Genomic DNA, 133,223 nt, shown 5'->3' with positions numbered 1-133,223 from the left:
ACATGCAAAATGCATGGAAATCATCTTAATAGTAAATCTCAAATCAATTTGCCAAATCCCTCCCGCACACTCGTGCAGTTGCCAAGGCCCACACATACATAACTATGCCCACGCACGTGCAATTGAGCAGCTATAATCACAGGAATTTATCTAAAGTAGGCAGCTAGCGAGAATCAGGACATCGTCATCGGGGGAACGACGACAACAACGAGGACGAGGACTAGGACGACGACGGCATTTACATAAACTTGGTGGACATGCGAGCATTCGGGCATTGGGCTCTGAGTATCTAAGTATCTGCAACTGCCAGAGTGCATCCAGAGAAATTTGGTATTGTGTTGAGTTTGCAGGGAAATATCCTTAACAGGATTTGTTTGCTTTGGAAATGGGAACTCATTTTGATGACAAGAATACAAATAAAAGTGCTTCATAATTTTTTGCGTACATTTTTGTGACCTTTAATTTGTTACATACACAAATCGTTTTTCAGAAGACAGAAGTGCAGCAAAGCTTATATTTATAGCATTTTCGATATAGTCTCGGAACGTAACGACATTCACTTTTTGCCCTAATGATAATTCAATATTTGCATGTTTATGTACTACCTTGTCATAGAACTCTAGCTAATTTTAACTCAATCAAATGATTGCTTTAGAAAAGTATACAAAATTCTAGTAAATAAAGTAAATTATTTTATACAATCTTAACTTGCTTGATCAATTACAAAATATATGTGGAAGGTAGGTAGTTGTAAGTGGTTAGATTACCCTTGTTACATTGGAAATTTAAATAGAAATCTAAAAATCAAACAAGTCTTGCTTAAATCTTAGATTACAATTTCTAAACCTATCCAATAAATCACAAAATTTTATTCACAGTGTAACGCCCATCTGAGATTCATCCCACAGATAGGCAGGAACTGCAATTGAAGACATTTGTCATGCCCATGACGGGCCGAGGCTGATGACGGGCGGCCTAAGCAACTTGGTTAATTATAACGGGTGCGGCTTTTGGGAGGGAGTGCTGTGATTAAGGTCCACATGGGGAGCACAGGGGATATCTGGGGAGGACGTTGCCAAATTGCAATTCCAAGAGAGAAGACGACCGGAAGGAAGTGTAAAATTCAAATTTGACAAATGACATGAACTTAAGCGGCTCCTGGCCGAGACAGAGGCGGAGTCAAAATCAGAGACAGCACTCAGTGAGGGGAGACAGGGGTAGATCAAAGCTGAGACTGCATAAGATTTATTGTGTGTGCCGGGTTATGGAAATTATTAATATCGTAATATCTTGCCATAATTTCAGGAGAGAGCTAAACGGAATGCCACAGAGCACCGCACCGGAGTCTTAATTAGTAATTTTGTAATTTATCAATTTGCATGCTGGTCAGGCGCAAAAGCAAATATTTTGATGACCTTACGAGCCGTAAGGGATTTGGTGGTAAATTGAAATAAAAGACTTCAGGTGGGAGCTTGGTGGCGACATAAGACATACGATTTTACTGATTAATATTTGATAGTCAAGGACCTTGATTGCATAACCATTTTGGCGCCAGATTGTGACTTGTGTAAGCCCTTCGAGCCGTGTAAGCCCATTGTGGTAAAATAAGCATTAAATATGAGCAAACATTGGAAAAATTAAATGCCTGGGATTGGGATTTAAATCATGTTAAATGGATTGGTTAGATGGGATTACAAAAATGTATTTTGTATTTGAAATCATTTCACTTCGCTGAACTGGTTTAAGAATAATGACTCTGATGGTTTCTGACAGTTTCCTTTCCCAGCAAACCCTTAATCAACGCCTGGAGATGCTTCCAATCACATGCCACTCCTAGATCCGACCACAAGCACCGACAATTGAGATGCCAAATGCCGACAGAGGAGCTCGGTGGCGTGTGTGCCTTTTGAATCCACACACACACACCCTTAACCCCTCCAATAACAACCGACCAGCGGGCAGCGTTTCGGGTTGCTTTGAGCAGGTTGCGGTTCCACAAATACACATGACCGACCACCGCTCTCCGATTGTAATCCCAGGCGCGTCTGGGAGCAGGCAGCACGGAACCAGGGCCAGATTATAGGGCACAGTGAGGAAAAAAAAACAACAGAAAACTCGGAAACACGATAACAATAAAAAGTGGCTGGCTGCTGACACAAAAAACAGGAACTTCGGGAACAGCTCTAAAAACAATTTGACATTTGGCCAGCAAAATGCTGGAGCCCAGCCGAAACGAACTCCCGACAAGGGCCATAAAAAATTAGTGGGTCTGGGCCCTCAAATATAGAGAGAGAGAAAGCGAGCGAGTGACGACTCACGTTATCAGCAAACGCCATCATCGGACGATGTCAACACCCAAACAAGGACTCCAGGAGTCACTCGAAGGGCCAAGGAGTCAAATGCATGGGAGCCTATATACATAAGTAGTGATGGGCAGTTGGCAGGTAGTTTTGGTCGAGGCTTTTGTACCCAGAGTCTTGGGGTTTGGGTACTTTTTTAAAGAACGAAAAGAAACCTTAAAAATTGTCTTAATGTTGCCTGTACTTTTTTATAGAAATCTTTCAAAGAAGTATATTAAAAAATCTTTTGAAAATATGGGAAGTCAGATAGGTAGCCAGCTGCAACAAAAATATACTGTATGGTATTTGGGATATAGTCAGGTCTTAATTGAAATATATAAAATGTATAAATAAAATCAAGAATATTATAGTCGTACTATGTATTAAATTAAAAAGACTAAAACTCGAGTGGATACAACCGATCTTATATAAGAATAATATTTTATTTAGCTCAAAAAGTAGTGTCCATAAAATATGATTGAAAAGTGTTTGTAATAATAAACCAAGATCTCGTAAAATAAGGTAAACAATAGATGTACCCAACCAAGTCACCACTGTCTCTTACTTGGCAAGCGAAATCAAATTCTGGCAGGACGAAAAACTTTGTGGCCATAATAAGACGTGACCTGTCTGTTTCTGGCTCACTGCTAGCTTTGACTTTGGTTTCAGTTTCTTAAAGTCAGCGATTTGGTTAAACAAGAAAACAGACAGTTCGTCCCTATAGTGTAAACTTGAACTCGGGTTGCTTTACCAAAATTGATGTGAATTTTTTCACATGTTTCCCCAAAAAAACTACCGCACGCAAGCCATTCATCATCATCGGAGTGGAGTGGAAGGCGGAGGCCAGTGGCTGAATATTCTATTTTTCTGAGGATTCTTTTGCCTCCTCTCCGGAAAATCCTGCCATCACACGGTGCTCATATTTCGGGCTAAGAACCAAATGGGATAAAAGATACATTCATAGGAGAGCGGGGCAGTGTTTGGGTTGGCTGTGTGAAAATAAGTTTACAAGTTGCAGCCTATGGCTATTTGCCTTGGATAAACTTTTTCGGCTGGCGGAAAGGAAATGCATGCCAGGACATTGGTATGAAAATTATGGTGAAATTTTGAAGGAAAGTAATGGGAATTAAAATTTATAAATGACATATAAAGAATATTTGTTATTTTGTAAAGCATTTTGTAGGAATACAGGCAACGAAAGGTATGTATTAGATAGATATTAGATCTTGATTCATTTCTTTTCTAATAAAGATAATTATATTTTCTAGATCATTCCTAAAACCAAAGAAAACTTTAGACATTTTTAAATGAATATTTAATAATATTTCAATCTAAACTTAATTCTATTCACTCCCAAACCACTGTCCTTTTGGGCTTGGCATTCCAGGCCAGCTCCGACTTATGGCCATCGTAATACTCACATGAATGGCAGCGCACAAATTTGCATACTTAAAATATTGTCTAAGTGAAAAAGTTTTCACATATGATTTATTTACTTGATAAGTCCGAACCTTTCTTTCGAGTTTGGAACACTGAGAGCAAATTATGAAGATGGTTATCGCTTCCTGGCGATTAGTTATTGGATCAGTTTCATTTGATTGATGGTCTGTGCCATGTACCTGGAACCTAATTGTGGGGGGAGTTGTGTTGAATAATGGATACCATTATATAATCATCCAATTTGCAAATAAAAACCTGTTGGGACCGGAAAAGAGGCGGGCTCTCGAGTGGTTTTCCAACATTTCACAGCATTCGTAACTTGATTTAAAATCCGGGCGGTGGCAATTTCCCCCCCGAAAAGCTGACAAATTTTATTTCCGCCATAGTCACGCACCAGGGAACTGAACCTCGACGACCCATATATAAACATATATACATACATTCATAGAAGGCAAAATAGGATGGGGTGTTAGAGGCTCTCGTTTCAGCAACATTTATGCGAATTGTCTTTTGCGCGCTTCATTTCGCATAAACAAATCTCGACCGTTGTGTATTTATACCGGAAACGTGCAAATAACGCCCCAGGGACTATGCAAAGTCGAGTTTCCACAGAGCCACAGAGCCCAGTGCTCCACAACGTGCTCCATATTGTCACCATTGTTGTGGCCACCACCACCTGCGTCGCGTCGCGTCGCTCAGATTTTTGTTCTGCAATGTTTTCCTTTTCCTCTCTGGTTTTTTTTTTCTTCTTTTTATTTTCTATTTTTTTTTGTTCTGCTCGGCTTTTTCATCAACTAACTATACGTTGAGCTGGGAAAAAAAATTTACTTGACGTTTCCGTTGCAGTAAAAACACATGGCCAAAATACAAATAAACAAGCTTGAATGGCCACGAATAAGGAGAGTTGTTAAAATCGAACTAAGGATACACTTGGTGAGGTATTGAAAATCTAATTCACTAAGTGAGGTATTAAGAATTTGTACTTACTATGAAATATATATATGAATATATCTTGGGAAAAGTATTATAACTTTAGTCATTAGTTTACAAATCTATAGAGACTTAAGTGCCTCTAAAAAGTGACCCCTAGTGATCCTTTCAATAAAGAACTATGTAAGGGGTCTATGATCCTTTTGAACCTTTCTTTCCTATATATCCTTTTTGTACAGACTTTTCCCTAGAAGTGTGCTGTGGGTCTACTTTTGGTTCTCTGTGATTTTGTGGGCCTCAGTTGTGGGTCTGTGCCGCTTGTTTGCGATGGGGACTCTGCTGAACGGTGGCTTAGTGCGGTCGGATGGCTGGTTTGTTGCTCGGGCTGGCTTTTGTGTGCGCCTATTGTCAAATTGAATTGTAATAGACACGTTTTTGCAGTGCCAAGTGTGGAGTGGTGTGGTGTGGTGCCTTCCCTGACACTTTATATTTACAGCTGCGCTCGTCACGCTCGGCCAGGAGGAGGAGGGACATTGGGCTCTAGCCTCTAGTCAGTTTGCTTGTCCGCCAGAGACGGCGGCTTAATTTTATGCAAACGAAACGTATGCGGTGTCTTTCGTGCGCATAAAAAATATTATTGCATACATTTAGGCGGGCAGGGACAGTCTGCTGCTGCCTTGGCGGGCGCCCTCGCATTTGCATTTTCTTATTTAAATGTCGACTTTTAAATGACGACAAATTGTTTTGACGTTGTGTCGCTTTTTGATTTTAAAAAATGCTAAGAGAGACAACAAGTTGAAAAGCCTTGCCACATGTCTGTGAGTGTGTGTGTGTGTGTGTGTATGCCAGAGAATGTGTTGCAAGTGGAAAATGGTTTTTTGTGTTTGCTTAAAGGCTTAAAAGCCTGCCAGTCCTTGCCCTGGACAAAGACGAAAATTCGAAGGAAAATACTTAGTTGAAACAAAAGTTGGATGCTTGAAACACGCTTGGAATTCGCCTTGAGGAGAAAAGACATTTTTTAAATACATTTCTAAATATCTAAATTAAAAAAGTGCCTTTGGTTTCATTCAAATTTAAACCAACACGCCAAGGCTTTAAAAATGTCGAGCTTGCTTTAATTTATTATTTGCAATGATTTATTTACTTTTTACAACAAGAAGTTTATAAAATATATGTTTATTGGAAGTATGCAGCCTTTTTGAAATATTTAATTAAATGAATTTAGCTTTGTATACCAATAAGCAACAATAATTATTAAAAGCAATCACATTTTTGCATATAAAACTTTAAGAGTATAAACATAAATTTAATGTAGTTGTAAAAGGATCAATTACTAATTCCCAATTAAAATTGTGTATGTTATATTTTGGTTCAAATCCTCTTGGACTGATACATTTTTGTATATTCTATTGCCCAATTTAAGTTCAATATTTCGATACCGAAACAACTGTCCATTTTCCGCTCTTTCCCTAAGCTCATTTGCGGGGCAATGTTAGCCCAATTAAAATGAAGCTAAAAACCGAAAAGCTTGAAAACAGTAAACAACATTGTCACTTAATTTAATCACATTTATAAAAACCACTAATTGACTTTTGAACGTTAATGCTCGAGCCCCATTGAAAATGCCACAACACACTGAGAGCCACATACACACTAGGCTATATAGATGGCTGAAACTGAAAAGAGGGGGTGGGTTTAAGGGGGTGTGATAGGAATTGGGGACATCAAAATGTTGCCATAATTGGTTTTTTTGATATGCATACAAATTTTTGTACAGAGGCCATAACCCTTTTACAGAACCCTTTGCAGAGAGAGAAATTAAATTGGGATCTCTAGAGTTTTCTCTTAAGTATATAATTTATAACTTATTATAGGTCACCATATTTACACAACATTATATATCCTTTCTCAGTATTAATGTATCATTAATTAATTAAGCAGTTTCCTTGAATTTTTTCTCCGTGTGTGGACTAATTAAATTATTATTTCCCGCAGAGTGGCGATTCGTGGTAGGAATGTATGAATATATACATGAGCCACCATGTATGTCCACCAATATTGTGTGTTGGTCAATCTATGGAAAATATTTCACTGAATATTTCCCAGCTGCCGCATGGCTATTTATTAACTCAAATTTTGTGATAAATTTTACCATTTTTTTATTGGTTCAATAAAGAAAATTGGCCATAGTTATCAAATAAAAATGATTTTTTCACTTTTATTTTCTTTATGATTTACAGCACGTTGAGAGCCTTGTCTTACACTAACAGTCTTAATTAAATTTAATTTAAAATAATTACTCATAATATATATTAACATTATAAATATAATTACACATATCAAAAGCTCATAGAACATATTTACACATTTATTAAATGGATATATAAAAAGATTGTTATAACTTATTTTGGCTGAAGTACTCAAATTTCAAAAAGTTTCCCGTTGCTTTTTAGATAACATATTTTATTATGTGTTTCATACTTTATTCAAAGCCGATTCCATTCATCTTTTTGCCGACGGGCTTGCAATTTATTTTAATTAATAGCATATCCGCTTGTTATGGCTTGTAAAAATATCTGGCTTCGGCTTTGGTTGCTAATTGCCACCGGAAAAGCACTATGACACGGGGGCTTGACTGAAGGAAGTCTAGTAGTTGACATATTTTCGTTCGAAATCAAAATGGTATCACCGGATTAAGGCAAGGACTATAGCCGAAGTTTCTAAAATACCCTTTGGGGATAATTCCAAAGTATTCTTTAGCTATTTCAAATATTTTTGAGCAAGTTATAAGAAGTGCTCTATAAAATTTGAAAATTGTATCTCTAAAGCTTGATACTAATAAAAAAAATGTTGTAAGCATTTTAAATGTTCTCTAAATAAATTTATTGTTATTTATCTTGTATTTAATGCATCATAGAGCACCCCTGCCTTCGGTTAACTCCAACCAGTGACACTTCATTCTGCCACCGACTATTCATTTCGTTTATTTTTCACACGCTATCAGTTTTCAATGAATTTTCATTTATAAAACAAGCCCCGCGCTTTCACCTTTCACCTCTGATGTGTTTTTCTTTTCCACATTTTTTTCATTTTTCTTTTTTTGCCAGCTCAGTGTTCGTCACACACTCGAGAGGCTTGCATTGGCAGTGAGTGCATCCTGACTTCAGTGGGGGATGAGGTGAGCCGGGGGGTGAGGACGGTGTGCCAATTTACAGATGTCTGGGTGTGTGTTAACATGCAGTTGGCCAATTCAACCCTCACACCCACACCCAACTCTGGTCCCCCCTCGATTGCCAATCAATGTTTGCGCAAAAATATTTGCCCCTCGTGTTTTCCACACTCTTAGCTTTCATACCCAGTGAATGCGTTCTCTTTGTTTGTGTTTTCGATAAATCTGTCTAGGCTTGAAATGCATGCCATGACGCTCAATTGCAGTGGATTAAATTATTAAAAAATGGCCAGGCCAGGAAAACAGGAAAATCGAAATACGAATATCCCTATACATCCAAAGAAAATGTTGATTTTTAAAAAGATAAAACTATAAAGGTTTAAAAAAGGGATTAAATGTGTTTATAGATGGAGTTAAGAAAATGATTTTTAAAGTAATCAGCTTAAATATATATATATTCTGGATGGATATATGTATTTCAAAGGGTAAGTTTATTAGTTTTCCAACAGCTCAACTTGTGGAGATCAAAAGTGATTATCATAGATTTATATATATTATATAACAACTATTGCTTGTTGTTATCTTTAGAACCTTATCTTTATCTTTTTCAATTAAATTTTTATTTATTTACTAGAAAACCAGAAATATGAACCACTATAATTAATGAATGTCCTGTTTTTTATTTTCCATTCCGACTCATGTTACAAACATATTTTTTTGCGACTGGATGAAAAGTCCAGGAGCAGCAGTCCCAGCTTTGGGTTAATAAGAGCAGGTAGATACTTTAATTTGATTAACATTTAAATTGGCTACGAGCTGCTGCTGAGCGGCCTTACAATGAATAATTGTATCATCACTTGCGGTGAAATGTATTATGTTCTCCTTCCTTTGAGCCACGGCTGTCAATTTCCATCTCGAATCTCATCCAACTTGCAAGCCTGAAGAATGTGTTTGCCAGAAAAAATGGAGAACGAAGAAACTAAATCGCTTAAGGCCAAGTGGCCTGGGGGCCAACCGAAGCACAAATAATAACACAATTTTTCCTGCACGCCATTTTCATATTAAATAACTTTGTATTTATTTCCTGTCTGTCCAGCTCTTCCCTCTGCGAACCTGGCCTGGCCCCGTTTTTATTGTTTCACCTAAGCGACGACAGGTGGAGAAGTTCTCAGAGTTTTAGCTGCTCTTAAAAAATAAGAGCGGAGCAAGGACAACTTTGCCCATTTAATTAAACATAAATCAGCCAAGGGCGCCAACATTTCAGTCCGATGATGGCTTTATTAACTTGAGACGCTTTCTGTACCAAGTTAAACCAATGAAATGAATGACTTGGAAATTTAACATAAATGAAGAGGAGGAAGTAAAATTAGAGATGGATATTTTATTAAGAATTGACAGATCATAATAAAAAAATATACATTTTTGTTGTTATTTTATAAAAAGTTTAATTTACTTTTTAATCTATTACTACTGGTATAATATTTTTCACTTATCCCATGGCATGACACACATATCCCTACTTGTATCCCAATGAAAGAGCACTGAACACTTGCTAGTAAAGTGGCAAAGCAAACACCCAGAAGGATACTCTTTGCAGTCCTGTGAAAAGGATATCAATACTAGGCCACTATGAATGGCTGGAAATGTTTTGATTTGAAGTGTTCGTGTGTAAGGGAATTACTCAAGAGAAGCTGGTTCATCGGGGGTCACAGATGTGATGTAATAGTCTTCAGATACAGCTCCTTTGTGGGTTGGGCTTATATCTGCTCATTAATGGCATGTGGCGGATTGTTGCTGTTCATTTGCATTAGCTTTTAGTACGGAAATACCTTTGACCCAAGTTAAGTTTAGATGACAGAACTCTGGAATAGTCAGCAGAGTTCAATATAATACTAAGCAAAGGGTCTATTACATCCCGAGTTTGTCATTAAATCAATCACTACAAATGGTTTTATATGCTATTTAATAGTGTTAAATGGGTAAATATATAGATTAACTTGGTTCAAACTTTGACTACGCAGCTCAGGAAACTAGGCTGCCACACCACTCTCGCCTTTCAAGAGTCCTGTTGACCCCAATCCCAGCCTCAGTCCACCCACCGATTGGGATTTATGTAGAGTTCGGAGATGGTGCCTCTCAGAGAGTTGATTCCTTGACTGCTGGGCACTGGCTTGGGTCGCTGATCCACATGGCTCATCCATCGCTGGAAGGCTTGATCCGCCTGCTGTTGACGCTTTAGGTTTTCCTGCTGTCTCCGTTGCTCGGCATTCCGCAGCTGCAGACGCCTCTTCTCCGCCAGCCTCAGTTTTTCCCGCTCCCATTGCAGCAGGCGGGAATCTGTGATTGCTGGATTGGATTTACTCTCTGGGATTCGAGCAGACTTTGGTTGCTTGTGTTGCTGTGCTGCAAGGGATTGCTGTGTCTTCTGGCGGCACCACTGCTCGTACCGCTCCTGGGACAACCGCTGACGCAGCTCCGCTCGCTGCAGTTGCTCCTCCTTGGACTTTTGCTCCGCCTGGCGACGATATTTGGCCTGCTGTTGCTTGGCCGACAGCCAGTTCTCGTAGGCCTCATCGGCTGGCCTTTCCAGTCGCTGAGGATGAAGGCGACGGGTATAGGTCATCGGAGCCGAGCCCCGATGGGAACCCAGGTGTAGTGAAGGTACACTGAAATTGCGAGTCTCCTCCTGGGAGCTCTCACCCCGGGACATGGCCTCCTCCCAGCTGCACATGGAGGTGGTTGAGCTCTTCTCCTGGTCCTCGGATTCGCGAGAGTTGCTTGATCTGTTGCTTGAGGTATTGTTGCTGCCACTGCTACTCCTAGGACTTCCTAGATGCAGGCAAATTGTTTCGGTTTCAAGCTCTTGATCGTCTGCATATTCCTCGTTTTCGGCCAACAGTGTCCTTTGGGATTCGAGTAAACAGCGGCGCAAAATGGAGCTCTCCGTCTCGTCCAATGAATGCATTTCGCTGGACGACTCGGAGCTGGCCACATAGCGCACCGTGCTGGGACTGCCCATAGCCTGCAGCAGGCTCTTCTGGTCAAAGGTCTTGATGTAGGTCCTGGAACCCTCGATTGTCTCGATATCATCCTGTTGCGATTGGTTCTTGGACCCACCGCTGCAGAAAAGCTCACGACTGATCATGGTTCCTTCGCAGTCAATGTGACCCAGAAATGCCATTTTTAAGAGCTGCTCTTTTCTAAAGGATGCTTCTGTTTAGACATCTTCCTATCTTTTAGGGTTAAGTTTGTGCTTACCTCTGTTTATACCCAATTAGAACTTCAATACGTCGTCTAACGCAGACGATATATGGAACACTATTTAGTCGTTTAATCAACACAAATCTCTAGTTTATGGGAAGTGTTTCGGCTTGTATGTGTTATTAGCAAATAATGAACATAGTTTTGTAATTTTGACATTAGGAACAAATAAGGTCACGATCAAGTTATTGGAATATGGTGTTTATTTTCATTTTTCATATTTATATACATTTTCATTTATTATATACTTTAAGTATACAAAAAATGTTTAAGAATATCCCATGTTTAATTCTTTGAAAATAAATAAATAAGTTTTTACGTATACGTAATATTTCTAGGTCGGCCTCCTCATATGTACTTGAAATTGTATTTAAATATCTTAGTTATATCGTTTATATTTTCTTAAAATAAAATAATAGGATAACAGAGATAACAAGACATCAGAGTAACTTAAAATAAAATATTAGTAATATTAACTTATAGTACATATTTTCTTGTATATTTAGTGGAAAGCTAACCATAAATACTGGTTAGCTTTTAAATTACACACCACACATATTTCTCTCTTAAGCTACAAAAGCTACCAATGTCGTTCTAGATTATTTAATAGGCATGTCCTTCTAATTTTACCAAAAAGAACCTTGCAAATCAATGTAATAAAGAGACTTTGGCCGGAATAAATTCGGCAAGCGTACGTTTTGCGCTGAATACCATTTTAGATTTCATTTTCTATTAATATACAATTTAGCTTAGTTTTTTTTCCCCTCCCCTCTCTTAGCCATTATATGTCTGAGCCGCACCCACCAACCTACCTACCTCTTGCCCGTCGATTGGGCCTCGCACAATTTGATTGCCGTTGCCGTTGAGGTTGCCCCTGCAGTTGCAGTTGAAGTTGCACGGCCGGTTGTTGCTTTTACATTCTAATCGAAATTTTTTATTGTTCACAGTCACGAAATGTGTGCGACGCTGCAACGATGACGACGACAACGCGGCGTCGTCTGCGGTGGTGCAGCGGTTCATCAGTAGGGCGGTGAACGGGTTTTTGGGGGGTTCCCCGGTATCGGGGGTACAGGTAATGTCAGTTATTTGACAGGCCCGACAGTCGAGTGCGATGGCGGTGTAGACATGCAAGCGGCCATACTGCCATTCAGCCGATCCGCCATATAGCCAAAAGTCTCGCCACATTGGTTGCAAAAGACAGAGGCGGAAATTCAAAGGGGTTTCAGTTTATAACTAATAAAATTCTATAAAGAACAATGCATATTTAATTAATTTAAGAAACCTACAGTTCAGTAATACGTATATAGTTTAAACTAATTTCTCTCCCTAAAAAAATATCAAGACTTTGCCACTGTCAGAGCTCAGTGTCCTCCTGTCGCAATGTCTAAAAGCTAAGCCAAAAATGTGCCACTTAGCCGAGCGGGGCATAAAAATTGCCACGCTGTGCCGCCACTTTTCCACGTAACCACATGCAAAAACAAAAGGCGGAAAAGCCGGAAAAGCGGCAGCAGCAATAGCAACAGCAAAGCTGAAGTAAAAGCAAAAGCAAAAGCAGGCAGACATCGTTGGCAATGCAACCGACATTATTTTATAATTTACAAACAAGTCGCACGACGTCTGCAACACGATTTACCTTTATCGACAGCAGACGCAATGGAAGTCCTTTTTCCCACCGAGGAGAAAGCCCTCGAAACATGAAATTCCATTAGTTTTAGATGTATTACACAAATTTCCATTGATAGAAATCAAAATTATTGCCCTACGCTAAAAGTCATTTGAACGCATAATTTTGTGAGAAAGCATTATGGATTGAAATGGAGGTAAAAGGTAAATAAATGTTAGTTTTCCAAAAATGAAAAGAAGCACTTATGGGATTAGCCCAAAAAATAATAGTTCTAGGATATCTAAAGAAATAAAACATGTCAAATACTATTAAATTGAAAACTATAAACGAAATGAATAAATTGAAATTTAATTGATTAGTATTTGAGTTTGACACCTTAGCAGAGGTTAAATGCTAAATAAATCACAAACATTACAATCATATCATATACGTCTCTTATTACCAAATTAATGTTTATGATAAATCCTCATCAAAACATGTAAGGGAACATTATATATTTCAGTCAAAGGCTAACCAATTAGAATAATGTATGGATTGTTCATTATCTTCCAACAACAAATCAGTTCTCCTTCATTTTTTCGCAATTAGATAAATCAAAATACCTTAAGCTACGACGTTAAAATCCCGCAAGCGTCTAGGCCAAAGATTGGGCCAATGCCATTAAAGTGGCAAACTTTTGCGGTGCTTGGCTTTCACTTTCAGGCAAGTCCTACAATTAATCCATAGACGGGGCTCCTTCCCCTCTACCAAAAAGCCGAGACAAGAAGTCAGTCAGTATGGTGGTGAGCCCGAAAGACGTCTAGAATATGACTTATTTAAGTCGGAGCCGCGTGTTAATAACTTTGCAAACCTTGCCAGGCATGCAAACTTTTACACATGTGAGTGTCCTTCGCAGGATTGTGCTGCCATGGAGGCAGAGAAGGCTCCTTGCTGCGTGTGGCAGGAATTAAAGTGACAGACAGGGCTACGCAGGCAAAATAACAAAAGGTGGTTAAGTCCTTGTAAGTGTTTAAGTCGACAAGGGGTCGACCGGGGCAAGGACGAGGCCCGATTCGTGTTTATTGCGCTGTGAAATGAACATTTTGCAGGTGATTTAACAGTTATTAGATTTTTCAACCCAAAGTAGCTAGGCAGGTTCTGTTCTGAAGATTTCCTCTGGGAATTCCACACTTCCTTCCCTTTTCTCCTTTTTTTTTTGTTTTTATTATACCGGAAAGAAAGTTTTTATTTGATTGCGACAAATATTCGCATCTCATGTCGGCAGAGCTAAACAAAAACGTCAAAAGACATTTTGTGCAAAACAATTGCCGGGGCCAAAAGTTTTTGTTCTCGGAACTTTTAAACTATGCTTGATTAAATAAAGATTTTTCCATACCATGGAAAAAGTTGGGCTGCCCGGTTAGATTTTCTTGTTGCATAAGTAAATATGCAAAACTGTTATCTAAGAAGTGTTTATACCTCCTTGGCAATTGTTGCTGATTTAACATCTCAAGACTGAGAACTATGAACTACTTGGGTATAACTTTTGAATTTATTTTGTAATGTAATTAGAGTCACCCTTGAAAGATTTACAATTATGAATGGATATAGTATACATTGTATCTTTGTTTTAATATGCTATTTTGATTAGGAAATAACTACACGCAGTTTTTGAAGTTATACAAAAGATACTAAGCTCCTTTAACTCAGTTAGTTTAGTATAAAAGTTCAAAAATATATCGGAAAATACCTTTATAATATATTGACCACAATATTGATTTGAATATTTATCAAAGACATCGTTAAAATACTGATTTGATTTTGTCAAATAGATAAATAGATTTATCAATAGTTTGGTTATACCTAGTTAAGTATTGGAAAATGCAATGCAAATATCTTAGCAACATTTTCTTTCCCATAAAATGGATTATATAAATATATGTTGTCAGGTCTTGAGTATAAATTTTAATTTCCCAAGAAAATAATAAATATGTACAGATTCCACAAATCCGATAAGCTCATCAAATGCCTTCATCAGACTTACCTTCTTTCGCATGAACGCAATTTCTCAGCATGAAGGTCTAATTATAAAAGTTCAAGTACTTGATTGAATTAAAACAAACTGGACAACCAACCATAAATTTGCATTTTGTTGGCCGGATCTAAATAAGTTAACCTCGTTCTCAAGGATAGAGTTGGGCCAGAAGTAAGCGCCAACGGAGCAACTTTGGCATATTTCTTAATTAGCTTTATGAGTTTCCAGCAAAGCACCTGTCGAAATTCCCATGTGTGCGGTCAGCCAGGCGTTTTGGTCCAGGCCTAGTGCAAAAAAAAAAACCAAAGTTTTTGCCTCAGCCCGAGGAAATATTATGGGAAAAATTATATTAAAAGTTTTGCTTTTGCAGAACTTTTTCGCAGCATGTGAGCCAGAGAGTGTGGGACTTGTACTTGGAATTTGGAGGTGGCCAATGGTTGGTTGGTTTCTGGGCCAGCAGCTATCAATGGCAGTGGCAACAATGGCCAATTTGTAGCAAGGTTCTTGAGGCGCATAAATTACACCTTGCCCCCTAATTGGACCATGCCCTTGCATGGAAATGATGACGATGGCGACGTCAAACGAGGGCGACACTCGAAATCAAAATTCACGAGGAGGAAGGAGGTGGGTGGAGGCGTGATGGAAGGTCGCTGGGAAATGTCCGCAGCCTGTCGACGTCGACATTGGGCGCATAAAGCGAAAAGGCAGCAAGGCGTAACATGCGATAAAATTGAGTTGGAGACGTGTCTCAAATCTAAAATTAACAAACTGCCGGAGTCATCGGGCCACGGCTATGAGCTCTGAGTTAGCCGGTTCCCTTCGCCATCACCTCGTCCTGCTAAATGTCCTGCGACGCTGCCCAGCCTGCATGTAAATGACTTTTTAATGATGCCCACAGTCGCTGGCTCCGTTCAAATCCAACGTGCCACTCGTCCTTCGTCCTTTGGACACTCGGTCTCTGTCTCTCGCTCACCTCCACGCTGTGCGTCTCTGTCGAGTGTCATAGTTTGCCTAATTGCTGACATAATTTTCCTGTTTTTTTCTGTCCTGCTGCACTTTAATAGTTTTTTTCCTCGGACTCTGGCTATTGGTTTCATGTAAATGTGGGCCTGATTAGCGCCAGTCATGAATTTCAATTTGCTCTTAATTAATTGTTGATTTAAAATTCACTGCGTGCAAATGGAACTAACCAACCAGGGTAGATCTTCTTTATTTTTTTAATGATTGAATCGACAATTGGGGGATAATTTCTTCCACAGTTTGATCTGGATATGTTAATTCAAAGGATTTGTTTAAAAATTAAGTAATACATTCGATTTTCAGCTATATATAAAGAGGCCAAAGTGGTTAAAATTATATAAGTACAATACAAAATTAAAAATAGAAACGTTGATTCTAAAAATAAGTACTTGGGCATTCCGTTTTAGATAAAAGTCTTACTTTACTTTAAAATATCAATAAATATATTTATATTTATCTAAAAACGTACCCCTCAATGAACCTTTAAGAACTCCCTAACCTTAAATGGATTGAGCTGCCCCCTGAGACCATTTTTGCATAAGAAAGCGCAATCTTTCACAATCGTGTGGCTGTCTAACAAAAAAAAATTGCCAGCCCATAGATAAATCCCCTTGTTCAGTGCAATACAAGAAAAAAGATATATCGCCACATGTTTAGTGGTAAAACAATGAGTTTGCCCGCCTCCAGGCCGCTTGCTGTGCCCATAAATAATGCCATGGCCAAAAGGGGGGAGCCAGGTCCTTTCGACCATTGAGTCCTCGACAAAGGCAGGTGCAAAACTAAAGGAATACTGGAGCTGCCAGGGGTCAGCACAGTTGGTGGTGTCGGGGTTTTGTGCTCAGACAATGGTCCAGATATTTATCAAAGTGATGTCGTGTGATCAATAACTGGGCTGTGCAGAGATGAAGGGGTTTTCTTGCTGCCTCCAACGACTGAGGAGGTGATGATGAGTGATGTTCGAGGCTGCAAACAATTGCCAGTGAAAAACTAAAGATATGAAGGAGTAGAAGAAAAAATAAACGAAGGTTAAAGAACAGGATTCTTATTTATATTGAATTAAAACTTCTCTAGAATATCCTTCCAAGAGAGAAAGATTTATAGTAGATCACTATATCTTGGCTTAAATTCGATTCCTGCAAAAATGTACACTCACATGTCCACGTTTTCCAATCAATGTTTCATCCATGCCCACCTAGTGACTAGATGGGGTGGGTTTCCTGTGGTCCTGCCTAGGCGGTTGCCCATCTGGCCATTACCTTGGTCATGTCATCAGGTCATCAAGCCGAAATGCACACTACAATAATATCAAAGCGAAAGTGCGTAAACAATGCAAACAACCTAGAAGCGACTTGACTCTGAGCTCGGGACTGGATTCTCCACTCACTGGACAAGTTGCCGTGCGATGCCAACAATATAGCCACTTGCAACGACCAGCAGCAGCAGCAGCAACTTGTAGACAAACAACAACCCCAACAACAACAACAACAATATTAACAACAAAAGCAAAAGCAGCAGGAGCAACACAAACTAGTTAGTGCAAACTACATTGATGACGAATAACATGCTTCAATACCTTCCAAATTTAATCCTGCCAATGCTCGATATACAGCACTTACCCCTTTTGCCGACCACCTCCATTTCCCGCTCATTTCCCCGCATGCCGGGCACATATACATACATAAGCAAGAGTAAGCATGGGCTCAAATTACACTGGAAAAAATAGAATTAAATAAGGAATCAACAAGTACTTTAGATACAGGTTAGATACTCATACAAATTGTTGTGATTTATTAATGTTTAGTTACCTTCGAGTCTCGACTATTATGGCAAATCTCATACAGATCCTTTTTTACTAAGACAAATCATTGTTAAATAAATGTATACTATTTTCAAAGCTCAGCATTAGTTAATTAAAGTATTTTATATTCAAAGAAAAGAGTAAAGTCTAAATAACTCTGTGGATAATATTTGTTATAATCTATAAGGATTTGCTTATACTTACCTTCCAGTTTCCATTAGGTACTTTAAATATTGCTCAGTTTTCTAGTACTTTCTTGTGGAAATCCAAATAGTTTATAGGGATACTTTTTAAAAATTGTAAAATATAATAACAGTGCATTTAGCCTTTATGCGAATACCGGCTCATGCGTGTGTGTGTGTATGTGTGAACAGAAAACCAGAGCAACGTTGACCTCATCAAAAGGATTGCTAACGTCTTTTTGGTCTTTTTGTTTGTTCGGACCGTGCGCTGGCCTTTGACTTTGCTGCAAGGGGAGCTCCGAGCTGGCCGAGAGCAGGGAAATTGTGCAAATGAACTTTAGGCCTTTGGCTTTGTTTGTTTGCATTTCGGTTACCCACGCACCCATACCTCATACCGCTGCCTTGCGACTCTGGCTTTCCATCCCAAGCAACTGAAAACATGCTTTATTTTATTTTGGAACAATATAATTTTGTAACTTTACAGACACACACAAACAGTACACACACACATAGCACACACACAACAGTCGGCCGGTGTTGAAAATCTAATGAAAATGGGCAGAGCTCAGCTCTTACCCAATTTCCCATGTTGCCATCATCATCCACTGCCTCGGCTTATTGCCAGCCGGAAAATGTATCTTGTCCAACAACAATTGAAATCTTATTGAGTGTCCTGTCGTCCCCTGTTGTTTTAGTTTCGATTTTTGCTTACCTCTTTTTCTTTTGTATTTTGGCTGCAAATTGTTATTTGCTATCGTTAGTGCCCTCTTGGTCGCCGCCCTTGCCCTTCTTATCGTATTGGTTTACAAAATTGGTTAAACTCTTGTGTTGTCGCAATTGTATAAATTGACTTTTGAATTGCTTAAAGATAATGTTGTACCATTTTATTTGCTAGCTAGCGATTCACAGCAGATTGTTTTCATCGCAGAAAATAAAGGAGAGCGTTCGAGGGGAATGCTTCCTAAAGCAAGAATGCACTTAAATGTTTCAACTCTGATTTTATTCAAATAGAATAATCCTCGCATCAGGGTTATACTATAAATAATTTTCGTACAATTTCAATCCAAGATACATGAGGAAAACGGGACACAAAATATGAGAGTGGCATGCCTCACTACATCTGTGAGTGCTTAGTGGCATCCACCCAAGATCTGGGGTTAATATACATGGGTGAAATGCTGCCACGCAGTGAGTCCATGCCTTGGTTGAGGGGCACCGGCTTGGGCTTCTCATCCACGTTGCTCATCCATCGCTGCCAGGCCAGTTCGGCCAGCTCCTTGCGTCTCTCCTGCTCCTGAGCCTTGGAGACGAGAGCCCGGATCTTCTCCTCGCGCTTCGTCTGATGTTGCTGCTTCTTTTTCAGCCACCACTCCTCCACGACCTGGCGGATTTCGTCCTGTGACGCATTGCGTGATGTCTTATTAGGTAGGGCGGAGGGGATGGAGCCCGGAACTGCTGATGTGGACGAGCCGCTTGCGCTAGCGGGAGTCAGGGTTGAGTTCTTGGCAATCGATTGACTGGCCTTGAAGGCAGCGGCCTGCATATGGTTCTCCATCCGCTGGGCAGCAGCCTGGCGATCCTTAGCCTTCAGCCATTGATCATAGCACATCTCGGCCATCTCCTTACGCTGTTTTGCACGCTCCTGCTCGTAATCCCGCTCCTGCTGCTGCACCTTTTGCTTCTCCAGGCGCTGGCGACGCTTGGCCGAATACCAGTTCTCATAGGCAGCATCCGGTTTGCGGTAATCCTGTGGAAAGATTAATTAGGTATACTTATAGGTAGTAAATGAGGTAGGTATTTGCTCATTTTAAGAGATATATCAAGTATTAAATGGTCTTATAAATACGTTATTAAATGTTATATACTTAATAGATAAAGAGGTGCGAGTAAAGAGATGTCTCCTAAATAAGAATGAATGAAGCAAAGAGTTCCTACCTTCATGGAATCTATATTTCTCATATAGTCCACAGAACTTGGACCGGACTCAAGAATCAATGAGGGCACACCGTGATTCTTCTTGATCTCGCCGTACATGAGGGACCAACAGTCAGGAGATCGAACCCGGTCCGCCTTTACACTGACCTCGTCCTCGACATCGGTATCGTCCTTAACAGAGTTGGTGCTTGTGACATGCTCGGGTAGAGAGACTGGTGACGACGGTGATGAATCATTACTGGGTGACTTGGGTCGCCGGACACGGGTATCCCCCATGAAGATCTCATCGCGCAGGACAATATCTCCGGTTGAGTTAACGTAGCCGCAGAATGCCATTCTTTACGACACGATATTATTTTGCTAAATTGTGTATGCCTGTGGAATTGTTAGGTGACCAGACACACTAGTGAACGAAATAATTTTTTAGTTTTTTTAACTTTTTAACTTTGATTGACAAGACCCCAACTTGTAACTGTGACTGGAAGGTCGGCTTGTACTACAGTTTTGACTGCTTTCTCCTCAATTGCTGGGCTCGTTGTTTCAACCCCGTAGCATATGTTCGTTGTCACTGTACACAGAGTCGCGCAATTAAACCCGCCACAGGACCAATCGCCCTTCCATATGCAGCCGGAAATTTTTAATTACAATGCCCGGGTCGAATACAACGGACAACTGGCGGCATATAAAGAATACACCTGCCTTGGCTATGACGATGACGATGACGATGATGATGATGATGCTCGGTGTAAACCTCAGCTGCCGACACATCAGTAAATGGCGGCGGCTCATTGACATTTCCGCTGATTACTTTATGGCCGTACACATGTACATACATATATATGATGTATGTATGTACGTACTTCATGACGCGCCGCTCCGACGCCTGTCGCAACATGACATGACATTTCGCCAGGACACCCGCAGCCACCCAAGTCCCATGCCCGTGGAGGACTCTGTCCACAGTCTACCTTTTGGCGAAAGGGTATAATTACTATGCCATGATATGTACAGGTAACAGATACAGGTACTGGTATTTCTCTTTGCTATTTTTGAAGCAGTTTGTCAAGTCAATCAAAATGTAATTTAAGTAAGTCGGAAGGATATTCTGTATATGCATGCTTAACGCCAAGGGAATACCAAAACTGTTAAGATATTTGAGTGTAATTATTGCTGCTGGAATTGCCTTCCTGAAGAAGGAAGCTGGAAGTATTTGATATTTTGGTTATGCAAGTATCAAATATTTAGACTAATCAAGAGTTTAGTAGAAGTTGCTTGTAGCTACTGTATATTTAAAAGCTTTTAGAATATGTTTAATAATATTAGAATATGATTCCAATATAAATTGTTTCCTAATACATCCTTAAATCAAAAATAATATTTTTCAGGCTTTGTTTAGTTGTTTTTTTATTTATTTATTAATTTAGTTTTATTTTGACTATTAATACATATTCTCCTTTTAAATTGGAGTTATTCCTTGCAAAATTATTACCACAACTATGTAAGCTCAAGACATAAATTTAAAGCCAAGTTTTTATACAAGAATTAGCTAAAGTATTCTCAAAAAGAAATAACTGAAAATACTACAATTTTATGGTAAAAATAGCTTTTTTAAGTTTTATTCTGATAGAAAGTTGATAAGTAAGTTGATAAGATGAAAGTTGATATGTAGTACGAAGAAAATCTTTAGAATTTAGCATCAAATTCATATTGCCTTTAAAATATGAATAATACTGGTAATATTTTGTTAATTTAAAAGATTGTATTAAATTTGTGCTGTCTAGTTGTATAATGATTATAAAATATATAGTAGATATTAATCATAACATTAATATATATGTAGAATTATTGGGGAAATTATAATACGTATACACATACTTTATGGTCATTGAAAGTAATTTTATTTGTTAAGTAATATAAAAAATATATCATATTTTATTGAGACTGTCTTTGTGTTGAAATTATACAACGTTCTTCAAGTAGCACTCTAAATATTTAGATATTTTTTACCCTAAAACTCTGAATATTTCCATATTTAAAATACAACATCTGTGCTAATTACTCATTGTACAACAATTTAAACAAACAAAAAACCGGCTTCCATATTCGTTGATGACATTTTTTTTTTTGACAATTTTATGTTGCATGTTTTCTTTTCAGAGCATAACTAACGCGCAGCGTTCATAATTTTCGGTGGCCGACATGCACTGACATCAATATCATTTTAAGCGCATGGACACACACACCCAGTGTGTGTGTGTGCGAGTGTGCACATTTAAGCCAACACCAACGCACACACACACACACACACAGTGTGGCAGCGAAACCGAAAATCTCAAAATTTAATGACAGGCTAATTATGCGTGCAAATGGTTTATAAATATTTTATAATGTGTGTGTGACCCTGACTTCGAGGTGGTTGCATTGTGGGGCATATTGGGGAATGCAGTTGCACGGATGGGATACCTGCACACTTTCCCCTCCCCCATTGAAAACCACCCTTTCCCCCTTCCTCAGCCTTTGTGTGTGTGTGCTATTCGGCTTGCGAACTGTTTGTTTGGGCGACTGTGCGTGCTGTTGTGTGTGTTTTGCGCATCGCTGATTGCATTGCGGTTTTACGACTTCATTATTGTTAATTATACGCCACGTTGCCAGCCTCCTCCGCAGCTCCAAAGCTGCATGCCACATTTTCCACGAAAACCATAGCGTACACCGCTCTTCGGGCGACTGTCAAAAAGGTTTGGGCGCGGGAAATTCAAAAATATGACATTGCCAAAAACCGCAAACTTAATTGGGCTTATGGCAGCGGACAGACACTGATCTCACTAATTTCTCCCTGTGGCATGCAGATTATGAGTTGAGTGTGGCAACGAAAATGAATTCGATTAATGATCGAGTGGTAATTCCTATGTTCACGATTTGCGTCCAAGGTAACTGGAAAATATATACTTGAAGTTTGTGAAGGAAATGCTCATAAAGGACAAATCACAGATAATTCTCTCATTTTTTATACCTAAAACATATTTTTAATGTCACAAAAATACTATTCTAAGCAATTGTTGAATTACTGAAAGCATAAGCTTGACTCTGCTGCCTTTTCTTACGAAGGGTTTAAATAACACCTCTTCAACCTTTACATTTATTAATTTAATACAGAATAAAGTTTAAAACTGATTTCGTACACCACTTCAATTATAATTTAGTTATGTTTTAATTCAGGTTAATTATTTGCAGCACAAAGTTTGCTCTAGTGTGGTATTTACATGACCATGCCAATAGGATTTCAATTAGATTACTTTTATTACTATTGTTTTTCTGAATTTGCACGGAGTTGCAATCAATTCGGTTGATTGGAAAAAACTCATTATAATAATTAAGTTTAAATTAAAACCAGTTGGAGTGCAAAACCGAAATGGGTTTCCATTTTGGGTAAATATTTTTGCACTAAAATTCAAAGAATGTTTACCTACAATGTACCAAAGGCTATGCAATGTTCAAGGACAATCCCCTGGTTCGAAGGCTCAAATCCTTGACACATTCCTCCCTCTTTAGACCTCAATCTTTTGCTAGATGTCTCAGTTATCATTAAGTGTCGTAAGCCAAAATGATAATGCATAAATGTTAACAAATTTCACAGCACGGCAGCAAAAGCAGACACATTGGCCCCCTGACCCCGCTCGGCTTTCGGCATTAAATTCATTTCACATGCATGGCATTAGACAGACAATGGAAGGATCCCTCCGCCTCTGGCTGCTAAGATTTGATTTGAAAATTGTAAATGCGGTCACGTATGTTATTATATCAAATATCTTTCATGGTTATGTTTATATGCTTACATTTGTTGCAGCCATCCAGCCTCACTCCTCAGCTTCGCTTTCAACAAATTGACTTTTGTATTCGCAATTTGAAATTGTCGCACATGGAATACATATACATGATAAATACATATATTTGTCTATCGTTTGCCTAGTACAAGAGAGTTGTAAAATTTGAATTTATATTGAATTTTTCATTCTACCCAGGGAATCCCATATAATTAAATCATTTTACGGCATTTGATTTCCTTTAAGGTTAATCATAGCAAGAAAGCTTGTTTGGGTTTTTAGACTTAAATCGATATTTATACCCAGCATGGAGCCAATTAAATTAATTTGTCACTCACCAAATATGGTTTATGGATTTAATCTGTATAAATTGTCTTTTGGAATTATTTTTGCTCTGATTACATACTAATTACATGAGCTTGCCATCTTAGGGAGATGTTGATAGATTTTATAGGAGATTTTTTAAAAAAGGTGGTATAAGTTTTTCTCCTAATTAAAAGTTTTTAGTTTAAATCTAGAAAATATTTATATTTTGAAGTTTAGCTAATAGCTTAAATTAAATTTTATTTAAGAAAAACAAAACACAAAAGTATTCTGAAATCAGAAATGAAATTGAAACACTGTACAAAATAATGACAAAAAAGTGTAACCTAAACTTGAATAAAGTTATCTGTTTTCCCTAATTTTATAATCAATAAACAGTATTAAATATGAATCATACATTTCTTTATTTAAGCAAATTATATTGAATAACCTTCAGAGACCTATTTAAACAAGCTTAAATTCTATAATACAAAAACTTAATGGCAGAAACTAATTATCTGTTTAATAATAGCAGAAAATAACATATTATTTCTTGGACTTTCCAAACCACAATTTTTATTGGAAAACACAGCTCAACAAGTTCAAGTCTGTATAGTTAAAAATCAGTTATTGGTTAAAATTTAAAGTGTGCAAATATTTTTCCTTAACATTTCAAGTGCATGTAAGTTCTCCACTTGCTGGAAAATAGTTTCCACCTCTCAAGTTAGTCCTCCACTTGTGGAAAATAACTTTTCCGACTCGAAACAGGTTATTTTAAAGTCAAATAGGCAGAGTCAAGAACTCACTGCCTCACCTTGGCGAGCCTCTTGAGAATCGAGGCGAATGTGCCTATCATTGCAGCATGTCAATGTTGCTGCTGGCGAAATGTATCTTTCACGCTCAATTTATTTGTAATGATGTCGACAGCAGGGCCTCAGTGGGAAAAGCCAACGTGGCGTGGAAATCTGTGGGTGGGGACTCGGGCTGGCTGCGAAAAAAGGAAATGCGAGCTATGGCACATTAGTGGCGCCACCGAAAATCCCCAATCATAAAGTGAGCGGACTCGTGGCAACTTTTCCTTTTTTTCTTTTCCGCGAACGCATTTTTCATGTCGGAATCATTGGGTCTAGGGCAAATGATGTCCCTGGAGGAGGCGGAGTCGGGATAAAATAGCCGCATGTGTAGCTCTAATGAAATAAACATGTTTATTAGATACAAATGCGAGTCAGCAAGGGTCTTGCTTTTTTTTACGGTTCCCGTTACGAGTCCTATTTTATTCCCTCCTATATTATTTTTTGTCAGAGTTCACGGTGCGTATGATTAATATTAAGTGTAGCTGCCTAGCACCTGTCCGCTTTGTAATTAATTGAATTATTTTTCTCAGGACGTGGCCAGCAGGAGCAGGAGATGCTAAAGGCTAAGAACTAGAGCCGGACAGAGAGTAGTAGTAAGTAGTAGCAGTTCTTCTCGCCGGCATTATAAATTCAAAAGGCATCAGAAATAGCGGAAATGCAATTAAAATGCTCCTGGATCCACGTCTACGTCCCTCCGCCGAAGTGTTGGTCTGTGAGTGTGGCTAAGCACAAATTACCAGGCAGCTACTTAGGAGAAGGAAGCGGAAAAAACTGCACAACTTGTCGGTCGGAATGCTGCAGGCGAAATGAGAGCCCTATTATGCTTAATTAAGCTGCTTTCTCCTCCACTCCCCAGCTGGCAAGAAAGTTGCCACGAATGGCGAGGTGTGGAGGTGTAAAGTGCCACTGGATAAACTCTGGAATAGTGCAGGGGAAACGTGGGTACCAGGAGAAGCTACAAGTGGAACTTGTTAGCAAGATATTGTTTTGATGCTGGCAGAAAGGCTTGTGTAGAGCGAGTTCCTAGTAAGAATTAGTGTCGTAATCATAGTTATTTCTCAGAACTTACAAATATTTCTGTTTGTTTTGATTTATTCACTTTCAGGGTTTATAATTAAGAGGGAATTATTTCCGTACATATAAAGTATATATATTCTTGATCAAATGACTATATCATATAGCTGCCATAGAAGCGATTGTTAAATGCAGAGGGAAATGCTTTTCTACTGACTCTCTGTCTCTCTCCCTCTTAGAGTACTCTAGAGATGCCTGTTACGCTCCATCTCTCTCTGCCATTCTCTAGAGGTAGCTCTTACTCTCTCGCTCTCACTTTCTCTGTTCTCTGCACTCGGGGACTATAAATAGAGGCACACCCGTCCCGCTGGCCTCAGTCTGTACGTGGACCTCGACCTGTTTACATCTATAGTGATAGTGGTGATAGTGATAGTGATTACTCTTCGACCTCATCTATGCAATAAATCTGGATGATCAGGAAGAAGCTTACTTCGTTGATGTGTACCATGAGATGCCTAATTGAGGTCACCAAGAATGCAACTCTACACTGGAAGGAATCAAGCAATGTGGACAAGTGATAGCCGAGTGCCCTCTACTCAGGTGAGTCCTAACCATGAAAATTATATAATTTATATAGATCCCATAAGAGGGATCAGGCCTAGGTCTAGAATGAGCTTTGATGAGTATTGGTTTTCCAATAAATTTCCTTTTTCGAATTACTTAACTTTAATTTAAAGTAATACAGCAATTTGTATTAAGAATATTTACAAATATTTGTATTAAGAATATTACAAATTTTATACCCAAAGTTAGCTGCCTAACTCTATTATAAATTATGTATTTATGAATATTTTATTTCTAGTTTATAGTTTCAAAACTTACCCAAGGCAGTGATCCTCTAAATACATATTTGTGATCAGCATGATTTGTTTATCCTATTAAATCTTTCAGCGAAAACCTTTCCAAATAAAGATCAATGATTTTTTGGCTTAGTTATGATCGATTTCACATGTAAACCTTGTTCCTTAGCTTCTTTTCTTGTTTTTTTTTTTGATAAATTAATTTTGAAACATTTGTATTTTTATGTTTCTTTAATGATTTCTTGATAATACTATTTTGTTTATAGAAATTTGCACATCACTCCAAAGTAAATTTTGTTTAAGGGTAACTAAGTTTTTCTCAACTAAAGAAAATATTGAAAATCCTATTAAGCTTGAACATATTTAAATTCATTTCATTACTTTTTCCCAGTTCGTTTAAGCGGATTGCCGTAGCTGTGGTATTTACACACCAAAGATCAGCTCTTTTACCCCTGAGCTACTTGATTTAATTAGCCAAAAAACAGTATATATACTCTCGAATACCACTTACAGGCCAATTGAAAACAAGCAAATCGGTTTAAACTATTAAAATTAATCCATTAAAAATAAAAAAGGGGCAGCTGGAGAGGCAGAGGTAAAAGGTAGGTAGCATCCACCGGGCAAACGTATCCATTCAGAGTGGAATGCTAATGAGGTTAATGTTTGCATTGAACCCAAAAAATGGCGAATGCAAAGCGTTGCTGGCGAAAAGCCCGGCCTCAGCAGCAGGACCTGCCCCATCCGCAATCCTTGCCCTTCCTTCCGCCATAAGCGCAGCATGGGATTTCAAAATGTGTTTGCTGCTAAAAAAAAGTTGCGCAAATAAACGGACAAACAGCTGGGGGAAGACTTGAAGAGACCAACTAATCAAGGTAATGAAATCAGTTTTATTTTAGCCTTATTTTTCTCTTTTTCCCGCAACTCAAAAGTTGGGGAAGGAGGCTGGACGGAAGGGGACTGCAGTTCAAAGTGTGAGCCAAGGGGGTTAAGGTTTCAGCCCTCTCCGTTGTTGTCTGGCAATGACTCTCATTCGCTGTGTGTGTCCCTCTGAAGGTCTGTCTATATTAGAAATTTAAAATATTAAAAATTCTGCTTAGTCTGAGGAGGGGAAATCCAGTTAGAAGATTAAAGGCCTGTGGTTAGACGGTGGAGGAGGAAAAGTCGGTAACAAGGATATAAACATTGGAAACATAAACGTGATCGAAAGGGTAATATCGCAATCTTTCTTTTATTACAAATCCATTTTACCTTTAATTTAGATAAATTAAATTTATTTTAACAAAATATATAAGTTTTTCTTTGTGTTATATCTTAAAACTTTGTAATATTTTTTCTTTAAGCAAATGGTATTCTAACATGTTAAATTATTACTTGGCTACCGACTTTTCTATATTAGCTTCCCTATAGTACCTATTTTGAAGTAGTATTAAATGATTCAATTTTGAACTTTATGTGAATAAAAATATATTTTGGATTTAAGAAAACAATGTGAACAAGGGCTATATCTCAAATATACCTTTAGTAATTATAAAGAATAGGATATCAGCATAAACTTAATATTACCTTAAACAATTTCAGGTATTTTTGTGTAAATATTTATTAATGTTTTTTTTTTTGTATATTTCACACACTTGCTATAGCTAATCCCATCCTCTTGTATTTGTCCTTTCATGAACTGCTAATGGCTCAAACAAACTTGCAGCCACTAAAAACTTTAAACCACTGAAACACACAGTCCGAGTGTGAGTCTGAGTGTGCTGTGTGTGAGTTGGAGTTTCGACAGCAACAATCTGATACAGATAGTTGGATAAACTTGCTACTGAGAGGACCTGCTCTACTCCTGCCAATCCTGATGCGATGCTTCATGCTTGTTTCACATTTCCGGTTTCGTTAAGTTATTAATTACCGAAATTCCAGGAGATGACAACAATCTGCTCTGGCTCGTCTGACTCTGTTTGTGGGTGCTTGGGAAATCTTGTCAGCAATTCAATTAGTGGGCGCTTGCGTTTATCTTATTTAAATGCAGCATACTTTCCAGCTGCTGCACACAGAGTGTGTGTGTGTATAAGTGTGTGTGCTGGGTTGCCAAGGCAACAACAACGGCAAAGCCGGGGAGCCAAAGGACTCGAGGCGAACTCGTGACTTATGCAGTGACGCAACCAATTATGGCTTGGAGGGCAACACAGTAGCTGCAACGTCTCGTCGCCATCTTTCTGACATTTACACCTACACTTGCACTTGCACTTACACTGTGGCTCTTTGGCATCCTTTATAGGGTCCTGCGAGTTGCATGCGTTTCCTGCGGTTGACTGTGTCTGCCGTGTGTCTGCCATCTAAGCCGATATTCACTCTCAACTATGTCAAGTGAGATTTTATGGCACGGTGGAAACGTTGATTGTCTGCCAAGCGAGATGAGGGAAACCTTTTGCGGATCAGGTACCGCGCGTCGGCAATATTTCAACAGCAATTGTTAAAAAGCTTCTTAATTAAATATGACAAGTTACTTGCCAGCTATGGACGGAGGCTAACAAGTTGAGAACTTTTGCCGCTGCTGTTTTTGACATTGAGAGTGTCGGGATAATACAAATAAAATGGTATGGAAATAAACACATTAGCTTTTGAAATCTCTTAATAATTAACTATAGAAGGGCGTTTTTGTTTTAACAGCTTCTTTAACTTGTTTATAAAAATTGTATAGAAATATATGAATTAATTTGATTAAAATAATTTAAAAGGACAGGCTCAAATTTAATTTAACTGTTAGACTTTAAAAATCTTAATCAATCTTAGAAGCAAAGAAAGCTTTAATTAATATATTTTCCCCTCGATTTGCAATTGAATTTAGAAAAGCAAAAATCACAGGCTGTCGACTGAAGTATTTAACTCTCGAGACTTTCTTCGTTGGGCAGCAGTCAATTACGTAAATTGGCTCCCAAAGTTGACTCTGCAAAAGGTTGTGTCGCGTTTTATTTTTCTACCTCTTCGATTTGTCTGTAGTTTTCTGGGAGTTACTTACTTATCTGATTTGGCTGTGGTTTTCCCACAGGGGGAATGGAATTTCTGCTGTGCGTGAGCTGCCAAGAAATTGAAGCCGTCAAGGGGGGGAGTAGAGACTGTCAATGACTTCGACTGTCTACCATTTTAATTAGGTAAAAACATCAGAGATCTCAGTAAGCGGTAGCTGGCTTACACTGACATCATTCTCACATTTACATTTCCGAAAATATCAACAAAAAATTTTTACTGGACAAAAACTCACAAGGAAATCCCTGGACGGACCATCGAATTCGGAATTTGTCCTTGTTTGGCCATTAGGATTCTGGGTAAGAGAACTATTTAATTGCTGTCATTCGATTAATTTCCCAAAACCCTGTGTTTCCCCTGAATGCATATTGAGAAATCGTCTCAATTTGGCAAACAGGCAGAATTAATCAGTTCAATTTGACGCTCCATTGATTAAAAAACAATCCCCTGTGGCCTTGTCGGTCGCCCGTCCCCGTCATATTCATGCAGTTAATTAAATTTGTGGCCGGCGAAAGTGAAATGTAACGGCATTCAATGGCGAAACAAGAAATGTTATGAATGTAAACAACGCTTTTTAAATATTTCCGTATGAAAGTGAACCCGCGCGCGCTCGCTCTTTTGGGGGAATCACCCAGCGGTCACACATGGCGTATGAAATATTCGCCGCATTGGCCACAGGTAAAATTGTCACGTTTTTAATTAAACCAAGTCCAACGGCCAGCAAACAATCGTCCAATAATCAATGTCCCAACGCTTCGTGCCAATAATATGGCAACAAATATAATTATAATTAAAAAACAAAAGTTATTTTAGCGCGTGCCAGAAATATGTAATTAAAACGCATCACAGAGCAATTGCTCAACCACTTGTTGAGGTCTTCTTAGGTCACGGATATGTTGAATCAAATAGCACTTTTTGTTAAATTATATTCTGGAATTTAATCACTTTTATATACGCAGAAGACTACCTTTAAAGCTAAACTATGATAGGTTATTTTTGATTTTAGAAACTAGATTTCATTGATTTTTTAATCTTGTTCTTTAAGTAATACTTGTTTAGTTTCAAAGTCTTTTTATAGACCATCGTGTGAATACTCCAGATTTTTGTTATATACTTAATAAACTTGAAAGTCACGCAATATTAAAGTTCCCCAACAGCAGCTGAGATTTTTCTCAGAAATAAATAAATATATAGTAATTAAAGTTAACCATTTTTTGGTTTTGTTAAATGGTAGCCATTGGTTTTTGCTTTTTCTTTTGATGATTTTGGAATAATGACATAATTGAACTATTTACATTTCTCTCTGTTGTATTTTTAAAACACGCTTTAAAAGAATTTTATATTATTTAACTGACCTGAATCCCGAATTAGAACACACACAACCGATGATAGCAGGCACACGCAAACCACACACCCAGCCATGCCCACTTTTTGACAAGTCATTTGGCAGCTCGTTTTTTTTTGTTACAAAAAAAGGACCAACTTAATTGTTTCTCTCGCGTTTGTTTTTGTTTTGTGGCTTTTAATTTGAGAGCCAGGCCGATGGCCGACGACGATACAGCAATTAACGACTCACAAAATCATTTCATTGTGTCTGTCAAACGTCGCGACCGTAAGCGCCTAAAAGCCAGCAACGATAAGTTTTTTTATTACACCTGGGCTCCATATCAGTGAGTGTGTAGGTGTGTGTGTGTGTGTCGAGGCTCATTAAAAACGAAAGCACCGCTCATTACCTGACTGAGAGCAGAAACAGGAACACTCAACACACCCACACACACAGGACTCGGGACATGGGACACACAGGACAACGAAGGATTTTCTGAGTCGGCAACTTTACGCCCAAACACCCGCACACCCAGGACCTTGTGTGTGTGTGGTGTAGTGTTTTAATTACCTTTGGCTCTGGCAGCGCCTCGTGTGAGCCCTTCTCGCTGTCGTTCGACTCGTTGTTTAAGTAATTGTTTGTCATTAGTTAAAATGTTTTCATTTTGCCACAAACTCGAGCTCGAACTCGGGCTCTGAGGCAGCCGCTGCGGCGAGTTAACTGAGTAAAAATCTGGAACACTAAGAGAAAATCAGGGAATTAATAACTGATCAGTGTCTTTTAAATTTATACATAATTTACCAACTTATGCCTTGTTATATTATATCAATTTATGGATATTGTCAAATAAGAAAGGAAAATAACTTCGGCACGCCGAAGCTTGTATACCTTTGCAGATTAAAATTCGATCACTATAAATGGATGCATTATAAATTATATACATTTATGTTAAAAAAAAGTAATGCCTGATTTGTATGGCAGCTATATGATATAGTAGATAATATTATTAATATTAGCGCTATATATAAAATTTGATGAAAATCTGTTTAAAACTGGAAAAGTTATAATTGTATTTTCTTAAAATTTATATATATATAGTCCACCGATTCGCCATGATTTGACTTATATATTAGTAAAATTATATAAAAGATTAGCTCAATAGTTTCATTCAAAAAGCTTGCCTTTGTTCCAAAACACATCTCGCACATCTAAGTATATGATTCCCAACTAGTTCTAACATCTCCGGAACGAAGTGACTTCTGCCGGTCGAGTATTAGAAATGTGTTTTGTTACAAAAGTTGCAAGTCATTGTTTATTAGTGTTCAAAGTTAGTAACTAATCATACATACATAGTTACTGGTAATATATATTTACTGATCATAGTTACCTTCTAGTCATAGATACTTGCTGTTCAGAGTTACTTAATGCTCATAGTTACTGCTCATAGGTAATTACTGATCATAGTTACTTACTGGTCATAGATACTTACTGTTCAGAGTTACTCAATGTTCATAGATACTTGCTGTTCATAGTTAATTATCATAACATATGATTCCCAACTGGTTCTAACATCCCCAGAACGAAGTGACTGCTGCCGGCCGAGTCTTGGAAATGTGTTGTGTTACAAAAGTTGCAAGTCATTGTTTATTAGTGTTCAAAGTTAATAACTGATCATATATACTTACTGGGAATAGATATGTATGTACTGTTCAGAGTTAAGTAGTGATAATAGTTACTTATTGATTATAGATACTCACCAGTAAGAGATACTTACTGATCAGAGTTACTTAATGTTGAATGATATAACAAAATGAGTACAGGCACTAGTTATTCAAATTAATTTAACACAAGAAGGGAAAAACTTTACCCAATGCTCCCCAATTCAGCCGGACTATAATCTTGTTATTTTCGTTACTCTCTAATTATTTCTAAAAATTGTTCCCAACACTTAGCAGCCTCTGCTAGATCTTTCAGTTTAGTCTGATTCAGTGTACCCCTCATTCACTCCAGACAGGCGAACACAACATATCGTCTCGCTCGAGATACACCCTTTCCGAGCTCATAGCCACATCTGATTACTCTCTTCCGTAGATCGCACGGGATGGCCTTTGTAGCGCGCCGGAACAGCGACGGCGAAGTGGTGGATCGCCACCAGGTGACGGGCGGCGATGCACTTCGTCCGCTGCCACTGTCGGACATCAGCGATGAGGAGACATCGGGCTCCGTGCTGGGCTACACGAGTCGCACCTATGGACCTCCCACCGTAAGATTAGTGGGTCTGGGTGAGGGTGATGGTGATGATGGTGACGGGGACACTGAGGGGGAACTCGAGGTGGACAATCTGGAAGTGGATGCTCTCTCAGGCGATGACAGCGATGATAGTGATTCCATTACAAATTTCTGCAATGAGCTGGATGAGGAGGAGGCCAACGATGCCATACACAGATTGAAGTTTGAAGAGCAACTGCATGTCTTAAAGCACTTGGATCGATGCCGTCTAGATGAGGATTATATGACGGATGAGCAGACTGTGATGGGCAAGCCGGAGGAATCAGTAGCTACTGACACGGAGACTATTATGAATTCTGACCATGATTTGCAGAGCCTGTGCTCCTTCGGGAGCTTCACGCCAACCCTGACGCAACGTGATGAGGATACCAGTGATTTGGACAACATAAGTGCCAGGACTCACTTCAGAGAGGATGATCAGGACACAATGAGCGACAAGAACTTCCCCATGGAGGACAAGCAGGATGACCTGGCCCCCACAGCCTTCCTTAAGGAGGATAACTTGGACAATTTGAGTACGAGGACCTACAACAAGCATTCATCCATCCCAAAACGCGAGAGGAGGCGAGAGCCAGAGCCTGACCAGCTGTCCAGCCGCACCTACGATCTGAGTAACTGCGGCGGCAGTCTTCGTAGTGGTGGCCAGCACGACAACTCATCGATATCCACCTGCAGCTGGACCGACATGTACGGCTCAGCCCTTCAGCCATCCGACGGAGGCAGCGGCATCGTGCCCTCACTGAGCCTAGCCAGCTCCACCTCGGACGCATCCACGTACTACAAGAGTCTGGGAGAGAACAAGGAGCGTCAGTCCTTTGAGGACTGGAAGGCGCGCAAGGCTGTCCAAAAGCAGAAGAGCCTGCTGGCCGCCAAGCAGGAGCGGGAGAAGCGCGAGGCGGAGGCCGCTCTGCGCCAACAGGAGGCCCAGGCTCGCTTTCAGGAATGGTGCCGTCGAAAGGAGGAGCAGCAGCAGCAAGAGCGCAAAAAGCATCTAAATCTACGTCCGTCGGGCTCTGGCAACTCCTCAAGCTCGGTCTCTAGCTCGGGATCGGGATCGGGATCAAGATCGGGATCGGGATCGGGATCAGGATCAGGATCAGGATCGGGACCGGTATCTGGTCCTGGAGCAGCTCGCAAGGCGGCATCGGAGGCCACGAGACAGCGACTCAAGGATTGGCAAGTCATCAAGACCAAGGAGCAACAGCGGGAACGGGAGAACAAGCGCCGATTGGAGGAGAACAAGCGAAAACTGGAGGAGGAGCGAAAGCAGCGATCCCAGGGAGCCTGGAAGAACTGGATGAAGCAGGTGGATAAGCGAGCCAAGCCGGTGCCCCTCAACCAGGGCTTCGATACGCTGCGCGGCACCATTTCCAACATTTACATCAATCCCGTGCAATGGGTTTCCAACATTGATCCCAAGGATTCAGGACGCAGTCGCTAGTGTTGCATTATTCCAACATTGTTAAAACACTTACATAGTTCCTTGGTGGATTGGAGGGCTTAAGGACTCGTTTGATTAAATTTGAAAAGCTGCATGTTAGCTGCTGGGCCTCATCAAAAAGTGTGTAAAAGGAAAAAAAATACGTTTTTTATTTGTTCAGACGCGGCATTATCCAAATCGTTTTATCTTCGCCAATAAAAAGTAAATCAACAAGAAGTCTTCACAGATTTTCTTATTAAGTTTCTTACTATTTTTCCGGTGTACTTTTCCCACAAACACAATAATGGCAATTATAATTGTCCAGAAAGGCACGACATGGACAGCCTGATCCCAATTCCAGAGAAATGCTAACAGCCTCATCTAATGTCTGCCTGTTTGTTCCCAGCAGGGAAACTTAAAACGATAACCTGGTTCCTCCATATCCTCCACATCCCCTTCCCAGTATCTGACCGAAACCACAGACTGCACTTCCTGGTTGCCTGTCCTGTGCCGTGTGTTTGTTTCATTACCCATCTCACCATTATTGTGTGCGTTTGTGTCAATTTGTGTTTTTATTATTTATTTGCCAAGTCCACGGGGAGTCGGCAAGTGCTGGAGCTGAAGCTTAATTAAGCTCTTTTTTTTTGGTTTCCACCCACCCACTCCGGTCATCAGACTTTTATTTATGCAATTAACCAAAGCCTCGTGTAATAAAGTCCCGTTTGGTAAAATCTTTGATTAATTGTAGTTTTGTTTACACGATGAGAGCGAGTCAGACACGATTATGTGGGTTATCTGACAGGGGCCCAGGGAGCGATTGTGCTATTTGTGACTCTCTGTGTGTGCGAGGAGGTGGGCAGGGTTTCTCAGGTGATTAGTGATATAGTTGGACGGCAAATTGTTGAAACACTGAAATAAACTTATAACATGAGAAGGGTATTATATTGTCCTGTTTTTTGCGGGTATGAGATGTGAAAAATCTATCTAAAACTAAGTTTTTAAACATTATATTACGAATTGAAAAGGAGTCTTGGTAGATCCTATAGGACAAAATTAGTTCTAAGAGTATTGTTCAAGATTTTGTTATTATCATATTATAAAGCATGAAGTTTTCGGAAATTATAAAAATTATCCCATCATATTTCAGCAAAAGTATCCAAATCCCAAGCGATGTCATGAGATATTACATATTTTTACGGTAGTGCTCTTTCAATATAACCATAAATTATTTGCATTATATTTTATCCTATTAATTTTATTATACTTTTCCTGATTACCCTAATTATTTTCCCAGTGCATACTTGCCAACGTGCCTAATCGGTCCTCTTGTCATTACCATTATCATTATCTTGCAGATGATGGTTTCAACTTAGTATATCATAGCTTAGTTTTTATGCCTCGACTAAAACTTGCTCTAATTGTAGGTAAATTGATCTATAAAATGCACTCATTTATGACTTGAAATATCTATCAGGGATTTAACTAGCGCTTTATCGAGCTACTAATTGAAAAAAGCTTCGTTTAGTGTTATTGGTTATTTTTTTGTGACTGTTTTTTGAGCTTTGCTCTTGTTTGCCAGAATGACTCATTCTCGTATGTCTGCCACTTTGTCTAGGTAACAACAAATTGTTGGGAAATTTTCGAATGACTTCTTTTTGTTGCTTATTTTGGGGAGCCATAAACTTTAATACGAAATCGTAAAATGTTTTGGGGACAACAGCTAAATGGGGGACCCTTTTCATATGAGGAGGGCATAATCTCGGCTGGCAGAATGACAAAATGTTAATGCGGAAAGAGATTTTTACGAGTGGCCATAAATTAAAGAGCCATTTTCAACAAAATGCCTCCAGGAATCGCACTTTGACTGCAAATATTTAAAACCATTTAGAGAAGCATTTAAATAACAATTAAGGGCACGCAGCCACATATACAAAATATAAAACAATTATTGCAAAGCGAATTGCTGTATGGAGATTTGCATGTTTTGCGGCTTGAAGCGTTTTAAATGCAAATCGAAACACAAATAGTTGAACGAAAGGGAAAGCGAATATGAAAGCGAAAGCTTGCCAATAATTATAATAAATAACCACAGAAAAATATTCGAAATGATTTTGCACCACAACGCAGAGGGCACAAAAGAAAAATTAATAATAAATCTCAAAATGCTCATTAACTTAATTACTGTGTTTATTTTCATTGCCCTTCCTGTTCGCCATTGTGTCCTGCTCCTCGCTTTTCCCTCGCTCTGTGTTTGTGTGTGTGTGTGGAAATGCTTTTCCTTTCGGTGCGTCACGCAATTTTTAGGACCCTTCGGCGGTCTCACCACCCGCACCGAAGCAGCTTTGATAAACAACCTGGCGCTGAAAAAATAGCCCCAGAACATGAAGAAATTGCGCGTCTTTAACCTTAATGTGTATTTAAGTAATGTTAATTGTGCTCAGACTTACCAGATGCCATTTTCCGTCGACAGCTGGCGCCACTGCTTGGATTTCCGGTTGCTCCTTTTGGCAAAATACTCGTAATTATGCTAATATACAAGTTCGGCAAGCACCGGGAAGCGTATCTAAACTTGTGTTGTGTAATTGCTGGCTGTTAATTGAATTTCGCCGAAAAATGGTGACCAGGCTGGCAATTAGGCAAAAGGTGTCAAGGGGATGTCGTAAGGATATCAGGGGAATGAGTCCAAGGATAATTATAAAATATTTTATTTAATAAAATCAAGAGAAGTTTATTCAAGTTTAAATTTAACTATGAATGGTTAAAATAGGTTAAATATTAATATATATAAATATAAATAAAATTGTGGATTGTTCTAAAGTAATAAAATCAAGAAACATTTAGTCTATACTTATTTTATATATTTAAAGTAAATTATTCTTTTTAAACTTGAGCCAATATACTTTCCCCAAGGATAAGCGCCAAAGAATATATTAACTCCATAATTTATCGAACAGTTGTACAACATTTGTTCAAATGTACTTTAAATTCAAGAACTTTTTTAGACTATACTTATACTGTATCTTTAAAACATAATTTAATCTTAAACGAAAAATGCTAAAGAATACGTATACTTTATAAATTACCAAATATTTTCCCAACATCCTTTCGAATATGCTTACAATTTCACTGTTAATATTTAATATTGATTGCTTATTGAACTTTTAATATCAACAAACATTAAGCACATAACAAAAAGTGACTTTATACTAAAAAATATTTCTGTGAAACTTTTTTTAATGCTTTCAGTACCTGTCATGCAGAAAAATCGATCCTATAAGCACGTTTTTTAACCAGGAAACAGGCTATGAAAGACGGAATCACTACGTTTAATACCCCAAAAGCATTTTGACATTATTAAAATCGAAAATATTCGGTACTTTCGGGTCAGTTGGTTAACATTACCCAATGTCCGGTGAGGTAAATGCATATTTACAACACTTTAACCTTGAGATTTATATGCGTTATATGCAAAATGCCTGTCAGACAACCCCCCTGGGTCATGGCACTCCGCCATTTGGGTTCTAGCGAAAAAAAAGGCAAAGCGGGAGAAAAATCCATGAAAATGCACTAAAAAAAGGAGCAAACAAGCAGCACGCTCACGTAAGCCGGTGATGGTGCTGCGGTTGCACCTGTTTTGGCATGTCTGAAAATTCCTGGAAACAAATGTAATAAAAACTAGTCGTAATACACAAACACACATGCTCTCTCGCACACTACACTCCACACCGACTTGGTCAAACTGGCTAGGGCTTTTTATTAGCCTGAGCTTTTTGAAGAGTTTTCCCGAGTTGTGTTTTCTAATTTTGGCTTTGCTTTGTTGGTTTGGTTTTGCGTGCTGGCCCGCACTTAAAGTTTCCTTAATGAAAGCAATTTTTTGTTTTATTTCAAATTTGTAGCCGCTTTTAATTAGATTTTTTACTGTCCAGTTTTTGGTATGTATATATTTTTGTAATTTATGCCCTCTTTGGGGGCTTTTTTGATGGTTCCAAATCTTTCCAAAATTACACACATAAAAAGAGTTGATTTTCTATGGAAATAAGAAGAAGGACTTTAAGTTGAACTAAGGGTAAAAGGTTATACAAAATGTAAATAAATAAATATTACATATTATATTAATTTTTAAATTAAATATTTAAAAAAAGTAAGCATAAGTAATGAGCATCATCATAGTCGTAAAGTTTTATAAGACTCTTATAAATTATTCCTCTACGTTATATTTAAGCAGTAAATATGACTATGAAATACAAAATTTAAAAGTATATACTTACCTATGAAGTTTCTGAAAAAATACCTTTAAATAAAACCATTTCCCGTCTTAACGCTTTAATGTTAAATTTTTATTTTATAAATATTCCTGTCCATTTGCCAAGTCGCTTACACTGAAATGTACATGAAATGCTTACAGATGTATATATATATATATATATATATTTAGAGATATTTTATATATTCTTGTTTGTATAGCATAATAATAGCGATATAAACATAACTATAGAATTTGCGGTTTTAACAATTTTACTTCGTGTGAAAATATACAATTTGCTAAATATATATTAAATGAAATTCCTTTCGCTCTTAATCATGAGATTAATTTACGCATTAAACTGCCTGCATATATAGCATTCGGTTTTTTTGTGTTTTATTAACTGGAATTCATTGGGGTTTTTCTTTTTGGTTTATCAATGTTGATTGTTTATCAAACAAAAAGCCAGAAAGAATATTTGTTAATTGTATTTTAAATATTATTTAATGTGCTTAGTATGTTTAATAAATGATATGTATTTTTGTAATGCGACTTAAGTATTGTTTAAACTCTGGAAAAGGGTTCAGAAGATTTGGGGAGCCATAAAGCGCGGTAACGGAGAACAATTGAGCTTTTGCTAGATTTTTCATTTGCAGCAATTTTACTGAAACACAGCCAGCTGCTAAGCTGAATTATATATGTAATATATTTTATTTCTGCTGAGCATTTGGCGATATTTGAATTCTCTTTGTCAATCTTGACTGTGCTCCACGACTCCTGCTCCCAAACTGTATCTTTACCCCTCCAAACCTCTCTGCTTACCGACTAGTTTTCTATATTCGATTAACCCTGTTGACAACTATAACATTTAGCTTCGTTTCAAATCTGCAATTAAATGTTACTTTGCACGCATACAGTCTCTTACATGACGCCCAAAAATCTGGTTTATACAAGTGTTATAATACATAACCGTCCGCCCTTAAACCCGCTAGAGAAATACAAAAAAATAACCTTGCGATACATTCTATGTACATGTGCCGTAATCGATTTGCGTAAAGTGATATTTTACAGGGACACCATAAGGAACTTAGTCTCTAGAATCAACAGCTCAACATGCACGCTCTCTCAGGGGGGGAATTACGAGGAAGGAAGCCTGGTTGACTTACTAGCTACATCGATTTGATATACGTGTGTGTATGTTGTGATTTCGCGCTGACAATCCTTAGCTAAAAGCAGCCGCAACGAGCCATAAATCAGCGCCAAGTAGCATTTGGCATTGACAAACTCAATCATCATCGCACAGTCTGCACCACTGCCACGGCCGCAGACGACTGCAGCTTTGGCTCCGGTTCCAAGATCAGATCAGACTCCAAATCCAACTCCAACTCCAACTCCATGTCCATGTCCATGCCCAAGTCCGTGTCAACTCCGCGTCTGTGTCAAACATGCGTCAGTGTCTGTGGCAGGCGTGTCATTTGGGTGCTCTGCATCCGCATCGTTCCCATTGCCATTGCCAGTGCCGCTGCCAGGAGCAGAGGCAGGAGTCCATCGAGGTCCTGCCGCCAAGTCCTGGCTGCCGAGGACCCGTACATGCTGTCAATGCTCTCCGCACTCAGGCTTAAATCGGCTGCGGGAGAGGGAGGAGATAGAGAGAGGGGAGAGACTCGTATGTTAATGGGACGGCTTGCTCGCAGCGGAAATTGGCTAAAGCTATTGAGTGAAGTGATTAGCAGCCAGGTTGTGAGGTTCCTGTTTTGGTCAGTCACCAAGCCAATCTTGCCCTTGTGGTGGGTTAAGCGCAGATTAGGGGTCAGTTTTTTGGTCTAAGTGTTAAGAGGAACCTAGATCGGGAGTATTGGCTAGGTGTGATATCTAAAATCAATCTTTCGATAAAGAAAAATATAGAGTCCATATTCTAGTTGTTGTTTTAATATTTGTTACGCTTGGAAAACATATTTTGAACTATATTAATTTCCTAAATGTAGTTATCGTACTATAATATACACTTTATATTGTTAACTCCTATTTATTTATTAAACATCCAAAATTTAATACAAAGTTTCTCAAAAATATGAAGGTCAATATAAATCAATGATAATTTATTAATATAAAAATGTATTTCCTGAATATTAAATGAAAATAAATAACTATCAAATCCAACTATTGTTAAATAATGTATGTATTTTATGCTCAATATTCCTTCCTTTTAGCTTTAACTTCTGTACACATTCAATAAAGGAATACAAAAAAAATAAACCTGAACTGGCAGCTCTTCAACTTTTCGATCCTCTGCAAACCGCGAAAGAATTTATTTGATTGTGGCCAAGTATTTACAAATCATTAAATTGCCATAAAGCCAAGCGGAGCGTGTTTATTGATATACAATTATGCCCTAAGACCCTCGCGGGAGGAAAAAATAAACTTTTACCTGCCGCTGCAGTGCTTGCCCAAAAAAGTATGCTACGCTTTGGCCTCCATCTCTTGGCACTCCTCCACTTCTGTTTTTTTGTGAGTTTTTCTGCTTGGCAAATTAGTGTGAAAATCTGTTAAACATTGACGACGGACTGCGGGGGGAAACTGTGGGACTCTTTTTTTATGGCATTCGCCCTGTCTCAAGTGGCCTGTTAAGCCGGACCCAAACCACGGGGCAAGTGCTTGAAATATGGCCCATAACCCTAATCGGCATGCCGCACACGGCGCTCCACCTCATCCTCTTCCGCCCATTATCCGGTTCACTCTCTTACCTTTTCTTTTTCCAGGATTTTCCATATCCTCGCCGCTGTGCTCCTGGGCCCTGGCCGGATGATGCGATTCCGAGCTTTTCGTTCGCTTCTTGCCTGTGCAACGAGAAATTATTGAATTGCGGTTAAGTTGCGGTGGAAGAGGAGCGGAGTATCTCAGTATCTTTAAGTAACTACCGAAAAGCATTCGCATTCGCACTGGCTCTCGCAAATGCATATTCATAATAAACTTGTCGCTGTTTGTTGCCTTTCAATTTTCCCTTCCATATATTTTTCACTTTGTCTGACCTCAACCGCAGCCTCATCCGGTGGAGTGGCAACTGGAGTCTTGGCCCATTCTCAACCCAGTTAGGGTCTGCCAACGTTCACCTGATCCGTGGCGTTGACGATTTGAAACGGATTTGCATGGCATATGAATTATTTATGTGCCGTTTTTCTCGCCTTATACATTTTCGCCCCGCTTTATATTTCCCAGGATTCCTGCCAGGCCAAGTTGAATATTTCCAGCTCATCTTAAATTTATGCCAAGTGGCTATTAAATTTTGCTTCTTGCACGCTTTGTCTCGGTTACTCTACCCTCTGCTTGTTGGGTCATCTCCCTTTTTTCAAAAAGGTTTCTTAGTTAGTACTTTAAAAAGCTTAGGAGAAATATATATATTTTCCTTACTTTAAAATTGGTTTATATTTTAATTAGTTTTTGTAGTTAAAAGTAAAATTATATAACAAATTTGCATTTAATTTTTGTTTAGGGTCTTACACGAAGGTGAAAGGTACAAATTTTATTTGACTTTGTCTATAATTAATGTGGTTCTTTTGAACTATTGACATAATTTATTTATACAACTCCTAAAATAAAGCATTTTTTGCTTTGATGGCCTAACTTTCAATTCTTTGAGAAAATGCATATAGAATTCATTCAACCTATATAATTCATTTACACTTGGTTTTAAGCTAACCAGAAATATAGTAATTAAAAATATGTGGAAATATTTACAACAATATATTTTATTTACCTTTATGCCTCGCCTCAAAGTTCTCCACATAGTTGACTGCATTCGGCGGTATTCCTATAATCGATCAAAGGCTTTTCATAACCGAACAATTGTGGGTGCTTAGGATCTACTTACTATATAGCTTAATGGTGCCATCGGTATCGCCCAACGAGTTCTTCGCCACACATCGATAAGCCCCGAATTCCGATTGCGACAGGGGATTTATGTGGAGCCTCATCGAATTGCGATAGCCGCCGATTTCGGTAACATTCGCCGAGTATTTGCCACCTGCAATTGGGGTTGGGTTGTGTGTGTGTGTGTGGGGAGGGGGGTTATGATATCCGAGTTAATATTTCATTAAAATAATAAACTAATTAATATTTAATTGAAATTTTGCGTTATTTAATAATTAAATGCATGTCACGCTCACATCGCCGGTAAGTACGGACGGGCAAAAGTTTCAACAATGTTGCTGACAGGCATAAATTTATGCACGAACTCATGTCACACCGGAGGCCAGGCCAGGATACGTGTGGAGGGAGGGGGAGTTCGGGTACTGTTTCTGTTTCGGTTTTTCTGTTGTCAATTAAAATCTGCCAGAAACAAAATTGTAAATTAATTTCATTTCCATTTATGACGGCGGTTGCGAAAGCAGTTATTCGCATCGCTTCTTCGCAGCGTTCACTTCTAAGCCGTCCTCCCACCACCACCAGCAGGCTTTTCTGGGATTTCCCAACGGGCGGGAAACCGCAGGACTGCGGTCCTGTCTGGCTAGTATCTCCGTGTGCGAGTGCCGCGACTAAATCAGCTAATTAACAACTTTTTTGGTGTATGTCTGGGTCTGTCGCGTGGAGTTTTGCACTCAGCGGTCATCAGTTCGTTAGCACATGTAGTCGTGTGATCCGCTGGGAAAGCTGTGAACTTTTCCTCTTAGGGATTGGGGGATAGTGGAGGTACGGGCTTGGAACTCTGACAGCATTTATGACATTTTAAATGTAAGCTGGAAGTTGCTAAATACTCAACATTGACTTAGTTTAACCTAAGAGAGATGTGTGAATGCTCTGTTCTGTCTGCCTATTTTCTTTCTACTAAGTTTCTACTGGAATTTCAAACTAAGCTTTAAGAAAGTTCTTTTAAATTTCAAGTAATCTCACCTGGTGGCACAATCTCTCCACGTTCCCTTGTCCAGTAATTTATAGACTTGGGATATGCCTCAGATTCGCATTCCAATGTAACGCCTTTACCTTCAACAGCGCCAATCAATTGATTTTGTACAGTGATCATCGGTGGAACTGGAAGAGGTTTCAAAGGAAATAATAGTGATTATATTAGTTAACCTTTTATAAGAATGATTAGTGAAGCTCTCTTAGTTTTGTTGGTAAACTTACAGTGTACCACAAGTGTTATCCTTTTGCTCACTGAAGGTGGAACTCCATTGGAAGCTATGCACAAGTAGGCACCCATATGTTGTCTCTTGACATTTGGTATTATTAAATCGGTGCCCTCGACACTAGGAACTGTAAAGAGATAGGTGGATAGAAAAATATAATATAATGATTAATATCAATAAAACAACAATATAGAATGCAAGTTTGTCAAGTTCCAAAAAGGGATTTTCTTAAATCAAATATATTTAGAACTGGTTTACTTATATTTCTATATCAGCTTTAAGTTAAATAGAGGTATTTTATTTTTTTAAACATAAATAAAGTAATAACGCTTGATCCTTAAACTTTCTATCTTTCATGTTTCATTTTATTTACTACAAGCTAACCAGACCGAATATCTTTTTAGGCTAAAGAGTTTCCTCCCGAATAGAATGAAGTCATAACAACAAAAGTATCAACACAACTCCCGGAATGTAATAGCAGTTATTACAATTTTCCAAACTCAGGACTCAATGGTATCCTTTCACAAGGACTTGTTTGCCAGACAACAAATAGAAATAGATGCTGCTGGCCCTTAATTTTTTTTTTGCTCCTGTTTTCATGGACCGGGCGGCACACACATCCTGTTCTGATAGCCAAAAACTGGGCTTTGCATTATACAAATGGCACAGTGTGGCTGGTTTAAGCCGGCAGCGGCGCAGACAACGGTGCGGATGAGTGTGATTGTGTGGCCGGGGGCACCGGAACCGGAAGTTCTGGCTAGTTTGCGCTTGATACTGTTAGGTAGAGCCGCGGTACATAATAATAAGCTGATTTTTCGTTTATTGATTTGGCCTTTCGAACCCGTCCTCCACTGTGACCTGACCCGAGTCGCTTATTCACGGAGCGGCCATTAAACGTAATAGCCACGAAAAACGTGTAATTTGGTTCGAGCCTCGCCATGGCATAAAACTTTACTTCACTTCAGACGATTTCATTCCATTTCAATTCGGTGCAACAACAAACGCGAACCGAAATAATCAAATTTCAAATGAAACAAACTTTTGTCAGAAACCGGGGAGCTTAAAACGACATTTTAACTGGGGAAAATGTAAAACAGAATGAGGAATACTCTTTATATAATAATCTTTATAAATTAACAAGATTTAATCTATTAATTAGTATAGAAGAAAATTCGTAGTAATTATTATTTGTATTGTGTGTATTTAAATTTACAAGAATTTTAATCTTGTATATGGCACAGTTCCTTTCCAATTTTCAATTTAGTCTAGCCCTCTGCCGTGCATTACGAGCACACACGAATGAAAGCGGTGAAAACGGGAAAATTGGGCTGGGAAAATTTTGCTAACCGGGAAGCAGACTTGTTTGGCAACGACTGCATTGGGTGGCAGACATTTAAGCCCCAGTGAAAAGGTCATTTTACCAGCTTTATTTTTGTTTCTTTATTTTCATTCTGATTTTTTTCCCATCCTCTCATTTAAGCGTATGAGTTCTTTTTCTGTTTTCATGTTTTTGGGTTTTTTTCGTGGTCTTTTTACTGGAGTGCCTTTGATTTCCGTTTTTATTTGGCTTTTCATCCTTCGTGTCGACTGTGATGAGGATTTTTTTGTATAATATATAATATATTAGGCAGTGCATTAACATACACTGAGGGATTACTGGGATGTTTTAGAAGGATTTATATGAAAAGTTTAACTATAAAACTAAGAGAAAGCAATATTATACTTATTTCACTAAAAAAATTGTTTAATATTATTCTATTGGATCATATTATATATTTAATCAGAGCATTGATTAGGGGACAAAAAGATGAGGCCAGAAAACTAAGTCAAAACTAGTATTTTCATAGATCCATAGATGCTTATTTTATTTTAGTTAATTAACTAATTAGTTTTCTAAACACGATATTATATTTTTACTATCCTTGATGCAGAACGAATGCAAAACGAATAACTTTAATTAAAAACGAACACTCACTCCTGTGCTGGCAAACCAAATTGAAAACTTGCAATTTCCCAACTCCACTCAACTACCGGACACTTCAAGGCCAATTAGCAAATCTGGCTTGGACCACCCACTGGCACCCACAACGCACCCACCACTTGGCCACCACCACTACCACTGGCTCCACTTCCCACCGATCGCTCCCTAACCGTTTGCTAATTCTGTCAGTCAGAGACGTCATCATCATCATCATCATCATCAACAGTCAAATAGCAGCAGCAGCTGGTGAAATTCTCTCATGCTGGCCACACTGCAGCAGGTGCTCTGGCCACACCCACACCCATCAACCATCGAGAACCAACCCTCAGCTAGGTGGTGCTCCTAGTCCTCGATAGCCATGGGACTCGTACCCGGAGCCGTCCTGTGGGCATAAATGCTGAGGGCCAACTCGGTTGCCGCTGCCTTTTTGTGTAAAAGTACTCGAAAATGTTGGATGGAAAGCCTCATGCAGGCGGCAGAGTCCACAACAACAAGAACACAAGCAAAGGCACTCACAAATCAGAGCGGAGTGGTGGCTAAAAGGGCATGGCTTTTCCAGGATATCGTACAGTTGTACTGAAAGAAAATCGCAAACGAAAAATGCCATAGGAAATATCAACTGATTATTGGTCGATTAATAAGATGTTCTAGAATTGTGAGGATCCTTAAATGAATATATTCCTACAAACCGGACTAAGATGCTTGTATGTAAAAGGGGTTTTTTGTTTCAAAGTTTGTATATTCAGGGAGTTTTATCAAAAGTAATTGAATATATACAGACAAACGCAATTGGATTGTATTCATTATATTATTATTATTTTAATTAAAATAAAATAAGAGCACGCGAAAGTTTAAAGATTGTTTTCCCCTTTTAAAGAGCAGCGAAAAATAAATAAAGCAACGACAATAATCAACTTACGATTTGTGTACATATTTCCTATTATAATACCTTATGTTCTTCCTAAAGAATTTATTGTTAAATAATTTGTGAATTAAAGCCTGACTTTTAAATATAAACATAATACAATCTTGCTTACTTTTATGTTTATATAAATACATTATTTTTATAGAATCGGATCATTATTTTCTTATCGTTGTTTAAGCGAAATTTTAATAAAAAAACAGTAAATATTGTGTTTAATTTTTATGCAAAACATTAATATAAATAAATGTAAGCTAAACCGAAAATAACATTATATAAGCACTAAAATCCTGCTCTTTGAAGCTAATATTTAAATTCCCCATATGCAAGTGCACCTATATTTGTATTTTTTGAGCAGTGTGTGAACTCGTGAAACCCAAATTCGAATCCGTGGGCTTACCTTCCTCGCCGCTGGCCAGCTCGATGGGCACTCCACTTTCACGTCGCCATGTAATTGTCGGCTCTGGTGAACCGGTAGCAGCGCATTTGAGCGTCACGTTACTGCCTTCGCGAACGACCATGTCCGTGCTTGTAGGATAATCTAGGATATCCGGCGGTACTGCAGCCGGGCAACAGAGTCAGCAGGAACAACAGCCAACAGCCATCGGGTTGCCATCGAGGTCGCCGGCAGTCGTCGTCGCCATTGTTGTTGTTGTTGGTAGATAATGTTTATAACAAACATTTAAAAAATATTGCATTCCACATGTAAAGAGAAAGAGAAAGAGAGAGAAAGAATGGGAATGAGAAGGTGTACGTACTGCCATGGCAATCGTTTTAAATAATTTAAAATTTGTAATTTTTCATTTAAATAATTTGCTCGGAGTGTGCATATGGCGCCCTTGGGTGGCCAGTGATTCATTTTGCTACCGCAATCACCCAAAGAAATTCCCGCCTGCATTTCGGTCACACTCTGGCACAGGGAAACAGAGGGAGTCTCGTCCTTGCATGTGCTTTTGTTTAAAGGACAAACTTTTCACATGTCCTGAAACACACAAATTATTACCATGGCGGGACACCCACGACCGAAACCTATGAACCGTGAAAACGTAATAATGCCAGGCGAGCTCTAAGGGGGAATGGTTTTTCGGTCTCCACTGGACTCTCTGGGTTGTATGCATATATCCCACAATTATGTGGTCGGTAAATGACCAAAAAATGTGCTGGTGTTGACAAACAGCTTGTTAAGCCCCGGAGAGCGAGTGAGTGAGTCAGTGTCTGTGTGCTGGCCACCGGCCACCGTCCAGTGGCCACTGGATGGTCATTAAGTGGCCAAGGTTAGCCGGGAAAGAGGGAAAACTCTACTCCATTGGTGGTGGGTCTGGATATGGCATTTGGGGAATCAGGGAATCCATTCCTAACTGCTCAGGCACCATAGCTTTAACCGTAGATAATAACAACATCTAATCTGACATACTTGATTGTCATCTAACCGATTTTTTATACGAGCATCCAAACAATTCAATTGTCATGTCACTTGGCGTTTTGTTAAATCATTATAAAAACACACAGCGAAATTGTGTGCAAAAATCTGAATTGAGAACTTTGCATATGAATATCTCATCAGCTTAAATGTCGGGAATGCCGGACAAATCCGGGTGTATGGGAGTCGTCCTGCCATCGCACATATCCTGCCTGCGTGTACGTGGGGGGTTTTTTCGAGTGCGGGCTTTGGGAGCACTGGAAGCCCGAAAAGGTGAAAGCGGTGCCGCTTCCTCTCCGGTTTGTCGTCGGACTATTTAACTGCACTCGGTCACGAAAATCATCATCGCCGACCAACGTCCACAGCCCGCAGTCCACCCACCTCCGTTTTTGGACTCCAACTCGAACGTTTCCCGTGGACGACTTTCGCCATCACCCCGCGATTTTTGCTGGCGAGAAACAGTGGTGTTAAGTGAAAAATAGTCACAGCAAAATACTGTATATATATTCTTTAAGGAGTACTTTACAACTTCAGTAGGAAATTAAGAGACAAATCCTAACGTCCTTGAAAGAAACATATGTTTAAAGAACATCTTCTTTATAAACAGTATTTTCTGTAAAGAGTTTTAAAGTTCTATTAGGAAATGGAAAAACAAATCCCAACATCATTTCTATAGGCATTTCTTTAAGAAACTTTTTAAAAATCTTAGAACATTTTAAAGTAATCAATCAGATCTCCTATTTAATTATACAAATTGCTTTCAGTCCACTGTCCACTGGCCCGCTGATTATCCAGTGCAAATACACACAGTTGATTATACTTTTTCGTGTTTGCCAGCGAATGCCGACTGCCGACTGCAATGGTGGCTAAAATATTTAGCGCGTTGATTTAGATTTGCCAGCGAAAGGTATTTAGCCAGTTGAAGTGGCACAGGGATGGCGATGGCGATGGCGTTGGCCATGGGGACTAGGATGTAGGATGGGACATAAAAACACCGGGCATGGGCACGGGCACAACGAACCGCAAATGGACAACCCAAATGTGCCCGGTGACCACTTCCTAGGCCAGTGGGCATTTCTTATGCCGCCTCTCGTTCGCTGGTTGCCTCGTTGACTGGCCTGCGCGTTGCCAGTTTTAATTCAAAATCAACAATTTCTGCGGTTCAGCGGACGGTTAAACATGTTTAAGCACTCGCAAAATGGAAAGTCGCCCATGGCGAACTCCATTTTGCAGAGCCTCCGCTGCGGGGTCTCCTCTGGTGTTAGTGAGTCGGTATTAAATAAGCCACCGTGCTCCCAAAACTGATCCCCTTGTAGCGTACCGTATACTACTCCTGACTATGCTATTCTCATTTTCCGCCCAAGCACAGCTCGATTCATTTCCTTTTTGTGCATTTCATTTTCCAGTTGTTGTTTTTTAATAATTTTTGTTCCATAAAATGCGGTTCGAACAATGGCTGAGCCTGGCCTGGCAACGAGGCGTATGATTGTTTGACAGCCGAAACGTAAAGGGCAGAATAATAATATCCACTTACCGACTACGTCCAGGTAACCCATTTGGCTCTTCATTGGATCCGTGTTGATTTGGCACATGTACCTGGAATATTAACCATAATTATAAGGGATCTAAGGAATATATTAATCTATAGCTTACCAGCCTTTGTCCGACTCCTTGATGTCCCTGATACGCATTGTCCAAGTCTTGTGCTCGGAATTGGCGATGCCAATTCGCTGGTTTTTGGTTATAACATGATTTTGTATCGTTAGGATCGTCTGGGTGTCGACTCGAAGCCACGCCACCTGGGAATTAAATAATTAATTGTAATTATTTAGAATTTCTAATTGAATTTATTAAAGAGAGATAATTGAGATGACTTTTAGTATGATGTGTTTAAAACAAAGTTATACATAAGTAAGTATAGATTTTAATCTATTAAAAAAGGTGTAAAATGAATGTACTAGCAGTGTTCATTTGTTTAGATTTGTATACCCTTGCAGGGTATTATAATCTTAATCAAACGCTTGCATTGACGCCCTTATTAAGTAAACAAATTCTTGATCAGCATTAACAGCTCCCTTCCTCTCTCGCTGCCTCGCTCTCTCTTACTCTCCCTGCCTCTTTTTATCCGGTAGGCTTAACTCCCACTGTGCATCTCCAGAGCTTACTCTTTCTCTGCATGTTTCTCTGCCTATCTCTTACTCTCTCGCTCTCACTTTCTCTGTTCTCTTGGCTCGGGAACTATAAATAGAGGCACCTATGGCGCCGCGACCTCAGTATGTGCGTGGCCTTCCCAGTGTAAAGATCGATAGTGATCGTGGCAGTGATATGATGATTATCCTTGTACCTGAGAAATATCATCTGGCCAATGGAATACAACTGGATAAGCAGGAAGAGGTATTCGATACCCAGCTTAAAGTCATCAAGATTATAAGCCTACACCGGAAGAATGTAAGCAATGACGTGTCCTCCACTGGGGTAAGCCATAATCATGACAATTATATCATACATATATTTTATTATTATATCATATAGATGATAGTTTATTATATTATTATATCATATAGATTCAAGTTTGCTCGTTATGCATTTATTTTTCAATTAATTACTTAATTTTAATTCAAAGTGATTCAGCAATTTGTTTTGATGATATCCACAAACGTATACTCAAAGTTAAAAGCCAAAATTAATAATAAATTGACTTTGGTTCCAACTTTTGCTAAATTACTATAGGTAGTACAGGGTAATATAATTTCGCTTAAAAGTTTGCAACGCAGTGAAGGAATCATTTCCGACCTTAAAAAGTAATTATATTCTTGATCAGCATCAACAGCCGATACGATTTTGCCATGTCCGTCTGTCCGTTCCTCTGTCCGTTCCTCTGTCCGTTCCTCTGTCCGTTCCTCTGTCCGTTCCTCTGTCCGTTCCTCTGTCCGTTTCTGCGCAAACTAGGCTCTTATTTTTGTTTACTTTTCCAATTAAAGATATTTGCATATAATTTGAGATATAGACACTTTATATTATTCTAGAATTTGGTTTTTCATTTTATAAAAATCGGTTTATTATATCATATAGCTGTCATACAGACGATCGTTAGATATAGAGGAAAACATAGAACTGTGAAACTGTAACTGTAGAACCGCAAATATGTTTTTTTCACATAAATATATATAATTTATTTTGTTTTAATTCCTATTCATCAAATTACAATCTGCAAGGGTATAACAACTTTGACGTTATTATTAGTATTCCCTTTTCAGTGTAATTGAAGTTCGGTTTCTAGGACATAATTGATATTTAAATAGTAAACAGTTACTGGCTGTAATCACATTCCTGGGTTATCCTTATCTGGCATGCCAGAATCCCTTAAAGCCGCGTGTCAGTTGTGAATCACGGCGCCAAATTGAACATAACTAGCATGCAAAGCTGTTCAATTATACACAAAAAATCTATTCCCCGAACTGTTTAAGAATTTTCCACCACACACCCACACACACACCCATGGTGTAATTGTACAATTACCCTGGTAAATTATTATGCGATAAAGCACGCAGCTTGTAAGCTAAAAAGCTGAAAGTATTCTCTAAATGGAGGGGAAAGGGCCAAGAGGGCCAACCCTTTTGGCTCAGTGGCTTGCATGTGAACCTGGCGACATGTCAACACGTGAAGCTATTTGACTTATTTGTGAAACCGCATATTCCCGTGTGCGCATTAATGAATTAAATACGGGCTAATTTCCAGTCGTCTGAATCGGAAGGCTAATGAATTATTTTCGGTAATATTGAATTTGGGTTTTGTTTTGGGGCGGGGCCGGGGGTCCCCGGCCTGCTGTCAGCATAAAGTAAGTAATTACACCCAAGTGCCTGCTCAATTATCTTTGAGCGGAACATCGCTTAATTGTGCATGGCACTGACTGCGGGGTGGCTTTACGACCACCTCCGGCTCCTGCTCTCAGCTCCATCCTCCATCCCCTATCAAAGTGCTCACAATGGCCGGATGCCAGACCCGGCGGAGGGCGAGGACAAAGCTTTGCACTTCAATGGAGATCTACACTTTCTGTTACCTGTTCTGCGGATTCAGATACATTTGCTCCCCCGCAACGAGACAAACAAATGCAAATGCAAACACAAACCAAACAAGAAATAAATTTAAAAGAGAAGGTAACGACTTTTAGGTACTTGGTACTTGTTTAAAATAAGAGCTAAAATTTGAATGGATTCAAATTGCGTACAAATAACAATTAACAAATAAACTTAATTTTATTTAAATATAATATATAAAAACCATCCAGTTTCTAATAGACTTCAAAAGCATATACCTTTTCCTGTATGAATATAATAATAACCCTAGCATAAACACAGACACTGGGGGAAAGGACTCCACTCCACTCCACTCCATTGCAGTCCTCAGTTCGCTTAACACGTCCTCATTCATATTTCAATTACTTTTTATGTGATTTTCGCTTTTGTCATCCGGTAAGCCCGGCCTATCCCTATTTATGTTTTTATTTTCACTTTCATTCCCACTGCCATTCAACTCTTGTTGCCCGCTTTTTGGGTGTCGAGATTTGGTCTTTGAGATTGCCCGACCGGGACAGGGTTCCCCTCTGGCAGGGGGGATGATGATGATGATGATGATGATGGTGATGGTGAAATGTTAATGAATATTAATGCGCCCCGGGTTTCGGTTTTGTGGCTGCTTATTGAGTGTGTAATCGAGCGGGCTTTTGGAACAGGAGCAGGAGACGGAGCCAGAGCCCGGAACAGCTGCCGAGCTGATTTGCTGATTCGACTATCATCGGATTTGTGGCGCGGTGCGGACTCACCTTATACGGTCCGAGGTCCTGGACGACGCACGTTAGGAAGGCATCACGTCCCACGGGCGCTGTCATATTCACAATTGGAGAACTAAATTTGGGATCAACTGTAATAAAGTCAAGGGATATCCGGTCAGAGTGGTTATGCTTAATGACAGTATAATTGGAATATAATGGAAATCGTGGTGGCTTAAATAAATAGATAATTATGAGGCATATAATTTAACAACTGAATATTTATGTATTTATTATAATTGGGACTTACCTATTACTTCGGCTGGCACCTCAACCCTCTGAAGATGGCATTGCCGGCTCATCAGGATAATAACCAAAGCAATCGTTATTGTAGAGCTCAGAGTACTGGCCAGACTGTGGCTTTGAGAGGATTTTGTAATCATTTTGAAAGTGTATTTTTTAGAGTTTCTTATCGAGTTGGTTTTTTAATACACGAAACCATTGAGTTGTCTTCTTTGCGGATGAGCTGTTACTGTGGATTAACTGCTGTTCAGTTGTAATGGTTACTAGAGCAGGGAAAGACCAGCAAAACTTGTGCCTTCAGGAAACTCCCTCACGAACCCCTAACCTCTCGAAAATATGGGCATAACCGCGCCTCGTAATTGGCAGTCATTAGCGCGCCTCTAATGGCAACAACTTCTGGCCATTGCTGTTGCTGTTGCTGTTGCTGTTGCTATTGCTGTTTATGCGTGCAAACAGGCAACTGGGCAAAAGTTCAACAAAAAGTACTTGAAAACAGAATCAAAACTACGAAACAATGGCAAACAATAATCGCGATGCCGGTCGAAAATACGCCAAATTAAAAAGTTTCAAGTTTAAAGCGGGGCGGAGTGGAGTCCGGGCAATCCGGATGTTCCACGGCCTCAGCATATTTCTTCCGCCAGTTATGGCCATTAGCTCTTGGCTCTTATTTTGCGTGTCCTGGCTGTGTAAATTGTGCAGGCGAACAGCTGGCAGGAATTAACTGCCGACCTGCAACAACTATCTCTTTTGGGCAAGGTGTTGCATGCGCTTCCGCCAGCCCATTTTATTTCATTTCATTTCATTTCATTCGGTTTTGTTTCATTTCTGGCATTTAAGGGCGGCCCGAGGGTAGAAACTGTTTACGGACCGGAAATGAAATGTTTCGTTGGCTGCCGCATCGTGTGTGGACTCGTAAATAAAGCATCAAATCGTGCATCGTTACGGGTCCCTCTTTCTCTCACTGACGGCATCCAAATAGTTGCGCTTTATGCCAAAAGTTAAGTTGGCCCTGGGTTCTTTATTTGGCCAGGCTAAGTGACATGTGCGACACAGGTTATGGGGGGCACTGCAGTTGTAATCAGACTTTGGGGAGAGGTTCATATTAAATCACCTAAGGTTTGGTACTCAAATGGGTATAAAATTAGTGACGGCGCAAAGTGGTTGACATTCACAGGGAACTTGACTTTAATTTTTAAGGTACTTAAATGTCTCAAGGATGCATTTGTAGACAGTATTGTATTATATTTTGCTGAATTGAAACCTAAATTTATTTATCATTAAATTATCACCTTGACATAATGCATGAGTGAAGAAATAATTTCTTTACTCTGTACATTAATTTGTCAAACTCTTGTAATTATTGCTATCAATCAACAAATTAAACAAGTCAAAAATAATGTTCAAAAATAACTATTTAATAATCATAATAATGATATTATGGACCACATTTACTTCCAATTATCAATTTATGTACTTCAATATTTATAATAAGCAAATATTTTGAAGCATTTTGCTTATAAAATCTATTCCTCGTATGTATATATTTTTCGTCTGTTAATAGTTAAATAAATGGAAATATTTCAATTTTATTCATATTTTTTACTTCTAATACCAATTGAATATTTTTCTTAACTAGTACTGAATAGAATTTCCCCGAATAAAAACGAATGCAAGTCAATCAATCTTCTACAAAATCATAGGAAGAGTCGACCAAGGCATATTTCAGCTGTATCTTTGACTGCAGACCGAGGCCTGTGTCAACTGAAAACCGAAATGAAAAACTACGTCAACTTCATTTGAAATAGGGGTACGTACCAATCACATATCAATGTAAGCTTAAAGTTTGTAGTCCGCCCCTACGATTGGAAAACCTTGATTAACTGTCCAGCTGACTTTCGGCCCTGACTCCTGTGACATGCAAAGGGGTTACGGTTGGGAAATATTAAAAGTCTACTTTCTGGCGCCCACAAACTGACAGGAACAATTTTAAAATGACATTTCATTAAAATTCTTTTCTCTTCCCTTTTTGAGTTGTTGTTGGGCCTATTGATTTTTTTTGTTTTGTATAATTTAGCGCAATTGAAAGGAAAGTTGCCGGCATATGTGTTGTGTGTCCTTTTGTCAGTCTGACACAGACACACACACACATACACATTGAAATCCACATTGCATGCCCGGAAAAGTAGACTACAAAAGACAGCAGGCAAACGACAGGACTGCAAATGGTTACGGGGAGGGGTAGGCACTAAAAATGTCTAGCAAATGGGCATGGCAATATTATTAATAATTTAGAGCATGCGGGCCACGTCAGGAGCCGTAGACAGGGACAGAGCCATGACCAGGTGATGGGCTATGGGATGGGCTTCCACCCCTCCCAGACCTTTTGGTATGACCACAAAATCCGAAGCCATATCGTGGCGAGTGCACCGAGAGTCCCTGTTTGCATAGCTAATTGTGGCGGTTTCTTTGTAGTTAGTATTGAATATGATCGAGAGACCAGTAATCTGTTTTATTCATATTTATAGTTAGCATAAACTTGGAGTAAAGTTTTGTTTTTGTTGTAACAAAGTATTTAAGCGAGATAATTGTGAGTTTTGTTTTTTATAAATCAAAATACACTGCACAATTGGAAAGTTTTTAAACTTGAATATAAAATAAAAAAAAGTTTGCATACCCTTGCTGAATTATAAATCGATCACAAAGAAGCCAAAAAGGCATTCATTTAAATGATGTGCTAGGTTTTATAGGGCTAACAAATCGGCCTTGTGCATTTAAAATTAATTAAAATATATGTATTAATTATTATATTCAAATATAAAAATAGCTTATAGTTATTATAATAATTTAACAAATTATTTTGCAAAGAAAACATTTTCCTACTTGGGTTAAATAGTAAACCTCCATTCATAGCATGAATCATTTTAGTAAGCTAATATTTTACATGTTTTAAATATTTTTCATTGAAAATTCTGTTATAAATATATTTTCACTGCTTAAAATATAAAATTATTTACTTTTATCAAAATAAAACAGAATGTTCTTTAGAATTTAACAGAAATGCCTAAATGTGGATTCTGCCTCTGCATTAGCTTGTCTGCCCATTGTAAGCCTTATATCTTCGGTTCCAAACTGACAAAGTCTCTCTTCAGTCGTGTTATTTCAAGTGCGGTCTCTACAAAAATATATTTATGGCACATAATAAGAGCTACTCATGGCAGCTTTGTGGCGGCCCTGTCGTATATTATTTTTATGGTTTCGGACATGCAAAGTTGCCTACCATCCCGCTCTCCAATTTGTATAATCAGCTGCTAAATTATGTGCAAAATGTCAGCACCCCTTCGCCCGCAAATTTTTCTGGCATTCTGCTCGGTGTGCCTTATGAGATGGTTTCTTTAAAGAATCTTGATACTAACGCTATAACCAGCGACAATAATGAGCTAAATATTCTGACCGCACTTTGTGGGGGCCCCGGGAAACTTGGTCAAGTTTCAATTTCCAACACAAACATTAATTAACACGTGATATATTTCGCTGCTATCGCGATGCGACTTCGACATTTTTCAAAATAAGTCTCAGTCCGGCTTTTTGTTTTTATTTTTAGCTGCTTTTTTTTAATCCAAGGGAGCCAAGGGCTCTAAGCCAGTTAACTGACCCTGCATAAAATTTGCATAACTCAGGCGGCTCTGTTGGCGGCGCCTTCAAGTATGCAAAGTTTTGCTCGAATTTTCAGCATTTTCCTCTCCGCTCACTTTCCAGCACGGAAGTTGATTATTATCGCTTGTTATTAACAACAGCAACAACAAGAGCAGTGCCCGGAGGGCCCTCTCACATGTTGGCCATTATGTCAAGCTGACGAGGAGCCCGAGAACCATTACAATATCGCCTTGGAGTCGGAGACCTGGTTCCTCCTCCACAGAAATCGAGCCTTGGCAATTTGCATTCAAAATGCAAGCTGCAGAGGGTGTGAACCATTGTTTTGATTTCTGATTTGTGAATGGGCTTAGGGATGTTACTCCTCCTGGAAGAGTGAGTGTGTACCCGTAACTGTTGGCTTTTCAATCTGTTTTAGTCAACATGTTTTCATTTCCCTAATATATATCTCTGCACCTGCCCCTACTCCCCTTTCGATAAGCTGCAAATTCGGTTTTAGGACCAACTGAAATCACAATCCGGTAGATAAAATCAGAAACCGATCAGAAATTTGTATGTAAAATGCAAATGTTAGAGAAATTACATAAATCGAAAACAGGCGAATGCCGGGGGAATCCCCTGGGTGTGTGGGGGGAATCTATTATTTCCGGGGACTAACCCGAAATCGCAACATATTTGCAACAAATGGGCAACATCGGACAGACAATAGATTTGCATTTACATGTCTGCGTGTGTTTGGCCTGCGCTTTATGGATATCAATGAACTTTAAATTACAGCCGCCAGCCGTGAAACATAAAATATGCAATTGTCGGCGGCCTAAAAACCTGCAGCTAGGACAATCCACATCGACTGGACACACAGTGGCAATAAACAGCGTCGAGTGCCAGACCAGACACATTTGTAGGCAAATTTTTTAAGGACACACCACACACACACACACACACATCAGGACCACGCAGTGCAGCCGGCAAGTAGGCATTGTTGTCCTGCGACAATTGAGGGTGGCTCGCTACGATTGTTTTTGCCTCGTAAATAACTTGGGGTTTTTGTTTTTTTTTTTTTACTTTAAATATAATTACAATAAACACGCAGCTGACGGCAAATGTCGCCAAAGTCGAGGCAAAATTGCCAACAAGCGGCTAAGAAACTAGACACGCGACAGGGTTCAACTTGTTGTGTTGATTTGACCAGAAATTCGCTACGATCTTAGGTATTTTTGAATTCATGCCGGTATTAAAATCAAAAAGAGTTTCATAATAAGATTTTAAGGGATTCTTCCTCTTAGGTTTTGTCTATATTAACTATATTTTTGGCTCTGATCGGCTAAAATGATTGTGGCTTATATGTTGTCAAAGAAAAGATTTAAAATTACATATATTAGAAGATTTTATAGAACTTGATCTTTTATAGAGGAAGGTTTAATTGAAACCTTATCTTTTTTAAACTTTAACTTATTTTTCTAACTAAAGATTAGACTGAAAAGATCACTGTGTAAAGTGGGAGCTACCTTTAATTAACTTGTTTTCTAACTAAATCGCTAAAAGGACCAAACATCATTACAACCTTGATTCTGTTAATTAGGTTCTAAGCAGGTTCAGTTATGCCCATTTAATACATTTTAGTTTAAAATATTGAAGCTTCTATTTAAAAACCTATTTAATCAAAATGTTCCTTATAATATTAAATTGTTTGAGGAAAACAGTAACCAACTCTTAAGGAAGAAATCCGCTTAGCACGCTTCACTTATATATTATTAGTATTAGCATCATTTTAATTCACTTGCAGCACGAATGCAACACTTGGCGGCAAAAGCACTCGCGACTAGGCTTAGCAAATTGAATTCAGTATTTTGTGGCAGGATCGGCAGGACGACACAACCGCACGAAACGAGGGCTGACGAAGGACTGAGGTCTGAGAACCGAGGCCTTCGATGGCTGGAGCCCCTCACCAGCTGGGGGCACGAATAAATACGACAAACGAGCTCAGCCGAAGATGCTCTTTGGGGGCGAATCATCATCGTTTTTGGGGTGAGTGTGTAGTAGTGTACTTGTATGTGTGTGTGTGTGGGTGGCTCTTTTTCGTGGTGTCAATGGGTGGCCAAGGAGGCGGGTGGGCGGCGGGCAGCTGCGTCGCGAACGAATCAGACAACTGTGATTTTTGTTGTTGCCGGGCCACATTTTATTTTGCTTTTTGTTGGCGGGCGCTTTTCACTTTGTTGTGCTTCTTTTTTTCTAAGCTGCGTGTGTGTGTCGCAGTGTGTGTGTGTTGCCCAATGGGGGGTGTGCAGTGGAAAACTCACCACGATTGAAGAGCTCTCTTCACCGGTTGAAAGGCCGGTTGAAAGCAAGCTCTGACGGTTGAAGCTCGGGGAAATCCTCTCTGTATACTTTTGGGCTCGTGGAACTTGTTTCCTGATTTTATGAATGAATTCTGTGACGTAGCAAAGGGTTGACTCCGCCGCCGGAAAGGGGACGATAGTTGTTGGGTGCGTGCGATGGATAAATGGATTGTCATTGGTCATGGCATTGGACTCCGGAAAACAGGGTTTATTGTACGCTTTTATTTAGATGTGGGGCCATTGAAAAGGTATTAAAAACATAATAAATATATTGCAAATCTAATGGTTAAACAAATATTATTACAAATTTATTACAAGCGTAAAGCTGGAAATATAAATTATATTGGTCAATAAACAACATGAATATAAAGTTTGTCCATTTAATGGCTGATATTTACTCAAATTTATATGAAAACCAAAGCATTGTAATTGCTTCATTTTTATAAATAAATAATTAGTTAATTTATTGATTTCAAACAGTAATTTGGTTATATTATTGTGCCTTGTAACACCTTTAGTCTTGTGTTCAATTAATTCTTTAGAAACAGATATATTAATTACACTTAATCAGCAAGGAGCAACCCATGAATAAAGTGCCAAGAAAATAGTTTTTTCACTTTTAATTAATAGTTGAAACGAATACATACTTTTTAAGAAGTTTATTTACTTGTTTTATTTACTTTATTTACAACACGTTAATTCTGACATTTTATTTATATAAAATTTATTATTCAACAATAATTTATTTTCTAATGGTGGCATGTATCATTAAATTTTGATAGGTAACAACATGATATGAATATTAAATCAAAGTTTTTGTTGTCTAGATTATAATTATCACGATTTTCTGTTGTAATCCTATTTAATTCTTAATTTTGTTTAATTGATTGTACAATTTACAGGTAAATATTTAAATTAAAAGCGTAATATTTAGAAAATAAATACAAATTTATATATTACTTATATTTTTACTTAAAATTAAACAAAGGATATTGTTTTGCAAAGAATTACTTGGCAAGTTCTATAAAGTTTAATACGTATACAATTTATAGAGAGATTTGTTGAACTTTCTGGTCAGACAATATATTTTTCTAAGCCAAATATATAAAGTTAATTTTTCCTTAAATACCTTTAAATTAAAAACTATGTATATCCTTTCCAGGTTTTACTTTTTAAGGTACCCTTCTCCAGGATTTAATAGCTTGAAATTGCTGCCGTCGTTTCAAGTGCGCTCGCAACTTGTTCTGCAGTATTTATCATTTAATTGAATTTCACTGTCCCATGAAACTTTTCCTCCGAGACATAAGCTGAGGGCGGAAAGGACGCCATCCCAAAGGATAACCCCATGCACACGCACACAGGCAAAGTCGGTTTTCAATAACCGTGCCAGATTGTGTTAGGCACCGATTTCGGTCGAGTCCCCCTCCCGTTGCCACCTAATTGCTCGCATATATCAGCTGCTTTTCGGGAGCTAATCAACCGGCGGGGGAAGGTCCTTTTTACCACCTCCTTTCCCTACTCCTCCCTATGAACCAACGCCATGGCGGCCTATCATTTTCATGATTTTCACACAACACACGCACACGGCCAATAAATAATGGCGCCGGCAGACGACCAACAACATCACCAATAACAGATTTTTATGCTACATAAAAAGATTGTTATAAAGCGAAAAATGTTGAAAAGGATATCCGCGTCCTCTATCTGCCCCGCCGCTCGCCTCCTCGCCCGCCATTACTTCGTCAGAAAGTTTGCATTGCGTGCCAATGCACTGGAGCCACAAATCATTTATACTGAAAGGGTTAGTCCTACACAGGGGAAAGGAATTTGTTGAGTTTCAAGGCAAAGACTATAAAATTAATCATAAAACTAATGCTGATGCTGATTTTCAGAAATTTTGAGTTAAGGTTATAGGTGCAATAAAGTAATTTGTGACAGGGTTAGAGGTTCAAAAAAGTAACTTGTGGAAGTTACAAGTTGATAAAGAGAAGGATTTTTGTATTGAAATTAAACAGTAATATACCAACGTCATTTCTTTAATAAAAAATCAATAAATCTATAGAATACTTAATAGTATTTTTTATAGGTAATGTACTGAAGTATACCTTATATTTAAAAGCGAAATATCTTAAATGTTTTTAGGATGATTTCAAGTAAAACATAAATATAACTTCATTAAAGCTTAACGTATTCTTTAAATAACTCTAAGAATCCATTGTAATTCTCTTAAAATTGTAACCTGAAACTAATAATATTATTTCGCGTAGTGCACAAGGACTGGCAGGACTTGGAAGTTATTTTCAAGTTCTTGCTTCGCTCCTTTTGGCATGGCTTCCTTGTTGGATTCCCTTATTTGGCCTAGGGGGCACCCTAATATAAATTTTGACACCTGATAATTGCTTTTCACTCGCTTCCGCGTTCTGTGCTGGATGCGACGACGACAGCTGCATAGCTCCTTTCACCTTCATCCCTGTGGCCCACCCCCAAGGACATCGCATAGTACACACACACTTTCCCCTTCCCCTCCCCGCTGATAGTGAGTGAACATGCAAAGCTCCTCCGAAGGAAGCGGAGCTGGGACCGATGGTGGTATCTGCAGGATAGTTTGTTAGCTGCTTAACTGCCATAAATTATGACTACATTTTCGGCGCCGTTTAATAGACAAAAGTTCTGGGTGAGTTATAGACGAAGCGTAAAGGTTGCCAGCCAGCTTAGGAAATTGCCAATTAAAAGTCTATAAAAGCGTATGATTATAGGGAGAAATCTATGCAGGTTTCTGTTATATGCTTAAATTAAGACATTAACACAGTAAAGGACAACATCAAAGACTTATAAATACTTATAATTGAACATTAGCCAAGCCTACTTTTTGCTGATTCAATTGAGTATTATCTTTAAAGAAGATAAAAGGGGTAGGGGGAGGTAGGGGACTATGGGGGTAATTTATTTAAACAAATATGCAAAAATATTGACAACTTCATAACTGCTATTAAATACTCGTAATATTTAAAATACGCTACGCAATTTGTGAAAAGTATGTGAAATGTGAAATTATTTTATTCTTTGATTAGTCTTAAACTCCCTATTCTTAAGGGCATAGCTTCTTCGTTCTGCTTAATCATTAAATATTCCGCAATTATAAACAATTGGAGTACCTAGCTTTGCTTTCCAGTCCTAAAGCTCTCTCTCTCTCTCTCTCCCTGTTGTTCTCTTTATTGATTCTCTTTCGATTATTTCCAATAAATTACGTAACACGCACTTTAAAGACCGATCGAGCTCTGAAGACTCACAGCCTTCAATCAGTTGAAGTTGTCACTTCGAGCTATCCAGTCATTCATTCGGAAAAAACTAAAATAGCAGTGCCAAAGTCTTTTTTTCCTGTGATTAATTAAATTGTGAAATAGTTAAAGTCAAGATCCTTTAAGGGTCTATTTAATGAGGCCCAAGTAAGGCTTTAATAAAATTATGGTAAGTAAGCTACTCCTTCTACTTTAATTGGGGTTTAACTTATGTGGCTTTGGGTTATCTCAATTTGTGACAAAAGTTTTTTTATCTGTGATAAAGTATATTGTGTAATAATTAAAGTCAAGATCCTAAAAAATAAATATAAGGTGTGGCCCAAGTCAGACAAGAATAAAATTAAGGATAGTAAGCTACTCATTATACTTTAATTAGGGTTCAACATATTTCAGCTTTTTTCTCTGTGATTAAGAATATTTTGTACTAATTAAAATAAAAATTTAAAATGCCCAACTGAGGCTGGAATATAATTAAGGTATAGTAAGTAACTCCTTCTACTTAAATTTAATGCAACTTTGGGTTATCTCAGTTTATTGTTTTCTGCTTAAAGCCCCTCCCACTGGCTGCCTCCAGACATAAATCTGTCAGTTCACTTCCGCTCCTGTTGCATTTATTGATTAATATCGCTCATTATGCCGACAGTGGACGCCTTTGCTTGCCCACAACTAATCACCGAAATGGCCAAAATGTTGAGACTGTCCCAGTGTCCACTCCTGCCACTTGTCACAGTGGCTCCTTGCCTTCCGATTGTGTGCGCAGCTCTGGCCATAAATTTAATATGACACCTACAGGATGCAGACACACCGACCCGCCCCGCCCCTTTTTGTCACATGCATTATTCACACATATTTTGCTAATTAGCAAAATATTGTAAATGTTTGGATTTGTGCGAGGAAACTCTGTCGGCAGGACACGGGCGGGGAGGACGAAGAGTTGGCGCTCAAGTGGGTAGCCTGATGTGGGGTGTTGGCCAAAAGGAGCAGCAGAGTGCATCAAGCTGAACCGCAATGGCTTTCGGTTAGCTCACATGGCCAGGTTCCCTCCCCCCTTCCCCATCCCCCCGTTTGTGTGTTGATTTAATGCCCATGGTGTCGGCTTCTGGGATAACTGAGCTGTTGCCTAGGGGAAATGGAGGGGAAACGGTGGGGGTCTTTGCGGCGGCTATAAATTTCGGTTTGGCTTTCAATCGACCACAGAACGGGCGAATTTAATTGAATTTCTGCTGACGAACAGCAGCCGGGCTTTGTTTATTCTCGGACTGGTGTGTTTACATTAGGCGCGACACTGGTCCGTCGCCAGCCGATCGACTTGCAACCGAACACCCTTGTCGGGCATGAGTATCATGGTACGCCGTGAGACCATCAGCCTATCGGGTGATCCAGACGGCAGGCGGAAACGGAAGCGCAGCAGTAGCGTGATCAGGCCCACCTTCACCTGCATCCGCCCGAAGCGCAGCCCGATGCAATTGCGCGGCCCATCACCAAAGCCCAGGAAGGCAACCGCCGGTCGCTCCTGGCAGGCAGCCGGTTCAAAGCGCTCGGGCCGGAACTCGTTGGGCTCCGGATAGATGTCCGGGTCATAGTGTATGGCCCGCACGGGTATGTGTATATTGGTGCCCTTTTCCAGGACAACAGACTCGCCACCATCGCGAGCCGGTATCTCATAGTTCTCGGAGGCAATACGGGTCAGGGAGGCCAAGGCTGGGTACTTCCGAAGGGTTTCTGAAATGGAATTCAGGTTGTTTATATCATTGAATCAGCATTTAGTACTTGGGTATTATTTAATTAAGATAGAGGTCTCTTAGAATAATCTCTGATATAAATCTACGCGGAACAACACTATGATCATTTGGGGTGTCAGTGACTTACCTGAAAGCTCAAAAATAATCATATTTGTCTTTTAGGTATATCAAATATTTATAAAGATAACATATCTATACACAAAAGTAAATATTTAGCATTTTGTTTTTACAATTAGATTATATAATTTTACTTCCAAATGACTTTCACTCTCTACTTAACTTTACCTCTCACTGACTGATGTTCATTGACCGTTTAGCCTGATAAAAATTCTTATCTCCTTTAAATGATTCACCGTACCTAGTGACTGGCATCTTATTCTTATCTCAAAGTGAAACTCATCATACCTGTGATTGTCTGGTCCAAGTAGGTCATCTCCATCATGGCCTCATAGGTCAGTTGTCCATGTCTGGCGATTACCTCTCGTATCTCCTGCCGCAGCTTTTCCTGCACTTCCCCGTTCTTGGCCAGCTCGTATAGCGCGTAACTCATGTTGCTCGAACTGGTCTCGAATCCGGCAACGAAAAATACAAAAGCCTGGGCAGCCATCTGCTCCACGGTTAATCCTTTGCCGTTCTCCTGGCGACGAAGACCTAGCAGCAGATCCATGAAGTCGTTCCTTCTGATCTTCTCACGCTCCCTCAGCTCGACAGTTTCGTGAACAATGCGCATGAAGAAATCGGCAACCTCCGGGCTAAAGATCCGCACTGGCAGTCCCACCTTGGTCAGTGAGGTGAAGTATGTGGACTTGAAGATGCGCCAGCGGATGCTTCTGCCACTATTTTGGAATAGTTTTCGACCCACCTTCCGGAACTCTGCCTGGGGATTCTTTAGGCTGTTACACTTTGTGCCAAAGGCACAGTTTCCAATGACATCGGTGGTATAGCGACCCAGTAGATCGTGCAGCTCCAGAACGGCGCCCTTTGAACCCACCAATTCCTCAGAGGTTTCGCCCAGCTGCTGGGCCACCGCAGTGATGGTTTCAAACATATACTTCATCTTTCCGCTGGTAAAAGTGGGTGTGAGTTTGGTGCGAAGGGAACGCCACTCCTCGCCCTGCATGTTGAATAGATTTGCGGTGAGCGGATCGCCATGGAAGCTCCTCCGATCTGCGAATTTGCCAAAGTCCCTAATGAGTACCGATTTGACCAACTCCAAGTCCAGGATCACTGCCACAGGCTGTAGGTAGACATAGGTGCCAGCAACCAGGGCGCTTCCCTTGAAGGCATCGTAGGTTTCCTGAAGGAGTTCGCCCAGGTGCACGGATCGCAGCTTGGCTATATGTCCAATGAGGAAGTGCGTCTTCAGCTGGGGTATTGCTCGCTGCTCCCAGTATTGAAAGCTATATCGAAGATAACCCAGCAGGAAGCTGAGTATCGAAGTGAGCACTATTAGAACGAAGTCCATCGAAAGGCACGGTGCGACTGAGGCTGACTCCGTTCCGCAAAGTTCTTATAACTGGCTCTCAATCTCTGGAAAATCTTACTTTTCCTTATCTACTTGTATCTTTTAATACGAATCTTGCAGCTGGTAATAATGAGCTCTGCAAACTCTCCTGCTGGTTTGCTCTTTAAAGATTATGCGTGTCATTGTTTTTGGATGTCAGAAATCATAATTCTGACAATAAAGTGAGAAAATTAACAAACTCGGTACACAGATAAATTCTGAACGGGCAAAGTACAATATGGAGCTTTGTATTGTTTGCTTGTCTCTTGGGTGTAAAACATACTTATGACTAATTTTTTATATGACCTCAACTATATTAAGTTAGTGTTCTTTTTTAAGAAACAAATCTCTTATCTGTGTTGCACTTAAACTTTCATAAATCTGGTTAATACCTATGAGATTTTCGAAATTTTATAAGGGGTCGGAAATTGTCTGAAATTCGGAAAAATGTTAGTTTTAAAAATCATTAAATGTAATATTCAGATTTGTTAAGTTAATAAAAATTGGCATAAAGCAGCTTTCCGAAATGAAATGATATTTTATGATAACATTATTATTATGATAATTTTAATAAAATTATCCTATGGAAATATAAATTTGAGGTTTATACAATGCGTATATTTTAGATAAAGATAAAAGCGAATAATTGCCAAAGATCCCGATTCCTGCTGAAGTTAGCCTCCTTTCTTATTAATATTATTATTAATTTTATTATTGTTATTTATGTTATTATTATTGTTTATATTATTATTATTTATTTTTTACAATTTTACCTATTAATTTTACGCCCAAATATTACCCAAATCCATCCATTTCACAAATTTTTCTGCAATTACATTCTACTCCCTTACGTTTACTTCGAAAAAGCTTGCCTGGTGCCAGGCTTAGCTTTTCGAAAACTTACCCAGGTTGGAGTCTCAGCTAAGGGAAAGTATTTTTATTTAAAAAGAAAATCAGGATTTTCCGCCAAAAGACGGCTAACGAAATACATATTAGCAACGCTTTCCATTTCAGCTTTGAGTAAATAAGAATTATTTGATTGGCCAATATTTGCCTTGTCCCGCGGCCACTCATAATTACGGCGGCTCTTTAGCAGCGCCAAGGAAGAGTCCTGAAATAAAGCCAAGATGGCTGGAAAGGAGGATGGGAAAAAGGACGAGGAAAACGCACTGCATACGGAAGAGGGCTGGACAAAAAGCATAGCATATCAAAGCGAGAAAAAGAAGAGTCCTGTGCTGGGCTCACAAAGGAAGACGTCGGACAGAGTGAAACAAAAACTTACCAATGAATATTCTTCAACAGAGGAAAGGCTTTAACTTTTGATGCCAAAAGTTTGCACTTTCGGCCATTTAATATGCCGTCAAATATTAATGTTGAAACATTTATTGCGGTTTTGCATCATTAAACCGATCAATGTCAGGCGTGCCAAATAAATATAAAAATATATATGTATATATAGAAAAACAACCGCCGACAATAGATACAATTTCAGCAGCAAAAACAAACTCCAAACGATGAATCTCTGTGGCCATATTTGATTACAGCGCAAATTGACATTATCAATTATATTGATAAAATAATATAAATTTGTCAAAGTCCATGAAATATTCAAAAGCATTAAATATGCAAAGCAAGTACACAATTTAAAATTTTCACCTGCTTTAAATGTGAAGTACTGAAAAAGAATCATTGCAATAATTTAATTATGCCGTAAATGGGTGGATTGTAACTCTTGTCCACCCATTTAAGGCATAACTATTTGTAGATAATCTTTATTTATTTGAACATGATACATTTTTAAACAAAAAATTCATAATTGAGACACTTATAATGATAATGTTATGTATTAACAAGAAAGGAAGACGAAGCTATACCCTTGCAGTTTGCAAATACATTATAGGATCGACTCGGCTGTTGATTCTGATCAAGAATATATATAATTTATAGGTTCGGAAATGATTCATTCCCTGGTTTATGAGCTTAGGACTAATATTATAATACCCAGTAAGGGTATAATAAAACTGCAAAAAAAAATTACTTTCTGTTTTTGATATCTCAAGAGCTGAGTCTATATCTTTTAAGCACAACCTTCAGTCAAAATTTGTTTATTAATTTCAATTAAAATTACAGGGAACTTAGATTTTCCTTAACATTTGAATACACCAGTGCGTATACGTAATTTTTGTGACTCTGGTATAAATGACAATACATTGCTTTTCTTCTGAATTTAGATCGGAAGATCGGCCTGAACCGCAAATATTTACTTTTTGGCTACTGGATAGCTTTCAACGACTTTTTATCAAACTTGAAGTAAAACATTTATAGCAATAAAATATTACGTATACGCCCTGGTGTAAATAGTATTTGATCATAACTAAGCTAAAAATGCCTTAATTTCAATTCGAAAAGCTGTTCTGTGTTCGTTTTTATTACGTTTATAAATCGGAATACTTAATTTACAAATTTAAAAAAATCAAGGTTTTTGTAAATTTTCGACATTTTTAACGATGTAACCCTTTATCGTTTTTTGAAAACACGGAAAAATTTTTGAAAATTTATTTTTGCACCGGTCATACATATATCAACTCGTCTTTAGATGACTCCTTCAAAGGATGCACGATAGGGCAGCTCCTTTCCAATCATTTCCTTTTGGTCAGCGTTTTTCCTCCATTGTGGTCCCATTCTGTCTCCAGAAAATTTCTTTCTTTGCTCCTCTTACCATCCCATATTCGTATATATATCCTTTTTTTGACATATAGCACATGCCCTGTTGGCTTTATTAACTGGCCCCTTTATGGTGGCAATGGTGGGCTGATGGGAGGTCCTGCTGCAAAGGGGGCGGAGGTCCTGCAATCGTTTCACATGCCAATTTTTTGCCATTTGCCATGGCGTTGTGTGAAACTCGAGTCAAAATGCCATGGCAGCAATTTGATTTTTTTGCCTGCATTTTCCTTTTTTTTTAGTTAGTTACTCTGCCGCTTAACTCTTCACCTCGTGAGGAAAAAAACTAGCCACGTTCCGCGCTCCTGCCAATCCTCCACGACTCCTTTAATTGCCCACTCGGTGAAGTTTATGAGGGCAGCGGCAGACATTTAATTTATTTTAATAATTATTTTTTGTGTGTTCTCACTGCGCTCTACTCTGCTCTGCTTTTCGCGAGTCCTGCGCTTTTCAAATTAAATTATAAAGTCGCGCGGGTTTTTTGTTGCGCTCACTTTTTTAATGAAAATGAAAAATGTTTTCATGTGGGCCGCCGATGGCGCACAAATTCGCCGGTAAAGTAAACAATGGCAGCGGGTGATGGTGGTTCGGTAAGAGTACATTTTGCGGTTCAGTAAATATTCGCTTCAGGGGCTGTTGCAAAACAAAAACAAAAAAAAAGAAGGAATAAAAACAACCAACAAAGAAAGGTCTTCTAAGAGTACCTAAGTGTTTGGTATGTATATCCTTAGATTCTTTCAAAGCATAAATATTTGTTTACCTACTTGTATGTTTTGTAGAAAAAGTATAGGTTTTCCATCACTTAATTTATTTATTAGACAGCTGATAGAATCAATTTAAATTTACTTTTAAACAACGTGTCTCCTGGATTATTTATTCTCTTACCTCATAACCTTCACAATCCCTCCTCAGAATCTAGCAATAAAAAGTCAATATTTATTTGGAGTTTACATGTTTTAAGACGGCATTTTTTATTTCGTTTTTTTGTTAAATCAAGATGACATTGTTTATGTAATATTTATCATACAGCTTGCAGTGCTTGGGAACTAAGCTAGAACGGGGCTAAAAGTAAGAGTGATGGCATCGGCTGACCCCGGTGGCTTAGATCTAACCTCGGCCCGAGTCTCAGTTGGTAGGCTTAAGAACATCATTATTTGTATTAATATTATTATTATTAAACCCTTATGTTTTACATTCTAATACTTTGTATTTCCGTTGCGTTTACAGAACCCACAATATTTTATTCTCCGCCTGCCACTTAAATGCTAGATTACCTTAAACATCAACAACTTTTTACAGTAAGCAACTTTCCTTCCAGTCAGCACAAAAATAAAAGTTTGTTTTTTCGACCAACACGATTTATAGGGGTATTGCTTACGAATTAGTGTATCCTAACTTTGGTTTTTTTTGTGATTCTGTCGCCGCGCGGTTGTCCCTTCACTTTATTGTTTGTACAATTCTACACCAAGAGTCTACTCCTGCCACGCCCCCAGGTAACCAGCAGCCAGGATAAATGGTAAACCAAATATCGGTGTAAAGGGAGCCAAATGATGGGCCCATCCTTTGAGGTCCTGCATGCGATCCAGATCGTCCGTCAAGGACTTGGCATCGTGTTTCGTAAGATGCGGACTCTTGCCATCCGAGCGATAGGTGGCACTGTGATCGGACCCTGGAAATACACAAAGAGAAAATTTTAACAAATGATTAAGTGATTCCCTCTGATAGCCTGAAATCGAATATTGTTAAAGGTGAAATGACAAGTGCATATCCATTTGAAAATGGACATCCTTTCTTTTTTAGGTTTACTCTGAAGAGGAACTGAGAGCCATCAATGATTGATTGAAATATTTACGGTTCCTTTGTGGGTTCTTTGTTTTTATTCGCTGACTTAATCAACTGCCACATGCCACTTTATGATGTGCCCTTCATATTGCCGGGACTTGACTGTCATCAGCTGAATATCCTTTTTCAATTATGCGCTTGCCACACGCCAACGAGCATAAACAATAGACACAGGATGCGTTTATGGCCAGCCATTTGTAGCCAGGCGACAATGCGAAAGAGATAAAACGGGCAAGGACAGTGGGCCCAGGATACAGGATACACAAAACCCGAACTGTTTGTCAACTGGCAGAGCAGAAAGTATTGTATATAAAAGGGACACAACTTTGCCTGCCCCACTTATTTATAACATTCTCACTTATACAGTTTCCAACCCCCACCCCCAGCTCCAGCTCCGTCCGGCGGGAAAAGCGAGAGTATCCTGGCTCATCCTCGTCCTTGCTGGTATTTTGTTTCAATTTCACTTGGCAGCATCGAAAATTGTTTCGATTTTTATTGCTTAAGTGCGTTAAACCCTTGCGCCATGCATTCCAAACAGCGGGCACAACTTGTGGGAGGTTTCATATATGTATGTGTGTATCCTTACGCAAGGACACACGGGGATCGGACTGGGGTTCAGAGAGTGTGGAGGAGGTGGTGCAAAGGCTGTGTATTGTTTTTGCCATCAATTTATCGTGCAGTTTGTATTTTTTTTGTGCCGAGTCGTCTTCCTTTTTCGGCTGTTTGTTTGGCCGGCAATCTGTTTCATTGGACATTTGTTTGCGTGCTGGGTTCGGTTCGGCTCGGTTCGGAATGGATCTGGTCGATTCTTCTTCTATATGTTTTTGTTTTTTTATTTCTGCCACCCCTCTCCCCGTTTTGGCCCTGTTTGACTTTGACGTGGCCAGGCCATTGGTCATTAGGTGGATTGCAAACAATTGTTTGCGGGACTATTTCGGTTGCAGCCTTCGGACCACCCAAAAAATACACATCCAAAAGGATACTAGTTAGTTGAGGTATTTGAATTGATACCGACAGTGGCTTGAGAACAAATTGAATACAATTTTGAAATGAAATACAATTACAATACAAGTTATATTTTGCTCTTAGATTTGTAAAGGTTAAGGAGCAGATGGAAATGTATTTTAATTAATTTGTTTTTATATTAGAATGTCCTAAATAAAATCAAAGTAATATAGTTGTATTTAAAGAATTAAGGAGTTAAGTTCCTTAATTCAATGTGTAAAAATACATGATTTCATAAAACAAATATTAAGTACTTTTTAATAAAAATAAATACTAATTATTTAAATATACTTAATGCATATCAACCTTTTTTTATAGTCAAGCTAAAAATCAGCTTGCTTTTTAATGTCGTTTTTTTTTTCATAAAGAAACTTTGTCATTTAATCATAAATGTAAAGGCCGTGGGCATTATCTATGCTGTTTGTGCAACAACTTTTAATTGAAAAATCCTTAACAGTGAGATTAAAGCTAATATAAACTACTCTGTTTAAAGTCCAATTCTCCAAACCACTCTAATGAGTAATCAAAAGTAAACACCTTTGTGTCAGATGCGCTAGCCAACAATATCCTTAAACTAACAGACTGTTCGATTTCCTTCTTACATATGCCATTTCACCAACGAGGACACAAATGGGATCAACAGAAAAAAAAGAAAATAACGTTGACCCCATAAACCGTAATCGCCGCAGTCGAACTTCATTGCATTGAACGAACTTTGTCATAACTATGAAATATGGCCCGGCGGTTGGTCCTTCACTTTCGGTCCATCCTGGGACCTTTTTCGTTTTGTTTTTAACGAGAAGTGAACCCTTTTATTTTTACAACGGAAATGCGCAAATTGCTTTGCACCGGGTTCAAAATTTATTTGTCTGTCTCTGTGTGTGCGACTCAATGTGGGTGAGTGTGTGGGTGTGAGGGTGTATGATTGTGTGTCTTTTAGTTATTTTTTTCTGCTTGTATTTTTCCATAAGCAGCTTTTCCACAAAACTCCTTTGCGCTGCCATTCCTGGCTGGCTCTGGTCGTTGCCTTGGTTGTTTTGCTGGCGTCTGCAAACATTTCCATGTGTGAAAGCCGGCAACACCAACAGAAACCCCAACACCAAGAGTAACACCAATACTAACACCCGCTCCGAGGTCCTGTTTGTCCTCTTGTCTCTCTGTCTATGAGTGTGTGTGTGTGGCTGATTTTTATTGACGTTTGAGCATGTGTTTATGCGTACGTCTGTGTGAGGGCGAGAAAGTCCCAACGGTGTCTTTAAAGCGCTTAGGCGTAAACAGAGAACGAGGGAAACAAGGGGAAATGGGAAGGAAAAGCGGCAGCAGGGAAAGCTGGAAAAGCAAAGAAAGTCCTGTTTGCCAAAGCAAAACGCTTTAGTTGAAACACTGGTCCTGGGCCTGAAGACCCAAAGGCGAACTACTTGAAACTTTAAGTAATTTCTGCATAATTCTCCCACCAGCCGAATCCCCCGGGGAGCTGTTGACCTAATAGAAATAAATTGCATCTGTTTATGATACTCATGTATCTGAACCTGGATCTGGCATAAGTTAACTTAAAGATGCACAGTGGAGACCATTGAGCTAAGAATGTGAATTATTTATCAGAATATTAACAGAATGATTTGTATTATTATTCAAATTCTTATGGTTCCTTTTGGTTTTAATACCTTCAATTAATTATGATTAGTCTATGGATACTTATTACTTTCTTATGGTTTTAATGTCTTCAACTCCTATTGTTAAAAGACAATTTATTTAGTTAGGAACTTGAACTAAATACCAAATTTATGCAAATATTAAGTTCTTAAACCAAAAAATATGACATTCTTTTCCTTTAATTCATTAAATTTCTGTTACAAGTTTTCCTTGTGTAAAGTTGTTTAAGAGTAGGCTCGATTAAAGTTCCACTGGGCTCAACTTCAACTCCATTTGGTAGCAGCTTTCACACCTCGATTTCCGGGACTCGAAATGAAAGGAAAAGCGCAGCTTGCACTCTCAGCACTTGAGGCTCACTTTGGACCCGCCATGCGTTACATTTATGGAGTCGCTTTCCCCATGTTTTTTTTCCCCTGATCCCTTCCGCCACCCTTCTCGGTGGAAAAAAGGGGTCCTGCCTACTTGGCGGCGGCACTGCATCCATAAAAGGCCCGCGGCACGCGATGGCAATTCGGTTGCTGTCTGTTGCATTTCATTTACTTTATCATTTTTCACTCGGAGCCAGCAGAGGAAGGCCGGCTTGTGCAAATTATGGGCAAATTATTACCAGACACTGAATGCTAAAGTAATCATCGGCCCGGAGGTCGGACTCTGGAGGTAGACATACCCGCTGCGAGTGTGAGTCCGCATGTGAATTCCGGATACAGAGCAGGAGCCGGGGCAGGAGCACTTTCTTTTTATTGCATTTCCTTGTAATTTGTGACATATTGTTTGCCCGTTGGCCGAACAAATTAAATATGGCAGAGACAGCTTGACCGGGGGTCCAGCTTCTGTGGTTGATTGCAACAATTTAATGACAGTTTAAGTGGCGAGCCAAATGCATCTGCAGCACTTAATGCCGACACCAGTTCAGGACTAAGCGCAGGAGGAGAAGCCATCGGAGGACGCCATTCCGAGTCTGGAAACGGAGTCCGAATCCGGTGATAATTGGGAATTGAATTTAATTGGCATGTGTATAAGTGCTGGCACATCTGGGCACAAGGCGAACACGAACACACTCATTCATTTATCCAGACCATTAGATATACCTGTTGTTTTTGTTAACGAAATGGCATGGTGTGGCAATTTTGATTTGGAATATATCGTAGCTAGCACACACTGACGTATCAAATATTGATTAACTGTTGCGAAATTGGAAACCAATCCATGAAATGTAAGTGCAAATTTAAATGAAATAACTGAGACATTAAATATGCAAAAGATAAATATCAATAATATGAACTATTAAATTGATTGAAACCAGAATTAATGAAACGTAAACATATTTTAAATAACGAGGCATTAGAGTTAATGAAAATGTTAATTGTTTCGAATAGGAAATAAACTTATTAAGATTTAAGTTCTATAATATATATATATTATTTTTGTATACATTCTTCTATTGTGAAAATAAGAAGGTATATGATATATAAAGAGAGTTTTTTTCAATTTTAAACCGCATGGTGTATAAACTTTCCGAAATTAGCTTTCTAATTAATCATATTTTTCATGCTGAACAGTCTCTGTACACTTACAAAATTAGGTAGTAATCCAAAATGAAATCAAGTTCATAAAATATGTTTACTTCCTTATGATAGCATCACTTTCGCTTAACCCAATTTTAATTGCATGACGTGTAGTTGTAGTTAAGGAAGACACAATGCCATTTCATATGCGTCCCTTGGTAACTGGAAAAACAGGGCTTTGGTCATGAAACTTGGCTTGTAGCTGGCTTGTTACGCCTTAAAGTGTCAGCGGGCCGGGGGCAAAAACAGTCGCGACATATGCAAAACCCGGCAACGATAAGCGAACAAGCCACACCCACACCTAGTGGCAGCTACCCCCCTGAGGGAGGGGAAAAGGGGAGCAAACACACAACACACACACACACGGTGCCTGGCACGATATGTGCAACATCTAGCAGGTAATAAATCTAACTGTAAACGCAGCGCTTACGACGTTGCATGCAACGCTTGAAAGTTGTCGTCATTGTAGCACCCGCAGCCAAGAGCCCCATTTACTACTACACCATCCTGCCACCCTGCCATCCTGCCACCCCTTTGGTAGCTTACGAATGGCCATCCTGCGGGGGATGCCACATTTCGCTTGCGTTGCCAAAAAATTGCTTCAGATGGCGGGGATAAGTCTAGGCAGGAGTCAGAGATGGGGCAGAGCTCTATCGCCTTGACGCCTCGTGTGCAATTTGTCTGCTATTTTTATATTGCGCTTTTCCGAGCACAACGCCTTCCCACCCCACCCCACCCTCCCCTCATATTCAATTTGTTCGATTTGATTTTGTCGAGTGCATTTTATTTTTTAGTCAAGCGCGTATGCAGAAAATTTCCACTTCGCAGCAAAGGGCCTGTAAAGTTTTATCCATTCGTCCTTGCCGAAGCAGCAGCAAGGATAGCAGCAAACTAACGACAGAAAAAGAAAGAAAAAATAGAATAGAGCAGAGGAAACCGGGAGCACTGTCGCCAATTGTGTGATCCGAGACATGCGGGAAATCGGGAAGGATGTGCAAGACTTTACGCTCATCGATTGCCAGCTGCTCCAGGGGGAGACTTTGGTCTTGTGCTTTAACCTTCAAGTTCGATAGTTTCATTGCCACCTCCAGCTATACGATTGCTTTCGGCCAAAAATAATGGCGAAAGCCCTTTATTATTTATGATGATTGTACATTACGATGGTCCGCATTAGCAGCACATTATGGGGGACACATTGTCAACTCAGCAACTGGCCAAAAGGAGTGGTTCCCCTTGCATGCTAGAAAGTCATATTATCACTGGCAACGCGACAAAAAGAGGCGGACTCACAGACAAACGGACGAGGGATACTCAAAGATACTTTCATATGTTTTGGCCAAATATTTATACACTCTCGGAACACCAGAAAGGGTATGCTGGGCTATCGGTAGTTCTCTTCAATTGAATCAATCGTAATCCTTTTGCAGGATAAATACAAGTATTCAGTAAGTTAAGTAAATGTCTTTAGGAAAAGTTTTCCGAAAGTTTCCCGGTCTACGTATTTTATTATTATTTTCCAAGGTAACCGTCTAGTCAATCCTCTCCATAAAACCAAAAGTTGCTTTCCTCGCAGCTTGAGCCAAAAGTATCTATATCTAACAAGTGCCGACAACGACATGCCAAAGACCCTTAAGCCAAGCAGCTAAAGTCGTTATGATTTGTCATAAACATAAAATAAATGGCGAAATATTTATGGTATGCTACAATGTCGCCGGAGAGGGGGAGGAAAGGATTCCCCATCAATCGGCTGGCCTTCAACTGGCTTTAGGGGCCAGCAAAACAGTCAATCCCCCAGAGAATTCCCCTACTCACCGTGGTGCTGTTGCTGCTGCTGGTGGTGTTGTTGCTGCTGCTGCTGGTGATGATCCCGGGACGAGGAGGACGAGTAGTGATCCTGTGAGTTCCACAGACTCGAGGTGGCTCCCACATAGACATTGTTCAGTCCGGAGGATGCCTGGTCCGAGCCCTTGCCATTGCCCTTGTTGCGCTGCGACTTCGAGTTCTGTTGACTGTTGCCGGGATTGAAGTTGTAAGGATTTCCGTTGGAGTTTTGGTTCTGGTTGCTGCCACTGTTGTAGCGTTGTTCTAAAAGCGAGGGGTAGAAGATGTGAAAGGATTCGATGGTTAATGTGGGTAAGAGCCAAGGCCTTACCTTTATTGTACTTCACCAGAACCACGGGCACTGTGTTGATAGATACTGTAGGAGCCATTGTTGTCATCGTGGTGGTTTGGGGAATGTCTAGGGAGGGAAAATGCATTGGTTGATTCGTGTTTAATACATAGTTAAATGTCCAGTATTGATAATGGAATATGTACTGTTCATAAGCCAAGGACTGTTGGACCACAAAATACACAGAACGTAAAATATAGTATTATAGAGTATATATAGAGCCTTGATATTTTATATTATTTTATTTTATTCTTTGAGAACTAAGTTCCTTTATTTTTAAGAAATTTCTTTGAAACTTTTGCCATTGATTCAACAATACTTGTATTAAATATTACCCTCGTTTTACAGATTTTACTGAAATTTCTCTCAGCATGTTGGCTTAGGCCTGGCATTAACCTGCTCTTGCTTCTCGTAAATCAATCACTGACAGTGGACTCGGTCTGGTCACCTTCGACCCCCGACTGACCCTTTGTCTTGGGTATTTATCGAGGCAAACACACGCACAGACACACTCGACATTGCTGTCGGCCCACGCGGAGTCATTGACTTAAATTAATTAAAAGCCCGAGCCGGGCAAATAGTTTGCGCCTAATTGCCAAGGGCTGCCCTGACTTATGGCCATTGTTTCTCTGGCTTATGGTTACAGTTACGGTTATAGCCATCGTATGGAACTGTTGTGGCATTCATTCATTCGGCCATTGTTAACTTATGCCAATACTTACGATACAGTTTGATCGCGCCATCGGTGTCGCCCAGGGAGTTCTTGGCCACACAGCGATAGGCTCCAAAGTCCTGCAGGTCGACGTCGCATATGGTCAGGCGCATGGTTATTTTGTAGCCCGACTCAAAGGTTTCCGGCACAAAGCGCTCACCTGAAAGGAGAAAAAGGCTCCATTATCCCGGCCACAGCTTCGAACTTATACCCCTTTTCCGGGCCAGGTCCTGGTCCCACTTATTTTCTGTAGCTTCTTGTCAAAGTAATTTAACTGAGAAAGAACTTTTGCATTCGCCCAAGTCAGCTCAGCACGGCTCTCGGATCGGATGAATCCAACTGGAGCCGACCCAAGTTTGTCCTGACTGAGGAGAAGGGAGTGGGGAAGGATTTTCTAACCCCGGCTGCCCCCTGTCAAATGGTTCGTTTTAATTTATACAAAAACAAGTCTCTATTCTCGGTCTCGGAAGGGGGAACGAGTGTCCTGTTTTTGTTTGTCATGCAGGTTTTGATTTACGTTTGATGTCGGTTAGATTTAGTAGCACTAAGCCGAGCATTACATTTCGTCCAGGTTCGGTAATTGTTATGCATGCCGGTTAAGCGACTGATTACCCCAGCAGAATGCCATTGTGATGGCCCAAACGGAGATAGAGATCTAGGTCCTGGTCTTGATTAGAAATAATTGAGTTTCGGGGGCGAAACAGAGGGGCGCACTTGCTGGCTTAGCTCTAACGTAGGCTGGACAGAGTCCATGGTTTTCCTACCAATAAAGAGTCTTTTGGTTGGACAGTAACGTTTTTCCTTTTTTGTGGTTATGGGAAATCCTTGGACTCGCTCAAAACTAAAGCAGAAAACTCCATTAAAAAGCAGCGGCTGCCGGACAGATCCCGGCAACTGCTACTGACTTGAGGTCATTTTCAATCAGTTTTTTCCATTTTCTCCGCCTGGCAAAAAACAACATGAAAAATAACTGGGAAAACGGACTTTTTTTTGCCACCGTTGACCCCTGTGCCGATGACGATGGCGCTTCCTGTCCAACGCCGTGGCATGGGGTTAAGTGGAGTGGAGTGTAGTGGAGTGTAGTGAAGAGTCCTGCCGCCGCAGTTATTCTACCACCGCGGATTCGAGTGTTCCACTGAATGTTTATTCCTTTTTCATCGCTTTTTCACTTGTGCTCTGCAGCACTTTTTGTCATCGCGTTCAGTCCATTTCTCAGTGAAGATGAGTGGGAGATTGAAGAGGTCGAGTGAGGAGATGGACACAGCCATCGTTTGAGGCCTTTCGGAAATATATTGGCAAAGGAAACCGGACACTAATGAAATTAAACTAGGAAAATTAAGAGCGAACTCAAGAGAGTAGTAACAGGTCCTTCATAAAGTCAGTTTCTGGCTTTAAATTTGTTAATAAACTCTCACATCCTAAGACACTTTCCCAATTTATTTAAAATAGTAAAAATGTTGGTATATCCACACTCACCTGGCACTATAATCGTGTCGTTCTTCATCCAATAGTTGATGGACTTGGGATACGCCTCCGACTGGCATTCCAGAGTTATGTTTTGCGAGAGGGCGGCGCCAACTAATTGATTCTGTATCCAAATCATGGGTGGAACTGTAAAACAGCAGTAAAATGCCACAACCCGGGCGTCAGTCAGTGGCAGCAATGAAAAATGTAGAGGGTACACAGGCTAGAATGTGTGTTGTGTCAGGTGTGGAATGTTCAGGTGATCCGGGGGAATGTGGGTAACAAAGAATTCCCATTTATCGATAGAAATTCCATCCGTTATTGTTATTGTTGTTTTTCTAGTGCTTTATGCTGCCGCTTGGCAATTCGCTGCGGTTGCCATTTATTGTTTCGAATTAATTGCTTTTTAATTTTATATACGAAAGCCACAAAAAATGCTTTGGCAGTGAAGCTGAAACCGATCCAAACCGAATTGCGGTTGGAATCGAAGGCAAAACTTTAGCTCAAACATGTGCCATGAAGTTACCCAGCAAATTGTTGAGCCATTCTCATTTTTATTTAATTAGGAAGACAGAGAGGGAGCCAGGGCAAAGTGCTCTAAAAATGCTAACTAGCTGCCGGGGGTCGGGTGCTGAGCACACACTTAATTATTTGCTTTATGCATGGCACCTAAAAGTGTACAGCATTTTCCGGCACCCCACTCCCCAAGGGGTCGCCCTGGGAAAATTGAAATGCAGGGCATATTTAGCCTGGCAAGATTTCGAGTGGCGCTTTGTGTGCGTCGCAATGGCAGTCTGTGACTCTGTCTGTGGTTTCGTCTGGAGCGGAGCATTCTGCTCCTGCTCCTGGCTCCTGGCACCTGGCTCCCTTGCACCATGCGGTGCTCTGGCGCAGAACTATAAATATTTAAATATGCTAAAATTGATGGGACCCGCCCAGCCCCCAAAAAAATACTCACAGTGCACAATGAGCATCACACGCTTGCTGACTGTTGGCGGAATGCCATTGGAGGCTATGCAGAGATAGGCGCCCATATTCAGACGGTTCACTTTGGCGATGGTCAGGAAGGATCCATTGTAGGCGACGGCTGTGAAAAGCAATGGGATACGATTAATACCGAAGTCACCGATGGGTTAAATCAAAATCAAAATCAGCAATCGCTTCTCACATCCTGCTTATAAGCCAGAATGTCGTCGCCATATCCGACTTCATTTTCACATTCACATTCACATTCACATTCAGATTTGGATTCAGATGCAGATTCAGATTCAAGTGACTCTACCTCAGCCCAGTAGGAAGAATGCTCTTACACACACTCTGCAAAGTCAAGTTGCTCCTGCAGCTAATCATGTCGCTCTCATTGCATATATGCAACTTGGAAAAACTCTATGCGGGCAGTGAGAGAAATTAGACTAAGATAACTCAGGAAAATATGGGAATAAATAGAGGGAAAAACTCATTGGAAAATTTAGGAATACTGGTAGGCGCTATGAGTTGTGACATATATCACTCATACGCAGTGTTGACATGAAACTATAAAATTTAATTACACTAAGTACTCTTTTGATAAAGTTATGAAAAGTCGATATATTAATATCAAATATTATACTCTTTTCACCATTAATCAATTAATTATATCTTGAACTTATATATTGCTGAAAATTCAAACTTTTGGCTACATTATTTTTCGCTCAGTGCACTCCCAGCCTTCATCGGTGGCAGCAACTCCCCTGACAATGCCTGTGCAGCGCTGGTAATTTCGAATCTCACATATTCCGCATGTCTGCCTTCTTTTGCCGTACTCATATTGCATGCAAACTCGTTTGGCATTCCATCCACGGCACCATCTACTATTATGTATATATAACATATGTATAGTATTCAGCCGAAAATAAATTTCGCAATCCAATAGCTCTGCCGGTGGAATCAAACCCTGTGTGATTTTCAGGCGATGTTCTTTTTTATCTTATCCTGATTACAGGATGCAGTATAACCCACTTTGGTGGTCGATTAGCCCAACACACATTCCACTCAAAAACCGTTCAGCCATTTGCACGCCAGAGTAACCCTAATAGAGCAAATTGCTGGGTTTGGATTTGCTATTACTCGAGCGCATCACACACAACACTCAGGCTCGACTTAATTGCGGCCGAAGTGGAAGTGGAAGTAACTTTAAAATGTTTTGTAATGAAATTTAATGCTCAACGGGCACGCACTCACCCTCGGCTCCGTTGGGCAGCGGTATCAGTTCGCCACCTTCGCGGCGCCAGGTTATCGTCGGTGTTGGGGAACCCGTCGCGGCACACTTGAGGGTTACGTTGGAGCCCTCACGTATTACCATATCGGTGCTGGTCGGATAGTCCAGTATGTCGGGGGGCACTATGTGTTCCAAACACGTGCGCCAACGTGGTGTGCGGAGACACCGATACCGAGTTCCACAGTTCCCAGTTCCAGGGCAACATATTATTCATACGCCGTGTGGGCCGGCGAACAAATTGTTTGCGCGAACCGTTGGCCAGGTGTCAGACAGGTGGGAGTTTCCAGTGCCAGTTACAGGTGCAACAGCAGCAGTTGTTGTTGTTGATGATGAAGTGGGTTGCATGAAAGAGATGGATTTAATTGAGACATTTTCATTAAGCTCTTCAAGACTGTGTTGGGCACAAAGTGTTGTCAAGGATTGCAATTTTTCTGTAAACTTGTATTCCCATTCAGAAAGAAGCCACAATTAAATAAATTCCCATTCCCCTTTTCCTGCCATGGCAGACGGACAGGTAGCTCAACGAATTTAGCAAATTTTGGCATTTGGCCAGAGAAAAGCTAAAGCGCTTTGTGTCTGTGTGCAACTCTTGCCCGCCTGTCTTTACACTTAATTATAATTTTACGCCTGGCAAATCGCTCGGTTGCCAAAAAATAAAATGAGAGTACGGGATATAAAGCTAGTGTCACATTATGAATGAGGGCACGCTGTGGGAGCCAGCATGTTGCGGGCAAAAACAACATTTAATTACGGAAAACATTTAGTTATTAAAGCCAAAGGATAAAGTAGTCTGTAAATGACATGTAGTTATGAGTAATTACATTTCAAGGAAAGAAGAATAAAGTTAAATAAGTGACTTTAGTTAATATTTTCTTAATTTAGAAACATAAACAATACTTAAAGTCCGAGTAAAGTTTTAATAAATATCAATAAGAAAAAACAAAGAACTTAAAAGTCAAGCCAACTTCACTAGACAGTCATATTTCGTCTGTTTTTATTCATGCTGAAAATATAGAAACATTTTTAGCAAAAGGAAAAAAACAAACGAAAACTCTCAGTTTCAAACGAAACATTTTTCTCGGCACCTTTTCAAGAAATCCAATTAGTTCCGGGAATGTTTCCCTCTATTAGGAGGCACTCGATTTTCCTTTTATTGCCTTTGATTGCCTTGACTGCCTTGCCAGCTCCTTCCATTTAACAGGACAGCCGCCCAAAAGCCAAGTTATGACTCACATACAATGCGACTTCAAAGTCTTCATGCCAACAATGATGTGCATGTTTTACAAAATGTACTTTGACCTCTCCCCGCCCCAAATTGAACGTGGAAAGTAGGCTTCGCTCCAGCCGCTTTTCCCGTGTTGACTTTTCCCTTAATGGCCCGTCTCATGTCGCACAAGGGGCCAAGAGGGGGGCGCCCACTGGGTGGGCGTGGTCTGGCAATTTCTTTTCTCAGCCGCCGTCATTGTGCGCAGCGGGAGCTGATAAGTTATGAAATCAGGTGAAATGATGTGTGATTAAATTGGCGACGCAGAAATTAATTTCAATTGGATTGAGATGGCGGCAATGGCTGATAGGATTTCGACTGATTTCGGGATTATCGGATAGCCACCGAAACTTAAAGCGTCAAAACAATGAATCAATTTGAAATTTAAAGTGCTTTTGAGAAGAAAATCCCTCGTAAAGCTGCCGCTATCCATCTATCGGAAAAGACCTCAATCGCATTTCAAATATTCCTCAAATATTATATGTATATTTTTTCATATGTTATTTTTCTCATTTCTTTATTTGTATTTTCTATTTTTGAAAGCTCTTTTCAAAACAATCCAGCTCACGGGACTGGCTGGAAAACCTCACGGCTTAGGTCAGCCTAGGCCCATTTAACCATGGCCAAAACGCCACCGAGAAACATATTGCTCTTTATAAAATATTCAATGCCTGACTGGCTTCCCCACGCAGCCACATGCATATATATACACTTTCGGTTAAATAAAAACAATCATCGCCCCCAGGAACAACAAACCGACCGTCAAACAAGGCAAAACAAGCCAACAAAACTTTAACGATGAAAATACGAGGCAAATTCGGCAATGTCAACCGAAAATATGCTCACAATTTATTTCAGCTCGGTCAGTATTTTTTTTGGGAATTTATTTCTCCTTTTTTTTTGCAAAAAACATTTTAGTCGGATTTTACTCTCTGGTCCTAGAGAGCCAAAGTGTCAAAATTGCAGTCACCTGACGAAGGATTTGCTGATTGATTTTGTTGGCGAGTGCAGCTCAAGGAATTAAATGGAAGCAAATTCAGAGGTAGGAATTTATGTTATTAAATATTTTTATATATATGTAAATTTTCCTAGGTAGCTGTTACCATTTTAGTTTTAATTGAGTAGTTAAAGAATATATTTTGTACACTTTGAAAATAGCTTAACAAAAGTAATTATTTAACTGTAATGTAGTGTTAAGTTGTTATAACTAAGATAGAATTATTGAGTTATTTTATAGAATTACAAAACTGATTAGCTTTATTTTCCATTGCATTATACTAATTTATACGGTCTGCATAATTCACCAGCTTTATTCTTTAACTTTATGCAAACAACTATGTATATACTGCTGCTAATAGCTATGTACATATATTATTTCGTATCTGATAAAATATTGTGATTGGATAAGAAACTAACCGCCTAAAGCTGATTAGAAACTTGCCTCTTCTCCGTTTCCCTAACCTATGTCAATGTTGGTTTCCCCAGCTCACTCCTTTTTATTGTATCCTTACTGGCTTACCTACCTAGTTCTAGATTAGAGAAGAACAAGTGACAAAGCATATTAAATTATAGAAAAATATTTTAATTAAATAAAATTAAATAAATTATGCATTATAATTTAAGTGATCTTAAAGTAAACTAGTTTACTTTGTCAAGGTTTTCAAAATAAGATAACACATTGTTTTGTAATATAATCAGAGCTTGTGTCGTATACGTAATTTTTTAACCTTGAATAACAATTGTAAAATTTAAGTACTTTATTAAAGCTTTAAGTTATTTTATTTTACTAAATAATGTGAGTTTATCTTAATCTTCGTGAATTTCGTGATAAAAATACAATCACGCACACATATCTAACTTAAATGTTTCCGCGTTGCCGACTATTTGCTTATTTCGCGGTGTGGCAAATACAACTACAGCGACGACAACAATAATAGTTGGTTGCCATCGCTCGGGCTAAAGGACGACGGGCTGTGGGTGGTGGGCGGTGGATGGTGGCTTGGCAGGGTCGCGATGAAAAGTATATACCACGAAATCGCGCACTTTGTCAGCGGCAGCTGGAAAAGCCGCGCTGATTTAAAGCGGCTTGCCATTTTGCTTATGGGACTTAGTGCGGTTGGGTGTGAAGCATTTACATGGCTGGGCGAAAGCAATCAACAGGCAACCGTCTCGCCCTCGTTTCGCCCAGTGTATAATCGGGGCGGTCGGCCTGGGGGTCCTTAATGAATTTCAACATCAATGAAAACACAATCAACCAGAGTGGTTACTTATGCGGATGGTGCGAGGCAACCGGAAACGAGACCCGAAACCTCAGCTCCGAAACGGGGCGGCATATTCATTTTAAATTCGCCAGCGGAAGGGGCAAGGACCGCCCGCACCCCGGTGCCGTGTCCTGTCCTGTCTTGTCTGCTCTGAGGTTTTTCGGTGCCGCTCCGAAGTCTACGCCGTCTGAATAATTAACGCCAGGACATGGACGAGACCATAGGACAAGCTGGGACAGGTGCACGTAGCATGTAAATTGTTTCATTACCTTTCGCTCTCCGCTATTCTGTGGCCCCCAACTAATGTGTTGGCTAAGTGAAAAATTCCCAACGAATGCCCGTCGCCATGGAGTCCGCCTTAAGCCGAATATCCTTCTCGTCGCCTCCTCGCAATTAGACCCAATCGAGAGCAGTTAGAAGTTTGTGCGCCAGTTACTGGTCGGCAGTCTAACCCAGTTTCTGCATTCCAATCGCCACTTGGCCGAGCAATTAGTGCAGTTTGAAAAACTATCAACAGCAACTTTGTTCTGGCTCCCAGTACGGATGGTGTTCGGGGAGCCACTCAAGACAAATTACAATTCATTTGAGTTTGCCGCCCCCCCTGAGTAACATACATCAATTTTATTGCGTAAGCCTGCAGTGGGAGAAATGTTTTAGCACTATTTATTATTACTACTGTGTTATATGGGGATATAACACTCCTACTCTATCTTAGATTAATTTAGTACAGAAAAGGATATTAACTAACTTTCATATTTGTTTTACTATGGCTACTCTCTTAAAACTGAGCTTTGATTTAGTTGTAGAATTTATTGTTTAGCAAATAAATAAAAATAAGAGGGCACACCTGCGGCTCGAACATTTTTTACGAGTGTTTTCCCCGACTGCGTGTGTATGTGGGGGAGCGAGTGTTGAGTTTGTGGGCATTACGCAATCGTAAAGTGGATTCGAATACTCACCGACAACGTCCAGGTAACCGACCTGACTCTTCATGGGATCCGTGTTTATTTGGCACATGTACCTGACAACGATGCGAAAGAGATATGTATATTAGACAGGTTTGAGCCTTATGACTTGGGGCCTGGGGCTGTGCTGTATAGGCAGGACATAAATATTTGTTAGCCCCGAGAACCGAACGGAGAGGCAATTAAAGTACACTTCAATCCTTCGACAGCCGACAGGTAGATAAGCTGAAAGGCAAATGTGAATATGCATCTGGATAGTGGGTATACATACCAGCCTTTGTCCGACTCCTTTACATCACGTATACGCAATATCCAGGCACGTTTCTCGGCGTGAGTTATGCTCATGCGATGATTTTTGGTTATGACGTGATTTTGTATCGTTAAAATGGTCTGTGTATCGACACGTAGCCACGCAATCTAGCCGAACGAGAGAGAGTGTATAGTGGAGTAAACGAAGCAGTTTATATTTGGCTAGATTTGAGTTGTAAAACTAAAACGTTCAGCGATTTCCTCTTCACCATGCTAATGCCCCAGTGGCGTGGCCGGAGCTCATTTATTACGCCCAGGAGAGGCTCGGTGAGCGGGGGGAAACTGTCGCCGCTTCGGTGAAGAGCGAGCACTTGGATAATGCGCCTAACCGATGGAAAAATAGTGGAAAATGGTGAAAAATGGTAGAAAAGTGTGGAAACTGGGCCAGACCCGAGGGACTCTGGTTAAATTGATTTCCATTTTGTTCCATATTCCTAATACTCGGGTTGGCAAAGACCTTTCCACGAGGCGCCTTTGTCATCGGGGGTATTATGAAATATAGTTCAAAGCAACTGCAGGTGCCAATGCAACTTTTGTGCCAGGTTCTGAGTATTCCTGATTGCATAGCTCTGAGTTTGAATCGCTATACGGTCTGGGACACTTGTAATGTGGCAGCAAAACCAAGTCAGCTGTGGAAAGTGCAACACTGAAGGCGACCGAGGAGTTGGCTTTGATCACCGGTAACTGAGGTCGTCACGCCGAATCGACTTCGTTTTCTGGCGATCAAACAAACTCGTCTCGGAACTCCAACACCCCGGAACTCGATTCGAGGCATTCAAGCTATAAGGTAGAGAAATGGTTGTCTTGACCCTAAGCTCGGACATCAATTTCACTAGCTTTCAATTTGTCTGCCTCCACGCAACAGTGATAATGATAACATCGACTGGACACAATGGGCCATATTAACCGGAGCAGATACCATCGGATATTTGTGTCATGTGCCGCTTTCGTTTCAGCAATTCACCATTTTGTTTGCCTTTTACTGTGTCACGAAATCAAAGTAGCGTCCTGGGGCCCGAGGACGTGACCAAAAAAAGAAAAGGGTCATCCGGACATGCGGCACGCGAAGGTGCAGAACTAGGCCCAAACTCAGCCAAACTGGTCGATGAAGTGCAAATGGTCTCCAGTGAAAGCTGGGGGTTCCCCTGCTCTCGACTCCTGGAGGATAGTGAGGAGGAAGATCGCTTCAGGTATCCCCATACTTACCTTGTACGTCTGCAGGTTGTCGACCACGCACTGGAGCACTGCCTCCCGACTCACGGGAACCGTCACGTTCTGCAGGAGCTCACCGAACTTGGGCAGATCTGGAAGAGAAGACACAGACTGGGTCATCAGTACAGTCTAGAACAAGGTACATATCAGGTGTTTCATGCATTCCAAAATAGAAACATCTGTATCTACCTTAGTTTCGAATGGACTCAAGCGCAACTTTAGCTCACAATTCGAATCACAGAAAAATGAACAATTGACAAGGTCAGACTTGTCTTAGAATAGGGGAGCTTAACTTATGTTGAAAATATCTAAGTTAAGAGCCTTAATTCTAAGATAAAGCGACTATTATAACATCAGTCTGTGTGAAGTGCATTTTAAAAGAAAAATTGAAGGAAGGTAAGGGCAATAAATACTTTAAGATGAAAGAATAAGTTTGGGTTATTATTAATTCTCTATTTTGAGCTGAGGCAATATTTTAAAGTAACTATTTATTTTCAGTTGGCATTATTTCAAAACTGAACAGTCGTTAAGAACATCCAGGCATTTGACTCATTAAATTGACTACCAAACTCTGCTGCGAAGTGGCTTTAATCTTATCCTTGGTAATTATTTGTTAATACATTTTATTGTAATTTTAAAGTATATCAGAATAAGAGCTATATTAACATCTGCTCCTCAAATAATATTTTGTTAAATATAAGTAATTATCAACCATGAAAATGCTATAATTACTAAAGCCTAAACATATTTCCACAATTAAATAAATATCTAAAAAATATTTTCATTAGTTTGTAATTTAAATCTGAATCGATAATTGCTTGCAACGCACTTAAATACTTCAGTTTTGTTGCCTGACAGCTTGCAATATACAAATGCGAGGTAATGAATTTGCATTTAATTTAATTTAATTTGTGCGCACCGTTTTAAATCAGATACTGAGACCATTCGGCTGTGTTTAGCATAACCCACGTCAACATCAACACAATCGTGGGCTAGACTCCCCTGTCAGCCAGTGCTCAGCCAGTCAATCAAAGTCCTTCCAGTGCGGCACCCACTCACACCACCTACACACCACCCACACACCAAACACACACCACCCTCAGATCACCCGTACACCCGGTCTCTGGAGAATGCTCAGCGAAGCGTTGGAAAAGCGCGTTGACTTTAAAAGGCGCGCCCGCAAGTATGCAACAGATTTGTGGTTATCCTTGGCAGGCGGTGGGAAAAGGCGAGCAACTCGGCCTTAAAACTTGCCCCTCTTTGTGTTTGTGTTTGCACTTGTTTGTCGCTGACAAGCTTCGGAGACCCCGACGAAGTTTGCGTTACGCATACGCCACGGAATAATATAATAAAATAAAATAAAACAAAAAAACAAAAAGCCCGTCAGACGGCGGCTTTTTCTCATATGCGGGGCACGCATCGGTTAAGGCAAATCAACACATAACAATCTTGTACTTAAAATGCGTAAACAAGGCGATAAGCAAGGGTGGATGGCCAAGCTCAGAGCGCGGATCCGGCGGGGCGAATGTTTTTTGATGTTTATTGATGCGGCCGTAAATCTCAATTGCGGCGGGGAAATGCTCAGAGCCTCATGAGCTGGGCAACTTTACGCAAGTCCTTGTTATATGCTTGTGTGTGTGTCCATGATTGTCGCCAAATCTCTTCCTAAATATCACGTTTTGAGTTGTGAACGATACTCTTGCTTTTGGTGGGTAATATAAAACTGGGGATGCTTACAATTGCGGATTATTCCACATGTTAAAGAGTGATATACATATATTCGATTTAGTTATTTAAGTACAAAAATTTCTAACGAAGCATGAACATTACTTTCAACATTATATAATTTTAGGATTGAAAATAGCAAATAGACGACTATAGTTTATGTTATACATTGTATATGTACATATATTAGGCTTACACTTGTAGGGTATTATAATTCTAGTCAGGAGCATGAAACGCTGTGAAGAAGTCATTTCCGACTCTATAAATGCTATGTATTGTTGAACACCATAAATTGCCAAGTAAATCTTTGCATATCTGGTGGAAAGATAAATAGGGAGTTTTATTGCCAAAATAGGAACTACCATAGGAAAGGACTCCGAATTGAAATTGATGCATTTTTGGATTAATTATGATTTTTTTAAATTTGATTTATTGACAAAAATGTCATATAAAATATAGACTCAAAGAATGGTATTATACGTTTGGTCTGAGGCTTGTAGAACTGCGGAGGACTCAGTTCCGAGTAAATTGAGTATGCAGTTTTATTGCCATAATAGGAACTAGCATAGGAAAGGTCTCCGAATTGAAATTGATGCATTTTTGGATTAATTATGATTTTTTTTTAATTTGATTTATTGACAAAATTGTCATATAAAATATAGATAAATATCGACTTAAAGTTTAGTCAGAAGCTTGTAAAACTGTGAAGGAGTCATTTCCGACCCCATAAATCATATATATTTTTGATCGGCATCAACAGCTGAATCGATATAACTATGTCCGGTCGAAAACAAATTTTTGAAAATTATTTCGATTTTTGCAAAAAATGATAAGGGGTTAGATCATTAAAATTGTGAAAAATCGACAAAAATTTTCATGTTTTAACATTTTAAATTGATTATGCAGTTTTATTGCCCTAATAAGAACTAGCATTGGAAAGGTTTCCGAATTGAAATTAATGCATTTTTGGCTTAGTTATGAGTTTTTTAAAATTTGATTTATTGACAAAAATGTCATATAAAATATAGACTCAAAGAATGGTATTATACGTTTGGTCTGAGGCTTGTAGAACTGCGGAGGACTCAGTTCCGAGTAAACTGAGTATGCAGTTTTATTGCCATAATAGGAACTAGCATAGGAAAGGCCTCCGAATTGAAATTGATGCATTTTTGGATTAATTATAATTTTTTTAAAATTTGATTTATTGACAAAATTGTCATATAAAATATAGACAAATACCGACTCAAAGAATGGTGTTATACGTCTGGTCTAAATCTTGTAGAACTGCGGAGGACTCAGTTCCGAGTAAATTGAGTATGTAGTTTTATTGCCATAATAGGAACTAGCATAGGAAAGGTTTCCGAAATGAAATTGATGCATTTTTGGCTTAGTTATGAGTTTTTTAAAATTTGATATATTGACAAAATTGTCATATAAAATATAGATATATACCGACTCAAAGAATGGTGTTATACGTCTGGTCTGAATCTTGTAGAACTGCGGAGGACTCAGTTCCGAGTAAATTTAGTATGTAGTTTTATTGTCATAATAGGAACTAGCATAGGAAAGGTCTCCGAATTGAAATTGATGCATTTTTGGCTTAGTTATGAGTTTTTTAAAATTTGATATATTGACAAAATTGTCATCTAAAATATTGATAAATATCGACTTAAAGTTTAGTCAGAAGCTTGTAAAACTGTGAAGGAGTCATTTCCGACCCCATAAATCATATATATTTTTGATCGGCATCAACAGCTGAGTCGATATAACTATGTCCGGTCGAAAACAAATTTTTGAAAATTATTTCGATTTTTGCAAAAAATGATAAGGGGTTACATCATTAAAATTGTGAAAAATCGACAAAAATTTTCATGTTTTAACATTTTAAATTGATTATGCAGTTTTATTGCCCTAATAAGAACTAGCATTGGAAAGGTTTCCGAATTGAAATTGATGCATTTTTGGCTTAGTTATGAGTTTTTTAAAATTTGATTTATTGACAAAAATGTCATATAAAATATAGACTCAAAGAATGGTATTATACGTTTGGTCTGAGGCTTGTAGAACTGCGGAGGACTCAGTTCCGAGTAAACTGAGTATGCAGTTTTATTGCCATAATAGGAACTAGCATAGGAAAGGTCTCCGAATTGAAATTGATGCATTTTTGGATTAATTATAATTTTTTTAAAATTTGATTTATTGACAAAAATGTCATATGAAATATAGATAAATACCGACTCAAAGAATGGTATTATACGTCTGGTCTGAATCTTGTAGAACTGCGGAGGACTCAGTTCCGAGTAAATTGAGTATGCAGTTTTATTGCCATAATAGGAACTAGCATAGGAAAGGTTTCCGAATTGAAATTGATGCATTTTTGGCTTAGTTATGAGTTTTTTAAAATTTGATTTATTGACAAAAATGTCATCTAAAATATTGATAAATATCGACTTAAAGTTTAGTCAGAAGCTTATAAAACTGTGAAGGAGTCATTTCCGACCCCATAAATCATATATATTTTTGATCGGCATCAACAGCTGAGTCGATATAACTATGTCCGGTCGAAAACAAATTTTTGAAAATTATTTCGATTTTTGCAAAAAATGATAAGGGGTTACATCATTAAAATTGTGAAAAATCGACAAAAATTTTCATGTTTTAACATTTTAAATTGATTATGCAGTTTTATTGCCCTAATAAGAACTAGCATTGGAAAGGTTTCCGAATTGAAATTAATGCATTTTTGGCTTAGTTATGAGTTTTTTAAAATTTGATTTATTGACAAAAATGTCATATAAAATATAGACTCAAAGAATGGTATTATACGTTTGAATTTGATTTATTGACAAAAATGTCATATAAAATATAGACTCAAAGAATGGTATTATACGTTTGGTCTGAGGCTTGTAGAACTGCGGAGGACTCAGTTCCGAGTAAACTGAGTATGCAGTTTTATTGCCATAATAGGAACTAGCATAGGAAAGGTCTCCGAATTGAAATTGATGCATTTTTGGATTAATTATAATTTTTTTAAAATTTGATTTATTGACAAAAATGTCATATGAAATATAGATAAATACCGACTCAAAGAATGGTATTATACGTCTGGTCTGAATCTTGTAGAACTGCGGAGGACTCAGTTCCGAGTAAATTGAGTATGCAGTTTTATTGTCATAATAGGAACTACCATAGGAAAGGTCCCCGAATTGAAATTGATGCATTTTTGGATTAATTATGATTTTTTTTTAATTTGATTTATTGACAAAATTGTCATATAAAATATAGATAAATATCGACTTAAAGTTTAGTCAGAAGCTTGTAAAACTGTGAAGGAGTCATTTCCGACCCCATAAATCATATATATTTTTGATCGGCATCAACAGCTGAATCGATATAACTATGTCCGGTCGAAAACAAATTTTTAAAAATTCTTTCGATTTTTGCAAAAAATGATAAGGGGTTACATCATTAAAATTGTGAAAAATCGACAAAAATTTTCATGTTTTAACATTTTAAATTGATTATGCAGTTTTATTGCCCTAATAAGAACTAGCATTGGAAAGGTTTCCGAATTGAAATTGATGCATTTTTGGCTTAGTTATGAGTTTTTTAAAATTTGATTTATTGACAAAAATGTCATATAAAATATAGACTCAAAGAATGGTATTATACGTTTGGTCTGAGGCTTGTAGAACTGCGGAGGACTCAGTTCCGAGTAAATTGAGTATGCAGTTTTATTGCCATAATAGGAACTAGCATAGGAAAGGTCGAATTGAAATTGATGCATTTTTGGCTTATTATGATTTTTTAATTTGATTTATTGACAAAAATGTCATATAAGTCAAAGAATGGTATTATACGTTTGTCTGAGGCTTGTAGAACTGCGGAGGACTCAGTTCCGAGTAAACTGAGTATGCAGTTTTATTGCCATAATAGGAACTAGCATAGGAAAGGTCTCCGAATTGAAATTGATGCATTTTTGGATTAATTATAATTTTTTTAAAATTTGATTTATTGACAAAAATGTCATATGAAATATAGATAAATACCGACTCAAAGAATGGTATTATACGTCTGGTCTGAATCTTGTAGAACTGCGGAGGACTCAGTTCCGAGTAAATTGAGTATGCAGTTTTATTGCCATAATAGGAACTAGCATAGGAAAGGTTTCCGAATTGAAATTGATGCATTTTTGGCTTAGTTATGAGTTTTTTAAAATTTGATTTATTGACAAAAATGTCATATAAAATATAGACTCAAAGAATGGTATTATACGTTTGGTCTGAGGCTTGTAGAACTGCGGAGGACTCAGTTCCGAGTAAACTGAGTATGCAGTTTTATTGCCATAATAGGAACTAGCATAGGAAAGGTCTCCGAATTGAAATTGATGCATTTTTGGATTAATTATAATTTTTTTAAAATTTGATTTATTGACAAAAATGTCATATGAAATATAGATAAATACCGACTCAAAGAATGGTATTATACGTCTGGTCTGAATCTTGTAGAACTGCGGAGGACTCAGTTCCGAGTAAATTGAGTATGCAGTTTTATTGCCATAATAGGAACTACCATAGGAAAGGTCCCCGAATTGAAATTGATGCATTTTTGGATTAATTATGATTTTTTTTTAATTTGATTTATTGACAAAATTGTCATATAAAATATAGATAAATATCGACTTAAAGTTTAGTCAGAAGCTTGTAAAACTGTGAAGGAGTCATTTCCGACCCCATAAATCATATATATTTTTGATCGGCATCAACAGCTGAATCGATATAACTATGTCCGGTCGAAAACAAATTTTTGAAAATTATTTCGATTTTTGCAAAAAATGATAAGGGGTTACATCATTAAAATTGTGAAAAATCGACAAAAATTTTCATGTTTTAACATTTTAAATTGATTATGCAGTTTTATTGCCCTAATAAGAACTAGCATTGGAAAGGTTTCCGAATTGAAATTAATGCATTTTTGGCTTAGTTATGAGTTTTTTAAAATTTGATTTATTGACAAAAATGTCATATAAAATATAGACTCAAAGAATGGTATTATACGTTTGGTCTGAGGCTTGTAGAACTGCGGAGGACTCAGTTCCGAGTAAACTGAGTATGCAGTTTTATTGCCATAATAGGAACTAGCATAGGAAAGGTCTCCGAATTGAAATTGATGCATTTTTGGATTAATTATAATTTTTTTAAAATTTGATTTATTGACAAAAATGTCATATGAAATATAGATAAATACCGACTCAAAGAATGGTATTATACGTCTGGTCTGAATCTTGTAGAACTGCGGAGGACTCAGTTCCGAGTAAATTGAGTATGCAGTTTTATTGTCATAATAGGAACTACCATAGGAAAGGTCTCCGAATTGAAATTGATGCATTTTTGGATTAATTATGATTTTTTTTTAATTTGATTTATTGACAAAATTGTCATATAAAATATAGATAAATATCGACTTAAAGTTTAGTCAGAAGCTTGTAAAACTGTGAAGGAGTCATTTCCGACCCCATAAATCATATATATTTTTGATCGGCATCAACAGCTGAATCGATATAACTATGTCCGGTCGAAAACAAATTTTTGAAAATTATTTCGATTTTTGCAAAAAATGATAAGGGGTTACATCATTAAAATTGTGAAAAATCGACAAAAATTTTCATGTTTTAACATTTTAAATTGATTATGCAGTTTTATTGCCCTAATAGGAACTAGCATTGGAAAGGTTTCCGAATTGAAATTGATGCATTTTTGGCTTAGTTATGAGTTTTTTAAAATTTGATTTATTGACAAAAATGTCATATAAAATATAGACTCAAAGAATGGTATTATACGTTTGGTCTGAGGCTTGTAGAACTGCGGAGGACTCAGTTCCGAGTAAACTGAGTATGCAGTTTTATTGCCATAATAGGAACTAGCATAGGAAAGGTCTCCGAATTGAAATTGATGCATTTTTGGATTAATTATAATTTTTTTAAAATTTGATTTATTGACAAAAATGTCATATGAAATATAGATAAATACCGACTCAAAGAATGGTATTATACGTCTGGTCTGAATCTTGTAGAACTGCGGAGGACTCAGTTCCGAGTAAATTGAGTATGCAGTTTTATTGCCATAATAGGAACTAGCATAGGAAAGGTTTCCGAATTGAAATTGATGCATTTTTGGCTTAGTTATGAGTTTTTTAAAATTTGATTTATTGACAAAAATGTCATATAAAATATAGACTCAAAGAATGGTATTATACGTCTGGTCTGAATCTTGTAGAACTGCGGAGGACTCAGTTCCGAGTAAATTGAGTATGCAGTTTTATTGCCATAATAGGAACTAGCATAGGAAAGGTTTCCGAATTGAAATTGATGCATTTTTGGATTAATTATGATTTTTTTTAAATTTGATTTATAGACAAAATTGTCGTATAAAATATAGATAAATACCGACACAAAGAATAGTATTATACTTCTGGTCTGAATCTTGTAGAACTGCGGAGGACTCAGTTCCGAGTAAATTGAGTATGCAGTTTTATTGCCATAATAGGAACTAGCATAGGAAAGGTTTCCGAATTGAAATTGATGCATTTTTGGATTAATTATAATTTTTTTAAAATTTGATTTATTGACAAAAATGTCATATGAAATATAGATAAATACCGACTCAAAGAATGGTATTATACGTTTGGTCTAATCTTTAAACTGCGGAGACTCAGTTCCGAGTAAATTGAGTATGCAGTTTTATTGCCATAATAGGAACTAGCATAGGAAAGGTTTCCGAATTGAAATTGATGCATTTTTGGATTAATTATAATTTTTTTAAAATTTGATTTATTGACAAAAATGTCATATAAAATATAGACTCAAAGAATGGTATTATACGTTTGGTCTGAGGCTTGTAGAACTGCGGAGGACTCAGTTCCGAGTAAACTGAGTATGCAGTTTTATTGCCATAATAGGAACTAGCATAGGAAAGGTTTCCGAATTGAAATTGATGCATTTTTGGATTAGTTATGAGTTTTTTAAAATTTGATTTATTGACAAAAATGTCATCTAAAATATTGATAAATATCGACTTAAAGTTTAGTCAGAAGCTTATAAAACTGTGAAGGAGTCATTTCCGACCCCATAAATCATATATATTTTTGATCGGCATCAACAGCTGAGTCGATATAACTATGTCCGGTCGAAAACAAATTTTTGAAAATTATTTCGATTTTTGCAAAAAATGATAAGGGGTTACATCATTAAAATTGTGAAAAATCGACAAAAATTTTCATGTTTTAACATTTTAAATTGATTATGCAGTTTTATTGCCCTAATAAGAACTAGCATTGGAAAGGTTTCCGAATTGAAATTGATGCATTTTTGGCTTAGTTATGAGTTTTTTAAAATTTGATTTATTGACAAAAATGTCATATAAAATATAGACTCAAAGAATGGTATTATACGTTTGGTCTGAGGCTTGTAGAACTGCGGAGGACTCAGTTCCGAGTAAACTGAGTATGCAGTTTTATTGCCATAATAGGAACTAGCATAGGAAAGGTTTCCGAATTGAAATTGATGCATTTTTGGCTTAGTTATGAGTTTTTTAAAATTTGATTTATTGACAAAAATGTCATCTAAAATATTGATAAATATCGACTTAAAGTTTAGTCAGAAGCTTATAAAACTGTGAAGGAGTCATTTCCGACCCCATAAATCATATATATTTTTGATCGGCATCAAAAGCTGAGTCGATATAACTATGTCCGGTCGAAAACAAATTTTTGAAAATTATTTCGATTTTTGCAAAAAATGATAAGGGGTTACATCATTAAAATTGTGAAAAATCGACAAAAATTTTCATGTTTTAACATTTTAAATTGATTATGCAGTTTTATTGCCCTAATAGGAACTAGCATTGGAAAGGTTTCCGAATTGAAATTGATGCATTTTTGGCTTAGTTATGAGTTTTTTAAAATTTGATTTATTGACAAAAATGTCATATAAAATATAGACTCAAAGAATGGTGTTATACGTTTGGTCTGAGGCTTGTAGAACTGCGGAGGAAATTTGATTTATTGACAAAAATGTCATATAAAATATAGACTCAAAGAATGGTATTATACGTTTGGTCTGAGGCTTGTAGAACTGCGGAGGACTCAGTTCCGAGTAAACTGAGTATGCAGTTTTATTGCCATAATAGGAACTAGCATAGGAAAGGTCTCCGAATTGAAATTGATGCATTTTTGGATTAATTATAATTTTTTTAAAATTTGATTTATTGACAAAAATGTCATATGAAATATAGATAAATACCGACTCAAAGAATGGTATTATACGTCTGGTCTGAATCTTGTAGAACTGCGGAGGACTCAGTTCCGAGTAAACTGAGTATGCAGTTTTATTGCCATAATAGGAACTAGCATAGGAAAGGTTTCCGAATTGAAATTGATGCATTTTTGGCTTAGTTATGAGTTTTTTAAAATTTGATTTATTGACAAAAATGTCATCTAAAATATTGATAAATATCGACTTAAAGTTTAGTCAGAAGCTTATAAAACTGTGAAGGAGTCATTTCCGACCCCATAAATCATATATATTTTTGATCGGCATCAAAAGCTGAGTCGATATAACTATGTCCGGTCGAAAACAAATTTTTGAAAATTATTTCGATTTTTGCAAAAAATGATAAGGGGTTACATCATTAAAATTGTGAAAAATCGACAAAAATTTTCATGTTTTAACATTTTAAATTGATTATGCAGTTTTATTGCCCTAATAGGAACTAGCATTGGAAAGGTTTCCGAATTGAAATTGATGCATTTTTGGCTTAGTTATGAGTTTTTTAAAATTTGATTTATTGACAAAAATGTCATATAAAATATAGACTCAAAGAATGGTGTTATACGTTTGGTCTGAGGCTTGTAGAACTGCGGAGGACTCAGTTCCGAGTAAACTGAGTATGCAGTTTTATTGCCATAATAGAAACTAGCATAGGAAAGGTCTCCGAATTGAAATTGATGCATTTTTGGATTAATTATAATTTTTTTAAAATTTGATTTATTGACAAAAATGTCATATGAAATATAGATAAATACCGACTCAAAGAATGGTATTATACGTCTGGTCTGAATCTTGTAGAACTGCGGAGGACTCAGTTCCGAGTAAATTGAGTATGCAGTTTTATTGCCATAATAGGAACTAGCATAGGGAAGGTTTCCGAATTGAAATTGATGCATTTTTGGCTTAGTTATGAGTTTTTTAAAATTTGATTTATTGACAAAAATGTCATCTAAAATATTGATAAATATCGACTTAAAGTTTAGTCAGAAGCTTATAAAACTGTGAAGGAGTCATTTCCGACCCCATAAATCATATATATTTTTGATCGGCATCAACAGCTGAGTCGATATAACTATGTCCGGTCGAAAACAAATTTTTGAAAATTATTTCGATTTTTGCAAAAAATGATAAGGGGTTACATCATTAAAATTGTGAAAAATCGACAAAAATTTTCATGTTTTAACATTTTAAATTGATTATGCAGTTTTATTGCCCTAATAAGAACTAGCATTGGAAAGGTTTCCGAATTGAAATTAATGCATTTTTGGCTTAGTTATGAGTTTTTTAAAATTTGATTTATTGACAAAAATGTCATATAAAATATAGACTCAAAGAATGGTATTATACGTTTGGTCTGAGGCTTGTAGAACTGCGGAGGACTCAGTTCCGAGTAAACTGAGTATGCAGTTTTATTGCCATAATAGGAACTAGCATAGGAAAGGTCTCCGAATTGAAATTTATGCATTTTTGGATTAATTATAATTTTTTTAAAATTTGATTTATTGACAAAAATGTCATATGAAATATAGATAAATACCGACTCAAAGAATGGTATTATACGTCTGGTCTGAATCTTGTAGAACTGCGGAGGACTCAGTTCCGAGTAAATTGAGTATGCAGTTTTATTGCCATAATAGGAACTAGCATAGGAAAGGTTTCCGAATTGAAATTGATGCATTTTTGGATTAATTATGATTTTTTTTAAATTTGATTTATTGACAAAATTGTCGTATAAAATATAGATAAATACCGACACAAAGAATAGTATTATACTTCTGGTCTGAATCTTGTAGAACTGCGGAGGACTCAGTTCCGAGTAAATTGAGTATGCAGTTTTATTGCCCTAATAAGAACTAGCATTGGAAAGGTTTCCGAATTGAAATTGATGCATTTTTGGCTTAGTTATGAGTTTTTTAAAATTTGATTTATTGACAAAAATGTCATATAAAATATAGACTCAAAGAATGGTATTATACGTCTGGTCTGAATCTTGTAGAACTGCGGAGGACTCAGTTCCGAGTAAATTGAGTATGCAGTTTTATTGCCATAATAGGAACTAGCATAGGAAAGGTTTCCGAATTGAAATTGATGCATTTTTGGATTAATTATGATTTTTTTTAAATTTGATTTATTGACAAAATTGTCGTATAAAATATAGATAAATACCGACACAAAGAATAGTATTATACTTCTGGTCTGAATCTTGTAGAACTGCGGAGGACTCAGTTCCGAGTAAATTGAGTATGCAGTTTTATTACCATAATAGGAACTAGCATAGGAAAGGTCTCCGAATTGAAATTGATGCATTTTTGGATTAATTATAATTTTTTTAAAATTTGATTTATTGACAAAAATGTCATATGAAATATAGATAAATACCGACTCAAAGAATGGTATTATACGTCTGGTCTGAATCTTGTAGAACTGCGGAGGACTCAGTTCCGAGTAAATTGAGTATGCAGTTTTATTGCCATAATAGGAACTAGCATAGGAAAGGTTTCCGAATTGAAATTGATGCATTTTTGGATTAATTATAATTTTTTTAAAATTTGATTTATTGACAAAAATGTCATATGAAATATAGATAAATACCGACTCAAAGAATGGTATTATACGTTTGGTCTAAATCTTGTAGAACTGCGGAGGACTCAGTTCCGAGTAAACTGAGTATGCAGTTTTATTGCCATAATAGGAACTAGCATAGGAAAGGTCTCCGAATTGAAATTGATGCATTTTTGGATTAATTATAATTTTTTTAAAATTTGATTTATTGACAAAAATGTCATATGAAATATAGACTCAAAGAATGGTATTATACGTTTGGTCTGAGGCTTGTAGAACTGCGGAGGACTCAGTTCCGAGTAAACTGAGTATGCAGTTTTATTGCCATAATAGGAACTAGCATAGGAAAGGTTTCCGAATTGAAATTGATGCATTTTTGGCTTAGTTATGAGTTTTTTAAAATTTGATTTATTGACAAAAATGTCATCTAAAATATTGATAAATATCGACTTAAAGTTTAGTCAGAAGCTTATAAAACTGTGAAGGAGTCATTTCCGACCCCATAAATCATATATATTTTTGATCGGCATCAACAGCTGAGTCGATATAACTATGTCCGGTCGAAAACAAATTTTTGAAAATTATTTCGATTTTTGCAAAAAATGATAAGGGGTTACATCATTAAAATTGTGAAAAATCGACAAAAATTTTCATGTTTTAACATTTTAAATTGATTATGCAGTTTTATTGCCCTAATAAGAACTAGCATTGGAAAGGTTTCCGAATTGAAATTAATGCATTTTTGGCTTAGTTATGAGTTTTTTAAAATTTGATTTATTGACAAAAATGTCATATAAAATATAGACTCAAAGAATGGTATTATACGTTTGGTCTGAGGCTTGTAGAACTGCGGAGGACTCAGTTCCGAGTAAACTGAGTATGCAGTTTTATTGCCATAATAGGAACTAGCATAGGAAAGGTCTCCGAATTAAAATTGATGCATTTTTGGATTAATTATAATTTTTTTAAAATTTGATTTATTGACAAAAATGTCATATGAAATATAGACTCAAAGAATGGTATTATACGTTTGGTCTGAGGCTTGTAGAACTGCGGAGGACTCAGTTCCGAGTAAACTGAGTATGCAGTTTTATTGCCATAATAGGAACTAGCATAGGAAAGGTTTCCGAATTGAAATTGATGCATTTTTGGCTTAGTTATGAGTTTTTTAAAATTTGATTTATTGACAAAAATGTCATCTAAAATATTGATAAATATCGACTTAAAGTTTAGTCAGAAGCTTATAAAACTGTGAAGGAGTCATTTCCGACCCCATAAATCATATATATTTTTGATCGGCATCAACAGCTGAGTCGATATAACTATGTCCGGTCGAAAACAAATTTTTGAAAATTATTTCGATTTTTGCAAAAAATGATAAGGGGTTACATCATTAAAATTGTGAAAAATCGACAAAAATTTTCATGTTTTAACATTTTAAATTGATTATGCAGTTTTATTGCCCTAATAAGAACTAGCATTGGAAAGGTTTCCGAATTGAAATTAATGCATTTTTGGCTTAGTTATGAGTTTTTTAAAATTTGATTTATTGACAAAAATGTCATATAAAATATAGACTCAAAGAATGGTATTATACGTCTGGTCTGAATCTTGTAGAACTGCGGAGGACTCAGTTCCGAGTAAATTGAGTATGCAGTTTTATTGCCATAATAGGAACTAGCATAGGAAAGGTTTCCGAATTGAAATTGATGCATTTTTGGCTTAGTTATGAGTTTTTTAAAATTTGATTTATTGACAAAAATGTCATATAAAATATAGACTCAAAGAATGGTATTATACGTCTGGTCTGAATCTTGTAGAACTGCGGAGGACTCAGTTCCGAGTAAATTGAGTATGCAGTTTTATTGCCATAATAGGAACTAGCATAGGAAAGGTCTCCGAATTAAAATTGATGCATTTTTGGCTTAGTTATGAGTTTTTTAAAATTTGATTTATTGACAAAAATGTCATATAAAATATAGACTCAAAGAATGGTATTATACGTTTGGTCTGAGGCTTGTAGAACTGCGGAGGACTCAGTTCCGAGTAAACTGAGTATGCAGTTTTATTGCCATAATAGGAACTAGCATAGGAAAGGTTTCCGAATTGAAATTGATGCATTTTTGGCTTAGTTATGAGTTTTTTAAAATTTGATTTATTGACAAAAATGTCATCTAAAATATTGATAAATATCGACTTAAAGTTTAGTCAGAAGCTTATAAAACTGTGAAGGAGTCATTTCCGACCCCATAAATCATATATATTTTTGATCGGCATCAACAGCTGAGTCGATATAACTATGTCCGGTCGAAAACAAATTTTTGAAAATTATTTCGATTTTTGCAAAAAATGATAAGGGGTTACATCATTAAAATTGTGAAAAATCGACAAAAATTTTCATGTTTTAACATTTTAAATTGATTATGCAGTTTTATTGCCCTAATAAGAACTAGCATAGGAAAGGTTTCCGAATTGAAATAAATGCATTTTTGGCTTAGTTATGAGTTTTTAAAATTTGATTTATTGACAAAAATGTCATATGAAATATAGATAAATACCGACTCAAAGAATGGTATTATACGTCTGGTCTGAATCTTGTAGAACTGCGGAGGACTCAGTTCCGAGTAAATTGAGTATGCAGTTTTATTGCCATAATAGGAACTAGCATAGGAAAGGTTTCCGAATTGAAATTGATGCATTTTTGGATTAATTATGATTTTTTTTAAATTTGATTTATTGACAAAATTGTCGTATAAAATATAGATAAATACCGACACAAAGAATAGTATTATACTTCTGGTCTGAATCTTGTAGAACTGCGGAGGACTCAGTTCCGAGTAAATTGAGTATGCAGTTTTATTGCCATAATAGGAACTAGCATAGGAAAGGTCTCCGAATTGAAATTGATGCATTTTTGGATTAATTATAATTTTTTTAAAATTTGATTTATTGACAAAAATGTCATATGAAATATAGATAAATACCGACTCAAAGAATGGTATTATACGTCTGGTCTGAATCTTGTAGAACTGCGGAGGACTCAGTTCCGAGTAAATTGAGTATGCAGTTTTATTGCCATAATAGGAACTAGCATAGGAAAGGTTTCCGAATTGAAATTGATGCATTTTTGGATTAATTATAATTTTTTTAAAATTTGATTTATTGACAAAAATGTCATATAAAATATAGACTCAAAGAATGGTATTATACGTTTGGTCTGAGGCTTGTAGAACTGCGGAGGACTCAGTTCCGAGTAAACTGAGTATGCAGTTTTATTGCCATAATAGGAACTAGCATAGGAAAGGTTTCCGAATTGAAATTGATGCATTTTTGGCTTAGTTATGAGTTTTTTAAAATTTGATTTATTGACAAAAATGTCATCTAAAATATTGATAAATATCGACTTAAAGTTTAGTCAGAAGCTTATAAAACTGTGAAGGAGTCATTTCCGACCCCATAAATCATATATATTTTTGATCGGCATCAACAGCTGAGTCGATATAACTATGTCCGGTCGAAAACAAATTTTTGAAAATTATTTCGATTTTTGCAAAAAATGATAAGGGGTTACATCATTAAAATTGTGAAAAATCGACAAAAATTTTCATGTTTTAACATTTTAAATTGATTATGCAGTTTTATTGCCCTAATAAGAACTAGCATTGGAAAGGTTTCCGAATTGAAATTAATGCATTTTTGGCTTAGTTATGAGTTTTTTAAAATTTGATTTATTGACAAAAATGTCATATAAAATATAGACTCAAAGAATGGTATTATACGTTTGGTCTGAGGCTTGTAGAACTGCGGAGGACTCAGTTCCGAGTAAACTGAGTATGCAGTTTTATTGCCATAATAGGAACTAGCATAGGAAAGGTCTCCGAATTGAAATTGATGCATTTTTGGATTAATTATAATTTTTTTAAAATTTGATTTATTGACAAAAATGTCATATGAAATATAGACTCAAAGAATGGTATTATACGTTTGGTCTGAAGCTTGTAGAACTGCGGAGGACTCAGTTCCGAGTAAACTGAGTATGCAGTTTTATTGCCATAATAGGAACTAGCATAGGAAAGGTTTCCGAATTGAAATTGATGCATTTTTGGCTTAGTTATGAGTTTTTTAAAATTTGATTTATTGACAAAAATGTCATCTAAAATATTGATAAATATCGACTTAAAGTTTAGTCAGAAGCTTATAAAACTGTGAAGGAGTCATTTCCGACCCCATAAATCATATATATTTTTGATCGGCATCAACAGCTGAGTCGATATAACTATGTCCGGTCGAAAACAAATTTTTGAAAATTATTTCGATTTTTGCAAAAAATGATAAGGGGTTACATCATTAAAATTGTGAAAAATCGACAAAAATTTTCATGTTTTAACATTTTAAATTGATTATGCAGTTTTATTGCCCTAATAAGAACTAGCATTGGAAAGGTTTCCGAATTGAAATTAATGCATTTTTGGCTTAGTTATGAGTTTTTTAAAATTTGATTTATTGACAAAAATGTCATATAAAATATAGACTCAAAGAATGGTATTATACGTTTGGTCTGAGGCTTGTAGAACTGCGGAGGACTCAGTTCCGAGTAAACTGAGTATGCAGTTTTATTGCCATAATAGGAACTAGCATAGGAAAGGTCTCCGAATTGAAATTGATGCATTTTTGGATTAATTATAATTTTTTTAAAATTTGATTTATTGACAAAAATGTCATATGAAATATAGATAAATACCGACTCAAAGAATGGTATTATACGTCTGGTCTGAATCTTGTAGAACTGCGGAGGACTCAGTTCCGAGTAAATTGAGTATGCAGTTTTATTGCCATAATAGGAACTAGCATAGGAAAGGTTTCCGAATTGAAATTGATGCATTTTTGGATTAATTATAATTTTTTTAAAATTTGATTTATTGACAAAAATGTCATATGAAATATAGATAAATACCGACTCAAAGAATGGTATTATACGTTTGGTCTAAATCTTGTAGAACTGCGGAGGACTCAGTTCCGAGTAAACTGAGTATGCAGTTTTATTGCCATAATAGGAACTAGCATAGGAAAGGTCTCCGAATTGAAATTGATGCATTTTTGGATTAATTATAATTTTTTTAAAATTTGATTTATTGACAAAAATGTCATATGAAATATAGACTCAAAGAATGGTATTATACGTTTGGTCTGAGGCTTGTAGAACTGCGGAGGACTCAGTTCCGAGTAAACTGAGTATGCAGTTTTATTGCCATAATAGGAACTACCATAGGAAAGGTTTCCGAATTGAAATTGATGCATTTTTGGCTTAGTTATGAGTTTTTTAAAATTTGATTTATTGACAAAAATGTCATCTAAAATATTGATAAATATCGACTTAAAGTTTAGTCAGAAGCTTATAAAACTGTGAAGGAGTCATTTCCGACCCCATAAATCATATATATTTTTGATCGGAATCAACAGCTGAGTCGATATAACTATGTCCGGTCGAAAACAAATTTTTGAAAATTATTTCGATTTTTGCAAAAAATGATAAGGGGTTACATCATTAAAATTGTGAAAAATCGACAAAAATTTTCATGTTTTAACATTTTAAATTGATTATGCAGTTTTATTGCCCTAATAAGAACTAGCATTGGAAAGGTTTCCGAATTGAAATTAATGCATTTTTGGCTTAGTTATGAGTTTTTTAAAATTTGATTTATTGACAAAAATGTCATATAAAATATAGACTCAAAGAATGGTATTATACGTTTGGTCTGAGGCTTGTAGAACTGCGGAGGACTCAGTTCCGAGTAAACTGAGTATGCAGTTTTATTGCCATAATAGGAACTAGCATAGGAAAGGTTTCCGAATTGAAATTGATGCATTTTTGGATTAATTATGATTTTTTTTTAAATTTGATTTATTGACAAAATTGTCGTATAAAATATAGATAAATACCGACACAAAGAATAGTATTATACTTCTGGTCTGAATCTTGTAGAACTGCGGAGGACTCAGTTCCGAGTAAATTGAGTATGCAGTTTTATTGCCCTAATAAGAACTAGCATTGGAAAGGTTTCCGAATTGAAATTGATGCATTTTTGGCTTAGTTATGAGTTTTTTAAAATTTGATTTATTGACAAAAATGTCATATAAAATATAGACTCAAAGAATGGTATTATACGTCTGGTCTGAATCTTGTAGAACTGCGGAGGACTCAGTTCCGAGTAAATTGAGTATGCAGTTTTATTGCCATAATAGGAACTAGCATAGGAAAGGTTTCCGAATTGAAATTGATGCATTTTTGGCTTAGTTATGAGTTTTTTAAAATTTGATTTATTGACAAAAATGTCATCTAAAATATTGATAAATATCGACTTAAAGTTTAGTCAGAAGCTTATAAAACTGTGAAGGAGTCATTTCCGACCCCATAAATCATATATATTTTTGATCGGCATCAACAGCTGAGTCGATATAACTATGTCCGGTCGAAAACAAATTTTTGAAAATTATTTCGATTTTTGCAAAAAATGATAAGGGGTTACATCATTAAAATTGTGAAAAATCGACAAAAATTTTCATGTTTTAACATTTTAAATTGATTATGCAGTTTTATTGCCCTAATAAGAACTAGCATTGGAAAGGTTTCCGAATTGAAATAAATGCATTTTTGGCTTAGTTATGAGTTTTTAAAATTTGATTTATTGACAAAAATGTCATATGAAATATAGATAAATACCGACTCAAAGAATGGTATTATACGTCTGGTCTGAATCTTGTAGAACTGCGGAGGACTCAGTTCCGAGTAAATTGAGTATGCAGTTTTATTGCCATAATAGGAACTAGCATAGGAAAGGTTTCCGAATTGAAATTGATGCATTTTTGGATTAATTATGATTTTTTTTAAATTTGATTTATTGACAAAATTGTCGTATAAAATATAGATAAATACCGACACAAAGAATAGTATTATACTTCTGGTCTGAATCTTGTAGAACTGCGGAGGACTCAGTTCCGAGTAAATTGAGTATGCAGTTTTATTGCCATAATAGGAACTAGCATAGGAAAGGTCTCCGAATTGAAATTGATGCATTTTTGGATTAATTATAATTTTTTTAAAATTTGATTTATTGACAAAAATGTCATATGAAATATAGATAAATACCGACTCAAAGAATGGTATTATACGTCTGGTCTGAATCTTGTAGAACTGCGGAGGACTCAGTTCCGAGTAAATTGAGTATGCAGTTTTATTGCCATAATAGGAACTAGCATAGGAAAGGTTTCCGAATTGAAATTGATGCATTTTTTGGATTAATTATAATTTTTTTAAAATTTGATTTATTGACAAAAATGTCATATGAAATATAGATAAATACCGACTCAAAGAATGGTATTATACGTTTGGTCTAAATCTTGTAGAACTGCGGAGGACTCAGTTCCGAGTAAACTGAGTATGCAGTTTTATTGCCATAATAGGAACTAGCATAGGAAAGGTCTCCGAATTGAAATTGATGCATTTTTGGATTAATTATAATTTTTTTAAAATTTGATTTATTGACAAAAATGTCATATGAAATATAGACTCAAAGAATGGTATTATACGTTTGGTCTGAGGCTTGTAGAACTGCGGAGGACTCAGTTCCGAGTAAACTGAGTATGCAGTTTTATTGCCATAATAGGAACTAGCATAGGAAAGGTCTCCGAATTGAAATTGATGCATTTTTGGATTAATTATAATTTTTTTTAAATTTGATTTATTGACAAAAATGTCATATGAAATATAGATAAATACCGACTCAAAGAATGGTATTATACGTTTGGTCTAAATCTTGTAGAACTGCGGAGGACTCAGTTCCGAGTAAACTGAGTATGCAGTTTTATTGCCATAATAGGAACTAGCATAGGAAAGGTCTCCGAATTGAAATTGATGCATTTTTGGATTAATTATAATTTTTTTAAAATTTGATTTATTGACAAAAATGTCATATAAAATATAGACTCAAAGAATGGTATTATACGTTTGGTCTGAGGCTTGTAGAACTGCGGAGGACTCAGTTCCGAGTAAACTGAGTATGCAGTTTTATTGCCATAATAGGAACTAGCATAGGAAAGGTCTCCGAATTGAAATTGATGCATTTTTGGATTAATTATAATTTTTTTAAAATTTGATTTATTGACAAAAATGTCATATGAAATATAGATAAATACCGACTCAAAGAATGGTATTATACGTCTGGTCTGAATCTTGTAGAACTGCGGAGGACTCAGTTCCGAGTAAATTGAGTATGCAGTTTTATTGCCATAATAGGAACTAGCATAGGAAAGGTTTCCGAATTGAAATTGATGCATTTTTTGGATTAATTATAATTTTTTTAAAATTTGATTTATTGACAAAAATGTCATATGAAATATAGATAAATACCGACTCAAAGAATGGTATTATACGTTTGGTCTAAATCTTGTAGAACTGCGGAGGACTCAGTTCCGAGTAAACTGAGTATGCAGTTTTATTGCCATAATAGGAACTAGCATAGGAAAGGTCTCCGAATTGAAATTGATGCATTTTTGGATTAATTATAATTTTTTTAAAATTTGATTTATTGACAAAAATGTCATATAAAATATAGACTCAAAGAATGGTATTATACGTTTGGTCTGAGGCTTGTAGAACTGCGGAGGACTCAGTTCCGAGTAAACTGAGTATGCAGTTTTATTGCCATAATAGGAACTAGCATAGGAAAGGTTTCCGAATTGAAATTGATGCATTTTTGGATTAATTATGATTTTTTTTAAATTTGATTTATTGACAAAATTGTCGTATAAAATATAGATAAATACCGACACAAAGAATAGTATTATACTTCTGGTCTGAATCTTGTAGAACTGCGGAGGACTCAGTTCCGAGTAAATTGAGTATGCAGTTTTATTGCCATAATAGGAACTAGCATAGGAAAGGTTTCCGAATTGAAATTGATGCATTTTTGGCTTAGTTATGAGTTTTTTAAAATTTGATTTATTGACAAAAATGTCATATAAAATATAGACTCAAAGAATGGTATTATACGTCTGGTCTGAATCTTGTAGAACTGCGGAGGAAATTTGATTTATTGACAAAAATGTCATATAAAATATAGACTCAAAGAATGGTATTATACGTTTGGTCTGAGGCTTGTAGAACTGCGGAGGACTCAGTTCCGAGTAAACTGAGTATGCAGTTTTATTGCCATAATAGGAACTAGCATAGGAAAGGTCTCCGAATTGAAATTGATGCATTTTTGGCTTAGTTATGAGTTTTTTAAAATTTGATTTATTGACAAAAATGTCATCTAAAATATTGATAAATATCGACTTAAAGTTTAGTCAGAAGCTTATAAAACTGTGAAGGAGTCATTTCCGACCCCATAAATCATATATATTTTTGATCGGCATCAACAGCTGAGTCGATATAACTATGTCCGGTCGAAAACAAATTTTTGAAAATTATTTCGATTTTTGCAAAAAATGATAAGGGGTTACATCATTAAAATTGTGAAAAATCGACAAAAATTTTCATGTTTTAACATTTTAAATTGATTATGCAGTTTTATTGCCCTAATAAGAACTAGCATTGGAAAGGTTTCCGAATTGAAATTAATGCATTTTTGGCTTAGTTATGAGTTTTTTAAAATTTGATTTATTGACAAAAATGTCATATAAAATATAGACTCAAAGAATGGTATTATACGTTTGGTCTGAGGCTTGTAGAACTGCGGAGGACTCAGTTCCGAGTAAACTGAGTATGCAGTTTTATTGCCATAATAGGAACTAGCATAGGAAAGGTCTCCGAATTGAAATTGATGCATTTTTGGATTAATTATAATTTTTTTAAAATTTGATTTATTGACAAAAATGTCATATGAAATATAGATAAATACCGACTCAAAGAATGGTATTATACGTTTGGTCTGAATCTTGTAGAACTGCGGAGGACTCAGTTCCGAGTAAACTGAGTATGCAGTTTTATTGCCATAATAGGAACTAGCATAGGAAAGGTCTCCGAATTGAAATTGATGCATTTTTGGATTAATTATAATTTTTTTAAAATTTGATTTATTGACAAAAATGTCATATGAAATATAGACTCAAAGAATGGTATTATACGTTTGGTCTGAGGCTTGTAGAACTGCGGAGGACTCAGTTCCGAGTAAACTGAGTATGCAGTTTTATTGCCATAATAGGAACTAGCATAGGAAAGGTTTCCGAATTGAAATTGATGCATTTTTGGCTTAGTTATGAGTTTTTTAAAATTTGATTTATTGACAAAAATGTCATCTAAAATATTGATAAATATCGACTTAAAGTTTAGTCAGAAGCTTATAAAACTGTGAAGGAGTCATTTCCGACCCCATAAATCATATATATTTTTGATCGGCATCAACAGCTGAGTCGATATAACTATGTCCGGTCGAAAACAAATTTTTGAAAATTATTTCGATTTTTGCAAAAAATGATAAGGGGTTACATCATTAAAATTGTGAAAAATCGACAAAAATTTTCATGTTTTAACATTTTAAATTGATTATGCAGTTTTATTGCCCTAATAAGAACTAGCATTGGAAAGGTTTCCGAATTGAAATTAATGCATTTTTGGCTTAGTTATGAGTTTTTTAAAATTTGATTTATTGACAAAAATGTCATATAAAATATAGACTCAAAGAATGGTATTATACGTTTGGTCTGAGGCTTGTAGAACTGCGGAGGACTCAGTTCCGAGTAAACTGAGTATGCAGTTTTATTGCCATAATAGGAACTAGCATAGGAAAGGTCTCCGAATTGAAATTGATGCATTTTTGGATTAATTATAATTTTTTTAAAATTTGATTTATTGACAAAAATGTCATATGAAATATAGATAAATACCGACTCAAAGAATGGTATTATACGTCTGGTCTGAATCTTGTAGAACTGCGGAGGACTCAGTTCCGAGTAAATTGAGTATGCAGTTTTATTGCCATAATAGGAACTAGCATAGGAAAGGTTTCCGAATTGAAATTGATGCATTTTTGGATTAATTATAATTTTTTTAAAATTTGATTTATTGACAAAAATGTCATATGAAATATAGATAAATACCGACTCAAAGAATGGTATTATACGTTTGGTCTAAATCTTGTAGAACTGCGGAGGACTCAGTTCCGAGTAAACTGAGTATGCAGTTTTATTGCCATAATAGGAACTAGCATAGGAAAGGTCTCCGAATTGAAATTGATGCATTTTTGGATTAATTATAATTTTTTTAAAATTTGATTTATTGACAAAAATGTCATATGAAATATAGACTCAAAGAATGGTATTATACGTTTGGTCTGAGGCTTGTAGAACTGCGGAGGACTCAGTTCCGAGTAAACTGAGTATGCAGTTTTATTGCCATAATAGGAACTAGCATAGGAAAGGTTTCCGAATTGAAATTGATGCATTTTTGGCTTAGTTATGAGTTTTTTAAAATTTGATTTATTGACAAAAATGTCATCTAAAATATTGATAAATATCGACTTAAAGTTTAGTCAGAAGCTTATAAAACTGTGAAGGAGTCATTTCCGACCCCATAAATCATATATATTTTTGATCGGAATCAACAGCTGAGTCGATATAACTATGTCCGGTCGAAAACAAATTTTTGAAAATTATTTCGATTTTTGCAAAAAATGATAAGGGGTTACATCATTAAAATTGTGAAAAATCGACAAAAATTTTCATGTTTTAACATTTTAAATTGATTATGCAGTTTTATTGCCCTAATAAGAACTAGCATTGGAAAGGTTTCCGAATTGAAATTAATGCATTTTTGGCTTAGTTATGAGTTTTTTAAAATTTGATTTATTGACAAAAATGTCATATAAAATATAGACTCAAAGAATGGTATTATACGTTTGGTCTGAGGCTTGTAGAACTGCGGAGGACTCAGTTCCGAGTAAACTGAGTATGCAGTTTTATTGCCATAATAGGAACTAGCATAGGAAAGGTTTCCGAATTGAAATTGATGCATTTTTGGATTAATTATGATTTTTTTTAAATTTGATTTATTGACAAAATTGTCGTATAAAATATAGATAAATACCGACACAAAGAATAGTATTATACTTCTGGTCTGAATCTTGTAGAACTGCGGAGGACTCAGTTCCGAGTAAATTGAGTATGCAGTTTTATTGCCCTAATAAGAACTAGCATTGGAAAGGTTTCCGAATTGAAATTGATGCATTTTTGGCTTAGTTATGAGTTTTTTAAAATTTGATTTATTGACAAAAATGTCATATAAAATATAGACTCAAAGAATGGTATTATACGTCTGGTCTGAATCTTGTAGAACTGCGGAGGACTCAGTTCCGAGTAAATTGAGTATGCAGTTTTATTGCCATAATAGGAACTAGCATAGGAAAGGTTTCCGAATTGAAATTGATGCATTTTTGGCTTAGTTATGAGTTTTTTAAAATTTGATTTATTGACAAAAATGTCATCTAAAATATTGATAAATATCGACTTAAAGTTTAGTCAGAAGCTTATAAAACTGTGAAGGAGTCATTTCCGACCCCATAAATCATATATATTTTTGATCGGCATCAACAGCTGAATCGATATAACTATGTCAAATTTTAACAAATTTTTGAAAATATTTTAGATTTTTGCAAAAAGTGGGTTACATCATTAACATTGCCAAAAAACGACAAAAATGTTCATTTCTTAAAGTTTAAAAGTAATTATGTAGATTTATGAAGGTATAAAAAACTCACGTGGGACTGCTTGACGAATGAAAATTAAAACTATTTTGGCTAAGTTATGAGTTTTTCAAGCTTTGAATTGTCGAAAATATTGTCATGTAGAAAATTTGCCAATAGATGTTTATTTTGAGGTAAAGTTGACCAAATAAATGTATAAATAAGGCTAATTCAAAGTGCTGCTACTAACAATGTGATCTATTCCAAGAAGAGCCTTTCAGCCTAAGGCATCAATTTGTATGTCACCGGAGACCCATAAGAGTAAGGATTCCCAAGTACCTCTTTCTCAGAGGACTCCCCCGAAGGATTCCCCCATTAATAAGCTCGATTACACAGTCCTGGGCGGCTTCAATGCCAAAACAGGCTGTCCTTACTTCGTCTCACAAACTGTTTCGTCATCGTCTGCCGCCTTTTGCCAACTCATTTGATTTGCCTTCGCTTATTGATACATCCATACAATAAGGACGAGGACAAGGACTTGGGTGGTGCGTGTGTGCGAGTGCTTTTATGGCATACTTTCGGCAAGGCGGTCGTGTGTGAATATGTGAAAATTTGTTACACATTTTTCGCTTCGTCTTCGGGATTGAAAGTGTGATTGTTTAGTGGATTTATGGGCATATGAAATTAGGATTTAATGTGCATATGCTTTGTGTCTGAAGTGGATATATATGCCGCAGGCCTTGTGGGAGAGCCGGGTGCTTAACATAATGTTTATGATGTAACGAAAGAAATTGCAAATCGCCGTTTAGCGCCTGTACTTGGAGGGGCTTAGTGGTTGAGAAGAAAATCCCAGCCATAGAGACACTCGGCATTTGAACCTGAGATATTGTTTCCACAGAAATAAAATGTTTATATTTACTTTTCCAGATTCTATATGGAAAAATTTGATGAATTTATGGATTTATGTTAATGATCTACTTTGGACTTTGAAGAATATATTAACATTTATATTATGAAAGCATAAATCTATATGTTTTATATTGGAAATGTTAAAAACGGTCTTTTATTAGAAAGGAGTTCTTTTACTAGTAGTAACACTTGTTACCTAATAATTAAAGAACACTATTATAATATTTGTATTATCTAAATATACAACATTTTCTCTTTATTATGTTAAATATATATTTATATAATATAAATACAGCTTTCGGCAGATTAATTTACATTCCAAAGGTCCCCAATTTCAACTCTTCTTCCTTTCCTTGTTAATATTTAATTTAAGCAGTTGCATTTTATATATATATTTCTGTTTATGCACCTGTTCTGTTCACTTGGGACTACTTGGAGTACCCGAGGACTAGATGCAATTCGAATGCTCCTCACTCATGCATAGGCAAGCCCCCATTTGATATTATAAACCACTTTGACTTAGCCCAGTCGGCATTGCCTAATGGGCCACTTTCTCAAGCTCACTAGGCGCAATTTTGCCATCTCCTTACGCTGCTTTAAGCCAACTTTATTAAGTCGAGTCGACTTGACTGGCATTCCAACTTAATAAGCGCAACGGCAACATTCAGAGGCAGCAACAACAGGCAAATGGCGCTATTTAAATGCTAAACAACTCTATTAAGTTGCACGACACACTCAGAGATACGCACAAACACATACACACTGGCATGCAGGGAAGCTTGCCTCACTTTCTCCCATATCCAGTTTTCCCCCCATATACATTTTCCAGTATCCAGTATCCAGTATGTTGGATCCCATATCCATGCCAAGGGCAAGCTTAGCATTTGTCTGCAGAGGGAACTGAATCTCAGCACGTTTCAAATACAATTTACAATAAATAAAATTTAAAAGCGAGAAAAAAGACTGCGACAAGAGCTAAAGCAACTCGCATTCAGAGACACTCGGGGCCCTGGCAATGGGCGGGAAAAGTGGGCAAGGTTGGAGGGGGAAAACTGAGTTAATGGGGCCGTTTGGGGGCGAGGAAGCTGGCAGACAAGAAATGAGCACGTGACGACACTGGGGATAAGTAAAACGATATAAAAACGATGCGACTGCAAACTCAGGTGGACTCAGATGGCTGACAATTAAATACTCTTAATAGTCATAATTAAGAAATCAATGCAGCAGGTCTTTTTGATTAAATTCAAGTCTTGTTCAGTAGTTTATACACTTAATATCACAGAGAGGCATCCAGCCTTTGTTATTAATTTTAGTGTAGGTTGGATTTGCTTGCAAAAGAAATTGTTATAATTTCAAGAAACATAATAATTATGAAATCATACCGCAAATGAATAATTATTATTCCGGCTATTAGTTTGCATGTTTGCCATTAATTTAGCCATTTTAAATATTGAAATGTTGCAGAAATATGCCTGTAATTTTGATTCTCTTTAATTGATTAAAATTGATGAATTACTATTACCCAAACATGAAAATAATATTTCTCCAGGCCATTAATATAATTTTAAAATATATGTATATGTGCAGAGTAATAAATTCAGTCTTTCCCTTTACAATAATAATCGATAGCAAATATAATGCCACTTCGAATTCAGAACAAAGTAAAAGTCTTTATCAATGCACTTGTAACAAATGAGGCAACTAAAAGCCACACTTTATCCTTTTAGTTTACCTTCAAAGCTAATCGCCTGCTGCATGTACCCCATCGGAGGGGTTTAAAAACTTTCTGCAGATGCTCTCCGCTTCTCGTGTATACATAACATATATGGAAATTCAAGCTGTGGAAGGTTGAGGTGGAATAACAGCGACTTACCTTTCTCGGGTATCGCATTGACGACCGTATCCTCGCGTATGTCCTCAAGTAGCTCATCCTTATTTTGCATTTCCGCTGCGAGATTTCATTCCGAGTGCCGTCGAGCCGTGAAAAGTGTTGATCCAGTGCCAGCGTCGCCAGATGGATGGAGGATGCAGGATTCGAAGGAGAACCGAGAAAGTGAACATTTAGAGAGGCAGTTAATATTGGCTTGGTTATCCTTAGTGCAAATTCAATTTGTGGCATGGAGTGGGTGAGAAATATAAACAGATACCCCGACTCGTTCTCCTCCTTCCCCCATGAAATTGGCAAGCTCCCCAAAAACCCCAAAAACCGCACCCAACACGCCCAGAAAGTTGCTTGAGCATTTCGTTCGAGCATTTTTCCAATATTCTGGGGTCGCTTCCCCAACGCCTTGCCGTGTGGTTGAGAGCAGCTTGTAATTTTCGCAGCCACAAAATGAAGTTGCAATTTGACTTTTGTGCAGCAACCGGAATCGATTATTTGGGGTTCAGTGAAAGAGAGTGAGAGAGAAATGGTATGAATTCCCCCGGGTAACAGGTAAAATGCATTTCCAGGCACGCATCATAAAATATTTAGCAAATTCTGCCAAATGGGTAAATAGATTTACGTTTATGAGCTCGCGTTTAATGTGTGTATGGAAGCCAGAACCGCGTGGCAGCCGTAGGGGAAAATGTGGCCAATGTAAATATAGCCGGTAAATCGAAAGCGAATAACTTAATTAACAGAGAATTTCGTTTGCAATTTATATGACAATTTTGTACAAATAATATGCAATTCCCACACACTACACTATAGGAACATGCTTAAATTGAATAAAGAGCTTTGGGTTTTGCAGCAGTAAGGGTTCTTACTTGATACTATTTCGTATTTCCCTCAACCGCTTCACTATTTTCTTATCGATTTTCATTTCCATTTGGCCCGGCACCTTGGCACACTCAGCCGTACTTATGGTACTCCGCCAGCCGCATAAAATAATGTCATCTATAACCGGGGAGACCTTGAACGCGTGTCTCCGTGCGTGCAGACAGACGAGTCAATAAAGCAAATGGATTCTCATTTGGCGAGGAGGAAAGTCGAGCAATAGGGGGCTGCGAATTTTCAATTAATTTTGGTGTAGCGACTGCTTCAAGTCGAAGTCTGAGCCGTTTGCATTTTAATAAACGTCGGACCGGTCCGGGCACATGCTAACCAAGGCAAGGATATACTTTCCTACGACCGACTTTCCCCACAACTGTCGCAGATGGTTGGCAATGCAAATACATTTTGTGGTTGCCGCAAACGCACAAAAGTATGCAATAAATTCGATTTCTCCTATGTAGATTGGGAGAATTGTTTGGAGGAGGACGAGGAGTAGGATGGGACGGAGGGAGCCAGCAAACATCAACTGCTGGCGAACAAGTTTCTTGGTCTGGCTGCTGTTTGTAATATTTTGTGTTGCATACTTGCAGGCGCCTGTCACTTCCCATTTCCCCCATATTCCCAATCCTTGCGGCTTCTGGCCCATGTGCAGACATGGAAAACGCATCCAGCGGGCCAACAAATGTTGCCAGGACTGCTACGTGCCACAGCTCGAGACGCCGCGCACACACACTTACATAAAAACCGTAGCAAGGCAAAGAGTTGTGAAAGTTGCCCCCAAAAAAGTTTTGCCTTTTTGGCCCGTCGCTGTTGCTCTTTTTGTGCTTAGCATGACGTGATTTGCAGGCAATACGACGTGACCGTGAAAGATTCGCAGCGAGACTTAATGAAGGATGGAGCAGAGGAGGTCGACCCGGGATGCCGGGGGATTGTGATGAACATTTCGAGATTGCCAGCAACTCTGTGGCAATTGAGTTGCACGAGACTGGGGCAGCACCAGCAGCAGGAGACCCAGATGGATCCCGATAAGGATTCACGACTCGAAGCCGACAGCGTTTCTGCCACTTTTAGTTACACCATCAAAGCCCAGCAAAGAAAGGCTTCTAGTTAATTGTTTCCAGATATTTACCTCATCTACGTGGGTGAAAATGTTTTATATATCCTATATTTGCTTTAATTATTATCTCATCTGTTGCAATATTTTACTTTGGTAAAACGATTTAAGTAAAATTTGTTTCTAATTTTGAATTGTAATTACATACAAAAGAGAGTTAATTTAGGCATGTTAATATTAACTATATATTTCATTTCATTTAATTATTTAAGCTTAACTCATTAGGTTCCCATTTCTTCTCTTCTATTTTTGTACACCTTATTATTTATGTAGTTACTTTAAAAAATATATGGTAAAGCTCATTTCGTTTATCACTCCTGTAAATACAATTTTATAACGTAAAAATCGTACTTAACTCTCTGTCATATCAACGAGAATATATCCAATAAATATTTTAATAAAGATAAATAAAAATGAAAGCAAATGTCACTTTACTTTGCTATTAAGCCATGAATAATATTTATAAATCTTTAAAATTAACCCATAATACGTTGCAAAAGGCACTTCAATAAACTTTAGGTATATGAATAATTAAAGCTTTAGTATATTTTCCTAAATTAAATATTAAAGCGACCCCCATTTTGTGTCCACTTAGCTGCACACCTAGAGGGCAGCTCCCATTTTTCCTGCCGCCTAACCTCAAAACTTCATTAGCCAAAAAGCACGCGCCGCCAAATTGAAACGACAGAAACAACAAACGCTCGGAAATCTTTAAGCAAAAAGAAAATAAAAGGAACTGGCAGGGAAAGGCCGGGGTAGAGTACGTTGAGCGCTATAAATTGCACGGCGGCGGAGAATAAATGTAAAGTAAATGGCGCTAATTCAAAGTAGATTTATTTATTATGCCATTTTTCCTGCGGCACAGCGCCAAGAAATATGCCTTAAATTTCCCATCCGAACATTGTCGCTGGCAGACAATGAGACAGCTACAAGCTACAAGGAGCAGGCAGCGGAACCGGAAGGGGACCACGCAGTTACAGGAAGCAGGCGCAGTACCAAGTGGCAGCACGAGGATATGGAGATGGAGGAGCAGCCCAAACACGGCGAAGGCGTAGCCAAAACAAAGCGGCAAAAACAAGGGCAAACAAATGAAAATATATTTGGCTAGAGCGCCGAAAATTATGGAACAAAAACGCGGGCCAAGCTCAAACATCCTCACGCACAGCCGCAGGACTCTATCTCTCTGCCGAAGGCTTACGAAATTTCAATACCCATAGGCGCTGGGAAGAGGAGCACCTGCTGCCACAGACAGACACTGGGCTGTTGATTTTCTTAACGCATCTAAGCCAAGAGGCCTGGCCGCCGGCCCAGATGATTTATTGGCCTGCCAGACGACCGGCGGGAAGCAGAGAGTAAGAGAATCGCCGGATTATCATTTGGGGAGGTGTCAACAACTGCCCCAAAATTTGCGCAAATTTGTCTATGATTCCTAAGTGTTAGTAAGTGTTTGCTTTGGCCCGGCTAATGATTCCAATTAGGCGAATTTACACAGGCCTCTAGGGTTGTATCATGGGCGGAAAAATCCTTAATTTAATTTATCAACTGAACAATTGATTTAAATTGAAAATTCGCATGTGTGAATTTCTTTTTTTGCTTGACTTCTTTATATAAATATTTCTCGTTTTCGTTTGTCATTTAAAAATATCTAAACGATTTTGAGATATCAATCTTGTTGCCATCTCTAACTTATCTTTGACTAAGACTCAGATGTGCCTTATCTGTAAGCAACACCTTCAAGGACCGGCCATCAATCTCTCGCTGGCCAAGTTTCTAAGCCAACTTTGGCGGCGCATCACATCGCTTTAAAGTGATGATAAAACTTGGCGAAGCTGCGAACGTGATATGGCTTCCATTCCCGACAGCGGAAAAGCAGATCTCTTACTTTGTTGCAACTTTCATGCATTTCCTCTGGCCTCAATGGAAAGATGAACACCAACACCAAAAAGATGAAAGCAAGACCTCGAATTGGCACACTGTGGAAAATGGACCAAGTAGTTTTTGCTGGATAAATGAATAATATTGGAAAATAGATAAAGGATTCTGTAATATCTGATTTAGAAGAAATATAAATATTATGTTTCGATTTCCTGGAAAATTCAGGCATTCTAGATGTTGTCTGTGTTTCCAAGGATTTGCAATTTAAATGAATATATTTAAGAGATTCCAAACCCTATACCCTTTGCTCACTTTGTAGTATTTTGTTTACAAAATTTAAACAGACTTGTCATATGTTTTGATTTGTTTCCTAGCATAAATTAAAGTCTTAATGAAATCTCTGTCCTTCTGCATTTGAAAATTTTCGCGCAGGTGTTGCTCTTTGTTCTTCTGCCTCTATTTGCGTATTCATTTCGGGCCACGGAAACTTTTGGCTAATTGAGTTGTGCGGCATATTTGATATCCGGCAAGACAGGCTGGTTTGCCGGTGAATTCCCGCGGGAGTTGGCCCAGTCCCCAGTCCTGTCCTGTTCCAGGATCAACATTCGGCAAATTAAATTTGACTGGGCGCTCGCAGGAGATCAGGTGGGTGGCACCTGGATGCCTACCTATACTACAAAGGCAACTTCAAACGCGGCCAGGAGCGTAACATGAAAAATGAAGCTTAAACAAGCACTCGCCAGGAGGCAACAGCGGAAAAGCGCAACAGCAAATGGCTCGCCCGGCAAAGGAAAACAAGAGTGGGCCCCAAATAAAATACAAATTACAAAAACTAAGGAAAATAAACAGCGGCACAACACACCTACCAACCCACCCACCCACACAGCCTCAAAGGCCAGCAGCCCCCGTGATTGTTGTGCTCCCCCCGGCTGCACCACCGCCTCTGCACACCTACAACTTTGCTGCCAGCAAGCCACGCTCGGCGTAAAATGTCCTGCATACTTTTAGATGCAGCGCGAAAGCGTGTGAAAAAAGCTAACACACAAACACACACACCGGCAACAAAAAATAAAAATGAAAACCAAAACAACAACAAAAAAAAACATACAACAAGGAAATGGCTGCGAATAAAAGGGAATTGACAAAGAAGGGCGACGAATATTTTTTTTTTGTTGCCGTCCGTCCACAGGGAAATTGTTGAAAAATTGTCAAACAATTGCCGGCACATCAGCAGCAACGGCAGCTACAAAAAAAGCCAACGGATATACGAAGGGAAAACGTGGAAATGCAGCGAACCACTAGAAAAACTATTGCACCAAGCCATACAGGGAAATTAAATTTGACAAAAGCGGAATCAAAACTGACTGTAGTCCCTTGACTAACCCAGATATTGCAGGCAAATGGGTGTACATTTAATCGGAATGGATATACTTTCTCAATGGATTTGCTAATTGGAATGATAACTATTATCTATCTATAATCTATAAGGTATTTTAGCTTAAACTGCATCTTCTGCATCTTCTTTTATTTACACAGGAAAAGTTACTATTCAAGCATAGTGAATCAAAAACAAAAGCAATTAAAGTCAGCAACAATGTGTTAAAAGTAAAAGTCCTTTTGAATACTGACTGCTGTATCCCCCAAAATCCTTATAAATCCGCCCCAAAAAGAGTCCTTTTCCCCAATTATAAAGCTGCAGTTGCAAACCAAAAATTCACATGCAAATCCCCATCAGAATGAGAAAACATTTCACTTGAAAAACCCTTTTCGGAAAAATTCATGGGTCACAACGGAATAGTTGGTCATCGTGTCAAGTCATAAACCCAGGAACTGACGACCCAAAGTGCCATCAATCACAATGTCAATCACTTTTTGTCATAAGTAGATACCCACATAGCCGGGCAGGACACACATGCGGGGAGAATATACATATATATTTTCCAGGGGAACCCAACATTGTGTGTGCAATGTCAACGTTTGTCCACTTGTTGAGCCGCCGGAGCAGAAGGAGTCGCAAGAAGAGGCGGGCTGTGCCACAGAAGGCAGCTTGTTGCCCACAAGTCATAGACAAAGAAAACTTAAGTGGTCACTTGTGTGTGTGTTTGGGAGTGTGTTTTGGTGTGTGTGTGTGTGTGCGTGGGAGGCACAGGAAGAGACAGAGAGGAGAGGCAGGCATGTGTCAGGGCAAGAGTAAGCCACAATACGCATACGCCATGTGCGCCCCTTAATTATGCTGTGGGCTCTATGCGGACAATGACAACTTAAACAGCCACTAAAGCTAACCAAGCACGTGCTGCCAGCCTGCCGCTTCCCCGGTTCAACCCTTCGCCCCCTCGCCCCTTTGCCCTTCGCCATGTGTGTGCCCAATGAGCCAAGCTGTTTTTTGGACCCGGTCAGACTGCCAGTCACATAATTCACTTGAAATGACATCCAGATAGCCCCGGCGAGGGTGCAGAGTTTAAGCCACTCAAAACTTTTTTGTTAGCACTTGGCAAAGGCGCCAAACTCGACCTTGTGACCAAGCACACAAGCAGCCAAAGTAAATAGAGCGTGTTAAAGCCCAGTTCGATTACACTGACCGATCCGAGGAAACTAGAGGAAAAAGCGAAGATGATAAATCTGTTTGCCAGTGCCTGGAAAAGTCACTTAACCCTTGGGGAGACACACAAAAAAATATCTGCTGAAATTGTAGATTAAAGCCAGGTTCAAAGACCAAAGAGTATTGGTAAAAGGAACAAAGGCTTTAAACTCTTCTCTCTTTCCAAAATGTATGATACTTAAAATATTCAACTCACCCAAATGATGTGCAATGTGATCGCGCTCCTCGGACTCGCCAATTATAAAGTCCTGGTGCTGGTCGAGGTGATGCATCTGCTCCAGGTGGTGCAGGTCACCCTCATCGTCGCTCTCCTGGGCGGCACACATGGAGATCGAGAGCGAGCGGGAGAGACAGAGGAGCGAGGCGACGGCGGCGGCGGCAACAATTAGCCGCGAGGATATTTCCGGCATTCGGCGCTTCCGCTGCATCTGGCCAGCGCCGCGGCTCGTCGCTGCTTCCGCTGCTGCCAGCGGAAATATTTTAATTTTAATTTTCATTTTTTTATTTGCTAACGCCGGTCTACGCCGGTTTTTGACTGGACTGGTCTATGCCTGTTTTGTGCTGTCCGTTTTTGTAATTGTTTACACTCCGACTGGCTCACTTGGAGTCCTTTGACTTCACTTTCGATTCGCAGTAACGCTCAAAACTCAAATATTTATGCGTTTCAATTTGCTCGGCTCTTTGCCGGGAAATTGAAGAAGTTTTCCATGGCATCACTGGAGGCGCTGGGCCCGAATTCGACTCTACTGTGGATGTGGACCACTGTAAAAAGGAAAAGAATATTCAGTATATGTTAAATATAAATATTTAAATATATATATATATATATATATATCAGAAGTAAATGGCATGCTTTTAATTTTTTAACGCATTTATTATTGCCGGTTCCTGCCTGCAGAGCCCAACCCTCCAACCCCCATGCACTGCAGCAAGTTTTCATCATTGCATTATTAAATATCATTCCATTATTTATGCACATACAGCCCCTTGAACTCCCTTGTTGCCACAATCTATGCGTTGATGCATTATGCACGATTGCATATTAAGCAGGATGCAAAAAACTGTTAACAGTTTGCAAATTGTGCTGAAAAACGTACATAAACCTTAACGATCGCGATATATACATACATATAATTTAAATAAGAGTAAAGTTTTAAAGGGAATAATTTGGAATTTAATAAGTGGAAGCATAAATATAAACACTTGATACTTAATATTTAAAAAGAAATATTCTATTTAACCAAACTGCACTCTCGACCCAGGGTCACAGGAATTTAAGAGCCACTTGAAGCAGGCAAGCGCTCCTTTAGATCCAATTGAGGCGGGCCAACGAGGCGTATGGGTAACTTGACATGCTTCATTTGCCCCATAAGCAGCATGCAACATTTTGTGTAGCCACAAGTCGCTTTCAGTTACACATTTTGCTCTCCACTCCATATATTTACTACTCTAGTATATGCATCATTTTATACATTCTGTATGCGCAGACTGGAGCTTTCCTTAATTGTTGCGAGCGAGCAAATTAGAAAACTCAAGGAAAAGCAGTGGGTGGGTGGAGGCATCGAGGAGGGAAACCAGGACTCGGTCAGGCCAACGGGGAATCCGAGAAAACTTGAAAACAAAAGTCAAGCGCAACGCAACGGAAAGCGGCAGAAAGGCATTTAAACTTTTGGACAAGTTTAATTTCCCGTCGAGTGTGGCTTATAGTGAGTGCCCGAGATAGCCAGAGACAGATACCGAGTTCCTGGGGAGGGCACTTACACTCGGGTCGCTTATGAAATTGAAAGCACTTTCCATCTTTGAAGGAATTGAGTGCTGGCAATCAACTAATTGCGGTCAGATCCTGGGCAATGATTTCGACGAAAGTGCCGCCCCACCACCTTTCACCTTCCACCTTCCGAAAAAAGGGTCGCCCATTTCTGTTATTAATATTGCCACGAGTTTTATCTGTGCATTATTGCCGCCGTGGATCATCGCGGTTTGCTGTCTGTCCGCTTGCCCGTTTTATTATCAGTTGACCAGGTGGAAATTAATGGAGAATAATCCCAGACTGACTTCTGTTATTGTTATTCTTTTGTCGGTCGGCTTTGTCACCTCTGTGTGGCCTCTGGCCATTTGTGGCATTTTTTTTTCCTTCGGTGGGATTCCGTCCTGGCAGAATCATAAAGATAGCAGACACAAAACCGAGCAAGGGGAACGGCCCGCATAAACGCGATAACCGGCGCTGTGCTGAAAACTTGAATGAAATGTGACAAATGGTTTTGTATTTAATAAATTGGCTTAACCGGCTGGCGTGTAGCGGAACCACCGAGAACGGGTCAAAGGTGGCGGGATGACAGGTGGTGTGGCCACCAGCGGGTTGACCTGACATTTATGGGCGTAATTGACTAAAAAGCAGAACGAGTGGAAGGCGTGGCAAACACACAGACAGTCTGTTCGCAGAATTCATGTTGGTAACACAGTATATATGATTGAATTTTGTGGCATATTTCATTGAGGGGAATGCGTTTTCCTTCGATTTTTTGTCGTTTAAGTTGATTAGACTCCGGCAGGAATGTCTTTAACAGAATCCTTTTCTTGGGCTTAAATATATATTTTTATTAACAATAGAACTAATTAAAAGGCAGACGACTATAATAAATGCTTTCACCCAGACAATTAAAAAGATACTGCATATTGCACTCGTTTCTCGACCAAATTTTGAGTAATATCTCCCCCAAGACCGAAGACCAGTCCCAAGTGAATGCAGTCAAGGAGAGATTTGGCATCGCATTACGTCCCATTGTTCCCATCCATCGGTGGGATATCTTTGATTAACAGCTTAGAGACCCGGAGACCCATCTGCCGCTCCCAGGGCAAATCAGTCCGGCCAAGTCAAACAACGTCATAATGATAAATAGCCAGAGAAGTGCGGAGAAAATGGAGAAGGACATGAAAAGCCCATGCCGATGACTAGCAACTGGCTAACTTGGCAATCTTTCGGGCGAAACCCATGCCCAGAGCCGGTTGACACCTTCCCGGCTGCGTCATTAACATTTCTATTGGATGGAGTGGGTCTGGTTTGGTTGGGAGGTGTCTTGGCTCTGGCTCTGGCTCTGTTTTTATTTCGTTTATTGTGTTTTGCCTGCTTGGGCATTGTCTTGGCCGGGCTTCCGTGCCGTTTCCTGTCGCTACGTTTTTGGCCCGTTTTTGGCTCCGTCGGTTTATCGCCAGCTGTCAATCGTTAAATGACAAACAACGAAATGCGGCCAGCGATTTGCAGCCAGCTAAATGGCGTCTATGATTTCCAACTGTCAATGACAGTTGCTAATCCCCGGCATTCCTGCATTCTCCGGCTTTTTGCTCTGGCATGTCTCGGAAATGAAATAACAAATGATATCTCCCTCGGGGCCCAGTATTATTTTACCTATATAAGTATGTATATACTACATTGCCTTATCCCCCCGTTCTGTCTGCTTTCATATTTCTCACGCGATTTCGCTGTATACCAGACACTAGACGGGGATGTTGGGTTCATGCAAAGGTATGAGAAGCGAGGCAAAAACTATATAAATATCCATGTTCTATGTATTTTTAGAAAGGTAACTCATAGTCGAGCTATTCTAATATGACATTCCTCCTCGGGTTCTGTGTACTTTACTCTTATCCGCATTCCTTGCCGCCTTCATTCGTTATTCTTTCTGTGCAAGCGTTTTGCTACTTTCGCGTGTCAGAAACTGCAGCAGAATGCCAAATAAAGGGCTTGTTTATGTCACCTGAACTGTCTGGCATCCTGGGAACTCCTTGGAGCTGGCTAGCTGTCGCTGATAATATGCAGGAAGGGGCATTAAATTGAACGAGTTGTTCCTCTATCTCCCGGAGCATTTATTTTTTCGGCAATCTAAATAAGCTTGGCGTTATGCAGTTGATTTAAATTATTTATCCCTTTGCCACTTTTATTATTAAGGGCCTTAAGAAAGGAAGAATTTATTGATTCAATAAATATATACTTAGCAAGGGTATTATAAGTACTGTCAGAAGCATGAAACTCGGTGAAGTAGTTATTTCCGATCCTATAAATCATATATATTCGTGATCAGAATCAACAACTGAATCGATTTAGCCATCTCAGACAAAAATTTAATTATTTCAAAAAATTGAAATTTTTATAAGGTTAAAATTTTCAAAAATTGATAAATTGTTGATATTTTTAAAATTGTAAATTGAGTATGCAGATTTATTAACCTTATGAAAACTAACACAGAACAGTTTTCCGAATTAAAATTAATGCTTTTTTGGCTTAGTTATAATCAATTACTATTTACACCAGTGCGTATACGTAATATTTTTTTGCTATAAATGTTATACTTCAAAATTAATAAAAAGTCGTTGTAAAGGGAATTTTAACGTCTAAGAAAGCCAACCAGCAGTCAAAAGGCGATTGAGTGCTTCCCATCTAAATTTAGAACAAAAGTATGCAGTATGCCATAGTCACAAAAATTACGTATACGCACTGGTGTATTCAAAAAATCTCAATTTTGTACATTTTCAGTATGCAGATTTGTTAACCTATCAAAAATTCACATGGGGCAGCTTTCCGAATTAAAATTATTGGTTTTAAGCTATGAGTTTTTTTAACTTTGAAAATTATCATACAAAAATCTCCATAAGTATCGATTCAAAGACTTTGAATATGTAAACCCAAAAAGTCAATCCTCCCATGTCCACATGCAATTTCTCATTCCATCCATTCTTAAATATTAAAAAAAATTATATTTCTCCGAGATGAATTAAGAACATGCTTTTAACCCAGTGTCAAACATGCCATGGCCATTCTTCCACTTGTTTTTGGAATTAATTTTTGGTACCATGTCTAAACAGTCCTGCATTTGTCTCCATTCTCTGGCAAATCTAATTAATTTGTGCCCCGGCCACAATGTGCATTTACAGCTTTTGCCATAACTCATCTGTCCAGTGCTGCTGTGCATCGCTCGGAATAAAAATCAAATCACAGCCCCGTCCATCTCGGCTGTCAGTTGCCAGGGGCTGCTCCTCGGTTTTCTCCGCCTTGTCTCTCCTCGGTCGGGGGGTTGCTTTTTCTTTTAATATAACAAGCCATGCGAAATGCGTATATAAAAAGATGGGAAAATGTTTGCTCCAACGCCCGCTCACACTAACTAGCCAGCAGCAGGACCAGCAGCAGCAGTTGCATTTCCCTCACAGTGTGTATTTTTTTCGCCTTGCATTTGATTAACCTACAAAAAGGCATTCGGGCATGGGCAGCAGCTTGGGCTGGGGGCGTGGCCGATTGTTGCGGCGTTACTCCGCCTTTCTTAGTACCAAACTTTAATAAAAAGCGGGCAGTGGTCGAGGGGGGGTGGGATGTGAGGAGGAGCTGCTGCAGCGCGGATGAAAATGCATAAATGCATAAAAAATTGGCCAGCTTACAAGCAGCTTTACATATGCAATGCGGGCTTGCCATAAGTGTGTGTATGTTTGCCTGTGTGTGTGTCAACATTGTTGCAAGCAGCCATTTTTCCGACACGTGTTTGCTTTCCCCCAACTTCCGTTTCCTGGCCATTGATGTGACTCTCGGTGGGTCGAAGAGAACTCCAGCAGAATTGCAGATTTCAGATCGGGTCTTTAAAGAGCCTTTTGAAAATGCAATTAATATTTGCAAAATCTACAAGCTGCCGCCACGCCCTCTCACCCTTTGGAAGCTCCAAACTTAGGTAAAACTAACCAAATCACCGGTACAGGACTTGTATTTTATGTCTATACCCTTTTTGGAGGGTATGTTTATGATGGACTAAAACTTGTGAGTCCTTAAAACATATGGGAAATTATAGCAAAATTTGGGCTTCCAGGAATAATCCAAAAATTCAAATGGTTTTCAACAAAAATTATTAAGAGTTCAAATATTTTAGAGCTGATTAAAATACATATATAAAAGTGATTGAAATTAATATCTCATATTTAAACACAACTTAACGAATTTTAACCCATTTTAGAACATAGAATAAATGTAAATAACTTGAAAAATTAAGCGATAGAGTGCTCTTAATTGTGACTGCAGTTTAGTAAATATTTCAAGACTTTAAGCTTTTCAACTGCATACTATTCATATATCCTTAATATATTCTTCATATTTCCATAACTCCATTGCAAGGGTATTACATGCTTCGGTAACCGAATCAAGAGTTTTTCCTCTTATTGTGAGATAGAAATGCAAAACTCTGTTGAAATATTTTCACCACGTCGAAGAGTATGCAGATAAATGTACGCTACCAGCTGACAGCATACATATGCAGGAGATTGTAGCCCCGTGTGTGTGTGTGTGAGCTTGCTCGTTTGTGTTTGTATGGGTTGGCCATGCATTTCCGGTTTTAATGATTATAACACAATCAAGTGCATATTGCCTAATTAGCGATACCCAGCAGCAAGCAACGTCCAAGCCGCATAAAGTGCATAAAATATTTCCCGCACACTCACACTGCGGCCGCTGCACCGCGGTGCACCGTATGTGTGTGTGTGTGATGGCTACCGTGTGTGTGTGTGTGTGTGAAAGCCCGCGCATATTTTATGTCGCTTATTGGAAGGCATGTCACTACACTGGAAATAAATTTACATACTTGATTGTAATATGCTGAGAGCAACCTAGCTTCTCGAAACTAAAACCTATTTATTATATGTTTGTTAAATTATTTTAATTATTAACAATGCTCGATCGAAATTGAATTAATTAATATCTATAGATATAGATATTTATTTATGATATATTTCCTTGTATATATTTTTTCAGTGTAATTCCTCTATCGTATATTTCCCATACGTTATGGTTAAAAATTTCGTTGTTCATACGAAATTCGTTTGGTGTGTGCATGTGCGAAAATATTGCGTGTAATTGTGTGGTCGGCTACCCGTTTTATTTGATAGTTTTCCACCAAAGCCCCCCACCTATTCATTAGGACTGGCCAACAACGCTTTAGCTATTGGTAGTAACAACGAAGCCAAATTTTATTTCATTCTCCCCGCTTGTCTGACACTTGATGTGGGTACGAATAATTCAGTTATACGCGGCTCTGATCAGTTTTCCACCCAGAAAGCCATAAAAAAAAAGCAACAAACTGAATATTGCCAGAAAGTGTGCTGGTGGAATACAAAAAAAAAAAAAACCAAAGCTGGATCGTTAGTAAATAATTGCAGTGAATCCGTACAGGGAAACTCTAACAAACTGAAAATAGAGCAAGGCGAGTTTATGAAATAAATTCATTTAGAACCTAACTGTTAAATAAATGTTTTTATAAATGATTACTTTCCTTGAGATAAAATACTAAATATATGTGAAATCGAGAGAATAAAACTGGCTTTAAGGGATTAATCCACAGTTTTTAAGGCTGTGATTGTATTAATTTGTTGACCCAGACTTCTGTCCCAAATAGAGAGAATTTTAAAGTAAGATAAAACCTCTTAAACGCTTCTTAAATGTTACATTAATATTTTAAAATGTATTCAAATTATTAACTTGTAAAGCTTGTGCAAAGTTCTGACAATATTATGATTCGTTTCGCTTTAGTTTGTAAGGCTTTTTCTTGGTCAGGATTACTTTTAGGATAGAATGTAGATAGGCAAAAAGGGTTTATCATAATTTAAACTAGACTGAGAGAAGAACTTGCAATAGAAAAGTATTTTCTAGAGTTCGACACTCGGGTTACCATTAATAAATCCTTAGTAAGAAATCAAATTACACCGCTGTTAGTAAAATATGCAATTCAGTTTTCTTGTTACTTCCAAGTTATAAAAGTTATAGATATTAATTTAATTGATCTCAAAACAGATAGTCAAAATCTCTATATACTCTATTTGTAATCATTTTGCTAGTGATAGCTTTAATCTCGTTAATATGGTTTTGTGCTGTTTTTAATTGCTTTAATAATAACGATAATTATCGTTGTTAGCACAAAGGAAATGTTATGTTAAATTTCCCTTTGTTGTCAAGAACTTGTGAAAGTAATTTGGCTTTTTTTTGCACCGTATTTCCATAATTCCATTTTATTCTGCGTGGCTCTAATCCTGGTCGTTTTATCTGCTCGGTTCGGTTTGCTATGTTGTTGTTATTTTTCATGTTGCGGCTGCTCTCTGCAGGCCACTTTTAATTGCAATAATTAAATGTCAAATTGAATCCTAAATTCCGTGGTTTAATTAATTCAATTGGCGTGACGTTCAAAGTGAAATTCCGAATAAAACACCGCAGCTGCAGCTCTTCCATAAATGCCAATGCCAGGCTCCACAAATATGCTGTGATTGTCCTATCCGTTCGTCAGTAGGTCCTTTTCCTACCCACATATATATCTATATATATATATAGAGATATTTATTTTTTTGGCCATTTAATGAGCCGCGCTTGACTGCAATCTACCAAAGGGGGAGAAAGGAGTAAATGGAATGCAAGGACCCAGTGGCTTCCAGGCTCTAGGCAGTAAGTTCCCAGTAAGGAGCCAGGACCGGCGCAATTTGCGTTAAGCGTGCTGTGAAAAATGAAGTACCAAATTGAAGTTGGCATCCAGCGTCTCCAGTTGTGTCTTGCACTTATTTATTTATTTAGTTTTCTGCTGTTTTCCCCTGCTTACGTACGCTGCTGGGCACTATGTCTCGGCATCTCGGGGACACTGTCTTTGGGGGAAAGTGGAAACTTGGGTGCTTGGGAACTTCACTCTCGTCTCGAGGGCGAATCGCGAACGCGTCAACTGTCGGCACTAACGGGTTAAGAGCTGCAGGCTGGCGCGTCCATCAGCGTTGCGCACTAAAACCATACTAAACTAATTTGCTTAGCAGCACGCACTGATTACACAAAGTCCTCGCCGCCTTGCCTTTCGGCAGCCGAGGGCCGAGTGCCCTTCGGCTTGGAGTTCGTGGAGTTCGGCAAGGATTCGCCGAACAGCCGAACGCGCACGAAGCCCGAAGGCAAAGAGAGAGCGAGAGCTGGGTCCTGAAAGAGCGCAACAGGAGTCTGGCTCTGTTAACCAAGTTAACAGTGCCTGGCTGCGAGTTAAGAAATCAGAGGGTTAGGTAAACAAGTCAAACTAATAGCTTCGTATCGGAACTAGCATCTGACCCCGAAACCAGAATCTGATCAGCCGCAGTTCGTGTGATTTATCGATTTACTAATTTATCGATTTATATGCACAAATTGAACCGAAATTCCAAGCCGACAAGCCGGTCATTTGCCATCTCTCAATCACTAAAAATGTCCCAGACACAGACACACACACACCGAACTCGGTTCTCATCAATGCAAAAATCAAACATTATTTATGCAAATTACAAACCATTATTATTAAAGCCAACAGCAACCACAAAGGCTGTAATAGTTGAAAGTGGAGCGCGGAGGGGGAGAAAGGGAAGCCGGACAACCGGGAGCAGCAACCAACAATCATATCCGTCATAGTCAAGGGGCTCAGCGGAGGGGGAGCTGCCAATGCTTTGGGGAACCAATTTGGCAGCCGGCATAAATAAATTTTTACTTAATGTAGGTCAGTAATGCGGACTGTCGTCTCTTTTTGCTGCTCTTCTCTTTTGCCCAGCGTTGCTCTTGAATATTCGCTCTCTCTCTTAAGCCGCGACGCCATGAAGTATGCTACTAAAGTTGCTTCTTTTGCCAGCGTCTCTGTGTGCGTCGTCCTCGGCTGCGTCGGTGTGTTAGTGTGTGTGTGTGGGTGTCCGGATAATGCCATCAAACCTCAAAGGACCGGCAATGCTTGCATAATGCAAACAGCCAATGATATCGCCATGAATCGTTGAGTAATTCAACCAGGATTTTATTATTAATTCAGTTCCTGTAACGACTAGCATTCAGCCAAGAAATCGCTGTTTTCATGAAAATCGAAATTGATTTATCAAGGCAGAATTTGGTTTATAAATAAAGTTAGATGAATTTTTAGTTTAATTTATTATTCATCAACTAATATAATATAAATTAATAATTATGAAAGAAAGATTAGTTTGCTAGAGTTTTTTTTTCTGACTACAGATAGTTCACTACTTTATATTTATTTACAAAATCAGTATCAATTAAAATATTAAGAAAATTTTGAATTATCGAAGAATTTGTATGTGATTTTTTTTAACAACTCAAATTTTAAAAAATTCATAACTAAGTCAAAAAGGCATTAATTTTAATTTGGAAAGCGCTCCTATGTCAGTTTTAAGTAGGTTAATAAATCAGCGTACTCAAGTTAAAATTTCAAAATATTAGAATTTTATTCAATTTTTGAAAATTTTAATGATGTAACCCCTTAATAAGTTTTTAAAATTTTGAAAAAAAAAATAAATTTTACTCAAACGTGCTTAGATCGATTCGCCTGCTTATTCTGATCATGAATATATATGATTTATAGGGTTGGAAATGACTCATTCACTGCTTCTGACTAAAATTATAATACCCTCCAAAAAAGAGTTCCTAAATGCATATCAATATTAAAGGTCATCTGTCAAGGTATCTAAACTCTCTTGAACCTTAACAAAATATATATTGATATCAAATTGATTTAAATTCCTTTAATTTAGTTGGTTGTCCTCTTGATCGTTAACAATTTCCTTGAACAGGACCACCAATCAGGCAACCACTAGATCGAAAATACAGGAGAGAGCGGTTGAAGGACATACATACATCAACAATCCGGCTGGTGCTGCATTTGCCTTGCGGCTAGACATAAATAAAAGAAAAACCCGAAGCCAGCTTAGCACCCAAGCTCACTCTGTGTCCATGGATTTTTGAATAACTTCCCCCCACAATTCGGGCCAACCTCGGAGCCATTCACCATTGGCTCCTTGTAACGCATCCTGCAACGCAAGTTGGGCCAAAATTTATGTACAAACTCACTTAGGCAAGAATGTTTATGCGTTTCGTACGTGTTGGTTGCTGTCGCTCATGTGGAGAGGATCCTGGAAGCTCCAACCTTCCTAGTCTCATACACACACTCACACAGACCCACTCGTTTATTTTGTCATTTTCTACGCATTTTTTTGGGAAACATTTTTGAATGCCATTCTGTATGGCGTCCCTTGGGGAGCATGAAGACCAGAAGGAATTGCGTTCTCACGAACTCTGCAAAGTGTAATGAAATTTTTCCTCACTAATGACTTAAATGCACAGGAATTTATACAGCATTTGAGCTAATTGCCATTGCATTTGATACAATTTAAGTGGCAGGACGAAAGCCGAAACGTGCTGCTGGAAAACATTCACATACCTACGAGCAGCACTAACTAGTTCAATTCGAGACACAAATTATCCTGGCAAAGGGTTTTAAATTGCCTTAATTTAAATTTAAATTCGGGAAGCCAAAACAGAAATTGAATTGGTTTTCTTTGACACCAAAACTTG

The 133,223-nt window shown here is 38.1% G+C and overlaps 6 protein-coding genes across 10 annotated transcripts; 1 reads left to right on the top strand and 5 right to left on the bottom strand.

Annotated features, from left to right (window-relative positions):
* Window positions 1-9,824: 9,824 nt before the first annotated feature.
* Window positions 9,825-11,336, bottom strand: LOC110182728 (uncharacterized). The gene is made up of 2 exons (XM_020950829.2): window positions 11,137-11,336; window positions 9,825-11,078 (listed from the first exon to the last, which is right to left on the bottom strand). The coding sequence occupies exon 2, from the start codon at window positions 11,057-11,059 to the stop codon at window positions 9,965-9,967; it is 1,095 nt and encodes a 364-aa protein (XP_020806488.2). The 5' UTR covers window positions 11,060-11,078; window positions 11,137-11,336; the 3' UTR covers window positions 9,825-9,964.
* A 7,419-nt stretch (window positions 11,337-18,755) lies between these two features.
* Window positions 18,756-20,231, bottom strand: LOC110182738 (uncharacterized). Its single transcript, XM_086837237.1, has 2 exons — window positions 19,713-20,231; window positions 18,756-19,524 (listed from the first exon to the last, which is right to left on the bottom strand). Exons 1-2 carry the CDS (start codon window positions 20,046-20,048, stop codon window positions 18,892-18,894), a joined length of 969 nt encoding a protein of 322 aa, XP_086693363.1. The 5' UTR covers window positions 20,049-20,231; the 3' UTR covers window positions 18,756-18,891.
* A 9,514-nt stretch (window positions 20,232-29,745) lies between these two features.
* LOC110182723 (uncharacterized) lies at window positions 29,746-34,858 on the top strand. The gene is made up of 2 exons (XM_020950823.2): window positions 29,746-29,887; window positions 33,004-34,858. The coding sequence occupies exon 2, from the start codon at window positions 33,014-33,016 to the stop codon at window positions 34,640-34,642; it is 1,629 nt and encodes a 542-aa protein (XP_020806482.2). The 5' UTR covers window positions 29,746-29,887; window positions 33,004-33,013; the 3' UTR covers window positions 34,643-34,858.
* A 4,078-nt stretch (window positions 34,859-38,936) lies between these two features.
* DIP-eta (Dpr-interacting protein eta) lies at window positions 38,937-58,986 on the bottom strand. Of its 4 annotated transcripts, none has more exons than XM_086837234.1 (12): window positions 58,744-58,986; window positions 53,389-53,621; window positions 53,133-53,230; window positions 49,964-50,109; window positions 49,845-49,906; window positions 47,291-47,449; window positions 43,986-44,114; window positions 43,752-43,889; window positions 42,733-42,885; window positions 42,619-42,672; window positions 41,609-41,701; window positions 38,937-40,491 (listed from the first exon to the last, which is right to left on the bottom strand). In XM_086837234.1, exons 2-12 carry the CDS (start codon window positions 53,519-53,521, stop codon window positions 40,304-40,306), a joined length of 1,353 nt encoding a protein of 450 aa, XP_086693360.1. In that variant the 5' UTR covers window positions 53,522-53,621; window positions 58,744-58,986; the 3' UTR covers window positions 38,937-40,303. The 4 variants fall into 4 exon arrangements, with proteins under 4 accessions (XP_086693360.1, XP_086693362.1, XP_086693361.1 ...); XM_086837236.1 differs by having other exon boundaries at window positions 53,389-53,624; window positions 58,744-58,939; XM_086837235.1 differs by having other exon boundaries at window positions 53,389-53,610; window positions 58,744-58,939.
* A 4,898-nt stretch (window positions 58,987-63,884) lies between these two features.
* On the bottom strand, window positions 63,885-65,881 carry Cyp6a16 (Cytochrome P450 6a16). The gene is made up of 2 exons (XM_020950839.2): window positions 64,818-65,881; window positions 63,885-64,392 (listed from the first exon to the last, which is right to left on the bottom strand). Exons 1-2 carry the CDS (start codon window positions 65,875-65,877, stop codon window positions 63,944-63,946), a joined length of 1,509 nt encoding a protein of 502 aa, XP_020806498.2. The 5' UTR covers window positions 65,878-65,881; the 3' UTR covers window positions 63,885-63,943.
* A 3,691-nt stretch (window positions 65,882-69,572) lies between these two features.
* DIP-theta (Dpr-interacting protein theta) lies at window positions 69,573-130,680 on the bottom strand. 2 transcript variants are annotated; one of them, XM_086837233.1, is made up of 13 exons: window positions 130,384-130,680; window positions 122,055-122,620; window positions 115,389-115,463; window positions 87,311-87,408; window positions 86,067-86,212; window positions 85,790-85,851; window positions 81,269-81,427; window positions 80,007-80,135; window positions 79,061-79,195; window positions 77,595-77,744; window positions 76,855-76,941; window positions 76,515-76,787; window positions 69,573-70,306 (listed from the first exon to the last, which is right to left on the bottom strand). In XM_086837233.1, exons 2-13 carry the CDS (start codon window positions 122,353-122,355, stop codon window positions 70,110-70,112), a joined length of 1,812 nt encoding a protein of 603 aa, XP_086693359.1. In that variant the 5' UTR covers window positions 122,356-122,620; window positions 130,384-130,680; the 3' UTR covers window positions 69,573-70,109. The 2 variants fall into 2 exon arrangements, with proteins under 2 accessions (XP_086693359.1, XP_086693357.1); XM_086837231.1 differs by having other exon boundaries at window positions 76,515-76,941.
* Window positions 130,681-133,223: the final 2,543 nt, after the last annotated feature.

This window comes from Drosophila serrata, unplaced genomic scaffold (assembly GCF_035046125.1).
Source record: "Drosophila serrata isolate PLE 108 unplaced genomic scaffold, ASM3504612v1 contig_302, whole genome shotgun sequence".
Classification (NCBI taxonomy): domain Eukaryota; kingdom Metazoa; phylum Arthropoda; class Insecta; order Diptera; family Drosophilidae; genus Drosophila; species Drosophila serrata.
Note: the sequence above shows the minus strand (reverse complement) of the source record. Positions and strands in the feature narration are given on the sequence as shown.

What these genes read in the sequence shown, in the direction of transcription:
- LOC110182738 (XM_086837237.1), bottom strand. Translation starts at nt 20,048, where the DNA reads ATGGCATTCTGCGGCTACGTTAACTCAACCGGAGATATTGTCCTGCGC. An exon ending in GAAATATAGATTCCATGAAG is followed by an intron (nt 19,525 to 19,712) that starts GTAGGAACTCTT and finishes ATCTTTCCACAG; the next exon opens with GATTACCGCAAACCGGATGC.
- Cyp6a16 (XM_020950839.2), bottom strand. Translation starts at nt 65,877, where the DNA reads ATGGACTTCGTTCTAATAGTGCTCACTTCGATACTCAGCTTCCTGCTG. An exon ending in CTTGGACCAGACAATCACAG is followed by an intron (nt 64,393 to 64,817) that starts GTATGATGAGTT and finishes ATTCCATTTCAG; the next exon opens with AAACCCTTCGGAAGTACCCA.
- DIP-eta (XM_086837234.1), bottom strand. Translation starts at nt 53,521, where the DNA reads ATGATTACAAAATCCTCTCAAAGCCACAGTCTGGCCAGTACTCTGAGC. An exon ending in GATAACACTTGTGGTACACT is followed by an intron (nt 43,890 to 43,985) that starts GTAAGTTTACCA and finishes AACCTCTTCCAG; the next exon opens with TTCCACCGATGATCACTGTA. An exon ending in AAATCCTGGAAAAAGAAAAG is followed by an intron (nt 40,492 to 41,608) that starts GTAAGAGAGTGA and finishes CCTCTCCCGCAG; the next exon opens with CCGATTTAAGCCTGAGTGCG.
- LOC110182728 (XM_020950829.2), bottom strand. Translation starts at nt 11,059, where the DNA reads ATGGCATTTCTGGGTCACATTGACTGCGAAGGAACCATGATCAGTCGT.
- DIP-theta (XM_086837231.1), bottom strand. Translation starts at nt 122,355, where the DNA reads ATGAAAATTAAAATTAAAATATTTCCGCTGGCAGCAGCGGAAGCAGCG. An exon ending in TCACATTGCACATCATTTGG is followed by an intron (nt 115,464 to 122,054) that starts GTGAGTTGAATA and finishes GAAATCTCGCAG; the next exon opens with CGGAAATGCAAAATAAGGAT. An exon ending in ACAACCTGCAGACGTACAAG is followed by an intron (nt 86,213 to 87,310) that starts GTAAGTATGGGG and finishes TCGTTCGGCTAG; the next exon opens with ATTGCGTGGCTACGTGTCGA.
- LOC110182723 (XM_020950823.2), top strand. Translation starts at nt 33,014, where the DNA reads ATGGCCTTTGTAGCGCGCCGGAACAGCGACGGCGAAGTGGTGGATCGC.